Source organism: Sorex fumeus, unplaced genomic scaffold, assembly GCF_029834395.1.
Source record: "Sorex fumeus unplaced genomic scaffold, SorFum_2.1 ptg000226l, whole genome shotgun sequence".
Taxonomy (NCBI): Eukaryota; Metazoa; Chordata; class Mammalia; order Eulipotyphla; family Soricidae; genus Sorex; species Sorex fumeus.
This window is the reverse complement of record NW_026606283.1, coordinates 1,444,169-1,582,348: the sequence shown is the minus strand read 5'-3', so window position 1 is coordinate 1,582,348 and position 138,180 is coordinate 1,444,169. Positions and strand designations below refer to the sequence as shown.

Here is a 138,180-nt window from a genome sequence, read left to right as displayed (position 1 = left end):
GAGTAACACTCAGTCACCCATGGTCACACAATCACACACCGTCACACCCGATAACACAGTCACACACGGTCACACAGTCACCCGCAATCGCGGCCTGCTGGTCAGGGCCTGCCGACAGGCCGGATCCTCCTGGAAGGACCCCCCCGGCCCTTCCCTGCTTTCGTCTCCCTCCCAGCCTCCCCCCTTCTCAGGGCGCGTGCGTCCCCGTCCCAGACCAGCACCCAAAGAGGTCTGAGCCGGCGGGCGCTCACGGGCTCCGTCCGCAGGTGTTCAACGAGATCTACCCGGTGTGGACCTACTCGTACCTGGTGCTGCTCTTCCCCGTGTTCCTGGCCACCGACTACCTCCGCTACAAGCCCGTGGTCCTGCTGCAGGGCCTCAGCCTTATCGTCACCTGGTTCATGCTGCTCTACGCGCGGGGCCTGCTGGCCATCCAGTTCCTGGAGTTCTTCTACGGCGTGGCCACGGCCACGGAGGTGGCCTACTACTCGTACATCTACAGCGTGGTGGACCCGAGCATGTACCAGAAGGTCACCAGCTACTGCCGCAGCGCCACGCTGGTGGGCTTCACCGTGGGCTCCGTGCTCGGGCAGATCCTGTTCTCCGTGGCCGGCTGGTCCCTGTTCAGCCTCAACGTCATCTCCCTCACCTGCGTCTCCGTGGCCTTCGCCGTGGCCTGGTTCCTGCCCATGCCCCAGAAGAGCCTCTTCTTCCACCACAGTCCCTCTGCCCGCCAGGGCCCGAATGGCATCAAGGTCCAGAACGGGGGCCTCGTCCCGGACCCGTCCACTGGCCACCACCTGCCCGGCTGGGAGGACATCGAATCCAAAATGCCCCTGAACCTGGAGGAGGCCCCGCTGCGAGAGCCGGTGAGTTCTGCCGCCGGAAGTGGCCCTCGCGGCAGCTGCTCTGGGGAGAACCAGGGGGACGTGGCACTTGGGGCGTGGCGCCTGCGTGGCATGTGGGACGTGGCATGTGACATGTGGCGCGAGCGTGGGATGTGGCACATGTGGCATGTGGTGTGGTATATGGGACGTGGCACATGTGTGGCATGTGGCATGCAGGTAGTGCAAACATGGGATGTGGCACATGGGGCGTGGCACATGTGTGACACGTGACATGGCATATGGGACGTGTCACGTGTGTGGTATGTGGAATGTGGCGCAAGCGTGGGATGTGGCACATGGGGCATGGTGCATGTGTGACACATGACATGGCATGTGGAATGTGGCATGTGGGACGTGGCACCTGCATGACATGTGGAATGTGGCATGTGAAATGTGGCACGCATATGGCGCAAGTGTGGGATGTGGCATGTGGGGGCATGGCACATGTGTGGCACATGACATGGCATATGGAACGTGGCACATGCGTGGCATGTGGGCACGCATCTGGCGCAAGTGTGGGATGTGGCACATGGGGCATGGCACGTGTGGCATGTAGTGTGGCATATGGAATGCGGCACATGTGTGGCATTTGGGACGTGGCATGTGAAACGCGGCACGCATGTGGCACAAAGCGTGGGATGTGGCACATGGGGCATGTGATATGGCACATGTGTGGCATGTGGGACGTGGCATGCATGTGGTACAAACACGGGATGTGGCACCTGGGGCGTGGCACATGTGTGGCATGGGATGTGGCATGTGGATCCTGGGACACGTGTGGGATGCGGCACACGCATGGCATTCATAGGAAGACGCGGCCTCTGGTGACACGGACCTCAGCCTCTCACCCACGTTGGTTCCCTGGACCTGACAGAAGGTTCATGTTGGGGACGGCGAGTCTGTTTCACCCCGGCGGGGACGGCTCCCGCTTCAGACTGGCTCCGTGCTGAGGTCACCCCTGGCCCCGCCCAGATGCCCCCGCCAGGGATTGAACCCAGGTCAGCCGCCCTGCACGGCAGGCACCTTCTTCGCTGTCCTGTCTCTCCAGCCCCTGCTCACTTCATTTGATTAAAGGCCCTCCCGTTGATCGTCGATTTGCTCGAGCGGGCCCAGTAACGTCTCCATTGGAGACTTTGTTGTTACTGTGTCTGGCATATCGAATACTCTCGGTAGCTTGCCGGGCTCTCCGAGAGGGGCGGAGGAATCGAACTCGGGTCGGCCATGTTGGCTGCGTGCAAGGCAGACGCCCTACCCACTTCATTTGATTATTTTATTTATTTTTTTTTTTTCACTTTTTTCTTTGGGGGCCACACCCGGCGATGCTCAGGGGCTGACTCCTGGCCCAGCACTCAGGAATCACTCCTGGCGGGGCTTGGGGGACCCAAGGTGATGCCGGGGATTGAACCCGGGTGGGCCGCTTGCAAGGCCAACACCCTCCCCGCTGTGCTGTCACTCCTGTCCCCTGACAGATCCTTTAGGGAGTGAGTCAGCACCCACTTTTGGGGCCCACACAGGCTCGTCTCTGTCGTGGATGCATGAATGAGTCTCGGGGTTCCCTGTGGCTCTCTCTGATGGTCTCCCTGGCGGCCCCCTGTCCTGTCGGCCCAGTGTGTCAACGCGGAAATGAGACTCGCAAGGACCTGCTGTCCCTCCGGCAGGCCATACTGGCTGTGCCCGGGGCCTCTCTGGGTCTGGGTTACAGTGGCTTTTTCAGTTTTTTTTATTTCTAAATTTTATTTATTTGCTTTTTTTTTTTTTGATAATGTACACAACACCGTGCCGTCTCTTGCCCCCTTACCTGACCTGTCCCTCCTCCAGTTCGGAGCCCAGGGTGCCAGCCGTGGCCAGGAACGCTGGCTGGTGCTCGGAGGTGACGCTTCTTCCCGAACCCTCAGAAGCACTGGGTGGGGCTGGAGCGATGGCCCAGCGGGGAGGGCATTTGCCTTGCACATGGCAGACTCGTACCTGGGTTCGACCCCCAGTATTCCATAGGGTCCCCCAACACCGCCTGGGGTAATTCCTGAGTGCAGAGCTCAGGAGTCAGCCCTGAGCATCGCCGGGTGGGACCCAAAAAGCAAAAAAACAAAAACAAAACAAAAACAAACAAACAACAACAACAAGGAAACCCTCCGAAGCGCTGGTTCGGGGCCCCTTCCCGCCGCCTGACGTCTCTTCCCGTCGCTGTCCATCCATCCAGGAGGCCGGCCCCGCTCAGCTGCTGGCGCTGAAGGTCCTGTGGGACGACTTCCTCGCCTGCTACTCCTCGCGCCCGCTGCTGTGCTGGTCGGTGTGGTGGGCGCTGTCCACCTGCGGCTACTTCCAGGTGGTCAACTACACGCAGGGCCTGTGGGAGCAGGTGGTGCCGTCCCGCCAAGCGGCCATCTACAACGGCGGGGTGGAGGCCGTGTCCACGTTGCTGGGTAAGCAAGCGTCCGCCACGCCCCATCGGGTCCCCGAGCCCCGCCAGGAGTGAGTGCTCTCTGAGCACAGAGCCCTGAGCACCTCCGGGTGGGGCCCAGAGGTCAAACTAAAAACGAGGGGCTGGAGCGATAGCCCAGCGGGGAGGGCGTTGGCCTGGCACGCGGCCGACCCGGGTTCGATTCCCAGCATCCCCTAGGGTCCCCCGAGCACCGCCAGGAGTGATTCCTGAGTGCAGAGCCAGGAGTAACCCCTGAGCATTGCTGGGTGTGACCTAAAAACAAAACAAAACAAAAAATAAATGAGATAGATCAGGGTCTGAGAGACAGTACATCAGGTAGGGCATCTGCTTTGCACACAGTGGACCCAGGTTCGATCCCCAGCATCCCATAGGGTCCCCCGAGCACCACCAGGAGTGATTCCTGAGTGCAGAGCCAGGAGTTGGCCCTGAGCATCGCCGGGTGGGACCCAAAAAGACAAAAAACAAACAAACCAAAAACCCAGTGATGCTGTCCCTGTGTCCTCTAAGGATGCAGCTGAGAGGTCAGCAGGCCGAGACTGCTGGTCACTCCTCCCCACTTTCCCCTCCAGGGGCCGTCGCTGTGTTTGCCGTGGGCTACGTCAAGATCTCCTGGTCCACCTGGGGGGAGGTGGCGCTGTCCCTGTTCTCGCTGCTGATCGCCGCCGCCGTGTACGTCATGGACACGGCGAACAACATCTGGGTGTGCTACGCCTGCTACGTGGTCTTCCGCATTATCTACATGCTGCTCATCACCATAGCGACGTAGGTACCTGCGTCCAGAGCCGGACACGGGCCAGGTCCGACTTGCTCCTTTCTTGTTTTTTTCTGGTTTGGTTTTCTTGCTATTTTTTTTCTTGGGGGGTGGAGGTTGTTTCTTTGTTTGGGGCACACACCCAACGATGCTCAGGACTGACTCCTGGCTCTGTGCTCAGGGCTGACTCCTGGCTCTGTGCTCAGGGGTCACTCCCGGCTCTGCGCTCAAGGCTGATTCCTGGCTCTGTGCTTAGGGATGACTCCCGGCTCTGTGCTCAGGGCTGACTCCTGGCTCTGTGCTCAGGGCTGACTCCTGGCTCTGCGCTCAGGGATCACTCCCGGCTCCGTGCTTAGGGCTGACTCCCGGCTCTGCTCAGGCTGACTCCTGACTCCGTGCTCAGGGCTGACTCCCGGCTCTGTGCTCAGGGCTGACTCCTGGCTCTGTGCTCAGGGGTCACTCCCGGCTCCGCGCTCAAGGCTGACTCCTGGCTCTGTGCTTAGGGATGACTCCCGGCTCTGTGCTCGGGGATGACTCCTGCCTCTGTGCTCAGGGCTGACTCCTGGCTCTGTGCTCAGGGCTGACTCCTGGCTCTGTGCTCAGGGTTCACTCCTGGCTCTGTGCTCAGGGATCACTCCCAGCTCCGTGCTTAGGGCTGACTCCCGGCTCTGTGCTCAGGCTGACTCCTGACTCCGTGCTCAAGGCTGACTCCCGGCTCTGTGCTCAGGGCTGACTCCTGGCTCTGTTCCTCAGGGAATCACTCCTGGTGGTGCTCAAGGGACCATCGTGATCGAACCCATGTCGGGCAAGGCAAATTCCCACCTCTGTACCATCTCTCTGACCCCGTGATTTCTTTTCAAACTAAAAATTATTTTGTTTGTTTTGGGGCCACACCTGGCAGTGCTCAGGGGGTGGCTTCCTGGCTCTGCTCAGAGACCCTATGGGATGCCGGGGATCGAACCCAGGTTGGCCAAGTGCAAGACTAGCTCCCTCCCTGCTGGACGATCTCTCCAGCCTCACAAACTGAATTTTTTTTCCTTTATTTTATTTTCTGTTTTTTTTTTTCTTTGTGTGTGTGTGTGGGGGGGGTACTTTTTATGTCACACCTGTCGATGCTCAGGGCTGACTCCTGGCTCTGCACTCAGGGATCACTCCTGGCGGTGCTCGGGGGACCCTGTGGGATGCCGGGGATCGAACCCAGGTGGGCCACGTCCAAATGCCCGTTGTATTCTAAGTATTGGCCTGGCCCATGAAATTTCCTTTTTCTTTCTTTGTGAAAAGCAGCCCCTAGGAGGAAGCACGGTAACATTCCTGCTTTCCTGCTTTTCTTCCCTTCGTCCTTGTTGCCCTTCCAAATGTGTGCCTGCAACCAACACGATTCAGCAGGAACTGCTTCTCACTTGGCGGTTGGAAAGCAGCAGAAGGGGAACGGGAGGGGTTATTCTGCATGTTTGACTGATGGGGCAGACCTGGAACTGACCCCCGCCCACGCCCTCCCCTTCCTCCCCACAGTTTCCAGATTGCGGCCAGCCTTAGCATGGAGCGCTACGCCCTGGTGTTTGGCGTCAACACCTTCATCGCGCTGGCACTGCAGACGCTGCTGACGGTCATCGTGGTCGACGCCAGTGGCCTGGGCTTGGATATATCCACGCAGGTGAGAGGCTGCAGGGTGGGCTCCATCCACAGGGCTTGAGGAAACCGCATTGGACCGTGGAAACCCTTAAGTCGCCCGAGTTCCCTCCTGCCTGCAGTTCCTCTCCCATCCTGAGTGTTTTCTTTTTCTTGTTTATTTTATTTTATTTTATTTTATTTAGGGGGGGGTGGGGGACACGCTTGGGGATGCTCAGGGCTGACTCCTGGCTCTGCGCTCAGGGATATTCCTGGCGGTGCTCAGGGGACCCTCTGGGATGCCGGGGATTGCACCTGGGCCGGTCACATGCAAGGCAAATACCCTCCCATTGGTGCTGTCGCTCCGGCCCCCCAAGGTACATGAATCCCGAGTTGTATCTGTCATAGAATTAGAGAAGTCCTAACTTGCCCTGTTTACCTTTTCCGTCAGTAGTTATTAATACGAGCTTATGACCATAAGGACATAAGCTACAAGATGGACAGACTTCTTCGTCAAGACCCTGAATGATCGGTTTGAGGCTCTGCATGTTCCTAGAACGAACAGATGCCATTGGGCTACGCTAGCACGCAACCGGGATGGATGGAGACGTTACTGGCGCCCGCTCGAGTAAATCGATGAATAACGGGGGATAAAGTGATCAAGTGATGACCATAAGTGTTCAATTCAGGAATTGAACACTGAAAATTGAACCTAGGTCGGCCGCGAGCCAGGCCGACACCCTCCCCGCTGTGCTATTGCTCCGGCCCCAAGTTCTGAGATTTTTCAGTAATGGGACTGTCACCTGCTGAAAGACGCCCAGAAGCGTGTGCAAGAGCCGTTTGTACTGTTGGTTCCTTCCAGGCCAGACCCTCACTCTCCTCCTTCATCTGCTCACCAGTTCCGGGCCCGGAAGCCCGTCTCCCGGCTCAGAGATGCTGTTCCCCTCCCCAGGTCCCCTCCCTCCTCCCTCCTTTATTGAAATGGTCCTTTGCCCACCCACTGAGGGAGTTTTTTTTTTTAAATATGTTACTTCATTACTTATTTTTTTAAATTGTTTTAAGATTTTTTATTTTATTGATTCACCATGAGATGGAGCATTATAAAACTGCTCATGGTTGGGTTCCAGTCCTACAGTGCTCCAACACCCGTCCGTCCACCAGGGCACATTTCCCAGCACCAGGGTCCCCGGGTTCCCTCCCATCACCCCCGAACCACCCCCAAACCCAGCCTGTGCCTCTATGACAGGCACCTCTCTCTCTCTCTCTCTCTTTCTCTCTCTCTCTCTCCCCCCCTCTCTCCCTCTCCCTCTCTCTCCCTCCCTCTTCTTCCATCTCTCTCCCTCTGTCTCTCCCTCTCTCTCTGTCTCTGTCTCCCTTCCCCCCTCTCTCCCTCTCCTTCTCTCTTCCTCTCTTCCTCTCTCCCTCTCTCTTCCCTCCCTCTCTCTCCCTCTCCCTCCATCTCTCTCCCTCTGTCTCTGTCTTCTCTCTCTCTCTCTCTCTCCCACACACACACTCTCTCTCTCCCCCTCTCTCTTCCTCTCCCTCTCTTCCCTCTCTCTCCTTGCCTCTCTCTCCCTCTCTTCTCTGTCTCTCTCCAGACCCCAAGCCCTGCCCATCCCCGGCAAGAGAGCTCGGCAAGCTACCGAAAGTATCTCACCCTCACGGCAAAGCCTGGCAAGCTCCCTGTGACGTAGTCGAGATGCCAAACCACAGTAACAATTGTCACCATGGAGACGTTACTGGTGCCCGCTCAAGCAGATTGATGAACAAAGGGAGGACAGTGACAGTGACAGTGATCGTTTGCAATATAGATTCTGAAAGGTTATCCTGAACATCCTCTTACTCCTTTCAACACTCAGTTCTTGTCCAAGGGTGACCATTTCCAACTCATGCTGTCATAATGGACCTTCCTCTGTCTCAACTACCCCCTCCCCCCGCCCGTCATCACTACTCTTCAGGGAGACGCAAATCAAACCCACCAGTGACATCCCCTCTCACACCAGAGACTGGCACACATCCAAATGAACAGAATCAACCAGTGAGGGGTCACCCCCGGAGAAAATCCCATCACAAACACCCGAAGACCATGTGAAGGCTGTTCCCCGCCCCCCAGGCCCCCCATAGTGGCACCTGCCGCATCCCAGGCAGCTCGCCGAGGGCCCGCGCTGGCCTGTCCCTGGCCAGGAAGGACACTTGAGTCAGAAAGAGCCTCCCCCAACCCCCCATAGCCACAGTCACTCCTTCTCTGTCCACTCTCCCACATCTCCTGAGTGAGCGACACGCACAGGGGCAGGGCAGGGCGATACTGCATCCCCCGGAGAGATCTCAGAGAGAGAGGGAAGGAAAAAGCAGTGCTCCCGGCTCTCTCTCTCCCACCCCTTTTTTATTATTTTTTTTTATTATTTATTCATGTATTTATTTTGGGGGGGTCCCACCTGGCGATGCTCAGGGCTGACTCCTGGCTCTGCACTCAGGAATCACGCCTGGCGGTGCTCAGGGGACCCTATGGGATGCTGGGGATCGAACCCAGGTCGGCCGCGTGCCAGGCCAACACCGTCCCCGCTGTGCTTTTGCTCCAGCCCCCCCTCACCAAATTTGTGTGTGTGTGTGTGTGTGTGTGTGTGTGTGTGTGTGTGTGGAAAGGGTTTATCCAATACTTTGAGGAACTGCTGGAGATAGCATCTGTCCAAACAGCATGTAGGTTTTTAGCAAGTTGTTTTTCACTGGTGATGTTGACAAACCAAGTTACTGCAGGAAAAACCGGTTTCTTGGGCAAAGAAATCCCTGAATAGGCCACGCCTGACCGCCCGGCCCTGTACTGCCCCCTGCTGGGCGCAGAGAGAATCGCTCAGCTCAGCCGGGACAGTGCAGAGCCAGAATCTTCTGGGGATACTCCCCAACACAAATGCGAATCCTGTCGCAAATACTGTCGTGGCGGTGACTGGCTGTGCCGGTGAACATCTACCCCCGAGGTCTGTCACTTGTCAGCATCCCCCGGAAGTGCTGTGAATCCCTTAGGATAGCTCATGGCCACCTTGGTCCTTTGTGACTCCTGCCGCTGATAGGCTGATAGCAGGGGTCGGGATGCCCAGTGGTTTGAGCTGTGCCTTGCTTCACCCCCTTTTTGTCTCTTCTGGAGCCTCGTAGGTCTGGGAGGCCTCGTGGCCTCCGAAATTGAGGAGACATTTCCCCCCAAAGTTGTCCCCCATCCCACACGCATGTCCTCAAACAACTTGTATATCTGCAAGAATGTTTTTTTTTTTTTTGTTCTTTTTTTGGTCACACCCAGTGATGCACAAGGGTTACTCCTGGCTCTGCACTCAGGTATCCCTCCTGGCAGTGCTCAGGGGACCCTATGGGATGCTGGGGATCGAACCCAGGTCGGCCGCGTGCAAGGAAAACACCCTACCCGCTTTACTATTGCTCCAGCCCCAAGAATTTTTTTAATTAATGACAGGAGAGGTTATATGGAATGAGACCTGAGTAACAAAATAATGTGGAGTGATAGCACAGCAGGTAGGGCATTTGCCTTGCACGCAGCTGACCCGGGTTCGATTCCCAGCATCCCATATTGTCCCCTGAGCACCATCAGGAGTAATTCCTGAGTGCAGAGCCAGGAGGAACCCCTGTGCATCGCCAGGTGTGACCCAAAAAGCAAAAAATTATTTTAAAAAAATTTTAAAAGTTAATGCAATAATTTAATTAATAATAAATAATAATAAAATAAATAATTTAAAAAGTTAATGCAATAATAATAATTTTAAAAGTTAATGCAATATATTTTAGGTCCCAGAGTTGAAAACATATTTATGCAAATGCAAGTAGGCACATCTGTCGTGACTGCAGATAAGCCTAGATACCGTAGACCCTCTGATCGATAATCTCCCAATCACGACTTCCCCTTCAGTTCCTGATCTACGCCGGCTATTTCGCCCTCATCGCCGTGGTCTTCCTGGCCAGCGGTGCCGTCAGCGTCATGAAGAAGTACCGGCAGCGGGAGGGGCCCGGGCCAAGTTCTCCAGCGGCAACTCCCTAAGGGAGAATGACAACATCCTCGGCCCAGCACCGCTGCTGTTTCTCTGTCGGTGGAAGGTGTCGATGGACCTTTGAGGGACACGTTTCGTGGCTTCCAAGCAGCGACTTTCCGAGTCAACCTCTCAGTTCCTGAGCTTCGTACTCTTCGGAGGATCCTGCCACGTTGATCTCCTGGACTCATTTTGCAGTGCTCACTTAAGGATGATGTTCCATCCCATCCCCCCATGACTCAGAAGTCAACTTGAGTTTCCAAACTGAGCGGTCAGGCAGCCACTACTGGGGGCGGCCCAGCTGTGTGGAGCTGGGGTCTTGGCTGGACTCTGGGCGGGGCTGCGGGCAGAGGGGCCGCACGACACTGGGGGGTCTGACCCGGAGGGGGTCCCCAGGGCTCAGTCTTCCCTTCCCCTTTGCTCTTCTTCCCAGTGCTCTGCTGGGTCCACGGTGGGGGGGACAGACACTACGTGCCCCGGCTGTCTTTGTTCTGGTTTGTCATCCCGACCTCAGAGCATTGTGTGTGTGTGTGTGTGTGTGTGTGTGTGTGTGTCTCATCTTAAGTTATTATTATTATTTTTTGATCATTGTATGAACAGTCTCATTCCTACGATGCAGTTTCCTTAGGACGTGTTTGCATTATTCATATGCTTCCCAGAGGAGCCCATTCAGTTCAAAAATCAGGCAAGTTTTGAAGCCTGCCAGTAATCTAAGCGACCACACCAAAAAACTTGAAGTCGGTTTTTTTTTTGTTTTATTTTTTTAGTCCTTTAGGGTCCCACCCGGCGATGCTCAGGGGTTACTCCTGGCTCTGCACTCAGGGATCCCTCCTCCTGGTGGTACTTGGGGGACCCTATGGGATGCCGGGGATTGTACCCGGGTCAGCCTCGTGCCAGGCAGACGCCCTCCCGGCTGGACTGTGGCTCCAGGCCTGAGGTCGGTTTGTCTTTTATTCTTCGTTACGAAGGACTGTTAATGCCACGGTGAACAGTGAGCCCCTTTTGCGACATGAAATGGGGAAATCTATTTTTGGGTTTGTTTTTCTCTTCAAACGCATTCATCCCCATTATGAATTGAATGTTGCTATTATGTGATCTTGGAAGCCAAGATAACAATATCACCGGGAATTGAATTGCTCCCAGGTATCATAAAATTGAGCCTCTTTTGGATGATTTCAACGGGATGGGGGAGATTCGATTCCTGAATTTTGTAACAGGAAACCCACCTTTGTTTCCAAAGGTGGGTCCTCTTGAATATTCTCGTAAAATAAGAATTGCTCGTGATTCCATTTCTAAGTTACTTGGGGGCGGGGGGTAGGGAGGGGGGAATGTTCCTTTATATATATTTAATTCTAAATGCAATCTACCCAGTGGCTGCTGATATGTGTGAAGAGCACTTTAAAGCGAGTTCTATTACCTTATTCTGAAAGCAGAAGTCGGCAGCTCTCAGGGAGGGTGCAGACTTTTCTGGAAGGCCAGACTTTATGAAGCCTGTCAAGCCGCAAAATCAACGTATTCCATCGAAGAGAATGCAGAACATTCGAATCGCTGATTCCCCATTCAGCTTCCTTTCTGGTTAGCTAGAAAATGATCTCGAGCTGAAGACGGGAACGGGTTGGGGGTGGGGTGAGATGCGATCGCAGCCTCCACTTTGGGTCATTTTGTGGTGTTGTGTTTGTTTTTGCTACCTGGAGAATCGTTGACTCAGCAACGAGGGGAGCAGTGTGCCAGGGGGCGTCAGATTTCAAAAAGAAAATGAATTGCAGAACCAACTATTGACATGACCAAAGCACTATCCCCCTGGAACTGAATTCCGTGCTCATGGTACCCAAGGGGACCCGGTGTGACTTCTGTATGTCTCACTTCAGTTTTGTGTCTCTGTGATGTGACCGTTTTCTAGAACACTCGCCCCAGGTTGCAAGTTGTACTGGATGCAATATTGCAGAGACGCAAAAATAATGTGTTGTACTTTTTATTCAGTTCTGTATAGATGACGAAATTATTTTTACCAAATAAATATTTTGCAGTATATTTTCCCTTTTTCTTTTTTAATCAGAATTCTTTCAGATGTAGCATTTTGCTTCGGGCAGAGCTTTGGATTGTATCACTTTCTTTTTGTCTCCTGGGGCAGACCCCCGGATCCTACTTCCCCGCCTTCCCAGCCTGTTCTTCTGCTTTCTGATTTTCACCTTTGACCTCCCCGTTATTTCTTAATCTCCCCCCATCTTTTCCCCGCTCTCCTTCTCACTGATGCTTTACCAACACTCTCATCTCTCTCCGTAACACCATCTCCCTCGGAGGAGTTGAGAAGACCCACATTCCTTCTGGTGGTAACTGACTCTCCAAAATGAAGTCAAACCAACATCAGATGCAGATGCAGTTCCCTATCTTGCTTTGAAAATTTGAGGCCTTTCGCTCCCACCGCCACTCCCCCAAATCAATTCTGATGGCCAAGGGCCAGATGAGCCAGCTGAGCCTTTGAGGATCGAGTGTTCCCCTCCGCCAAGGCACCAAAACAGTTATTTCTCACGTGAAAACGAGCCCCTTCCCAATGCCGTCCCATTGGCCTATTCCAAAGCGTACTTCACTTGGCATTTTTCCTGCCCACCCCCTGAAGTTTTAATCCCGTGGTTCCTTTTATTCCGGTCAGCTCCACCCCTAAATCTCCATGCCATCCTGACTTTGAAACTTTTTTGTTGTTGTTGTTACTTTTGTTTTTTAATTTTTTTTTATTGAATCACTGCGAGATCAACCCTCACAAAGCTTAGGTTTCAGTCATACAGTGTTGCCACACCCGCCCCTCCACCAGGGCACATTTCCCAGCACCAGGGTCCCCAGGTTCCCTCCCATCACCCCCAACCCCCACTCCAGTCTGCCTCTACGGCAGGCGCTTTTCTGATTGTCCAGGATGTTTGGGATTTTGTTGTAAGATACACCCTAACGCCAAATGAAAATGATGTCAATGAGATGTCATGGATTCTGTAGCCACCTACCGGTACAAATAACTTAAATGCCCATGAAAATGAACCACTCCCTCTCTTCCCCCCAAAAATTCAACGTCCAATGAACATTGAACCTAAAATCTCTTTCAATGATCTGCATTCCCCTGACCGTTTTACTCCAAGCTTTGTTTGCACATGAGAAATTATCACGATCACGACCATCCTGTTGTTCATGGATTGCCTCGAGCAGGCCCCAGTAACGTCTCCTTCTTCCTAGCCCTGAGATTTTTAAAAAGTGCCATGTTCAAGGCTCTTTCAGGGTTAGGAGAATGAGACCCATCATTGTTACTGGTATTTGGTATATTGGGTATGCCACGGGGAGTTTGCCAGACTCTGCCATGTGGGCAGGTTACATTCGGTAGCCTGCCAGGTTGTCCAAAGTAAGAATGAGATAATAAGGTGTCGCGTGGCCTCGAATTCGGCCACGCGCTTCCGGGAGCTGGGTTTTATAGTCTCTGGGTCTTGGCCATTGATGGGATTACACGGCACCAGGAGGCCAGTTGGTGGGTGTGACCCCCGCCTACTGGAATTTGGAGGATCTGGGTGGAGGATGCTCAGCCCCGATCCGAGCAGGCTGGGAGATCTCAGCCCTGGGACCCACATGCCTTTGTTCCTCTGCCGGTACCTTCATGCATGTGGAGAGTGGTCTCAGCATGGTGGTGGCTGATTCTGGAGGTCTTCGGCTGCCGGAGCCCTGGTAGGGGTGGGGAGGGAAACTCGACCCGCCCCCCTCCAAGGGGCCCCCGGTGAGGACAGCCAGGCGCGGGGGCAGGAGACTGCCCACGAGTTCACACATGAGAAACATCAGCTGTTTATTGACTTCTGTGGGTGTCCCTCCCTTAAATCGCTTACATCTGACAACGTTGGGTCCAGGGACAGCTTCTTTGATTGGGGGGTGCTGATGGTAAGAATTCCTCTTTGCAGGAAGCCAGACTGGTGAAAGGGAGCACCCCAGGCTTTAGTTAGTAGGGATAGTACTGAAGACGCAAAACAAGGGGCTGAGAATGAGTGTCCCCTTCTCTGTCTCCTGTTTATAATCTGGAACTGACCAGCTCACAAGAAAACTTGTCTTTGGCTGTTACAATCAAAAGTGCAAAGCACCACCAGAGAGGTTTAATCTCTCTCTCTCTCTCTCTCTCTCTCTCTCTCTCTCTCTCTCTCTCTCTCTCTCACACACACACACACACACACACACACACAATCGAAGCACGCATGTGAGTGAAAATTGATTTTTTTTATTATTCTTTTGGTTTGGGGGCTACAACAGGCAATGTCCAGGGGTCCCTCCTGGCTCTGCACTCAGGAATCACTCCTGGTGGTGCTCGGGGGACCCTATAGGATGCCGGGGATTGAACCCGGGTCAGCCGCATACCAGGCAAGCGCCCTCCCCACTGTCCTATCTCCAGCCCCTGTGCATGACTTATTTTTGATCAATGATTTGGAGGCAGCTGTGGGAAAAGTCCCACGTCTATTAGGGAGCTTACACAAGTAATAAGATTAATAGAAATTATACCAAATACCCGACATCTTACTATCTCATTCTTACTTTGGACAACCTGGCAGGCTACCGAGTGTAACCTGCCCACACGGCAGAGTCTGGCAAACTCCCCGTGGCGTACCCAATATGCCAAATACCAGTAACAATGATGGGTCTCATTCTCCTGACCCTGAAAGAGCCTTGAATGTGGCACTTTTTAGAATCTCAGGGCTAGGACGAAGGAGACGTTACTGGGGCCTGCTCGAGGCAATCGACGAACAACAGGATGATCATGATCGTGATCTGACTATAATTTGGGGTGGTGCTGGGGAACACCACCATGAAAACACAGCCGTCTTGAAGAAACCAAGGACTTTGGGAACATCAGGAGGGGCTTCCTGAAGGAGGGGGTATTTGAGTTGGTGCTGCAGAATGGGTGAAAGGGTGAAAAGGGGAAACCGGTGGAGCGAGGGCCATGGAAAATGTTATGAAAGCCAAAACCAGGGTCCTCAAAGAAAGGGGCGTGGGTCTGGAGCGATAGCACAGCGGGGAGGGCGTTTGCCTTGCACAGTAGCCGACCCGGATTCGATCTCCAGCATCCCACAGGGTCCCCTGAGCACCGCCAGGAGTGATTCCTGAGTGCAGAGCCAGGAGGAACCCCTGAGCATCGCCAGGTGTGACCCCAAAAGCCAAAAAAATATATAAATAAAAATAAAAGCAAATGAAAGGGATGTAAGGTGAAGCTGGGGCAAGACTGGAGGTTTTTTGGGTTTTTTTTTTTTTTGGGTCACACCCGGTGACACACAGGGATTACTCCTGGCTCTTCACTCAGGAATTACTCCTGGCGGTGCTCGGGGGACCCTATGGGATGCTGGGAATCGAACCCGGTTCGGCCAAGTGCAAGGCAAGCGCCCTACCCGCTGTGCTATCGCTCCAACCCCTGGACTCATTTTTAATGTGAGGATTAATTGTGAGTTGGGGGCGTAATTAATAGTTCAGGACATTGCTGTGGAATCGGATGTAGAAGCAGCCGCTATGCCCTCGGAATGGCCCTTTGGGGGGGGGCAGCAAGGAAGACCTTGAGGTTGCAGGGAGACAGGGCTGACTTGAGGTGACTCCCCCAAGGTTCTAGAATCCTCTATTCCTCTGCCCACTCTGGGAAGTGGAGGTGCCCGGGATGGGGGGGGGGAGGTCTGCTCCCTACCTTGCACTGCAAACGAGCACACGCCAGCCCCTGTCCCCAGACCCCGCTTTAGCAAGTCTGCAGCACTGAGGCAACCCCCACCCCAAGTGTGTGTGTGTGTGTGTGTGTGTGTGTGTGTGTGTGTATTGGGGTGGAGGGAAGGCGCCAACCCAACTAAGAAAACCCATCGCAGGGTCCACAGCAGTGCAGACGAGCTGGGTGAGAAGCTAGGCCGCAGCGGTGTGGCCTGGGAAGGTTGCGGGGGGTCGCAGGAAACCCCCCAACCCCATCGCAGCGGCACAGCTAAGTCACAAAAGCGCCGCCCAGGCGGGTGGGCGTGGCCCCGGGCTGGGCGTGGTCAGGGTGGGCGTGGCTTCCTCGTGCCCCGCCCCGCGCCTGCGCAGTCCCGCCCGCGCCTCCCAGCTCCTTTCCCACGCTCTCCCCCTGGGAAGCGCTGCCGGCCGGAGTCCTGGGGCGCCGGGGATCGGGGGGAGGCGACCCTCGTTGACCCGCAGCTCAGCCGTTGCTGACACTCTCCTCCCCAGCCACGCCGGCCGGAGGGAATTGCTCGGGAAAGGCCATGCCATTGGGAGGGCCGCGGCTGCCCGCTGTGACGGTTAGTTGGGCTGGGGCTGCAACCCGGGGCGTGCACGTGCCAAGCAGGGATTCCGCCAGGATCACTTTTTTGGGGGGAGAGATTGTGTTTTGGGGTGGTGATCAGGGCTTATTGCCAGCCCTGGGCTCAGGCATCATTCCTGGGGGACCGCATGGGCATCCAACCTGGGCCCGCTTGCATGCTAGTAACCTGTTGCCCTTTTTCTCCAGAAATCGCATTTTTAAAGACAGAAATCAGATTTTTTTTTTAAGAGTATGGATGGTTGACATGATTTGTTGTCACTGGGGTGTATGATCTTGAGAAGTAGCTCCCTCTGCAAATAGATGCCCAAGCATGTATGTGGGTTCCTGTACACGGGGTCCCACTCGTCCATGCCAAGCGGGGCCTGGCACGTTTCGGGATGGGGTTCAAGGACACGGCCAATGCCCTTCACGGCCTAAAAAAAATAAATAAATAAAAAACCTGCTTTTAAGTTTATCATGCTAAGGCACAGGTTAGGAGCAAGAACCTGCAAGAATTCAGATGAGATGGTTTGGGAGCCTAAATCATTTAAATCATTTAATATCAAATAATTTAAATATTGCCATTCTCCATAAAATGGGAACAGCCACAAGCAATCTGTCTTTGCTGTTTAAAAAAAGAAAAAAGCGGCTGAGAGAGGCCCCCCCGGAGATAATACAGTGGGAATAGCCACTGAGTCCTGCTGAGTGGGGCCCCCAAAGAAAGCCAAGCAGGAAATTCTACTGCGGATCCGTGTTGATGTCATTCACCCCTAAGACCCCCCACACACACCTGGACCCTTTTTTGGTTCTGCTTCAGGGGGCACATCCCTGCTTGAGCTGTTACCTATTTTTAAAAATCTAGAAAAAAATAAAAAATATCTAGAAATGCAACCACGGGGCGTTGCAGGCAGCAGGAGAGCTTGCCCAGTGTTGGGGGACAGGCGCTGGCGGGGGGCGGCGCGTGCGATTGTTTGGCGGTCTCCATGGAAACCACCCGCCGCCCCGGTGACCCCCGGGCTCGGGTCGGGGCTGCGTCTGCCGCACTGCGCCTGCGCGGAGGTCCCGCGCCTGCGCAGAAGCGCCGCGCCGCGCCGGCCGGGAGACGCCGTTGCCATGGCAGCGCGATCGGGGATGCTGCTGCCGCCGCCGCCGCCGCGGGCACCTGGCGCTCGCGGCTCCGAGCCTGGGGGAGCCGGGAGGACCCCAGAAGCCCCGCGGCTGCAGCTCGGACAGGCAGGAGGGGCTGGAAAGACCTGGAAAGGCCTGGAAAGGGGCCTAGGGAGACGCTGAGGCCCTGTCACGGCGCCAGATGCGATCACCTGGGTGGGGGGGATGTCTTGGGGGGCAGCAGGGTGGGCTGGGGAGGGAAGGAAGTGCCGGCCGAGTTCCCCCCGAGACGGGCACCCAGGTTCGAGCCCCTCCTCTTTGGGGGGGTCCCAGACTTGTACCCACCCAAGCTAACAGCCTCCCTGCAGAGCCCCCCCCCCCCACCGGTCCCCCCCATGCAGGGGGCTCGGGCTCAGGGGTCACCTCCCGGCTGCTGTCGTTAAGGGTCCCCTGGGCTCAGTCTTTGGGTCTTTCCTTCACCCCGGGGCCAGCGCTGGGGTGCAGGGCGGTGGGGAATCGTCCGGGCTGCACCTCCTTCTGGAAGGTTCCTGCAGCTTGCAGCCGCCTGGCCCTGGGGGTGTTGCAGAGGCCTTGGGGAGGAAGAGATTCATTTCCGCCCAGAGCTCCAGTGCCTGGCAAGGAAATGCAGTGAAATGCACAGAAAATGCACTGGAGGAAGGGGGTCCTGCACCGGGGTGGTCCAGGCAATTTTGTTGCAAATGGTACTGATACTTTGTAACTCGTTGGTCCTCTGGGGAGGAGGATTGACAGCCCCCCAAAGGAGTTGGCTCTCCCAGGTTCTGTTGGGAAGCTGCTTTAAGGGACGGGGCAAGGAGACTTTTAGGATTGGTGGATTTGGTTTACTCGGGGACCAGCTGTGCATGTAGATGTTGGAACTTTCAATTCCATTATATCTGGTTATCACTGTACCGCTGTCATCCTGTTGTTCATCGATTTCCTCGAGCACGCACCAGTAACGTCTCCTTCGTCCTAGCCCTGAGATTTTAGAAAGTGCCACATTCGAGGCTCTTTCAGGGTCAGGAGAATGAGACCCATCATTGTTACTGGTTTTTGGCATTTTAAAAAGCCACGGGGAGTTTGCCAGACTCTGCCGTGTGGGCAGGATACTCTCGGTTGTGTGCCAGTTTCTCCCATTGTATTTACTTTTTTTTTTCTTTGCTTTTTGGGTCATACTCGGCAATGCACAGAGGTTATTCCTGGCTCGTGAACTCAGGAATTACTCCTGGCGGTGCTCGGAGGACTATATGGGATGCTGGCTTATATGACTTCTATTCAGGAATCTATTGAAACGATTGCTTCACACACCCTGCAGGTTACTTATTTAATAACACCTATGGTGGGGGGAGTTTCATGTGTGATCAGGTTTTAGTTGTGTTGATTCGGTTTGTGGACTTCAGTGAGTTTTCCTGCAAGCCAGCTGCTAAGTAAGAAAGCATGTAAGCTCAAAACTGTTTCTTCTAAGGTCCATGGCAAGCGCCGGTAGGGTCATAGAAATCGGCTAGCAGTTAATGCTACTTATCCGTCTTAAAATAACCCATCTCGGTCTAAAGAAAATGGATTATCCTCGGGCATTTGTGATGGGGGCAGGGACAGTTACTCCTGCAAGCATTTCAGATCTGGGAGATTTAGATTTTCCATCTCACTCATACTAGGTAAAGTAGACTTAGTAGCTGGGAGTGGCAAGTTTTCACCACCAGTTCTGCAGAAGATTCCTGAAGGTCAGCAAACAAACAACAAACAAAAACACCAAAAACCGTTATTTCTGCTTAGGACATGATTTTTCTTTCACAATACCGATTTTAAAACTAATATACAAAATACTATGATAGTTTGGGCTGGAGCGATAGCACAGCGGTAGGGCGTTTGCCTTGCACGCAGCTGGCCCGGCTGAGCCGGGTTCGATTCCTCCGCCCCTCTTGGAGAACCCGGCAAGCTACCGAGAGTATCTCGCCCGCATGGCAAAGCCTGGCAAGCTCCCTGTGACGTATTCAATATGCCAAACACAGTAACAGTTGTCACAATGGAGACGTTACTGGGTCCGTTTGAGCAAATCGATGAACAACGGGAAGACAGTGACAGTGACTGTGATAGTTTGCTTCTGCCGTCGTTGTTGATGACATCTCTCCTGTTTTCACTGGGTCAATATGAAAACCAGTGGTTTATAGGCTTTAGCCCAAGAGTGACCCCAATATGTGTATATATATATATATATATATATATATACACATACATACATACATGTAGCACTGTCCTCCCATTGCTCATCGATTTGCTCGAGCGGGCACCAGTAATGTCTCTATTGTGAGACTTGTTGTTACTGTCTTTGGCATATTGAATACATCACGGGGCGTTTTCCAGGCTCTGCCGTGCAGGCGGGATACTCTCGGTAGCTTGCTGGGCTCCAAGAGAGACGGAGGAATCGAACCCGGGTCGGCCGCATACAAGGCAAACACCCTACCCACTGTGCTGTCACTCCAGCCCCCCCCCCCCACACACACACATATTGGTGTGGGGGCCACACCTGACAGTGCTCAGGGATCACTCTTGGGCTAAATCATCAAAGGAAAAGATGAATTTTACCTGAAACACATTTTAGTTTCCTGACGTCTGCTTTTTGTCTTAAGGGCCATACCCAGCGGTGCTCAGGGCTTATTCCTGGCTCTGCACTCTGGGATCACTCCTGGCGGGGCTCAGGGGTACCAGGATGTGCTCTGAGCACCTAGAAAAGCAAATCAGGCGACATGAATAAGCTTCCGTAGAAAGGCTGGCCCTCCTTTTTAATCTTGCGAATCCAGGTGCCAGGAGGTGCTTGTGTGAAGGGGAGATGAGGGGGTGGGTACGGGGTGGACCGGAGTGTCCTCTGAGCAAATGCATTCAGCACATGCAGAACCTTACTGTCATTTTGGGGGGGGTTTGTTTTTGGGGTTTTGTTTTGTTTTTTGCTTTTTGGGTCCCACCCGGCGATGCTTAAGGCTTCCTCCTGGCTCTGCACTCAGGAACTACTCCTGGCGGTGCTTGGAGGACCCTATGGGATGTCAGGGATCGAACCCAGGTTGGCCGCGTACAAGGAAAATGCCCTCTCCGTTGTGCTATTGCTCCAGCCCCTCCAATGAGTGCTTTTAAGGGGGTCTTCCAGGGCACTGGGGGCTCTAGCTGGGCCCCATCACTTGGGGTGCAGTTCACAGCCTTCTGAGGTTGGTTTTGGTTGGTTGGTTGGTTTTGCTTTTGGGTCACACCCGGTGATGCTCAGGGGTTCCTCCTGGCTCTGCACTCAGGAATCACTCCTGGCGGTGCTCAGGGGACCCTAGGGGATGCCGGGGATCGAACCTGGGTCGGGTGCATGCAAAGTAAACGCCCTCCCCGCTGTGCTATCGCTCAGCGCCCAACTCTGCCCTGTGTGAACCTGCGATGCTTCCTGGGCCCTCTCGGGCTTTGCCTGGGCATCTCTGAGCTCCAGGGGCTGACTTCTGGTCTTCCTCTCTTCCCACCTTCCAGCCTTCCTCTTGAGCAACCGACAATGAATGACAATACGGAAACGGACTCCAAAGAGAGTGGCGAGTATGAAGACGACTTTGAGAAAGATCTGGAATGGCTGATTAACGAGAAAGATCCCAGTGAAAACGGCGGGGCAGAGGCAGAGGAGGACTGTGTGAGCTACGGAGCGGGCGAGGGGCTGGCAAGCGCTTAGCGTTTCGGAAGCGATCCCTGAACCGCACATCCCTAGGCGAGGCAGTGACCAGTGTTCCCAGCACCGTCCCAGAGATGAGAAAACTAACGTGTAAATGGGGGTATCCCAAAGCACAGGGCTGATTGGTGTGAGAGCTGGGGATAAGATAGCGCTTTCAATAAAGCCAGGAGCAGGGGCTGGAGCAATAGCACAGCGGGGAGGGCGTTGGCCTTGCATGAGGCCAACCCGGGCTTGATCCCCAGCATCCCATAGCGTCCCTGAGCACCGCCAGGAGTAACCCCTGTGCACTGCCGGGTGTGACCCATAAATCAAATAACAACAACAACAAAAAAAGCAGACACTGGGATTGTAAGAGATTATAGCATCAAGGGCTGGAGTGATAGCACAGCGGTAAGGCGTTTGCCTTGTGCACAGCCAGACCGGCCGAGCTGGGTTCGATTCCTCCGCCCCTCTCGGAGGGCCTGGCAAGCTATCGAGAGTATCTTGCCCATACGGCAAAACCTGGCAAGCTCCCCGTGATGTATTGAATATGCCAAACACAGTAACAACAAGTCTCATGATGGAGACGTTACTGGGCCCGCTCGAGCAAATCGATGAACAACGGGAGGACCGTGTTTTTTATGGCATCAAAAGCAAAACCCAGATGATTTCTGCTCTCTCTAGACTCAGGTGAAAATCATAGGTTATGCTTTCAATGGAAATGAAACATAAGGCAAAGGCTTCCGAAATATAGTGTTTCCACCCACTGGGGACCAACAGACACTGATTAGCATGTGAGGGGAACAGGTGGAAAAGGAACGTATCGAAGACTGGGCTGTAGGCATGCGCTTAGGAAAAAGTAGGTCTATTAAATATGATTAAGTAGGATCACTTATTGTCACGTGGAAGGTCACATTGGCATGGTGGTATTTGTTACTTTTATTTTGTTACCTTTTTCATGCATTAACATAAAAATTGCCGGTCTGTTGGGGCCAGAGTGATAGCACAGCGGGGAGGGTGTTGGCCTTGTACGCGGCCGACCCGGGTTCGATCCCCAGCATCCCTTATGGTCCCCTGAGCACCACTAGGAATGATTCCTGAGTGCAGAGCCAGGAGTGACCCCTGAGCATCACTGGGTGTGATTCAAAAAGTCAAAAAAAAAGATTGTCAGTATAATAATTGTCTTAGCAATAGTCAGTTCAAAAATAGTCATAGCCCACTCCCAACGCCCAAGTTGTGTGGCTCTGGGTAATTCCCTTGGGGGGCATGAAGTCAGAGTTATTATGGGGGCCATGAGAATCCGAGTTGTTATGGGAGGTTGGGAATCTGATTATTATGGGGGGTTGGGAATCGATTATGGGGAGTTAGGAATCTGATTACTATGGGGGGTTGGGAATCTGAGTTATTATGGGGGTTTGGAAATCTGATTATTATGGGGGGTTGGGAATCTGATTATTATGTGTGTTGGGAATCTGATTATTATGTGGGTTGGAAATCTGATTACTATGGGGGGCTGGGACTCTATTATGGGGGGTTGGGAATCTGTGTTATTATGGGGGGTTGGGAATCTGATTACTATGGGGGGTTGGGAATCTGAATTGTTATGGGAAGCTGGGACTCTATTATGGGGGGTTGGGAATCTGAGTTATTATGGGGGGTTGGAAATCTGATTACTATGGGGGGTTGGGAATCTGAATTGTTATGGGAAGCTGGGACTCTATTATGGGGGGTTGGGAATCTGAGTTATTATGGGGGGTTGGAAATCTGATTACTATGGGGGGTTGGGAATCTGAATTGTTATGGGAAGCTGGGAATCTATTATGGGGGGTTGGGAATCTGATTATTATGGGGGGTTGGGAATCTGAGTTATTATGGGGGTTTGGAAATCTGATTATTATGGGGGGTTGGGAATCTGAGTTATTATGGGGGGTTGGGAATCTGATTACTGTGGGGGGTTGGGAATCTGAATTGTTATGGGAAGCTGAGAATCTATTATGGGGGGTTGGGAATCTGAGTTATTATGGGGGGTTGGGAATCTGATTATTATGGGGGGTTGGGAATCTGAGTTATTATGGGGGGTTGGAAATCTGATTACTGTGGGGGGTTGGGAATCTGAGTTATTATGGGAAGTTGGGAATCTATTATGGGGGTTGGGAATCTGAGTTATTATGGGGGGTTGGGAATCTGATTACTGTGGGGGGTTGGGAATCTGAGTTATGGGGGTTTGGAAATCTGATTATTATGGGGGGTTGGGAATCTGAGTTATTATGGGGGGTTGGGAATCTGATTACTGTGGGGGGTTGGGAATCTGAATTGTTATGGGAAGCTGAGAATCTATTATGGGGGGTTGGGAATCTGAGTTATTATGGGGGGTTGGGAATCTGATTATTATGGGGGGTTGGGAATCTGAGTTATTATGGGGGGTTGGAAATCTGATTACTATGGGGGGGTGGGAATCTGAATTGTTATGGGAAGCTGGGAATCTATTATGGGGGGTTGGGAATCTGAGTTATTATGGGGGTTGGGAATCTGATTACTATGGGGGGTTGGGAATCTGATTATTATAGGGGGTTGGGAATCTGAGTTTTGCACGTGCTGCCTGGGGTGTCCACTCATGAAGCCAGTGGCCGGGCAGGCCTGTTTTGGGCTGCCCGCGTCTTCCGGCACGGGAAACCTGGGCTCTCCCCGCAGAGGCGAAGACCATCTCTCCTTCCCGCCCCCAGGTCACCCGTGGGGCTGAGCCCCCTGGGGCCCCCCAGGATGCGGAGCCCCTGGCCGCCCCGCCCAGGGACGATGGCCCCGCCCGGAGGAATGACTTCATCTCGGTGCCCAGCATCCAGCCCCTGGAGGCCGCGTCCGACTCGGACAGCGAGACCTCGTCGCAGGAGTCGCGGCTGGACGAGGCCGAGGACGAGGAGGTCCGGCGCTACATCATGGAGAAGATCGTCCAGGCCAACCAGCTGCTGCTGCGCCAGCAGCCCGTGCATGAGAAGCGGGACCGGCGGCTCAAGTTCAAGGACAAGCTGGTGGACCTGGAGGTGCCCCCGCCCGAGGACGCGGAGGCCGCCCAGACGGCCAGCGAGGACTCGGTGTCCGGCCAGATGTCGCGGCTGTGCCTCTCGGGCGAGCCGGACCAGGCCCAGGTGCCACTGGTCTTGCCCGAGGAGGCCGGGCCTGAGGAGGCCAAGGAGGGGAAGGTCCTGGTGGAACGTGACGGCAAGTTCGAGCTGCTCAACTTCCAGGACCTGGAGAGCCAAGGGCTGCCCGTCCCAGCCTGCCCGGCACCCGGCGCCGACGGCGACTTCCCCCAGGCCGGCTCCCGCCTAGCCAGCCCCGCCGGCAGCAGCGGTGGCGGTGGCGACCCGGGGAAGAAAGAGGCCTCAGGGGGGACTCCAGGCCCAGTGCTCTCTCCCCCCGAGAAACCACAGCCTGACACCCCACCGCCGCAGGCGGCCCCCGGCCTCCGGCTGAGGCCGGCCTCCACCGCGTCCTCCGACCCCTGGAAGGGTGCTGGGAGACTCCACCCGCGGGCCCAGTCGGCGCACTTGTCGCCGGCCTCCTCCACCTACTGCCTCTCCCCTCAGCAGAAGGAGCTGCAGAAGAGGCTGGAGCAGAAGCGGGCGAAGCTCAGGTTGGAGGTGAGGGTGCCCCCCCACCCCCCACCCGGGAACGGGGCCTGGCGGGCTCTGGGGGAGGGACGGAGGCTCTTCCCGGCAGCGGGTCAGGCCAGATGCATTTTCTTCCTTCGCTGGATTGAGTGTTTCAAAGACTCGATGCCAGAGCAGGGAGGGTGTTGTTGGCCTGGCATGCAGTCGACCTGGGTTCGATCCCCGGCATCCCATAGGGTCCTTCCGAGCCCCCCCAGGAGTGATTCCTGAGTGCAGAGCCAGGAGGAACTCCTGTGCATTGCTGGATGTGACCCAAAAAGCAAAAAAAAAAAAAAAGATTCTGTGTTACGGAAGAGAATCCTCCGTCTGCTGGTCTGCCAACCCGATGCCAGGAGAGGCAGATTATCCCTTGCCTGGCTCTCTTGCCTTCTGGGCTGTGCTCACAGCAACATCTCTGCTTTTGTTTGGGGCCTCCGTGGTGGTGCTCAGGGCACCACCAGAGCCAGGAGTTATTGGGGAACCGTTTTCTCCCAGCATGCCCGGACACGGGTCTGGGCAGACGCGGAACAAAGGTTGATGGTTGCGCAGAGAAGTCACTCCAGGAGACAGCTTGATGGCCGCTCACTTTATTGCCAGATGTATACATATTTTATAGAGGGTCTCGGCTTAAGGGGATGGTCCAGTCACATAAAGTTTAGCACCACTGACTGTCACCTTTCCAACTCTGCTTTGTCCCGGCCCAGTCCCATTAGGGCGGGATGCTGCAGTTAGGCAGGACTCGCCAAGCATAGGGGACAATTCTTGAGGGGATTGGGTGAGACTCAAGGCCGGATACCTGGCGCTTGTCAGATGCACCCAGACACGCCCTGCTGGGTTGCTGTGCAGGGACAGGTCTCATCTGCTCTGGTACCTGTTGAAATGCTCCACAAGGAGTAATCCCTGAATATCGCTGGGTGTGACCCAAAAAAGCTAAGAAAAAAAAGAAGGACTCAGAGCTCAGGGAAGATTCTGTGTTACAGAGGGCTGGAGTGCTAGCACAGCGGGGAGGGCGTCTGCCTTGCACGCGGCTGACCCAGGTTCGATTCCCAGCATCCCATAGGGTCCCCCGAGCACTGCCAGGAGTGAGTCCTGAGTGCAGAGCCAGGAGGAAACCCTGAGCATCGCCAGGTGTGACCCGAAAAGCAAAGAAAAAAAAAAAAGATTCTGTGTTACGGAAGAGAATCCTCCGTCTGCTGGTCTGCCAACCCGATGCCAGGAGGGGCAGATTATCCCTTGCCTGGCTCTCTTGCCTCTGGGCTGTGCTCACAGCAACGTCTCTGCTTTCGTTTGGGGCCTCCGTGGCGGTCCTCAGGGCCATCCAGTGCTGGGGGGGGCATCGCGAGGGGGCGGGGTGGGAGGGGGCGCCTAGTCTGACGCCGGCAAACCCCCCCCCCCGGGATCCCTTGCGCTGTGCCCTCAAGTTTCTTATCTGTGCCTGTTCCCCCCACCCCCAACCCCTCCCGCCAGGAGGAACAGAAGAAACTAGAGGAAGAGAAAGAGAAGAAGAAGGAGAACGACCTGGTGTTTAAGGCCTGGCTGCAGAAGAAGAGGGAGCAGGTGCTAGAGATGCGGCGGGTCCAACGGGCCAAGCAGATCGAAGACCTGCACAGCAGGGTGAGGCGGGCTCGGGGCTTCCCCATCCAGCCAGCCAGCCAGACAGGCGGATGCTCAGACGGGGGACACTGAGACTTAACCCTGCACCTGCTGATGCCCTCCCTGCTGTATCCCGGAATGACACCCAGACATGCGCTCCTGCCTGGCCCCCCCCATTTCCTTCTCCCCTGCATCTCCCTGTTTCCCTCGGACCCCGTGCTCTGCCATGTCCCCATTCATCTTTACTTGGGGGCTCAGGGGTCCCTCCTGGTGGTGCTCGCAGGAGGCTGAACCAGGGTCCGCTGCAGACTCAGTGCTTGGCCCCCCCGCCCCCCCCCGTGACCCTGTGCATGGCCTTGGCGCCATCTCGGGGTCGGTCGTGGCCGGGAGGTGACGGCCGGGAGCCCCCACGAGGCAGGGCTGAGGGTCAACTCGGCCCCCCTCCGTTTGGCGTGCACAGCAGGAAAACCGGGACCCGCAGCAGGCCTTCCGACTGTGGCTGAAGAAGAAGCACGAGGAGCAGCTGAGGGAGAGGAGGACGGAGGAGATCCGAAAGCAGGAGGAGTGCCTGTACTTCCTGAAGGGGACCGAGGGCAGAGAGCGCGCCTTCCGGCAGTGAGTGTCCCCAGGCCCCTCCGGTCGCCTTGACCTTTTTTCTTTTCCGCTCTTTGGCGATGCACAGGGGTTCCTCCTGGCTCTGCACTCAGGAATCGCTCCTGGTTGTGCTCGGGGGACCCTATGGGATGCCGGGAATCGAACCTGGGTCAGGCGCATGCAAGGCAAACGCCCCCCCTCCCCCGCTGAGCGATAGCTCCAGCCCCAATCTTTTTTTTTAATTGAATCACCATGAGATGCAGTTACAAAACTTTCATGTTTGAGTGTCAGTCATGCAATGATGGGACACCCAAGCCTCCACCAGTGCACGTTCCCCACCACCAATGTCCCCAGTATCACCACCCATCCCACCCCACCCCCCTGCCTCCATGGCAGACAATTTTCCCCATACTCTCTCTTTTTTTTTTTTTCTTTTTTTGCTCTTTGGGTCACACCCGGCGATGCTCAGAGCTGACTCCTGGCTCTGCACTCAGGAATCACCCCTGGCAGTGCTCAGGGGACTCTATGGGATGCTGGGAATCGAACCTGGGTTGGCCGTGTGCAAGGCAAACGCCCCCCCCCCCCCCCCCCCCGCTGAGCGATAGCTCCAGCCCCAATCTTTTTTTTTTTTAATTGAATCACCATGAGATGCAGTTACAAAACTTTCATGTTTGAGTGTCAGTCATGCAATGATGGGACACCCAAGCCTCCACCAGTGCACGTTCCCCACCACCAATGTCCCCAGTATCACCGCCCATCGCACCCCTCCCCCTGCCCATCGCACCCCTCCCCCTGCCTCCATGGCAGACAATTTTCCCCATACACTCTCTCTCCTTTTTTTTTTTTTTTTTTTTTTTTTTTGCTCTTTGGGTCACACCCGGCGATGCTCAGAGCTGACTCCTGGCTCTGCACTCAGGAATCACCCCTGGCAGTGCTCAGGGGACTCTATGGGATGCTGGGAATCGAACCCGGGTTGGCCGTGTGCAAGGCAAACGCCCTCCCTGCTGTGCTATCACTCCAGCCCCAATCTTTTCTTTTTTTTTTTTTTTTAATTGAATCACCGTGAGATACATTTACAAAACGTTCATGCTTGAGCTTCAGTCATGCGATGATGGAACCCCCATCCCTCCACCAGGACACATTCTCCACCACCATTCAAGCCTGCCTGCCAGGAGCAGACGCTCGATAATTTATTTTCTGTTGCTTATTATGAATATCACCGGCAAGCTACCGAGAGTATTCGATATGCCAGACACAGTAACAACAAAGTCTCCAATGGAGATGTTACTGGGCCCGCTCGAGCAAATCGACGATCAACGGGAGGGCCTTTACCTTTACCTTATGAATATCATGAGAGGTCACTTTGGGATTCTAAAATTGCAAATGGTTGGGGCCCAGAGACAGCTCTGTGGGGAGCTAATTCATTTTGAGATTCATTTGGGAGTCTCCTGTTCAAGGCCGTTGAATGGGCTGAGATGGCGCCTGGACGCAGATCGTGGGCATGACAGCCAGGACCCTGAGTGGGCAGGGAGACGGGGAGTGACGGCCAGTTTCCGCCACTGCTATGTGGCCTGAAGTCTCAGTCCTGGAACTCACAGACCTGGGTTTTGCTTCTGGAAGCTCATGGCCATCGGGGGTTCATCTGGGCACACCCGCTCCATTGCCCTGGTGAATTGGTTTGGTACAGGGTCCAGAAAGATCTCCGATGAGCTGCTGTCTTCCTGGATTCACTGCTGTGTCTCTGGACCAAGGCCCTTGATCCATCCGCCTTGATCTTTTGAAGTGGGGTGGGGGGCGGTGGGCATTGAGTTGGTTTTGTTGTTGTTGTGTCTTGTTTTGTTGTTTTTCCTTTTTGGGCCACATCTGGAGATGCTCAGGGATTCCTCCTGGCTCTGCACTCAGGGAACACTCCTGGCAGTGCTCAAGGGACCCTATGGGATGCCGGGGGTTGAACCCAGGTCCTCCACGTGCAAGGCAAACAAACGTTCTGTACTATCAGCTGTATATCCGCTGTACTATCCCTCTGCCCTTTTAGTCTGTTGTTGTTGTTTGTTTGTTTTTTTTTTTTGAGTCACACCTGGTGATGCTCAGGATCACACCTGGCGATTCTTTTCAGGTCACACCTGGCGATGCTCAGGGGTCACTCCCGGCTCTCGGGACTGGGTGAACGATGTGAAGGGCCAGCTCTTTCCAGCCCCTCCCCTCTGTATTTTTTTTTTTAATGTAACCCTTTGTTGGTGTTCGTTGTAGAAGTCCCATTTTCTTTTTTTTTTTTTTTTTTACTTTTTGGGTCACACCCTGTGATGCACAGGGGTCCCTCCTGGCTCTGCACTCAGGTATTACTCCTGGCGGTGCTCAGGGGACCCTATGGGATGCTGGGGATCGAACCCGGGTCAACATCGTGCAAGGCAAACGTCCTACCCGCTGTGCTATCGCTCCAGCCCCAGAAGTCTCATTTTCATCATGAAAAAAATCACTACTTCAGCGATGTTCTTAGTTCTCTGCACTTATTTGTGATTTTTAAGTATAAACCAGAATCATATCGTGTGTGTGTGTGTGTGTGTGTGTGTGTGTGTGTGTGTGTGTTTCCCCCTGCAGTGTGCTTTATTTTGAGGGACAGATCTGGATTGAACCAAGGCCGCAGCATGCAAGACAAGGGCTGTCAGCCAGTCGGCCTTCTCTTCACCACAGCCCCAGTGATCTGCAGTTTCTAGGTGTCTCTCCGCACACCCGACCCACCAACTGACTAGGATTCATCTGCTCATAGCCAACTTAATACCCCATGACACCAAGTTGTGTTGTGAAATACTCAAGTCTCTGTTTCCTAGCAGTTATGTAGTGTAGGGTCATTTCAGGAGGCGGTGTGTGTATGTGTGTGTGTGTGTGGGGGCGGGGGGTGGGCAGTGGAAATCATGTAAACAACACACGTGTGTACTTAGCAGTTGTGTACACATATTCATTTGTTTGGATTGGACCCTATTGTTACTTTTTGGTGTATTTTGCCTAGACCAACTTTATAGTCTTAAGAAAGAATTCTTTTTTTTTTTTAATGCTTTGGTTGGGGCTGGAGCAATAGCACAGCGGGGAGGGCGTTTTGCCTTGCACGCGGCCGACCCGGGTTCGATTCCCAGCATCCCATAGGGTCCCCCGAGCACTGCCAAGGGTATAAATAAATAAAATGCTTTGGTTTACTTTTCCATTGTAAGGGAAGAACTGTTTTGTGTAGAAAGCAAAGCAAGCACACTATCAATTTCTTTACCAAAATAAACCACACAAAATTTCTGCATGCTGGCATCCTTAAACCGGTTCAACAATGTTTTACAATACAGGAAAACTAACCAGAAAAATCTAGTTTTTTCGGAATTTCTCAAATACTCATTTTCTCAGAAAACTTACTATTTTTAAATTTTTTGTTGTTTGAATTTGGGAATCACACCTGGCGATGCTCAGGGGTTCCTCCTGACTTTGCATTCAGGAATTACATCTGGCGGTGCTCGGGGGACCCCATGGAATGCTGGAATCAAACTTGGGTTGGCCTCATGCAAGGAAAACGCCCTTCCCACTGGACTATCACTCCGGCCCAGAAAACTATTTTTAAAACTTTCCCTGCATCCCAGGCAATCGGTCTTGTCTGAGACAAATCCTAACTCTGTTGGCAGTTTAATCAGACAAACTTCATTCCCAACATCAGGTTCCGAATGTAACCCCTGTTTTTGTGTGAGCCTAAAATATAAGCCTGAGCTTTTCCAGTTGATTTTTGCCCTTTTTTTTTGCATCACACCCGGTGATGCTCAGGGCTGACTCCTGGCTCTGCACTCAGGAATTACTCCTGGCCGTGCTCGGGGGACCCTAGGAGATGCCAGGGATCAAATCTGGATCGGCTGTGTGCAAGGCCAACGCCCTCCCCGCCGTGCTCCAGCCCCTCCAGTTGAATTTCAGTTTCTATTTGGACCCTCTCCGTTGCCGGAGACACTCAAGGCCAAGAGCTTCTTGCCGGCCCCTAACGGCAGCTGGAGGGAGGGTCTGTCCTGGCTTCTCCTGACCTGGGGGGTGTCTCTCCTCCCCAGATGGCTCAGAAGAAAACAGGTAGAAAAACTCGCGGAGCAACAGATGGCCAAAGAGAGAACGAGGCAGCTCCGGCAAGAGGCGAAACGGCTGAAGCAACGCCAGAACGCCTACATGGCGGAAGCCAAGGCGTTTCGCTTTACGGACCCTTACAAGTGAAGGTAACCATTAAACACCTCATTTGGACGCCGCTGTCCTCGGAACGGGGGTCTCATTTCTTCTGGCCAGGGGTGTCGGTCACGATCGAAATGATGGAAAGTGTCGCGATATTTTGGTGATGTTGACAGTATATTTAGCTTTTTTTTTCCTCTCCCCCCAAACACTAGAGCTGAATAAATTTCTTCTCACACTTCGGGAATGTGTAATTCGTTCCATCTCTTAGCCCGTGCGATGAATCGAAAGACATCGGGACACTACTGTCCTCTTGCCTTTTAAAATTTTTCTAACGGGCTGGAGCGATAGCACAGCGGGGAGGGCTTTGGTTTTGCACGCAGCTGACCCGGGTTCGATTCCCAGCATCCCATAGGGTTGGGATGTGATTCCTGAGTGCATGAGCCAGGAGTAACCCCTGTGCAACGCCAGGTGTGACCCAAAAAGCAAAAAAAATTAAAAAATTTTCTAACAAAGGGGAGCAGATATTCTTAGTTTTTTTTTTTTCGGGGTGGGGGGTGGGGAACACACCTGGCTGTGCTCAGGACTTACTCCTGGTTCTGTGCTCATGGTTCACCCCAGTGGGGCTCAAATCGGGCCAGCTGTGTGCAAGGCAAATAGCCTTCTTGTCCTCTTATTCTGGCCCCTTCACCCACCCTACATTTTTCATCAAAGTAATTTAAGGGAAAGGTAGAGGAATCAATGTGCAGGGGAATAATAGGAACCCGAACGGGAAGTACCTCTTTCTGAGCTAAACAAACGCCATCCAAAAGATGTGCTGAAAATAAAGTAGTGAAATTTATTGCCGAGAAATTTATTGCCACTTGAAACTATAAATATAACTTAGATGGAATCAAACACAAATGTTCTTGACGTTAAAATACATCATTTTTGACGACATCTGACTTTCAAAGACTTTGCGGTGGCTAGACATTTCCACAAATATAATTCATATACTTTGGTACATTTTGTGGATATCTTTAAAGACCTACAAAAGGGTATTTAATAGCCCATAATAATATATATTCTACAATATAAATTACTGGATTACGCCTGTCATTGAGTTCATACAGTATTTTTCGAAAGATCCTGCTTTCCCCGTGTTTTATAAATATGAAACGGAATATTCCTGTAATGCTCGATTTGCCAAAATGAGCTTAGTCGTTAGAACCTTGTTCGAAGTTGAATCCATTCAAAACGTGGATCCCTGCACCAGACCCGACATGCGGGTGAATGTCTGCTGTTTAGGTGCTGCAGTACAGTTTTCGTTTTTGGGGGGGCCACAGCCAGGGGTGCTCAGGCCGAGTTCCTGACTGCGCGCCCAGGGGTCACTCCTGGCCGGGGTCAAGCTGAGATTGTCTCCTGCTAGGCAAGAGCCTGACCCACCGCACTGTCCCTCCGGCCCCTGCAAATCAGTTTTAAGTCTGTCGTACAGCATTTAGGATGTGTCATCAACACTGCCCCACTGCCCGGAGGATTTCTGCAAACTTCCCCGGGAGCCCCCAAATCACCAAAAAGCTTGAAACTTCCCCCCAAAGGTCCTACCCTGAAGGGAGAAGGAACTAAAAATACTTTGTGTGGCAAGGGGTGTGTGTGTGTGTGTGTGTGTGTGTGTGTGTGTGTGTGTGTGTGAGATACCCAGATAATATCTGAAACTCTGGTGTGCGTATGACTAAATGCTTAGTGTAACAAGCCAGATAATATGTGTGTGTGTGTGTGTGTGTGTGTGTGTGGAGCGGAACTAAATGCTTTGTGTAGCGAGCCAGATCATATCTGAAACTGTGTGTGTGTGTGTGTGTGTGTAACTAAACGCTTTGTGTAGCAAATGAGATATCTGAAACTGTGTGTGTGTGTGTGTGTGTGTGTGTGTGCATGCTGGGGGTGAACTCCTGGCAGTCAGATAATATCTGAAACCGTATGTGTGTACTTGGTTCATACCCAGATAATATCTGAAACTCAGGGGTGTGTGTGTGTGTGTCTGTGTGCGCGCGCCGGGTGTTTGTGTGTTTGTGTGTGTGTGTGCACTGGGGGTCACCTCCTGGCAGCCTGGGGGACCAGATGCGGTGCCAAGGATGGAACCAGGGTCAGCTGCATGCAAGGCACATGCCTACACCTGGTCCTTCCTCCGCGGCCCCAAAGCCCTGCTGCGCCGACCTCACTGTACACGCACACGTGCACATGCACACCCATGAACGGGCGCGGGGGCGGGCGTGGCCCGGGTCAGAGCACCAGCAGGTCCCCGCGGCAGTGGGCGCAGCAGTTGAAGGTGATGTTCTCGTAGCGCGTGTAGGGGTGGAAGCGGCCGATGTTCTTGGTGGCCAGCAGGGCGGCAGGGGTCGGCTCCGGGAGCGGGCTGTGCGGGGGGCTTCCGGCGCGGCCGACGGGGTCCAGGTGGCGCAGAACCTGCGGGACGGGCAGGGGACACGCGTCACTCCCGCCGTCCCAGCACCGGGCGGGACCCCCGTTCCCACACTCCGCGCCGCTCGCCGGGAGGGGACCGTCACCGTCTCGGCCATCTTCTCGGCGGGGCTGCTGCAGAACTCCGCGGTGGCCGGACCCTTCTTGGGCTGCCCGGGGCCCACGTTGCCCAGCAGGTGGGCGCTGATGGCCCTGGCCAGGCCGTGGTTGGCGGCGGCCAGCTCGGCAGTGCTGTGCGGCGCGGGGCCCGGCTGGTACGTGGGCTCGCGCCCCCACTGCAGGGACACCAGGAGCTCCTCCAGCAGCCTGCGGGGACACGGCAGGGACGTCACGGGCGCCCCAGGGCCCCCCCCCCCCCCCGCCCTGCCACAGCCCCGGGGGCTTCCCACGGCCACGAGTCCCAGTTCCCGAGTGTCCGACCACAGGGGGCTCGGGAGACCCTCTGGGGTGCTGGGGCTCTGGGTGCTGTGGGCCCGGGCCTGTACCTGTGCGTGGCCGCCATCTCCTGCCGGAAGTGCTCCCGCTCGCTCAGGAGGTCCTGCAGTGCTCCCTGCGCATCCCGGGTCTGCCGCTGCAGCGTGGCCCTGGCGCCCGCCAGCTCGTCGGCCATGACCCTGCGGAGGCCCGGGAGATGCTGACCACACCGTCGCCCGCCCAGGTCAAGGGCCCGAGGACCCAGCCCTGCCACGGACCTGACTCTGCCTCCCCACTGACGAGCTTCTGTGTAAGTCTACAACTGGACCTCACGGTGTTTCACTAATAAAAACTGAAAAAGGAAAGAAGAAGAGAGGAACAGAGACGTGCTCTCGCACCACTCATCCGAGGGGAAAAAGAAAGTTGAAAATAAATGGAGCAGGAATTCACCAGCTGTCGCAAGGATTTGGGACGGGAGGCCCGGGGCGGGGGTACCTGCCAGAACATTCGGGATGAAGGCCCGGGGCGGGGGTACCTTCGGGATGGAAGGCCGGGGCGGGGGTATACCAGCTGGAACGTTCGGACGGGAGCCCGGGGTGAGGTGCCTGCTGGAGCACTGCGGGCGGGGAACCTGCCGGAGGTTTGGGGGCGGGGCCGGGCGGTACCTGCTGGCCAGGAACTTGCTGCGCCAAACGTCGCCCTGGATGGACAGCCGCTCCAGCTGCTCCGACAGCTGGCCCACGTGCCGGCCCACCGCCTCGTTCTCCAGCAGCAGCTGGTTCTTCTCCCGCGCCAGCCGCTCGAAGTGGTACTGCAGGTCGTCCCCGACCGACGCCACCAGCAGCTTCTTTAGCTCCCGGTTGACCTGGGGAAGCGGGAGGATGCGGCGGCGCCCGGGCGGGACACGGACAATGGCCCTGCGTGACCGCCGGGCAGACCGCCCGCCTCGCTCTGGCCGGCACCGCTTCCACGGGGCCTGAGGGCTACTCCTGGCTCAGTGCTCGGGGGTCACACCAGGCGTTCCCGGGGTCCTCTGGTCCCGTCGCCATCGCAGGCCCCCAACCAACACCGCAGAGACACAGCGTCAGAGATGACACCCGCGGCTGGCTCAAGCACGGGGGACTGACCACGGGCTCGCTCTGCTGTTTCGGGTGGACCAGAGGCCACCCCCAACAGTGCTCAGGGGCTACTCCTGGCTCTGTGCCAACTCCTGGCTCTGTGCTCAGGACCGACTCTTGGCTCTGTGCTCAGGAATGACTCCCAGCTCTGGGCTCAGGGCTCACTCCTGGTGGGGCACTTTCCCCGCCTGAGCTTTCACTCGGGTCTTTATGTTTTATAATTTTATTCAACATTTGAGATTTTGTTTCTGTGTGCCTTAGAATGTCTACTTTTCATCCCAAAAGGAGTTTGTGGTGCCTATACACACATCCTTCACACGGTTCCTGGAAGGCCGCTTTTTTTTTTTTTTTTTGGTCTTTTGCCCTCTGGGCCATACCCGGGATGCTCAGGGGTTCCTCCTGGCTCTGCACTCGGGAATCTCTCCTGGCGGTGCTTGGGGGACCCTATGGGATGCTGGGGATCGAACCCGGATCGGCCACATGCCAGGCCAGTGCTCTCCCCGCTGTGCGATCCCTCCGACCCCTGGAAGGCCGCTTTTGAGGAACCGTTACTAGCCACGGCCCAGGCCACTCGGTGTCTCGGGAAAACGCTGGCCAACAGCACCGTCCCCGCGAGGGAAGCGTTTTCTCGCCTGCAGGTGGTTCTTACCTCCGTCTGCACCCGGAGCTGGTTGGCGAGCCCTTCCCTGTCCTCTCTCAGCCTCCGCTCCGAGGCCTCGAGCTTTTCCAGATTATTCCTGACATCGGAGAGCTCCTTCCCCGGGGCCGCCGCCGTGCTCTCGGCCGGCGCCTCTCCCTTGTGGCGTCCGAGCGCGGGGACCTTGGCGCTGGCGGCGGACAGGTGGTGCGTGATGGCGGCTTTGGGGACCCGGATGCGGACGGCCTCCACCTCCAGGGCGCCCTCGGCCGGCACCTGACCCAGCTGCACGACCCCGGGGCTGTCAGCTGGACCCGGCCTCTTCCGGGGACTCGGGAGCCGGTGGCGCCTGGGGGCCGGGTCCCCCGGGGTCACTTCCAGCTTGGGGGCCTCCTCCGTTTCCATTCCATCTCCGGCTCCTCGGACGGGGGGCGAGGCCAGGGCGGCTGGTGGAGGAGAGAGAGACACACACCCAGCCCTGTGAGTGATGCCAGCCCTGCCCCCCCCCACACACAGTCCTTTGATGCCAGACCCAGCCAGCCACACACACACACACACACACACACACACACACACACAGAGTTCTGTGATGCCAGCCTCAGCTGGCCACACACACACACACACAGCCCCGTGAGTGATGCTAGCCCCAGTCCAGCCAGAAGAGGCCATTCTCACAGCCCCACGGCAAGACCCACGCGACAGTCACCCTCTGGGGTCCCTAGGGAAGGCACCCCGGCCTACCGGCGTCTGGAGCCCGAATTGCTACTGCTTGAACCGACTTCTGGCCAGAGGATGGACGTGGTAGGGGGCCAGGCGGCGGGTGGAGCTGCCTCACATGCCCTCGGGCCCCGCCCGCTGCCGGCCTGGCAACTTTGGGGGTGGGGGGGGGCCTCGACATTTGGCCCCGGTGACTTTCATGCTTCTACCTGGCCTTGTGACGCACTTAGAAACCTTTGTTACATCAGCACCAGCTGCCTTCCCGGGCACACGGACAGTTCTCTTCTCTGGGGGGCGGGAGAGGTTCCGGGGGGCGGGGGGGAGGGTCCGGGACCCAGGAATATGCACTTGGCACTACTCGTTAACTTTTTGCTTTTTGGGCCACACCCGGCGATGCTCAGGGCTGACTCCCGGCTCATGCACTCAGGAATCACTCCTGGCGGTGCTCGGGGGACCCTATGGGATGCTGGGGATCGAACCTGGGTCGGCCGCATGCAAGGCCAACGCCCTCCCCGCTGTGCTATTGCTCCAGCCCCAGCACTACTCACTCTTCACCCTTCCTGCACGGCTGCCAGCTACCCCTGATTCTCGAGGACATTTGACTCAGCCTTTGTGCCCCCAGCGTGGACTGCTGATACAGAAGGAGCGAGCCAGGGACATCGCCCTCTTTTGCCCTATTTTTTTCTGGCGAGGGTCAGATCACAGATATTCGCTGACTGAGGTTTTCTGGACGAGGCCAACATCGGTCACGGTCACGGTCCTCCTGTTGTTCATCGATTTGCTCGAGCGGGCCCACAGTAACGTCTCCATCATGAGATTCGTTGTTACTGTGTTTGGCATCTTGAATACGTCACGGGGAGCTTGCCAGGCTCTGCCGTGCGGGCGAGATACTCTCGGTTGCTTGCCGGGCTCTCCGAGAGGGGCGGAGGAATCGAACCCGGCTCGGCCGGGCTGGCTGCGCACAAGGCAAACGCCCTACCGCTGTGCTATCGCTCCAGCCCTAGGCCAACATTGAAGCTATTCTAAAAGAAGGTGCAAGTTTCCAGTGAAAAGCAGAGCAGAGTAGTAACCAAGCAACTTATACTACTTGTAGTACAAGGGCAATAGAGACCAAATTCCCTTGATTCAGGATGACCCGTGACTTGGACGCGCTTCAGATATGGAACAGCCTGGAATGAAGCCCGGGTTCTGGATCAAACCGATTCCAGTTTTTTTGTTGTTGTTTGTTTTTTTTTTGCTTTTTGGGTCACACCCAGTGATGCACTGGGGCTCCTCCTGACTCTGCACTCAGGAATCACTCCTGGCAGAGCTCGGGGGACCTTATGGGATGCTGGGAATCGAACCCAAATCGGTCGTGTGCAAGAAAAACACCCTCCCAGATGTGCTAAAGCTCCAGCCCCCCAATGAGTATTTTAAAGGGGGGTCTCCCAGGGCACTGGGGGCTCTAGCTGGGCCCCATCACTTGGGATGCAGTTCACAGTTTTTTGAGGTTGGTTTTGCTCTTGGGTCACACTCGGCGATGTTCAGAGGTTCTTCCTGGCTCTGCACTCAGAAGTTACTCCTGGAGGTGCTCGGGGGACACTATGGGATGCTGGGAATCGAACCCCGGTCAGCCATGTGCCAGGCAAATGCCCTCCCCGCTGTGCTATCACTCTAGCCTCACAGGCGCCAAGGGCCGTCTTGGCCGGTCCCTGATTGGAACACTGAGACAAATGCAGCTGGTTCAGGGGGCCTGGGAGAGTGTCCAAGCAGCAGACCATCAAGCGGCGGGTTCCAGGCCCCGAGACCCCAGCCCTGCCTGGCGGACCCTGAACCTCACGCCATCAGATGCTGTGATTTAACTCACCCTCCTCCTAACTCCTAGTGCTTCCCGAATAGGAAAATACTCGAGTCATCTGTGCTCCAGGATCACTCTGGGCAGGCCTGGGGGGCTGTGAGTGGTGCCAGGATCCAAACCCGCCCGATCAGCTGCACGCCAGGCAGCGCCTTCCCTGCCGTAATGTCCCTCCAGCCCTGTGACTTTCCATTTTAATCTTCTGTTTCCCGAGAAGGGCTTTGGGTTCAGATTCAGAGGCGTGAACAGTTCCTATTTATTTATCGACCCAGGTGCGATTCCCTTTTCTTAAAAGCAGCCATGGCAGCCCACCGTGCCCAGCCCGTGATGTGGGGGGAGGGCTCGGAACAGCGAAGGCTGGGGCCGTCTGGCACCTCCTCAGGGGCCAACACAGGCGCGGGGGCGGGGACAATCGGTGAGCAAGAGGCCCGACAGTGCCATGCAAGTGTGATATGACAAGGGCCGGACCATGGGTCAGAACGTGAGCTGGACCACGGGCCGGGACACCATCCCGACTGCCACGGGCCGGGACACCATCCTGACTGCCCAGTCCTGCAAAGTCCTGCCACGTGCTCTGGAGCTCAGCCCCCCTTCACTTCCCAGGCCCCTGCTGTGACCCTTGGCCCCCAGTGCCCGCGTTGGGTCTCGGCTCGGGGCTTCCCGTCAAGCGCCAGCCGGGTGGTCTGCTGGGCCCGTTGTGTCGGGCCCGCTACCGTCCTCCCCCTCTGCCTCTCGCCCCGACCTGAGCGGCCTCCCAGGTGCCACCCGCCTGCCCCGGCCTCTGGTGCTCGCTCTACTGGAATAACCGGAAGCGGGGAGGTGCCCGCGTGGGGTAGGCCCGGATCTGCGTGGGCGAGGATGACGACAGGGCAGGTGGGGACCGTCTCAAGGAGCAGCTGTGCGTCCCCTGCACCCCCGCAGAGACTCCGGGCCTTTGGGGGTGACCTCACTTGGGAACGGGGTGATGGCGATGAGGCATCAGTGCCAGCACACTGCGGCCGCCCCGGCCCCCGACTCAGAGCCTGGGGTGTGTGGATGGGAGAAACCCGTCACGGGCACAGAAAACAGGGCAGGGCCAGCGGGCAGTGTGAAGCCAGGGAAAGCCCCAGAGCCAGGCGGTTGGGGGGTCCAGGGGGGATGAAACTACACAGCTCAGAGCTTTCAGCTGTGGGCTGGAGCGATAGCACAGCAGAGAGGGCGTTTGCCTGGCACGCACCCGACCCGGGTTCGATTCCCAGCATCCCATAGGGTCCACTGAGCACTGCTAGGAGTGATTCCTGAGTGCAGAGCCAGGAGTCAGCCCTGAGCATCGCCGGGTGTGGCCCAAAAAGCCAAAATAAAAAGAAAAGAAAAGAAAAAGAACTTTCGGCGGCCCCGTGTCCCACCGGCAGCGCCTGGGAGACACAAGGGATGGGACCCAGATGTCCCACGCACCCGAGCTGGCCAGACTGAGCTGCTCTGGGGAGTGGCTCCTGCTATTCCGAGACTGGGGTCGAGAGGGGCCTCTTCTCCCTGCCACCCGTCTGTCCGCCTAAGCCCCGAGGAAGGTCCATTCGCCGGGACCCGCGTCATCTCCAGACGCCAGAAAGCACAGCCGGTGACTCTGCCTGACTCAGTAGCTCCCAGCAGTATTGGGTAAATACAGCCTCATGCCGTGAAATACTTCACTGCATCCCCGAAGGGTCGAAGCAGGAGGGGACCCGAGTCCCTTGGGTTTCCGTGGGCTCCCACCCAACTCAAACGCTCCTTCAAACGGCTCCAGATTTTATGTTTAAGAGGATTGGGGGGCGGGGGGGGGGGGGGAGACCAGAGCGATAGCACAGTGGGGAGGGCGTTGGCCTTGCACCGGGCCGACCCGGGTTCGATCCCCAGCATCCCATAGGGTCCCCTGAGCACCGCCAGGGGTAATTCCTGAGCGCAGAGCCAGGAGTCAGCCCTGAGCATCGCCGGGGGTGACCCAAAAATAGAAAGAAAATAAAAATAAAAAACCCTCAATCGCCCACCGGCCAGAGGGGTAGGGCAGTGGGTGGGGCGCTTGGCTTGCACCCAGACAACCTGAGCCCACCACCCCGCATGCCACATGGTCATATGCCACATGGTCCCCCCAACGCCCCCAAGTCAAGCCGGGTGAAACCCACTCCCCGCCCCCCCCCAAAAAAAAACCCCACCCAAAGCAAACACTCACCTCTGGGCTCTGAACTTTCCAGAGTGGCCATTCTGTCCGCTGACTGAAGACCCCCGTCCACCGACGACCCTGCAAAGGCAGGAACGGGAATGAATGAGCCCAACTCCGGGGGCAGCGCGCAGGGCGCCCCCCACCCCACCCTGCACCTGGCAGACGTGCCCGGGCTCGGGCGCCCCTTCCGTCCCCCCGGGGGGCGGCGGGCAGGGTCGGGTGCTGGACACGGCCCAGGGTCCGTCCACTCGGGAGCTGGACCCCGCTTCGCTCACGCCCCCTGCGACCCCCCGACCCGCCCGGGTGGGAACGGGCAGCGGGACGGGCGTCCCGGCCAGGAGTGACCGGGCCAGCCCCAGCCCCAGCCCGGGTCCGACCCTCCCCGGGCCCCGCGGTACCTCCGGGCCCCGCCGCGCCCCGCCGCTGCCCCGGCGCGCCGCACGCCCACCGCCCCGCACGCCCACTTCCGGCCCAGGCCCGGCTGACGTCACGCGCCCCCGCCGCCCCGGAAGCACTTTGGGTCCCGTTCCGGGTCGCGCTCCCGGAGCCCCCGGGTCGCCGGAAGCGGGGGTGAAAGCGCAGGCAGCCCACGCGGGGCGGCGCGTGGACGCGAGCAGCCCCCACCCGCGGCGCCCGGGGGGCGGACACGCCTCGAACGGGCACAACGCGGGGAAAGAAGCGGGGGAGCCTCGGGCGCGGCGGCCGGGTACCACTTCCGGGTCACGCCGCCGCCCGCAGGGAAGGGGCGGAGGGAAACCCGGAGGGCGGTGTCCTGTCGCCCTGGCAACAGCGTCGAGGGGCGGGGCCTTTTCGGCCGAAGGGGCGGGGCCCGGGAGCGTTTCAGCCACTATGGGAAGAGGGGGCGGGGCTTTTCCGGCCGAGGGGGCGGGGCCCGAGAGCGTTCCAGCCACAATGGGGAGAGGGGGCGGGGCTTTTCCGGCTGGGGGCGGGGCCCGAGAGCGTTCCAGCCACTGAGGGGAGAGGGGGCGGGGCCCTCGCCGCGCGCTCCGGAAGTGGGCGTGGCCCGTTGCCGGAGTAACCTGGAATCTGCGGTTCTGTTGGTGGCAGCGCCTCTTCCCCGGACGTCGCCGCTTCCCGGGACCGGGAGGCCGAAGATGGTGAGTGCCGGGCCCGGGGACCCGGTTCCGCGGCGTCTGATGTCTCGGGGCGTCGCCTGCGCCCCGTTGTCCCTTGGCGGGCGCTGCGGCCCAAACCCCGATCGGGGACCGCACCGAGCAGCCGAGATGCAACAGTTTCAGGGCAACAGTCTCGGGGCCACGGATGCAACAGTGTCAGAGCATCGTTTTGGGACCAGCACTTTTTCTGACTCATTTCCCCCCCCTCCCCCGTCCAATTGAGGCAACGCTGGCTCACAGCAATTATTTTAAGCGCTGATGTTTTGGGGGTCCCGCAGGCGGAGGGCGCCAGCATCCCTGGGTCCCCTTTCACCCCTTCTCCCACTTCCGTGCTGTGGCGGGGGGCGGGGGCGTTTCAAGGGCTTGTTTCCCTCCGGCGTTTTCCGAACCAGCATTGTTTCAGTGTTGGATTTTGTTTGTTGGTCTGCTGTGGGGGCCACAGGCGGCGCTCAGAGCTTGCTCCTGGCCCTGCACGCGGGGATCACTCCTGGCCGGCTTTGGGGGGCGCCCTATGGGATGCCACGTGCGAGACAGGCGCCCTCCCCGCTGTTGCCCACGTGTTACTTTTTGTTTGTTTGTTTCTTTTTGGGTCACTCCTGTCTCTGCACTCGGGAATTACTCCTGGCAGTGCTCAGGGGACCACATGGGATGCTGGGACTCGAACCTGTGTGGGCCCCGTGCAAGGCAAACGTCCTACCCGCTGTGCTATCGCTCCAGCCCTGCCTCCCGGCTCCTGAAGCACCTTCAAGATGTGAAGCAGAGATAGGCAACTGGAGTTTGGTATCAGCACCATAAATACGCTTTAAACTTGCAGCTAGTGGCCAGACCTCACCGGGGTGAACCAGAGAAGGACTACTGGGTCCAGCCTAAAAGCAGTGGGAGGTGTGCCCCTCGGACATAGCTCCTGGACACCCCACTAATTTACCCCATACCACCTCATTATTTACTTTCTTACTCTGTGATCTGGCCACCCCCTCTGCACCCTAAAATCAGAGGAATCGGTTCCGCCCACAAAGCCGAAAAGCCTTTTTGTAGGCGTGAAATACATCTGCTACCTGGGAAAGGAATTCCAAAACCGGGACTGGAGTGATAGCACAGCGGGGAGGGCATTTGCCTTGCACGCGGCCGACCCAGGTTCGATCCCCGGCATCCCATATAGTCCCCTGAGCACCTCCAGGAGTGATTCCTGAGTGCAGAGGCAGGAGTGGCCCCTGAGCATCGCCGGGTGTGACCCAAAAAGCAAAAAAAAAAAAAAAAAAAAGTTATTGCGCATGAATTGGGGAAACTGGGAATAACTGAATTGCCGAAACAGGTTTCAGAAATAAGGGAACCTTAGAAACAAGTTTGGGGAGCCAGGGGGCTAGCTCCAGGGGCTAGAGTCCAGACGGGGCGTGCAGGAGGTCTGAGTTTGCCCCCCTGTGCTGCATGGTCCCCAAACTGCAAGGAGCAACCCCTGAGCTAGGTGTGTCCCCAAACCCAAATCAGCAAAGACGTGTCAGGGCCGGGAGTGTGGCTTGGCGTGCCTTGCATGAGTGAGGATCAATGGGTGCCGGATTCCCCGCCCCTCAAAAACGGCACAAGAAAGATCCACTTTGCCCTCTGTGGTGGTGCGTCCCATTTTGTAATAAGAATTTGCTTTTGATTCATGAAGTTCCTTCTTCCTTCACTTCCAGGATAGATTCATTTCACTGAAGGAGCCGACCAGAGGTCAGGGAATGGGGGCAGCCAGTCGGAAGGATGTCGGAATAGCCTCCAAGTCGAGTTTCCATGCCCCCGACGCTTGTTCAGAAGGCATGTCCTCAAACACACCTCATTTCTGTCTCTCGTGTATTAACGTGCCACGATTCTCCGCTCCGCTAAGGGGATTATCTGGGAACGTTTTCCCACATGACTGGCGTTCCTGAAACTTTGTTTGACTGTGAACGCACATGGTACCCCTCCTTTCTGCTTTTGCTCCTTAAGAACCAGAGATCACGCGGCAGAGATAAAGGAGCGATTTCACAGCCGGGAGAGCGTTTGCCTTGCTCGCGGCCGACCTGGGTTCGGTTCCCAGCATCCCAGAGGGTCCCCCAAGCACTCAAGTAGTTCCTGAGCCAGGAGGAACCCCTGAGCATTGCCGTGTGACTCAGAAAAGCCTAAATAATAATAATAATAACAATAATAATAATTTTTTAAAAACCAGATAAGGCTCCTGGGGGAAATAGGACAATTTCTCCACCTAGCGGCTGGGCTGGGGCGCTTGTTTCTCCGAGCGAGCAGCAGGGGGCGCTGTGCCACCACCAGTCCCAGCCCCAGCCCCACGTGTGTTTGGTGGCGTGTTCAGGGGTTCCTGCCCTCGGTGGCACGTGTCGCCGCCCAGCCAGAAAGCACCGTGTCCCATCCCATGGCCAAGAAGGCAAAGGCGCCGGCCCCACTTGTAACTCGGAGGCAGGCGTCTGTCACCCCCCCACCCCCACCCCAGTGGCCTTTGTCGGACCTAAAAGGCCCAGTGACCTTGCCCGGCCTGGCCTTGGCAGGGGAGCTGGAGGCTGCTCCAGATTAGCTCGGGGTCCAGTCCACCAGCGGATGACCCTTGGATTATGGCCTGGACGGAGGAAGGGAGGAGGCGAGGTTGGCAGAGATAACGGAGGTTATAACAGGGCTGGAACTGCACTGTGATTGGAGTCGTGTGGGGAAGAGGCCCAGGAGAGGCCGGTCTGCAGAGCTTACCAAGCCTCAGACCAGATAAGCGTGTCCGAGAGCGTGGCTAGAGAAATGGGCCAAGGATGGAGTTCTGGGGGCTGGTCACACCCGCAGTGCTCAGGGCTGACCCCGGGCTCTGCACTCAGGATCACTCCTGGCCGGGCTGGCCTGGCCCCTGCATTTAAGGAATTGAGGAAACCCACCCAACTGGGAAAGGAGAGGGGGAAAATGAAAAAAAAAAAAAAAACCAAGCAAACCCATAGTGTAAGTTGCTACCTTAAGAAACCAGAAAAAGCGGGGGGGGGAGACCCTCAAACAAGCAGAAGGACAGAAATCGGGATGAGAGAGGAAACCAATTATTGAAGGAAATTTGAGGGCAAAGACCGTCATTACCCAACCCCCCCCCCCATTGGCTCATTGAAATGAACTGTGTCGGTAGTCGATGTTGATATATGTGGACATCAAATGAACTGGCCTGATAGTTGATGCTGATATGTGTTGACATCAAAGGAACTGTTTTGATAGTTTTATTGAAATGAACTGTGTTGAAATGAACTGTGTTGATAATCAAGCACAAAAACCTTCAACTGGCGCAAACCATCACCGATGGTGGGGGAGCCATCCCTGACCCTACAGCACGAAGGGGGACAGTAGAGGCGCCCCAGAAGCATGCCGTGGGATTTGGCAACTCGGGGGAAATGGGCAGAGAGCTCGGAGATGCAGGGGACCCACAGGGACAAGAAGACAGATCTGGGCCTGGAGCGGTGGGGGGGGGGGAGGGGCGGATCCTGCACGTGGCCGACCTGAGATTAATCCCTGTTGCCCTGAGCCTGCCAGGAGGGACCCCTGAACACAGCCAGGAGTAAGCCCTAAACTAACTGAGTGTGACCCCAAAACTGAAGATTTTAAAAAGGAAATAGAAACTGCATAGAGAGAAAAAACAAGGGGCCTGGAGCAATTGCACAGCAGGGAGGGCGTTTGCCTTGCACGCGGCCAACCCGGGTTCGATTCCCAGCATCCCATAGGGTCCCAGGAGTAATTCCTGAGTGCATGAGCCAGGAGTAAGCCCTGTGCGTCGCCAGGTATGACCCAAAAAGCAGCAAAAACAACAACAACAAAAAACCCACATGAAGAACAAGCGTTGAATCTATAAAGTGGAAATCTTCATACACAGGAAAGTTTGAGCCCACCTAACTGCGCTATCGAATCCCCTGCTTGTTTAAAGGATAAATAACACTGGCCCTGGGCTGGAGAGATGGTCCAGCGAGTAGTGGCCTCATCGGGAGTGATTTCTGAGTGCAGAGTTAGGAGTAAGCCCTGAGCTTCACCAGGTGTGGCCCTCAACCCCGCCCCCCCAAAAAAAACAAAAAGAAACTCAAACAAACAAGAAAATTGAACTGCGCCACCTGAAAAATGAAATTCTCCCCCAAACTAAGGATATTTTTATGTTTTGTTAGAAATTAGGAAATATTCCTAAGGATAGGTCAGCCGTTAAGAGGGCAGAATTATCCAGGGTAGCAAACTGGTATCGGCAGATGGGTCGGCTGCAGATAACCCGCGGGAACTGCACGCCAGGATGCGCCCATGTGGACCGCGAGCGAGAACGTTCTCTTCCCTTTCTTGCAGAGCCACGGCGAGCGATTCGTCTTCATTACGGAGTGGTACGATCCAAACGCCTCGCTCTTCCGACGTTACGAGCTTTTATATTACCCCGGGGATGGATCCCTTGAAATGGTACTGGAGCCTTTGGTTGCTGGAAAGTGGGCAATGGGAGTGAGGGGATGGGGGGTGGCTGGGAGGCGCACAGGAGACTGGCCGGCTGCTGAGGGGCTTTAAAAAAGAGGTACGGGGGGGGGGCTGGAGTGATGGAGTGATAGCACAGCGGGGAGGGCATTTGCCTTGCATGCGGCCGACGTGGGTTCGATTCCCAGCATCCCCTAGGGTCCCCCGAGCACCGCCAGGAGTGATTCCTGAGTGCAGAGCCAGGAGTCGGCCCTGAGCATTGCTGGGTGGGACCCAAAAAGAAAAAAAAAATAAGAGTTACAGGGCAGGACAGGCTGGAGCGATAGCACAGTGGGTAGGGCGTTTGCTTGCATTCGGCCGACCTGGTTGACCTGAGTTCGATTCCTCCGCCCCTCTTGGAGACCCCGGCAAGCTACTGAGAGCATCCCGCCCGCACGGCAAAGCCTGGCAAGCTCCCCGTGACATCTTCGAGATGCCAAACACAGTCACAAGTCTCACAGTGTTACTGGGCCCGCTCAAGCAAATCGATGAACAACGGGAGGACCGTGACCGTGACAGGGCAGGAAAGATGACACAGGCAAAGTGCTGGCCTCTAAGCCTGCTTCAGCCCCCGGGACCCCAAAGGGTCCCCTGAGCACAGAGCGAGGAATAGTCCTGGAGTACCACTGGGTGTGACTGTTAAAAAAAAAAAACAAAACAGCATAAAACTCCCAAAGTCTGAACTCCCAAAGTTGTTTTTCAAGAGGATTCCTGGGATGATTTTTAATTCAATAGAAGGCTCAGTGCCTTTATTTTGAAAGTCAATATTAGGAATTCTTTTTTTCCCTCTTTTTCGGTCACACCCAGCGATGCTCAGGGGTTACTCCTGGTTCTGCACTCAGCAATCATTCCTGGCGGTGCTCGGGGGACCATATGGGATGCCGGGGATCGAACCCAGATCGCAGAGCAAACACCTTACTCGCTGTGCTATCGCTCCGACCCAGGAATTTTTTTTTTTCTGGTAATAAAATCAAAGTGCTGAGCTGGAGCGACAACACAGCGGGGCGGGCGTTTGCCTGGCACGTGGCACCCCAGGTTCGATCCCCAGCATCCCATAGGGTCCCCCGAGCACCACCAGGAGTGATTCCTGAGTGCAGAGCCGGGAGTCAGCCCTGAGCATCACCAGGTGTGGCCCCCAAACCCTCCCCCCAAACAAAAACACGAACGAACAAGAAAATCGAAAGGCTTGACCTGCAAAATAAGATTCACGTTTGGATGGTGCTCTCGTCCGTAGTTTGTCACAAAGATGATCACGGCCTGACATCCGTCACCATTACTGAAAGCTCTTCTCTTTACCAAACATCGAGGGAGCACCCCTGCCCCTGGGCTCCTTCTCTGGGGACCCCTTTCCATCGGCACACGTCCTTCCTGTAGAAGGAAGAAGAGATTTATTTGTTCGTTTTGCTTTGTGGGTCCCACCTGGCGGTGCTCAGGGGTTGCTCCTGGCTCTGCACTCAGGACTCACTCCTGGCGGTGCTCAGGGAACCTTATGGGATGCCGGGGATCGAACCCGGGTCGGCCGCGTGCAAGGCAAATGCCCTCCCCGCTGTGCTATCGCTCCAGTGCTCACTGCAGAAGCAGAGATTGAGGGTTTCTGGGATTCGGGTATGCGACCGTTTGTCAGGATGGGCAAGAAATCTTTCTGTTCAGGCTGGTTTGGGCTTTTGATCTTCACCTCAAAGGACTGAGTCAGTAGTGAGCCGTTTCACAGCTTCCTGGCGTGGGTGGGGAAACAGAGGCCAGCGTCGGAAGGGGTCGGGCTGGGACTCTAGCGCTGGCGGGTGACGCTCTTTCCGCCGTGAATTCGGTTCCAGCACGACGTCAAGAACCACCGCACCTTCCTCAAGCGCACCAAGTACGACGGCCTCCGCCTGGAGGACTTGTTCCTCGGCAACAAAGTGAACGTCTTCTCCCGCCAGCTCACGCTGCTTGACTACGGGGACCAGTACACGGCCCGGCAGCTGGGCAGCAGGAAGGAGAAGTGAGGACCTTGGCCGGCCGCGGGCACGCTCGCTCTCGCCCTCCCTCCCTCCCGCCCGCCTCCCCCTTTCTTTCTTCTTCTTCTTCCTCCTCCTCCTTTTCTTCTTCCTCCTCTTCCTCCTCCTCCTCCTCCTCCTCCTCTTCTTCTTCTTCTTCTTCTTCTTCTTCTTCTTCCTCCTCCTCCTCCTCCTCCTCCTCTTCTTCTTCTTCTTCTTCTTCTTCTTCTTCTTCTTCTTCCTCCTCCTCCTCCTCCTCCTCCTCTTCCTCCTCCTCCTCTTCTTCTAATTCTCCTCCTCCTCCTCCTCCTCCTGCTCTTCCTCCTCCTCCTCCTCCTCTTTCTCTTCTTCCTCCTCCTCGTCCTCCTCCTCTTTCTCTTCTTCCTCCTCTCTTTCTCTTCTTCCTCCTCCTCTTCCTCCTCCTCCTCCTCCTCCTCTTTCTCTTCCTCCTCCTCTTTCTCTTCTTCCTCCTCCTCCTCCTCCTCCTCTTTCTCTTCTTCCTCCTCCTCCTCCTCCTCCTCTTCTTCTTCTTCTTCTTCTTCTTCTTCTTCTTCTTCTTCTTCTTTTCCTCCTCCTCCTCCTCCTCCTCCTCCTCCTCTTTCTCTTCTTCCTCCTCCTCCTCCTCCTCCTCCTTCCCCCTCCTGCCCCCCACTCAGGGCTGTGCTGTTTGGGTGCTGCCCCGGCTCCCTCGGGAGCGCCTTCCACCCTCGCCCTGCCTGCCTGAGTCACCCCGCTGTCCCCTTCTCTCTCTCCTGCTGACTTTCCGTTCCTGATGGACTCACACTTTTGTTTTGCTGTTTGGCTTGGGGGGGTCACCCGTGGCGACGGTCACTCAGGGCTGACTCCTGGCGGTGCTCGGGGGACCCTCTGGGATGGCGGGTTCAGACCCGGGTGGGCCGTGGTGTGGACTCGGTTTCATACCCCGTTTCAGGGGGGACTCCTGTCCTCGGGGGGGAAACTTGCTGGTTTATAGTGAGGCACGGCTGACGCCTGGACAAGGAGATGTGACATCACTGCACCTCAAAGATGTCCCTGGGGCTGGAGCGATAGCACAGCGGGGAGGGCGTTTGCCTGGCACGTGCCCAACCCGGGTTCAATCCCCGGCATCCCCTAGGGTCCCCCGAGCACCGCCAGGAGTGATTCCTGAGTGCAGAGCCGGGAGGAACCTCAGAGCATCACCAGATGTGACCCAAAAAGCAAAAAAAAAAAAGATGTCCCTAACGTCTGGCCCCCAAATCTGTATTTCCTCGCCCTGGCGGGGTGCCCAGTTTGATTTTCTTGGGAAGAAAGCAGTGAACTCTCGGGTGGGGTTTGGCAGGGCCTGGCGGCCTTATCACTGTCACCCGCGTTGCGGCCAATGGCCCATGCAGGAACCTCGTGACCAGCGTTCTCCCCCCACCCCCCTCAGTTTTCCGTTTTCCCTCTCTCAACAGGACCCTGGCCCTGATCAAGCCCGACGCCGTCGCCAAGGCTGGGGAGATCATCGAAGCCATCCACAATGCCGGGTTCACCATCACGAAACTCAAAATGATGACGCTGTCCAGGTAACGACGGGCCTGGACGTCCCCTCCCCTACCTAAACGCACCTGTCAGAGCCCCCTCCCAGGCCCCAGGTGACAGGGGGCGGGCAGGGGGAACTGGCCCAGCTCTGCCCTCTGGGGTTCCGGGCGCAGCGACTGCAGTGGTCACCCCTTTGGCGCCCGCATGGAGCAGAGGGAATGAATGACGCTTCTCTGAGCGAGGCAGGGGGACACCAGAGAGATGCGGGTGCATCTGCCTGGCCCCTCCCACTGATGTCACTGGTCACTTAGCCCTTCCCTCTGGCATCGCTGGTCACCTCGGGCCCACCACACCTGGCAGCGTTGGTAGTTGGTTCCTCCCAGCTGGCATGATTGGTCACTTAGTGTCCCACTGACGTCATGGGTCACTTAGGCCCCCAGTGACGTCATTGATGGTGTGGCACCATGCTGTCACGTGACATGGTTGGCCCCTTGGCCCTTCCCTCCCACTCCTCCCTTGGTCACGTAGCTCCTCCCTCTGGCGCCACTAGTAATGGTAACTTAGGCCCGCCTCCTCCGCTGACGTCATTGATCGTGTAGTTCCAACTGACGAGGTCACTTAGCCCCCCCACTGACATCATCGGTCACTTAGGGCCCCCCCCCCACTGATGTCACTGGCAAGGGCCTCGAGCCTGGTGACGGAGCAGGAGCGGGCTGTGCTTGGTGAGGGGGCCCGCGTATGGGGCCGGCCCCTGGGCTCAGCCCCCAGCCCGAGCACAGAGAACAGAACAGAAGCAGAAACTCCAGCTCAGAAAGCACCATTGCCCGTGGCCAACCCGGGTTCGATCCCCGACGTCCCATGGGGTCCGGCCAAGAGTGATTCCTGAGTGCAGAGCCAGGAGTCAGCCCTGAGCATCGCTGAATGAGATCCACAAACAAGCAAAAAACCTTAATGTTTAATAATCTAAGAGATTGAACTGGGCTGGAGCGACAGCACAGCAGGGAGGGCGTTTGCCTCGCACGCGGCTGACCCGGGTTCGATTCCCGGCATCCCATAGGGTCCCCCGAGCACTGCCAGGAGGAATTCCTGAGTGCAGAGCCAGAAGAAACCCCTGAGCATCGCCAGGTGTGACCCAGAAAGCCAAAATAATAATGATGATAATAACAATAATAATACATAATAAATAAAATAGTCCCAGCTCTGGAAAGGGGAGGGGGTTGGCTGCTGGTCGGATGTATTGAGAGAATGTAGCCTGGGACTGGAGCCAGTGCCGCCCCAGTACCCCCAGCCCCCCACCACAGAGCATGGAGGGGCAGCTCGGGGCTGGGCTAGGGCCCAGGAGTGAAATGGTTCCGGAGACGAGGGGTGAGGGAGACAGTTGTGGGCGTCAGTGGGGGGGTGGCCCTTTCTCATCCTGGGTTTCTATCACCATGACGACCGTGGTGCTGGGCGGGAACACGACTTACTGGGATGTTTTGCGACAGACACAAAAATCACAATTTCCACCCTACGCTTAGGTGTATGTTCACTGCATCTCGGTCAGAGGGGCGGAAGGCTGCGGTCAGTGCTAATGGTTTCTAGAATGTTTCCAAGATGGTGGCGGGTCCATGGAGACCAAAGCAAATACTCTCTCTGTGTTTTTAATTTTGCATCTTGACATATTCTGGCCAGAAGGGGGTAAAAAAAAACACCTTGAAATGGGGACTTCGGGGGAGAACACAGGTGACACTCACTGGAGATGCAGAGCGGTCCACGGCTTCACATCTCAGCCACGGTCATCCATTCCTCCCGTGATTTTGACCTCTGCCGTTCTCCTTCTGACAGGAAGGAAGCAACAGATTTTCATGCCGACCACCAGTCGAAGCCCCTGTACAAGTAGGTGCTGAGTTCGGGGCTGAGGGAGACCGGGGGAGGGGGGTGGGGGGTGTTTTTGAGAGCTGGAGTCAGAGCTTGTCCCGCCCGCAGGAAGGGGCCACCACGCCGGCCACCATAGGGCCTTTTTCTCTTTTATTCAATAAAAATTCTTTTCTTCTTTTTTTTTTGGCTTTTGCTTTTTGGGTCACACCCAGCGATGCCCAGGAGTTCCTCCTGCCCCTGCACTCAGGACTCGCTCCTGGCGGTGCTCGGGGGACCCTGTGGGATGCCGGGGATCGAACCCGGGTCGGCTGCTTGCACAGCCAATGCCCTCCAGGCTGTGCTATCGCTCCAGCCTTCATAAGAATCCTTATCCGTTTAGACCCCCCTTGTGGCCTGGCCGGTTCCAGTTGCAGGCTTGCAGCTGCCTTTATTTCAGGAGATAAAAGCGAAGGCCATGACATTTGATGCGGATTAATTTGTGTGTGTGCTTTTATTTTTATTTATTTTTATTTTTTTTTTTATTGAATCACCGTGAAATGGACCCTCCCAAAGCTGTTCATGATCAGGTTTCAGTCCTACAGTGCTCCAACCCCCGTCCGTCCACCAGGGCACATTTCCCAGCACCAGGGTCCCCAGGTTCCCTCCCATCACCCCCACCCCAGCCTGCCTCTATGGCCGAGGCTTTTCTTCTCTCTCTGTCTCTATCTCTCTCCTCCCTCTCTGTCTCTCTTCTCTCTTTTTTCTCCCTTTCTGAGTCTCCCTCTCTGTCTCTCTGTCTCCCTCTCTCCCTCTCTCTCTCTCTGTCTCTCCCTCTCTGTCTCTCCCTGTCTCTCTCTCTCTCCCTCTCTGTCTCTCTCCCTCTCTGTCTCTCCCTCTCTGTCTCTCTCTCTGTCTCTCTCTCCCCCTCTCTCTCTCCCCCTCTCTCTCTCCCTCTCTGTCTCTCTCTCCTCCTCCCTCTCTGTCTCTCTCTCTCTCTCTCTCTCTCTCTCCCTCTCTGTCTCTCTCTGTCTCTCCCTCTCTGTCTCTCCCTGTCTCTCTCTCTCTCCCTCTCTGTCTCTCTCCCTCTCTGTCTCTCTCCCTCTCTGTCTCTCTCCCTCTCTGTCTCTCCCTCTCTGTCTCTCTCCCTCCCTCTCTGTCTCTGTCTCTCCCTCTCTGTCTCTCTCTCTCTCTCTGTCTCTGTCTCTCTGTCTCTCCCCCCACCCCACTCCTTTTGGGCATTGTGGTTTGCAATATCGATACTGCAGGTTTATCATGTCTGTCCCTTTGCCTCCTTTGAACACTCAGTTCTCGTCCCGCGTGGTCCCTCCCACTCTTACTGTCACCCTGGTCCCTTCTGTGTCCACCCGCCCTCCGCCGTGAGTGCTTGTCACTCGGACTCCTGGCGTGGCCCGAGACCCACTTTGCTCGCCCTGACGGCGGCCTCGGCGCGCGCCCCGGCCTCCTGTGACCGCCCGTGAGAGAAACGGGTCCGGGCGGGTCTCGCCGAGGAGGGTCGTGACGGGCCCTTTGCTGGTCTGTTCTCCCCGGCCTTGCTCCTTCCCTTTTTTTGCCAAGCGAGACAATTATTGCTCGAGTGGTTTAAAGCGAGCGCGATGAAATATTCATTCCCCAGCCATGTGAGGGCAGATCGTTGGAGCCTGGGGCAGGAGGGGGGTGGGGGGGCCACGGGCTGGCGCCTGGTGAGGCCCCAGCAAAGCCTCGTCCAGTCCCAAGCCAGCGCCCCCGAAGGGCCGCGTCTCACCCGCCCGCCCGCCGGGCCCCTCCTGCCGTCTCTGGACGCTGCTGGACACTGGACACGGGGGACCAGAGGCATCCCAAAGGCAGGGGCTTGTCTTGCTGCCTCCATCACGTGCCTGGTAGGGAGCAATTAGCGCCTGGCAGAGGGCGGGAACGACAACACGGCGGGGAGAGCTCTGGCCTGGCACACAGCCGACCGGGTTCGAGTCCCAGCATCCCATAGGGTCCCCCCAGCACCACCAGGAGTGATTCCTGAGTGCAGAGCCAGGAGTCAGCCCAGAGCATCGCCGGGTAGGACCCAAAAGTGACCCAAAAAAATTACAAATCAAGCCGGAGCACAGCCCAACAGGGAGGGCACTGGCCTTGCACGCAGCCAACCCGGGTTTGAACCCCCGGCTTTCCATAGTGTCCCCCAAGCACTGCCAGGAGTCAGCCCTGGGCATCACCAGGTGTGACCCCCCCCAAAAAAACAAAGAAGAGTCAGTGTGCCCTGGGGGTGTCTGGAGGCCTGTTCCGTCAGACCACCCACTCCGCACTGTGGGGTCCCTCCCCAGTGAGTTCCAGCTGCACGTCTGCTCTGAGGCTGACTCTCGGCACTGCATCTTACGGGTGGTCTGACCTTGGGTGTGAAAGCTGGAAACTGGGAGCAGCAGTGGGGGGTACACTGGGCGGGCGCTGGGGTCGCTCCTGATCCCAGCAAGCGGGGTTCTTCCCCGCAGGACCCGGTTAGCAGTCAGCAGTAGGGTTTGCAGGGGCTCTGGCCACAGTGAGCTCCCCAGCTTGTGCAGTCCCTATCATGTTCCCAGCTTGTGCAGTTCCTGTCGTGTCCCCAGCTTGTGCAGTTCTTGTCCTGCCCACGTGAAATCCCCTCCCTTCTGCCAGCAGCCCCCAGGGCCCATGAGCAAACTCGTCCCCAAGGTGCTCCTGCTGGGTTCTGCCCCAGGTGCCCTGGGCTGGCCGCGCCCTGACGCCTCCCCGTCTGTCCCCTGTCCCCAGCGAGCTGGTTCAGTTCATCTCCAGCGGGCCCGTGGTCGCCATGGAGCTCCTCAGGGATGATGCCATCTGTGAGTGGAAGCGGCTTCTGGGCCCCGCGTACCCCGAGGCGGCCCGGACTGAGGCCCCGGGCTGCATCCGGGCCTTGTACGGGACGGACGCCATCCGGAACGCTGCACACGGCCCCGACTCCTTCGCCTCTGCCGCCAGAGTAAGGCATGCTTACTGGGGGGTGGGGGCACACCCGGCGACGCCCGGATCCTCTTGGCTCCGCTCTGAATCACTATGGGAGGCTGGGGATCGAACCCGAGTCGGCCGCTTGCAAGGCCACATGCCCTCCCCGCTAGGCTACGCTCTGGCCTGTTTAGTATTCTTTCTCTCTCTCTCTCTCTCTCTCTCTCTCTCTTTCTCTCTTTCTTTCTTTCTTTCTTTCTTTCTTTCTTTCTTTTTGCTTTTTGGGTCCCACCCGGCGATGCTCAGGGCTGACTCCTGGCTCTGCACTCAGGAATCACTCCTGGCGGTGCTCAGGGGACCCTAGGGGATGCCGGGGATCGAACCCGGGTCAGCCACATGCAAGGCAAATGCCCTCCCCGCTGTGCTATCACTCTGACCCCTGGAACCCCAAATAGGGTTGTTTGTTTCAGTTTCTTTTTGCTTTTTTGGGTCCCACCCAGTGATGATCAGGGGTCCCTCCCGGCCCTGCACTCAGGAACCACTCCTGGCGGTGCTGGGGGGACCCTATGGGATGCTGGGAATCGAACCCGGGTCGGCCGCGTGCCAGACAAACGCCCTCCCCGCTGTGCTCTCGCTCGACCTGGCCTCCGCTGTCTGTGCTCTCGGGAGAGGATTGTCCTGGGGGGAGTGTGGGGGTTGGGGGGTGTCGGTTTCTGCCGTGTTGGATTCTCAGAACTTCCCTGGGACGCGCTGAATGCGGGCGAGTATTTCCGCCAGACGAGCGGATCCCCCTAGGCGGGTCGCTAGGCTCCGGCTCCCCTTAGCCGACGACCGTCTGTGTCCACAGCGTCGTCGTTACCAGCCGCGGCCGGGGAGGCGGCAGGAAGGGGGGAACACCAGCCGCCTCCTTTTTTTTTTTCTCTTTTCTCAAACTGCTTCCTCGCCCGAGCGTGCTCGGCCCCCGAGCAGTTCCGGGCACCTGGGTCCCTGGTCCAGCTGTGGCCGGGCTCCCCGGGAGCGGGGCGTCGCCTGGGCCGATGGCAGGGGGCCCGAGGCGGCCGGGAGGGTCTGTCCTGAGCACCGGAACACGAGCCTGGGCTTCAGTGGCAGAGCCCTTGCGCCAAGGGACCAGCCGGCTGCGTGTGCGATCGCGCCTTCAGGCGGTTTCGGGATCCCCCCTCCCGCCCTCCCTCCCCCCACCCCCTTTGTCCGTAGCAGCGTCCCTGGGTCGGTTCCCTGACGGCCACTGAGTGTTGTTGGTGGTTGGGGGCGTGGCGCGGTGGTTGAGCGGGGAGGGCGCCGGCCGCACACGCCGCTAACCCCGGTTGCGTCCCCAGCATCCCACATGGAGTCTGGAGTCAGCCCCGAGCACAGAGCCGGGAGTCAGCCCTGGGCAGAGCCGGGAGTTAGCCCCGGGCACAGAGTCAGGAGGGGCCCCGGGCACAGAGTCGGGAGTCAGCCCCGAGCACAGAGTCAGGAGGGGCCCCGGGCACAGAGCCGGGAGTCAGCCCCGGGCACAGAGTCAGGAGGGGCCCCGGGCACAGAGCCGGGAGTCAGCCCCGGGCACAGAGTCAGGAGGGGCCCCGGGCACAGAGCCGGGAGTCAGCCCCGAGCAGAGCCGGGAGTCAGCCCCGGGCACAGGGCCGGGAGTCAGCCCCGGGCACAGGGCCGGGAGTCAGCCCCGGGCACAGAGTCAGGAGGGGCCCCGGGCACAGAGCCGGGAGTCAGCCCCGGGCACAGAGTCAGGAGGGGCCCCGGGCACAGAGCCGGGAGTCAGCCCCGGGCACAGAGTCAGGAGGGGCCCCGGGCACAGAGCCGGGAGTCAGCCCCGGGCACAGAGTCAGGAGGGGCCCCGGGCACAGAGCCGGGAGTCAGCCCCGAGCAGAGCCGGGAGTCAGCCCCGGGCACAGGGCCGGGAGTCAGCCCCGGGCACAGGGCCGGGAGTCAGCCCCGGGCACAGAGTCAGGAGGGGCCCCGGGCACAGAGCCGGGAGTCAGCCCCGGGCACAGAGTCAGGAGGGGCCCCGGGCACAGAGCCGGGAGTCAGCCCCGGGCACAGAGTCAGGAGGGGCCCTGGGCACAGAGCCGGGAGTCAGCCCCGAGCACAGAGTCGGGAGTCAGCCCCGAGCGCAGAACCTGGTTGATCTTTGAGCACAGAACCTGGAGTCAGTCCTGAGCACAGAACCTTTTTGATCTTTGAGCACCGAATCGTGAGTCAGACCTGAGCACAAAACCTGTTTGATCTTTGAGCACCGAATCGTGAGTGAGACCTGAGCACAGAACCTGGTTGATCTTTGAGCACAGAGCCGGGAGTCAGCCCAGAGCACAGAGCCGGGAGTCAGGCCCGGGCACAGAGCCGGGAGTCATCCCTGGGCACAGAGCCGGGAGTCAGCCCTGGGCACAGAGTCGGGAGGGGCCCCGAGCACAGAGCCGGGAGTCAGCCCCGGGCACAGAGTTGGGAGGGGCCCTGGGCACAGTGTTGGGAGTCAGCCCTGAGCACAGAGTCGGGAGTCAGCCCCGAGCACAGAACCTGGTTGATCTTTGAGCACAGAACCTGGAGTCAGTCCTGAGCACAGAACCGTTTTGATCTTTGAGCACCGAATCGTGAGTCAGACCTGAGCAAAAAAACCTGTTTGATCTTTGAGCACCGAATCGTGAGTGAGACCTGAGCACAGAACCTGGTTGATCTTTGAGCACAGAGTCGGGAGTCAGCCCAGAGCACAGAGCCGGGAGTCAGCCCCGGGCACAGGGCCAGGAGTCAGGCCCGGGCACAGAGCCGGGAGTCAGCCCTGGGCACAGAGTCGGGAGGGGCCCCGAGCACAGAGCCGGGAGTCAGCCCCGGGCACAGAGTTGGGAGTTGGCCCCGGGCACAGAGCCGGGAGGGTCCCGAGCACAGAGTTGGGAGTCAGCCCTGGGCACAGAGTCGGGAGTCAGCCCTGAGCACATAACCTGGTTGATCTTTGAGCACAGAACCTGGAGTCAGTCCTGAGCACAGAACCTTTTTGATCTTTGAGCACCGAATCGTGAGTCAGACCTGAGCAAAAAAACCTGTTTGATCTTTGAGCACCGAATCGTGAGCGAGACCTGAGCACAGAACCTGGTTGATCTTTGAGCACAGAGTCGGGAGTCAGCCCAGAGCACAGAGCCGGGAGTCAGCCCCGGGCACAGGGCCAGGAGTCAGGCCCGGGCACAGAGCCGGGAGTCAGCCCTGGGCACAGAGTCGGGAGGGGCCCCGAGCACAGAGCCGGGAGTCAGCCCCGGGCACAGAGTTGGGAGTTGGCCCCGGGCACAGAGCCGGGAGGGTCCCGAGCACAGAGTTGGGAGTCAGCCCTGGGCACAGAGTTGGGAGTCAGCCCTGAGCACATAACCTGGTTGATCTTTGAGCACAGAACCTGGAGTCAGTCCTGAGCACAGAACCATTTTGATCTTTGAGCACCGAATCGTGAGTCAGACCTGAGCAAAAAAACCTGTTTGATCTTTGAGCACCGAATCGTGAGTGAGACCTGAGCACAGAACCTGGTTGATCTTTGAGCACAGAGTCGGGAGTCAGCCCAGAGCACAGAGCCGGGAGTCAGCCCTGGGCACAGGGACAGGAGTCAGCCCCGGGCACAGAGCCGGGAGGGGCCCCGAGCACAGAGCCGGGAGTCAGGCCCAGGCACAGAGCCGGGAGGGTCCCGAGCACAGAGCTGGGAGTCAGCCCTGGGCACAGAGTCGGGAGTCAGCCCTGAGCACAGAACCTGGTTGATCTTTGAGCACAGAACCTGGAGTCAGTCCTGAGCACAGAACCTTTTTGATCTTTGAGCACCGAATCGTGAGTCAGACCTGAGCAAAAAAACCTGTTTGATCTTTGAGCACCGAATCGTGAGTGAGACCTGAGCACAGAACCTGGTTGATCTTTGAGCACAGAGTCGGGAGTCAGCCCAGAGCACAGAGCCGGGAGTCAGCCCCGGGCACAGGGCCAGGAGTCAGGCCCGGGCACAGAGCCGGGAGTCAGCCCTGGGCACAGAGTCGGGAGGGGCCCCGAGCACAGAGCCGGGAGTCAGCCCCGGGCACAGAGTTGGGAGTTGGCCCCGGGCACAGAGCCGGGAGGGTCCCGAGCACAGAGTTGGGAGTCAGCCCTGGGCACAGAGTCGGGAGTCAGCCCCGAGCACAGAACCTGGTTGATCTTTGAGCACAGAACCTGGAGTCAGTCCTGAGCACAGAACCTTTTTGATCTTTGAGCACCGAATCGTGAGTCATACCTGAGCAAAAAAACCTGTTTGATCTTTGAGCACCGAATCGTGAGTGAGATCTGAGCACAGAACCTGGTTGATCTTTGAGCACAGAGCCGGGAGTCAGCCCAGAGCACAGAGCCGGGAGTCAGGCCCGGGCACAGGGCCGGGAGTCAGCCCTGGGCACAGAGTCGGGAGGGGCCCCGAGCACAGAGCTGGGAGTCAGCCCTGGGCACAGAGCTGGGAGTCAGCCCCGGGCACAGAGCCGGGAGTCAGCCCCGGGCACAGAGCCGGGAGGGTCCCGAGCACAGAGCTGGGAGTCAGCCCTGGGCACAGAGCTGGGAGTCAGCCCTGAGCACAGAGTCGGGAGTCAGCCCTGAGCACATAACCTGGTTGTTCTTTGAGCACAGAACCTGGAGTCAGTCCTGAGCACAGAACCGTTTTGATCTTTGAGCACCGAATCGTGAGTCAGACCTGAGCACAAAACCTGTTTGATCTTTGAGCACCGAATCGTGAGTGAGACCTGAGCACAGAACCTGGTTGATCTTTGAGCACAGAGCCGGGAGTCAGCCCTGGGCACAGGGCCGGGAGTCAGGCCCAGGCACAGAGCCGGGAGTCAGCCCTGGGCACAGAGTCGGGAGGGGCCCCGAGCACAGAGCCGGGAGTCAGCCCCGGGCACAGAGTCGGGAGGGGCCCCGAGCACAGAGCCAGGAGTCAGCCCCGGGCACAGAGTTGGGAGTCAGCCCTGGGCACAGAGTTGGGAAGGGCCCTGGGCACAGTTTTGGGAGTCAGCCCTGAGCACAGAGTCGGGAGTCAGCCCCGAGCACAGAACCTGGTTGATCTTTGAGCACAGAACCTGGAGTCAGTCCTGAGCACAGAACCTTTTTGATCTTTGAGCACCGAATCGTGAGTCAGACCTGAGCACAAAACCTGTTTGATCTTTGAGCACCGAACCGTGAGTGAGACCTGAGCACAGAACCTGGTTGATCTTTGAGCACAGAGCCGGGAGTCAGCCCAGAGCACAGAGCCGGGAGTCAGGCCCGGGCACAGAGCCGGGAGTCAGCCCTGGGCACAGAGCCGGGAGTCAGCCCTGGGCACAGAGTCGGGAGGGGCCCCGAGCACAGAGCTGGGAGTCAGCCCCGGGCACAGAGTTGGGAGTCAGCCCTGGGCACAGGGTTGGGAGTCAGCCCCGAGCACAGAACCTGGTTGATCTTTGAGCACAGAACCTGGAGTCAGTCCTGAGCACAGAACCTTTTTGATCTTTGAGCACCGAATCGTGAGTCATACCTGAGCAAAAAAACCTGTTTGATCTTTGAGCACCGAATCGTGAGTGAGACCTGAGCACAGAACCTGGTTGATCGTTGAGCACAGAGCCGGGAGTCAGCCCAGAGCACAGAGCCGGGAGTCAGCCCCGGGCACAGGGCCGGGAGTCAGGCCCGGGCACAGAGCCGGGAGTCAGCCCTGGGCACAGAGTTGGGAGTCAGCCCTGAGCACAGAGTCGGGAGTCAGCCCTGGGCACAGAACCTGGTTGATCTTTGAGCACAGAATCGTGAGAGAGATCTGAGCAGAGAACTTGGTTGATCTTTGAGCACAGAGCCGGGAGTCAGCCCCGGGCACAGAGTCGGGAGTCAGCCCTGAGCACAGAACCTGGTTGATCTTTGAGCACAGAACCTGGAGTCATTCCTGAGCACAGAGTCAGGAGTCGGCCCGGGCACTGCCACGTGTGCCCTCCCGAAAACACACACACACACACACACACACGCGCACACACACGCTGTAGAAGGGGCTTCGGTTTCCTGAGTGACCAAGTCATGGCGTTGAGGACGCGGGCGGCTGTGATCACTGTGTCAGTGTTCCAGGGCGGAGCCCAGGGGGCATTTCAGGGAGGAACATCTCGAGGGCGGAAAAACGGAGGGGGGGGGTGGGTTTGGCCTTTTTGCTTGTTTGGGGAGACACACACCTCGCGGTGCTCGGGGCTGACTCCCGGCTCTGTGCTCGGGGCTGACTCCCGGCTCTGTGCCCGGGGCTGACTCCCGGCTCTGTGCTCGGGGCTGACTCCCGACTCTGTGCTCGGGGCTGACTCCCGGCGGAGCCCAGGGGGCATTTCAGGGAGGAACATCTCGAGGGCGAAAAAATGGCGGTGGCGGGGGGAGGGGGGGGGTTGGGCGTTGGGGGGGGGGTTTGGCCTTTTTGCTTGTTTGGGGAGACACACACCTCGCGGTGCTCAGGGCTGACTCCCGGCTCTGTGCTCGGGGCTGACTCCCGGCTCTGTGCCCGGGACTGACTCCCGGCTCTGTGCCCGGGGCTGACTCCCGGCTCTGTGCCCGGGGCTGACTCCCGGCTCTGTGCCCGGGGCTGACTCCCGGCTCTGTGCCCGGGGCTGACTCCCGGCTCTGTGCTCGGGGCTGACTCCCGGCTCTGTGCCTGGGGCTGACTCCCGGCTCTGCTCGGGGCTGACTCCCGGCCCTGTGCTCGGGGCTGACTCCCGGCTCTGTGTCAGGGCTGACTCCCGGCTCTGTGCTCGGGGCTGACTCCCGGCTCTGTGCTCGGGGCCCCTCCTGACTCTGTGCCCGGCGGTGCTCGGGACCCTCTGGGATGGCGGGGATCTGCGGGGAAGCAGGGGGAGAAGGTCCCAGGGCATCTGCGACAACGCGGCCCCCGGGGATTGTGGGTGGCGGGTCGGGGAGGGGCTTCCCCGGCGGCACCGAGACCCGCCGCGTCCCGGCGATTTGGCAGGAAGCTCCGGCCAGAGAACCGCAGGGATTGTCGGGGTGAGACGCTTCCAAGGTGCCGCTGCCGGTTTCATGATTTGGGAAAATTATTTGTTTTTGGAAACGTTTTGTCCACTTGAGTCTTACATGATCGAGTCGGGGCCTTAATCTGGGGGAAAGTGACTGAAATGTGAAAACGGAAAATGGGGCCCGATCAAACCGACCTGTCTCGGGGCTGACTCCCGGCCCTGTGCTCGGGGCTGACTCCCGGCTCTGTGTCAGGGCTGACTCCCGGCCCTGTGCTCGGGGCTGACTCCCGGCCCTGTGCCCGGGGCTGACTCCCGGCTCTGCTCGGGGCTGACTCCCGGCTCTGTGCTCGGGGCTGACTCCCGGCTCTGCTCGGGGCTGACTCCCGGCTCTGTGCTCGGGGCTGACTCCCGGCCCTGTGCCCGGGGCTGACTCCTGGCTCTGCTCGGGGCTGACTCCCGGCCCTGTGCTCGGGGCTGACTCCCGGCTCTGTGTCAGGGCTGACTCCCGGCCCTGTGCTCGGGGCTGACTCCCGGCCCTGTGCTCGGGGCTGACTCCCGGCTCTGTGCTCGGGGCTGACTCCCGGCTCTGCTCGGGGCTGACTCCCGGCCCTGTGCTCGGGGCTGACTCCCGGCCCTGTGCCCGGGGCTGACTCCCGGCTCTGCTCGGGGCTGACTCCCGGCCCTGTGCCCGGGGCTGACTCCCGGCTCTGCTCGGGGCTGACTCCCGGCTCTGTGCTCGGGGCTGACTCCCGGCCCTGTGCCCGGGGCTGACTCCCGGCTCTGCTCAGGGCTGACTCCCGGCTCTGTGCTCGGGGCTGACTCCTGGCTCTGTGCTCGGGGCTGACTCCCGGCCCTGTGCCCGGGGCTGACTCCCGGCCCTGTGCCCGGGGCTGACTCCCGGCTCTGTGCTCGGGGCTGACTCCCGGCCCTGTGCCCGGGGCTGACTCCCGGCTCTGTGCTCGGGGCTGACTCCCGGCTCTGTGCCCGGGGCTGACTCCCGGCTCTGTGCTCAGGCCTGACTCCTGGCTCTGTGCTCGGGGCTGACTCCCGGCTCTGTGCTCGGGCCTGACTCCCGGCTCTGTGCTCAGGGCTGACTCCCGGCTCTGTGCTTGGGTCTGACTCCCGGCTCTGTGTCAGGGCTGACTCCCGGCTCTGTGCTCGGGGCTGACTCCGGGGCGGAGCCCAGGGGGCATTTCAGGGAGGAACATCTCGAGGGCGAAAAAATGGCGGTGGCGGGGGGAGGGGGGGGTTGGGCGTTGGGGGGGTTTGGCCTTTTTGCTTGTTTGGGGAGACACACACCTCATGGTGCTCAGGGCTGACACCCGGCTCTGTGCTCGGGGCTGACTCCCGGCTCTGTGCTCGGGGCTGACTCCCGGCTCTGCTCAGGGCTGACACCCGGCTCTGTGCTCGGGGCTGACTCCTGGCTCTGTGCTCGGGGCTGACTCCCGGCCCTGTGCTCGGGGCTGACTCCCGGCCCTGTGCCTGGGGCTGACTCCCGGCTCTGCTCGGGGCTGACTCCCGGCTCTGTGCTCGGGGCTGACTCCTGGCCCTGTGCCCGGGGCTGACTCCCGGCTCTGTGCTCGGGGCTGACTCCCGGCTCTGTGCTCGGGGCTGACTCCTGGCTCTGTGCTTTGGGCTGACTCCCGGCTCTGTGCTCGGGGCTGACTCCCGGCCCTGTGCCCGGGGCTGACTCCCGGCTCTGCTCGGGGCTGACTCCCGGCTCTGTGCTCGGGGCTGACTCCCGGCTCTGTGCCCGGGGCCCCTCCTGACTCTGTGCTCGGGGCTGACTCCCGACTCTGTGCCTGGGGCCCCTCCTGACTCTGTGCCCGGGGCTGACTCCCGGCTCTGTGCTCGGGGCTGACTCCTGGCTCTGTGCCTGGGGCTGACTCCCGGCCCTGTGCTCGGGGCTGACTCCCGGCCCTGTGCCTGGGGCTGACTCCCGGCTCTGCTCGGGGCTGACTCCCGGCTCTGCTCAGGGCTGACTCCCGGCTCTGCTCAGGGCTGACTCCCGGCTCTGTGCTCGGGGCTGACTCCCGGCTCTGCTCAGGGCTGACTCCCGGCTCTGTGCCCGGGGCTGACTCCCGGCTCTGTGCCCGGGGCTGACTCCCGGCTCTGCTCGGGGCTGACTCCCGGCTCTGTGCTCGGGGCTGACTCCCGGCTCTGCTCAGGGCTGACTCCCGGCTCTGCTCGGGGCTGACTCCCGGCTCTGTGCTCGGGGCTGACTCCCGGCTCTGTGCCCGGGGCTGACTCCCGGCTCTGCTCGGGGCTGACTCCCGGCTCTGTGCCCGGGGCTGACTCCCGGCTCTGTGCCCGGGGCTGACTCCCGGCTCTGCTCGGGGCTGACTCCCGGCTCTGTGCTCGGGGCTGACTCCCGGCTCTGTGCTCGGGGCTGACTCCCGGCTCTGTGCTCGGGGCTGACTCCCGGGTCTGTGCCTGGGGCTGACTCCCGGCTCTGTGCCCGGGGCTGACTCCCGGCCCTGTGCTCGGGGCTGACTCCCGGCTCTGCTCGGGGCTGACTCCCGGCTCTGTGCTCGGGGCTGACTCCCGGCTCTGTGCCCGGGGCTGACTCCCGGCTCTGTGCCCGGGGCTGACTCCCGGCTCTGTGCCCGGGGCTGACTCCCGGGTCTGTGCCCGGGGCTGACTCCCGGCTCTGTGCTCGGGGCTGACTCCCGGGTCTGTGCCCGGGGCTGACTCCCGGCTCTGTGCCCGGGGCTGACTCCCGGCCCTGTGTCAGGGCTGGCTCCCGGCTCTGTGCCCGGGGCTGACTCCTGGCTCTGTGCTCGGACTATATAGGATGCCGAGATCAAACCCGGGTCGCCACATGCAGGCCAGTGCCCTGCCCTCGGTCCTGTGTCTCTGGCCTGCGAGTCTCTTCGCTTCCCTGACGGCGATTCAGAGATTCTTGGAGAGGCTTCCGCGTTGCTTTGGGAGCTGGGGTGGGGGGGTGGGGGGGGTGGACCCTGAGCTGTTCCCTCATTGCACCCTGGCTGCCTCTGCGTCCCGGGTGCGCCCCAGAGCTGGCCCCGCGGGGTGCTTCTGGGAGCTCACCTGGCTTCAGGCCGCGGCAGGGCCTGAAGTCGAATTAATTGGTTCGCTAGGGAGATCAATTTCGAGGGAAAGAGGGAAAAAAAGCATCAATCTTCCTACTCTTTGCCTTAAATCATTATTCGGCGTGTGAGTGGAGTGGCCGAGGACGTGACACCCTCATTTTCAAACCCTGAGCACGAGAGAAGAGGGTCCTCGCGCGTGCGTGCATGTGTGTGTGTGTGTGTGGGGGGGGGGGGGGTTATAAATGGCCAGAGAATAGGTTGAAGCGGACGTGGAACCTTCCAGCGCTTAGCGTCGCCCTGTGCTATCGCTCCGGCCCCCCTCTTCTTCCTCCTCCTCCTCTTCCTCCCCCCCCTCCTTTTTATCTGTCTCCGGGCCACACCCAGCAGTGCTCAGGGCTGACTCCTGGCGCTGTGCTCAGGGACCGTATCCGGGTCCCGCCCATTTGTCGTGCGCTCCAGCCCCAGAAAATGCGCTTGGTCCCCTCGCTGCGCTGAGGCTGCCACTGACCCCCGTCCAGGGCCGCCCCAGGACGGTGCCCGCCCCCCGCCCCCACCCCTGGGTGATTCTGAACGTCCGTCTTTCTGGAATGTCCTTGAATGTCCCGTGAGGGGTTTTGTCAACGGGAACCGGATTCTGACTCCTCGGGGCGAAGGCCTGGTGCCAGCCGCCCCCCCCGGCCTGCCCACAACCCCCTCCCGCCTCCAGAGGGGTCCTCAGTCCCACCCACCCACCCCCGTCTCGTCCCAGGAGATGGAGCTGTTCTTCCCCTCCACGGGCGTCTGCGGCCCCGCCAACACGGCCCGCTTCACGGACTGCACCTGCGGCATCGTCAAGCCCCACGCCGTCAGCGGAGGTGAGTGTGGGACTGGGACGGCGGCCGCTCCCCTCCCCTCCCTCCCCTCCCCTCCCCTCTGCCTCCACAGCCAGGTGTAGCCCAACACCCCCGCCAGAAAGTGTAAGATACGCAAACACACGCGTTTCACCGCGAAAGTCAGATTCTTTCCGATAAACCGATTTCACAGGCAGTTTCTCTGCAGCCTGTTAAATAGTTTCGGTTGGATCTTCAGTGAATTGTCTCTTTTCCACAAGGACAAAATCGTGCATGCTTCCTGTCAAGAGGAAATAAAATTAGAGAACAAAACTATAGTTTCTGCAAAAAGGTAGCTGAAATCTAAGAAAATCGACTAGTATATAAATGAGGGCGGATCTCAAAATAAGACCAGTTTCATTAGGGATGATCTTATATGCTTAAAGAGGATCAGTTTGAAATTTCAGGGGCCTCACCTGTCGGTGCTCAGGGCTGACTCCTGGCAGTGCTCAGGGCTGACTCCCAGCTCCGTGCTCAGGGCTGACTCCTGGCTCAGTGTATAGGAATCGCTCCTAGGGGTCCTCGGGAATCACTGCTAGCGGTGTTCAGGATTGACTCCCGGCTCTGTGCTCAGGAATGACTCCTGGCTCTGTGCTCGGGGACCATATGGGATGCTGGTGCCGAGCCCCGATTACTCAGGTGCAAGGCAAGCGCCTCCCTGCTGGGCCGTTTCTGCAGCCCCCGCACCGGCTCAGATGATTCTGGTCAGCACCGTTAAGGACGGCGGTTGCGTAGTCCTGCGTGATGCGCAGCCCCCGGGGCGTATGGCTGTGTCCAACGCTCGGTGCGAGATGGGATCAGGTGGCAGAGTCAGCTCCGGTTCTGGCACTCGGAGGACTCGCCTCTCCCCCGACAAGCCTCTACGCTTTGCCGCCAATAAATCACCCGCTGAGTCAGTGCGGCTGCGGGGACAATCTGTTCGTCTCGATCCTGATCTCCCCTGTGTGCTCAGGGCCATACAGAGCCGGGAAGGGGGGAGGCGGGAAGGGGGGAGGAGGGAGGGGGGGAGGAGGGAAGGGGGGACTCCTGAGAGGGGCTGGGATGTCCCACTGTCCTGGGCGGTCCCACTGAGCACAGAGCCGGGAGTGAGTCCTGAGCACAGTCTAGAGTGAGCCCTGAGCACAGAGCCAGGAGTCAGCCCTGAGCTGGAGTCAGGAGTCAGTGGGAATCCCAGAAGATGGGCGGGTAGGATGGCCCCGGGGTCAACCCCTGTGAGGGGCTCCCTGGGGGTCCGACGGTGAAGCACACGCTGACTTCCAGCCTCTTCATGGCACAAATGTCTCTCGGCAGAAATCATAAAGCCGAAGGGTGCAGGCAGCGAGGGCTTCACTGCCAGACCCCCAGAAGCCCCGTGTCGCCCCAGTGCCATCACCCTCACAGGGGCTGACCCTCGAGCCGGCCCCCCACCGTCTGGGCGGGCTGGTCCCCGCAGCTCCTTGGCCAGGGGGTGGGGTTGACGCTGGCCACCACCGTCTCTGCCTGGCGCTGTCCTGGGGCCCTCGCCCACGCCCCAGTTTTGTGTCCTGTCGGGGTCCGCGCTGCACCCCCCCACCTGCCCCGGCTTCTACCCACTTCCTGTCCCCCCCGCCCAGCAACTCCTGACAAAGCACGTTTTCTAGAGTGTGGGACTGTCTGCGTGTGCACGGTCTCTTACACCGAGAGGACGAGGGCTTCGGGGCCACGGTCTTTTTTGTTTCTGTTTTTGTTTTTTTTGCCTTTGGGGTCACACCCGGCGATGCTCAGGGGTTTCTCCTGGCTCATGCACTCAGGAATTAATTACTCCTGGCTGTGCTTAGGGGACCCTATGGAATGCCGGGGATTGAACCCGGGTCGGCTGCATGCAAGGCAAACGCCCTCCAGTCCCCTTTTTTTTTTAAAAAAAATTTATTTCCATAAGTTTGTTCCCATTCATTGATGGCATTTGGAATTTCAACACCAACCCCACCACCATGACACTGTGACACCTTCCCACAACCATTCAAGCCTGTCTGCCTGGGGCAGATGCGATAATTTATTTTCTGTTGCTTCTGAATAGCACGAGAGGTCGCGCGGCCACAAAAGCGGCCGTGTGCTTCTGGAATCCCAAAATCGTGAATGGTCGGGGCCCAGAGACATTCCTGTGGGAGCTGATCCATCCTGAGATTCCTTTGGGAGTCTCCGGCTCAAGGCCGTTGATGGGCCGAGATGGCACCCAGAGGCAGATCGTGGGCGTCACAGCCAGGACCCCCAGTGGGCGGGGGAGACCGGGAGGGATGGCTAGTCTCCGCCACAACCGTGTGAGCCTGGAGTGTCAGTCCTGGAACCCGCATGCCTGGGTTTTGCTTCTGGGAGCTCATGGCCACCAGGGTTACATCTGGAGCGAGCAGATCTGGGAGCTCATGGCCACCAGGGTTACATCTGGAGCGAGCAGAGCTGAGGCCACAGTCTTGCCCAGTCCCTTTTTTTTTCTTTTTGGGTCCCACCCGGCGATGCTCAGGGCTGACTCCTCGCTCTGCACTCAGGAATCACTCCTGGCGGTGCTCAGGGGACCCTAGGGGATGCTGGGAATCGAACCCGGGTTGGCCGTGTGCCAGGCAAACGCCCTACCCGCTGTGCTATGGCTCCAGCCCTTTGAATGGTCTCTTTTACGCCATCTCCAGAATGTTCTTTGCTGCCCCCCCCGTACCACTTCCTGAGCGCCTTAGCTGGCCGGGTCGAATGGGGGCTCCGGTCACCAGCTGGCGAGGGGGACACAGCGCTTCCCCAGATGCTTTGGGAGCGGCGGAAATCATGTGCGTTTTTCTAAGAAGCAGGGGCCGGAGCAATAGCACAGCAGGGAGGGCGTTTGCCTTGCATGCAGCCAACCCGGGTTCGATTCCCAGCATCCCCTAGGGTCCCCCGAGCATGGCCAGAAGTGATTCCTGAGTGCAGAGCCAGGAGGAACCCCTGAGCATCGCCAAGTGTGACTCAAAAAGAAAAAAAGAAAAAGCAAAGCATCAGATTGAAGCGTCCTCCCTGTGTTCTGACTTTGCCAGGGCTCCTGGGGAAGATTCTCGTGGCCATCCGGGACGCCGGCTTCGAGGTCTCAGCCATGCAGATGGTGGGTACTCGGGGCGGTGAGTCACCGTGTTCTCGGGCGCTGGTTTGGGGCCCCGCGAGCTCTAAAACGTTTTGCATCGGCGTTTCTCTGGGCTCTCATGCCCTCATTACAGATGGAAGTGGCCCGGACCTGCCAATTTTCCAATCAGATGACATTTGGGAAATGATCTGTGCCCGGGTGCTCTTTCCCCGAGCAAACTCATGCTCACAGGGTACAACCAATTTCAGCCCCTGAAGTAGGTCTCCAGAGTTCCTGGAACTTTCCTTGTGAAAAATGAATGTGAGCCGAAATGTTATTTCATGCTTAGAAATACAATTTTTTTTTAAATTTTTGGCCTTTTGGGTCCCACCCGGCGATGCTCAGGGCTGACTCCTGGCTCTGCGCTCAGGAATCACCCCTGACGGTGCTCGGGGGACCCTAGGGGATGCTGGGGATTGAACCCGGGTCGGCCGCGTGCAAGGCAAACGCCCTCCCCACTGTGCTACGGCTCCGACCCTGAAGTTATGTGCTTTTTTTACCCAACAGCGCTTGATTTCATAGACGTGTTAGGGCCCCCACCCCCAAATCTGGGTTTCAGGGCACGGCCGAGGGCTTCTGGCTTAGTTAATGCCCTGGAGGGTGGCACAGAGTTCAGAAGGGGAAGAATCGAACCCCGGGCCCTGAAGGACGGGCCAGCCAGGGAGCTGGGAGTTGGCGCGTGCCATTCCTGCTCCCTGTTTTTGTTGCTCAGCCCCTTCCTGGGTGCTCTCTTAACAGTGCTCCCCCGGGAGTGTTGCGTCTTTACCTGGTTGCCACCATAAAGGACCGTGTCCGGGAGATCATAATGGCGGAGGGGGGGGGAGGTCTCTTGGTGCTTTACGTTGGTTGACTCTGTGTGTGTGTGTGTGTGTGTGTGTGTGTGTGTGTTTCAAACCAGTTCAACATGGATCGGGCGAACGTCGAAGAGTTCTACGAAGTTTACAAAGGAGTCGTGTCTGAGTATAAGGTAAGTACGGAAGCCCTTGGGGAGGGAGGGGACAGGTTGCGTCTCAGACCTCGGGGTGCCTCCGCTTGACCTGTGAGCTTGAAAGGATCCCGGCTGGGCCAGCTCCCGCTGAGGCTGTGGGCTGAGCCGTTGTTATCTCTGGGCCCGTTTCTTTTCCAAGGACAGTGTTGGGCCTGAGCGATAGCACAGCGGGGAGGGCGTTTGCCTTGCACGCGGCCGACCCGGGTTCGATTCCCAGCATCCCCCAAGCACCACCAGGAGTGATTCCTGAGTGCAGAGCCAGGAGTCAGCCCTGAGCATCTCCGGGTGTGGCACAAAAAAGCCAATAATAATAATTATTATTAAATTAAGTAAACGTTCTGGAATCACTGGCCATCATTTCACGCGGTCATCATGTGCCCTGCCCACTCTGAGGCCCCTGGAAGCCCCACTTGGCCCGTCCAGGTGCCTGTGTGACCTGGTCCCGTCTTGCCCTCACTCACCACACTGGACACACAGGTGGCCTTGGGCACTGCTGGCCCTAGGGAGGAAGTACAGCTGAACTTCGTGTGATCTTCAGCCATGGAAAGGGGGCACGCAGGGCTTAAGGCGCTCTCATGGGGTCCCCGGAGCCCAGCCAGGAGTGACCCCAGAGCATAGAGCCAGGAGTCAGCCCCGAGCACTCCTGAGTGTGATTCCTCCCAGGTCAGACAAGGGAACACAGTGATTCTCTTCTGTTGATTGTCACCTCCAATGCTCTGCCCTCAGGACATGGTGACAGAGCTGTGTGCTGGCCCCTGTGTGGCCCTGGAGGTCCAGCAGAAGGACCCCGCCAAGACCTTCCGGGAGCTCTGCGGACCTGCCGACCCCGTAAGTGTGCGTTGGGTTCGACCTGGCAGTTCCCTGTCCAGCCCCACTGGGTGTTTGCGGTTCTTTGCATTATAATTGCGGGACTGTAAACTAGGCAGGAATTTGTTTTGAAGAGCAGGACATGGGGGCCAGAGCGATAGCACAGCGGGCAGGGCGTTGGCCTTACACGCGGCCGACCCGGGTTCGATTCCCGGCATCCCATAGGGTCCCCTGAGCACCGCCAGGAGTGATTCCTGAGTGCAGAGCCAGGAGTCAGCCCTGAGCATCGCCGGGTGGGACCCACCCCCCCTGCAAAAAATAATCAGTTCATGGAATTTGGGTTCCCCCTTGAGCCCTTTCCAGGGCTGGATCTGGGGGTCTGACCACTACACTGGGAGTGCGTGTGTGTCGGGGGGGTGGGGGGGCTCTGTATTTGCCTGATCGGCCCCTCCCAGGTCAGCCTCTATCTCCTTCCAACATGACCCTGCCCACGCTGGCGCCGTTTTCCACATTTGTAATAGGCCCGGATGCCTTTCCACAGCAGAGTAAATGCTTGATGAAGCACCCCGGCCAAAGATAAGATTTATTTTTCTGAAGACTGGCGGCCTGTAAGTGTTATTGCCTGTAAGCGCAATTAGTGTCATTGTTCAGAGGTAGGCAAGAAAACCCCTCCGTTTCAGAGTCATTATGTGTCTTGGGTTTCTTCTGCTCAGAAACATATCGCCGAAGAGAAGGCCTTGGCTAGGAGAACATGAAATGCCAGCAGGTCACGGAGGGGTTGACGTCTAACTGCCCCGTGAAGAATATTTTCTGCTTTTTTTCGTGACAAGCCAAACAACGTCCGATTCAAATATAACATTACTGACTTCGTAGCAATATTTTCCAGAAAATCAAGGAGCTGTAATTCAATTTGACAAGCCAGATGCTGAGAATTTTACTTATTTTCTTCGGGGATGGATTTTTTTTTTCTTTTTTCAAATTGAATCATCTAGCTTTTGTCTGTTTGTGTTCACGGTGCCAGGAATTGAACCCGGACTTGCACACATACAGGGTCCGAATTTTGCTGAGTTCTTGGGGAAACGGGCTTTTCGAAAAAGGGAGGGATTCTGATTCTTCTTCCCTTAAAAAGCGGTTGTAGGGGCTGGAGCGATAGCACGGCAAGGAAGGCGTTTGCCTGGCATGTGGCCAACCCGGGTTCGATCCCCAGCATCTTATAGCATCCCCCAAGCACCACCAAGAGTGATTCCTGAGTGCAGAGCCAGGAAGAATCCCTGACATCACGGCACTGTAGCACTGTCCTCCCGTTGGTCATTGATTTGTTCGAGTGGGCACCAGTAACGTCTCCATGGTGAGACTTGTCGTGACTGTTTTCGGCATCTCGAATACGCTACAGGGAACTTGCCAGGCTCTGTCGTGCGTGCCGATTACTCTCGGTAACTTGCTGGCTCTCTGAGAGGGACGTAAGAATCGAACCTGGGTCGGCCGCGTGCAAGGCAAACGCCCTACCCCCAATGCTACTGCTCCAGCCCTGACCCAAAAAGTAAAAAAAAAAAAGTGGTTGTAGCTATGAAGGATGAGATTCAGGTTAGAGTTCAGTCACTCCCGGGCCTAACCGCCTCCCTCCACCTTTACGCTCATCAGACTCTTGGGGGGCTGTGGGGAGGCCTTGGGCCATGCCCAAGTGGGCTCAGGGCTACTCTGGGCTCTGCACTCAGGGGTCACTCCTGGTGGGGGCTCGGGGACCCTGTGGGGTGCGGGGGATGGAGCTGGCATCGGCTGAGGCGAGGGAACTGCCTCGATTTCCCGTGGGGGGGGGAGGTGCTGGGAAGACGCTTGTATTTATTTATTTATTTATTTGTCTGTTTGTTTGTTTGCTTTTTGGGTCACACCCGGCAAAGCACAGGGGTTCCTCCTGGCTCTGCACTCAGGACTCACTCCTGGCGGTGCTCGGGGGACCCTGTGGGATGCTGGGGATCGAACCCGGGTTGGCCACGCGTGCAAGGCAAACGCCCTCCCCGCTGTGCTGTCACTCCAGCCCCTATTTATTTATTTATTTTTATTATTTTTTTTAATTGATTCACCAGTAGGGCGTCTGCCTTGCACGCAGCCAACATGGCCGACCCGAGTTCGATTCCTCCGCCCCTCTCTGAGAGCCCGGCAAGCTACCGAGAGTATTCGATATGCCAGACACAGTAACAACAAAGTCTCCAATGGAGACGTTACTGGGCCCGCTCGAGCAAATCGATGATCAACGGGAGGACAGTGACAGTGAGTGATTCACCATGAGGTGCAGTAAGGAAGCTCTCGTGTTTGAGCTTCGATCGAACAGTCATCCAACACCCATCCCTTCACCAGTGCCCGCTTTCCACCTCCATGGTCCCCAGTATCCCCTCCCACCCCCCACCCCTTCCACACCTCCCCCTGCCTGTGTGGCGGACATTTTGCACAATACTCGCCCTCTCCCTACTTTCGTTGCCTTCGACGTCCCGTGGCCAGACCCACCACCCCTCACACCTGCCGAAAAGGGCCCTGCTAGACAGTGCGTCCTGTATTGCTCGTTACGGATGCAGTATAAATCTAGGAATCCTAAGATTTTAATGACTGGGCTCTGGAGAGGTCGCTGCAGCAAGTCGCTCGGGCCCGAGGTTCGTGTGTGTGTGTCTCTGGGTCCCGGCCATGTGGGGGCTTCCGTAGGCAGTTGGCCAGCCGCTTGTCCGCCTGGCCTCGGGGGTGAGGCAGTTCCAGCACCGGCGCCCCCACAGCCCAGCTCAGGTTCTGACCCGGTGCCCGTGAGGGCAGGCGCCAGGAGGGGTCTCCCCAAAGACCCTCCCCCTTTAATTCTGAAACGGGAAGGCAGGAGAACGGCTCTGCGTGGAATAGCGCCAGCTTGTGGGTGCCCCCCACGACCTCATTGGTCTTGCACGCTGCGAGGGGTGAGGGGGGGGCCCAGGGGTAGGGGGTTCCCTGGGGTAAGGGGGTCCCCAAGGGGTAAGGGGGTCCCCGAGGGCTAAGGGAGGCCCTGAGGGGTGGAGGGGCCCCAAGGGGTAAGGAGGGTCCCTGAGGGGCAGGGCGGCCCCAAGGAGTAGGGGGTCCCCAAGGGGCAAGGGGTCCCCCAGGGGTAGGGCCCCCTTTGGCTGCAGAGAGCGTTTGTTTGCCCCGTCTGGCGGTGAGTGGGGGCCCTGCCTGTGACTCCAAGGCGCACGTGGCCCGCGGGCGCGCACAATGCAAGTCATCAGCTCCCAGCCAGAGGCTCCCGCCGCCCCTGGGTGCCGCCTGCAGGTGGGCCGGGCCGTGCTGGGGGCCGGCAGGGCCTGGTCTGGGCGGGGAGCTGGGTTGATCAGCGGGCGGGTGATGACAAAAGCCAGCCGCACATCCTCCCGTCCATCCGTCCCTTGGCCAGGCCCTCGATTTACATTTCGGGCCTATAAATAGCCGTTTGCTCTCCAGAGGAGAAGCTGGGACTGGGGGTGGGTGGGGGCCGCCCCTTTGATTTAGTCGCGTCTAAATTCCGCCCCTCCGGCGTCCATCGGCTCTGACTGAATTTGGGTCTCCCGGGTCTTTGCGTCTCGCTTTGATCCCGTCCCCGCCTTGCCGCCTGGCTGCTCACTCAGGTCCCCCAGGCTCGCTCTGGGCCCGGGCTCGGCGGGAGCGGCTGTTCTGGAGGGTTCCGAGGCGTGGGGAGGGATCCATCAGTGGGGACCCGGGATGGCGACAGGGAAACGACCACCAAAGTGTTAGGAGCCGGGTGGGGCGGAAATCCAGCTGGTTCGGGGACCAGCTAACGCTGTAGCCAGGAGACCCTGGCACCACTGCCGGGGAGCCTGCCACGATTGGCCCCTAGCCCCTGCCCCCGTGTGACCCTGATGGGTTGCTCGGAGTGGGGACACTTGGGCGGGGCACGTAGGAAATGGGCAGGTGTGGTGGCTGCAGACATCACTGAAGAAGCTCTCGGGGGCCAGCACTGCCCAGGGCGCCCCCACCCCATGCTCAGCCCTGTGTAAACTCACACAAGGTTGGGGGGGCACGGCACACAGCGGCGGTGGCTCTATGTCTCCCGCCGCCCGCGTTCGGTAGTCTTACCCTTCTCCTGCCCCGGGGAGGTCGATGGCAGTGGTCAGGCGGAGGAAGGAAACGAGGGCCAGGCTGGTAGGTATTAGTCGCAGTTGATTCCATTTCTCTCTCCATCTACACCAGTCTCTCTTGTCTGTCTCTGCTTCTGTCTCTGCTCCACAGTCTCCTTATATCTCTCCAAGAGGAACTGGGGAAACAATCACACATAGGTGCGGTCACAATCAATAGGGGTAGAAATCAATAGGGGTAGAAATCTTAGCCTCAGGGAAGGCCGCTCCTAAGACAGATCCTCTCTCAGCAGGAGGACCCACCCTAGAGCATAATCCCATGGGTATGCCTCTCCTCTCCTTGTCCGACAAGCATATAAGCATATATAATATAAATCATTTTGTATGGATACAGTAAGAAATATCTTAAACTTATAGAATTGCTCTCTAGGGCCATCTTGATCTCAGACTACAGTGCTCAGGCCAGATAGTCTTTCCCACCCCTAGCAGGATCCTAGTCTCGTCGTTACCTTTGGATCATGACAGCATTTGTCTATGATCAAACTCTTAATTTATAGTTAAGAATCGTGGCACTTTGGCCTGGCCCATTTCGCTGCCAGGGTAGCTCACCGCTTGCCCTGGGTCCAGTCAGTCCCTCGTCGGGACCCTGCTTTTGGGGTGTTAGGAACTAAGGGCAACTGAGGCTTAAGTCGAGAAAGCAGATGCCCGGGAGTGAATAATATTCAAGGCCAATCAAATCCTAAATTACAAAGCATGATGTTAACGGTCTTCCTGTATCTATACAAAAAGGATATTACTTTAAGGTAAACTGTTCATAAGGCATAAGGAGAGGAGAAAGGCAACATTTCACTCATTCATATAAAATCAAAGATTTCTGGGAAACTGACCTTACAAATTAACAGAGTCTGATTAAGGGGAAAGCTAATTAACTGGGTGGGAAGGAGAGCATAGGGAAGACTGTTTACAGATAAACACAATGGAAGTGGAAGTGCCTCTGGAGCACTGTGATGGGTGTAACCAGATTAATGGGTGTAACCAGATAAACCTAAGCTTCTTGTGGAAAGACAAAGCAATGTTACCCTACACAACCCCACCCCCCTGAGAACTGGGAGGGTCCCAGCACCCCCAACTCCCTCGGCTGCACCCTCCCAGCGGCCAGCGACCCCCAACATCCACCCCTCCGCCTGTGCCGTGGAATCGGTGACCACAGTGAGATCAGAGGGGCTGAAATGGAGCAAGGCCATGGGGGGCAGGTTCCCCACCGCCGTATTCTAGAACATTCCGAGTGCCTCCAAGAGGGCATCTGGCACAAGGATTTTCCGACTTTGTTGCCAGAAGCTGGAGATGACAGTCGGGATAAGGAGCCACACAGACCCCGACGCTGGGCCCAGTGGGTGCAGGGGCCGTGGGAACAAAGCATCCCTCGCCGGATGTTTCAGGAAGAGAGGGGGGGAGGAGGCAGGCGGGGTTGGTGCCAGACCCCCGGCCCTCGGCACTCGTGTGCCCTGTGCTGGCTCTGGCCGACCCTCAGGAGAACTGAGATTCTGCAAGGCCAAAGGGTGGTTCCCCTCCCCCACGTTTCTTTCTTCCTTCTTTCTTCTTTGCTTTTTTGGGTCCCACCCGGCGATGCTCAGGGCTGACTCCCGGCTCTGCACTCAGGAATCACTCCTGGCGGTGCTCGGGGGACCCTGTGGGATGCCGGGGATCGAACCCGGGTCGGCCGCGTGCCAGGCCAACGCCCTCCCCGTTGTGCTGTCGCTCCAGCCCAATAAATCTTTTCTCAAAGTCTCCACCGTTCCCCCAACGATGGATTCCCTATTAAAAATTGAAGCTGGGGTTTGCAGTCCGCCCTGCCTGGTCCCCAGGCATCCGTGTCTGCCGTCAGAGTGCCAGGAACCGTCTCCCGCCCCCGCAGAATGCCGAGAAACAGAAGCATTGGCAGCCGGGGGGACCTTGGCCCACCGGGGGGGTGGGGGGGACCCAGGGGGCTCCAGCGTTTTCTAGGGGGAGCTGGTTGTGGCAGCTGTTTGGACTGGGGGGGCCGGGATGAGCCCAGAGACGCCTCCCTGAGGCCAGGACACTTCACATCTGGGCCTTTGACTCCTGGGGTTGGAGGGTGGGGGTTGGGGATTGAATCCCCTCCCCTGCCCCCGTGAGGATTTGAGGGCGTGAGGATTTGAGGGTGGCCATGCCTCACCCCTTCCCTGGGCTGAGCCCTCCAGGGAGGGGAGGTCAGGGTTGGGTGTCCATTCGCTCTGGCTCTCAAGGGTACCAAGCCCATTGCAGAGATGAGGTCGGGCGGGGAGCACAGGGCTGAGTTCCCAGAACCGCCCTGGCTGACCGGGATGCCCAGTGCTCAGGGTTTCATTCCTTTGTGCCATTTCCAGGGACTGCCCCCCCCCCTTACTGGTGGGATTGTTTTATTTGTTTGTTTGGGGGCCACTCCCGGCCCCAAAGCTTGGGGCTTCCTCCCGGCATTGATGCAGGTAGACAGGCAGGCAGGGAAGGCCCCTCCCCAGGCGATGGCAGTAAATTTCCCAGGAAGTCATAGCTCTGCAGTTTCAAAAGCCAACCTTGCAGCAAACAAGAACTCAGGCCTGATAAGACCCTCACCTGGCGCCAGCAACGGACCCCGTGGAGATGGGCCCCCTCCCCATAAAGGAAGTTCCCTGGATAACCTCGGACCCCTCCCTTCATCCAATTAACTTCAGTAGCGACTCAGCCCAGGGAAGACTTCAGAACATTTTAGACCAAAACATCCCCAGAAGGTACCCTAGAGAAGCCACCTTGGACGGGGGCTCGAGCGATAGCACCGCGGGGAGGGCATTGGCCTGGCATGCTGCCGACCCGGGTTCGATTCCCAGCATCCCATATGGTCCCCCCAGCACCGCCAGGAGTGCATTGCCAGTGTGACCAAAAGCAAAAAAACAGAAGGACACATATGCCGGCCCATGTGCTGCTCGTGCCCACGTGACCGAGCACATGTGGTGTCCATGGGGACGTTCATGCTTTCCTGTCTAATGCTGGGGTGGATGTCGGGGTCCCTGGAGAAGCCCAGGTTCTCTCCTGAGCGTCTGTCTCTGTCTCTCTCTCTCTCTCTCCCTCCTTCCCTTTCAAAACCTCCAAATAAAACGGTTTCACTTCTCTGCTTTTCTACTCCTGAAATTCCAGTAACCCTGGGTCCCCGGTGGCAGAGGCGGTGGATGGGGAGAGAGTGACCGTCTCTCTCCTCCCCCACCTCACGGGAGCCCCCCGTGCCCCGCCCCTGACATCAACAGGGCTCAGGGGATGCCGGGGATCGAACCCAGGTCAGCCGCGTGCGAGGCAGATGCCCTCCGCGCCGTCTCCTGCCTTACGACCGTCTTCCAGTCTAGCGGGTGGTTGGGGCCGTTTCCCCCTCCCGAGTGACGCTGACCTGGAGGGGACTTGCTGTGCTTTGCAGGAAATCGCCCGGCACCTGCGCCCGGGTACCCTGCGTGCCGTCTTCGGGAAGACCAAGATCCAGAATGCAGTGCACTGCACGGACCTTCCGGAGGACGGGCTGCTAGAGGTGAGAGCCGGGGACGCGGCCGCGCCTGGGGCGTCGGGGTCCAGCGTCCAGGGGCTGTGGTGGCGTCCAGGGCCCGTCCAGGGCCAGAGACTGCAGCCCAAGGGAAGGCGCGGCTTGTGGATTCTGTCGCCGACCGGTGACGTGGAACCCAGCCGGGGACGAGGTCGGCGTCTCTGGCCCCTGTGCACGCGCCAGGGCTCCCAGGGGACGGCTTTGTGCAAGCTGGTTTTGTTGCTGGAGTTGTTGCAGTCCCTTCGCCGTAGAAGCTGGGGCAGGTCGGCGTTGTGGTGTCTGTGTGCTCAGGGTCCGGGAATGACCTCCAGGAGGTGAGGTGACGCCCCAGAGAGGGAGCAGAGGCAGATAGCACGGGGACTGGCTCCCAGAAAAAATACCCATGAAAATCCGTCCGTTGAGGGGTTAAGAAAGTCACGTTTAGGGGCTGGAGCAATAGCACAGCAGAAGGGTGTTTGCCTTGCATGTGGCCGACCCGGGTTCGATTCCCGGCATCCCATAGGGTCCCCCGAGCACCGCCAGGAGTAATCCCTGAGTGCAGAGCCAGGAGGAACCCCTGAGCATCGCCGGGTGGGACCCAAAAACCAAAAAAAAAAAACATGTTTAGGGGAAACTCAGAGAAACATTAAAAGATTGGTATCATTACCAACTTGGGGCTGGAGCGATAGCACAGCGGTAGGGCGTTTGCCTTGCATGCAGCCAACTTGGCCGACCCGGGTTCGATTCCTCCTCCCCTCTCGGAGAGCCCGGCAAGCTAGCGAGAGTATCTCGCCCGCTCGGCAGAGCCTGGCAAGCTCCCCGTGACGTATTCGAGATGCCAAACACAGTCACAACAAGACTCACAATGTTACTGGGCCCGCTCGAGCAAATCGATGAACAACAGGAAGACCGTGACTGAACAACTTACAGTTTTCTTGTTTTTTTGACCATTTTTTGTGGGCTGGAGCGATGGGACAGCAGGGAGGGCATTTGCCTTGCATATTGGCAACCCTGGGGCACAGTTTCCAGCCTGGGCAGTCCCCGGGGTTGCTTTCATCTGCCTGCGAGTGCGTCTCGCTGGGTTTGTTTCATTTCCTTCCCCATAAAATGACATCTCTCGCTCTTCCTCTTCCTGTCTCTCCCTCTCTCCATCTCTCTCCCTTCCTCCCTCTCTCTCTTCCCTCTCCAACACAGTGGGCGGGCACTGGCCTTGCACCTGGCTGACCTGGGTTCAAGCCCCAGAACCCCATAGGGTTCCCTGAGCCTCGCCAGGTGCCAGGCCCAGGAGCACTGTCGGGGTCCGGGGAATCCCAGCACAGCAGGCCAGGAGCACTGTCGGAACCCAGGGAGTCCTCAGCACACAAGCCCTGCGTCCCATGTCCACACAGACACCCTCGGCTGTGGCTGGCTGAGAGCAAAGAGGGGTCTCAGCCCCTGAGCACTGTTGGGGCCCGGGAGGAAGGTTCTGGGGCTGCCCCACACCATGCTGGACCCACTGCTGCAAGCCACATGTGCAAAGTTCCCTTCCTGCTCGTCACACATTAACCTGCGCCCGGCAGCCGTGACACATTGACCCGGCCCCGGCTAGCGTCACCCGATCCCGCTGTCTGCTGGGCGTTGAGGGCCCTGGCCAGCCCCGGGAACGCCGCTGCACCCCGGTCACTTGGGCCTGCACAGTGTCACTCTGGGTGCTGGAGGGTGTCCTGGGCGTTGGGGGCCACACCTGCCCCTGCGTCTCCTCCCCCCAGGGCTCCAGGGCCTGGGGGGATGCAGACAAAGCCCCCATGTGTCTGCACAAGCGTTTTAGGGTTCTTGGCTCGGCGGGACCTGGGTCCTGGTCACCCGCCTGTCCCTCCCCTACTTGTTCTTTTTTTTTTTTTTTTTTTTTGCTTTTTGGATCACACCCGGCAATGCTCAGGGGTTCCTCCTGGCTCTGCACTCAGGAATCTCTCCTGGCGATGCTTGGGGGACCCTATGGGATGCTGGGAATCGGACCTGGGTCGGCCGTATGCAAGGCAGATGCCCTACCTGCTGTGTTATCGCCCTAGCCCCTCTTTTTCATTACTTGGCTTTTGGGATCACAACCAGCGGTGCTCAGGGGTTCCTCCTGGCTCTGTGCTCAGGAATCGCTCCTGGCGGTGCTTGGAGGACCCTATGGGATGCCGGGGATCGAACCTAGGTCGGCCCTGTGCAAGGCCAACGCCCTCCCCGCTGTGCTATCGCTCCAGCCCTTCCCCCCGCTCATTCCTGGCATGGCTGAAAGGAGGAAGTAGCTGGGCCTGCGTGAGGCTCGGGGCGCAGTACAATACCCCCCAACCCCGCCCCAAGCAGCCCCCCGGTTTTCTTCCGTTTTTTTGCCGTTCATTTGGGGGTCACACCCAGCGGTGCTCCAGCCTCCTCCTGGCAGTGCTCACTCGGGGTGCTGGGCCCCCTCCCCCTGTTTCTCTCGGGGTCCAGGCTTCAGGGACACAGGCGTCTGCTCTGTGCCTGTGGGGGAAAAGTCCTCCTTCCGCTGGTTCCTTCTTTTTTTTTTTATTTTTAAATCTTTATTAGTGAGACACCGTGAGGTACAGTTGTAAACTTACAAATTTTTGTGCTTGGGTTTCAGTTATACAGTGATCCAGTACCCACCCCTCCACCAGTGCCCATCCTCCACCACCACGGGTCCCAGCATCCCTCCCACCCCCCATCCCCCCCACCCCGCCCTGCCTCTGTGGCAGGGCGTTCCCTTTTGTTCTCTCTCTCCTTTGGGGTGCTGTGGTCTGCAAAAGAGGCATTGGATGGCCATCATGTTCGGTCCACAGTCCACTCTCCCGCTGGTTCCTTCTTGATGACAGGCGGAAACCGTGTCCTCGGACCTGTCAAGACCTGGACCTTGAGAAGCTTTCTGGGAAGAACAGCCGTTCCCGTTAGGGGTTTCCCTTTTCTTTTTATTTTGCAAGCCCAGCACGGTCCAAAGTCTGTGGGGCGTGCGGGAGAGCAGGCGGGGGGGGGGGGGGGGGCAGCCACCCCACCAGCCGAGGGCAAAGGTCGCTCAGGGACCAGCCCGAAAACCCCAAAGTGCAAGCCCGGGATGCAAAGGGGCCTGGTGCCTCTGAGCACTGCGCGAGGGGTCCCCGCCAGGACCCTGTCCCCCACTGGGGCCTGTCTCTGGGTAGAAAGCAGAAGTGGGGAGGGCGGGGGCGACCACCAGGCCCCGGGTTCACCCACTCTCCACCCCGGCCCTGACCTTCAGTCTCCGGGTCATGAACCCGCTGACTCAGCCCTGGAAGGCTGAGCCGGCCTCCCCCTCCCCCTCCGGCAGAGGAAGGCCCTGAGCTGGCACCGCGGCAGGAGGGCGGCCCGATGCCCGGTGCAAAGGCACCAGCACCCACAAGATGGCCGCTCGGGCGGGGAGACGGTTCTCCTTTTTTTTTTTTTAATTAGTGAATCACTGTGAGATGCAGTTACAGACTTACAAACTTCCGTGCTCGTGTGCCCATCCCTCCACCCTCCACCACCGATGTTCCCAGCATCCCTCCTGCCCCCTCCCGTCCCCGCCCCCCCCCCGTTTCTCCCTTTTCTCTCGAGGGACTGTCCTGACCCATGATGTGTCCCTGGGGTTCCCCCCAGCTCCCCCTCAGCCATGTCCCAGCCCGTCAGCCGTAACGGGGGTTCATGCCTCAGTGCCCACCCACCCGCAGCCCGGCCCTGTACTGTGTCTGTCTTGGGGAAAGAGTGAGTTTCCATGGGCCCGTTGGCATCCCCAGACCCTGCTGGTGTCATCTGCGTCACACATGCAGTTCCCCAAGCCAGCAACTCTCACCTTTATGCTCCCGAAGCAGCCCGTAACCTGGCGTGAGCGGCCACCAGCGCCCGAGGGGTCAGAAACGGCCAGGTGACCGACCTGTGGAGGGTGAGGGTCTCACCAAGGCCACGGCCATCCATCCGTCTGTCTGCCTGTCTGTCTGTCCACCTGTCTGTCCATCCGTCATCCGTCCATCTTTCTGTCTCTCTGTGTCTGTTTGTCTGTCTCTCTGTCCATTCATCTGTTGTTTCGTCTGTCTGTTCGTCTCTCTGTCTGTCCGTCCATTCGTCCATCTCTGTCCATCCGCCCGTCTGTCTCTGCCTGCCTGTCCGTCTGTCCGCCTGTCATCTTTGCCTGTCTCTCTGCTTCTGTCTGTCAGTCCGTCTCTCATCCATCTCTGTCTTTCTGTCTGTCCACCTGTCTGTGCCTGTGTCTGTGTCTGTCTGTCTGACTGTTTGTCTGTCTGTCCATCCATCTCTATCTCTGTCCACCCAACTGTCTGTCCATCTGTCTGTCCATCCGTCCATCCATCCATCTGTCCGTCTGTCCGCCTGTCACCTGTGCCTCTCTCTCTCTCTCTCTGTCCATCTGTCTGTTCATCTGTCTCTGCCCTTCCATCTGTCTGTCTGTCCGTCTGTCTCTCGGTCCCTTCCCCAGTGTCTCGGGAAGGGCGAGTGCCCCGAGAGGGCCTGTGAGACGGGACCAGCACTCTGGCGGCTCCCGGGGACCCCGCAGCCCCCCTCCCCGCCCACCGGCAGGTGCCTTTGCGGCGTTTACCCCGTGGCCTGAGGGTCCCAAGAGCCGCGTGCGTGGACCCCCACCCCCACTTCTGCAGGCAGGCAGCGGGGAGTCAGGCAGACCCTGGGGCCCCAAGGCCCCATTTCCCTGACGCGCGCAGGCACGGAGGGCAGCAGAGGGTACAGGCCAGGCGCTGCCGTCCAGGGAAACGCGGGCCTGCCTCTCCCTGATGCCGAGAGACGGTGCCAGCGGGCCCCCAGCAGGCTCCCTCCCAGGCAGAGGGCCTTAACGCCTCAGACAGACAGACAGACGGACGATGAGAACGCAGGAGACATGGGCCTTAGGGTGCAGGCCCATGTCTTCGCCTGGGCCTTGGAGGTTCAGCAGCCGGGATGGTTGCCCATGGCGAGTGTCACCGTGTCCGTCCATCTGTGGGGTGGGGACAGTTGTCAGCCACCGGTGGTCCCATCGTCCCAAGGTGTTGGTGGCTGTGGTGGGGTCCGGCCCCTCGGCCCCTCTCCTGCACGGGGAGGCCCTTAGTGTGGAGGCAGGGCTGCGTGGTGGGGGGCGCATGGCCCGGGGCTCCCCCCTGCAAGGCCCGTGCACACCAAGCGCCTTCATCCCAGGGCCCGTTTTCCGCCGAGATGTTTATCTCTGGGTCCCTGCGAGGGGGGATTGCTGAGCTTGGGGACCAGGAAGGCGACAGGGAGGGACTAGGGACTCAGGGAAACAAAAGATTTCCTCTGGATGTCAGGACGCGCGTGCGCTCCGCATCTGAGCGCGAGACACACACCCTGGTGGTCTCTGGGCCCAGGCGATACCACTCGGGGCCGGGTGTGGGGATCAGGTGATGCCCTGCAGAATCGCCCTCGTCACTCCTTGGCCCGAGCAAGGAACCAGGAGTCCTGCCCACCCCACTCGTACTGGGTGCTTTTTACGTCTTTTGTTTTGGGGCTACACCCAGCGATGCTCAGGGCTGACTCCTGGCTCTGCACTCAGGGACCACTCCTGGCAGGGTCCAGGGGACCCTCTGGGTTGCCGGGGATCGAACCTGGGTCGGCTGCATGCCAGGCCAACGCCCTCCCCACTGTGCTATCGCTCCAGCCCCGAAGTCTAGTTTTTAAACTTGGCGAGATAAGAACCTAGGCCAAACCAGGAACCCAAAAAAAAAGCAAGGGCCAATCTGTTTTTTGGTGCACTTCCAGGCACCAACCAAACCTGGTAGAAAGAACCCAGGTGGGGCTTCTAGAAGCTGTCGCTGGTGTTATTTTCAAATCTGCCTCTGGCCGGGGTTCGAAATCCCGTTTCCCAGGCTAAGGGCAGGTGCTCCTGGCCTGACCCCAAACCCCAGCCCTTAATCCGACACCCCCCCTTCTGTCTTTCAGGTTCAGTATTTCTTCAAGATCTTGGATAATTAGCCGCCCAGTCGGTGGTCCCGGCAGGGGTGTTTGGAGAGACCACACAAGCACACACGGGGTGTGGGTTCATTCTTTTATTGTCCATTGTTTAACCTGACTGAATACAAGACGGACGAGGGTACTCACTGCTGGGATCGTTACAGATGTGAGAACATGGATTTTTTTTTTTGTTTTTGCACTGGAGACAACATCGATAGCGGTCTAAGGGGGGAAGGAGGGGGTTACTGCATTGCTTTTTTTTTTTTATAAAGTCCAAAATAAAGATTTATTTTTCAAACAAGTGACTTTGGTTTTTTTTTTTATTTCATACATTACACTTTTTTTTCTTGCAGAAAAAAAAATAAAATTGTACAACTGCATAAATATAAAATTCTTTTTACCATGGAAATGGTTAAAACATTCATAAAGACACAGCACCAGCGACTGATGCGTTCAGGGAAGAAAAAAAAAAAACAAGGTAAAGAGGGTTTAAAAAGAAAAAAGAAGAAGAAGGAGGAAAGGCAATGAAGCGAGTCCCCAGCTGGTGCCAGGGCGCGGGTCAGGGATGGGAACAGCGCGCCAGGGATAAGCACAAGACCAAGACAAGCCATCACCTTAGTTTTCGGAATTTTTCACTTAAAATCGAAAGGGCAGTTTCCCCATGACAGCCCGCCCACCCGCCCACCCCAGTCCCAGGAGAGAGGAGACACAGCACAAGGCCAGACAATGGAGTGTGGATGTCCACGGGGGTCACTCGCGGGGGGGCCGAGCGCCACCCACGGGGGACGGCGCGGCCCGGGGCCCGTTCGATCTCCCGCTGAATATTTACACCTAGGACAGTAACTCGGGCTCACACCAAGTAGAAAACAGAGAGGAGTCAACATGGCTTGGAGGAGGACGGGGTGGAGGGGCAGTCGGGGTCCCCCTCCAGAAAGCAGCAAGGGGTCTACGTGGGGGGGACGTTCGCTCACTACAGGTCAGTTAATGGAATCAATTTACAGTAAAAATGGGCACGCCCCAAGGCTCAATTTTTTTTTTAATTTCTCTTTTGTCATTTACAGTAGAATAAATATTTCCTGCTATTGCTACACTTGGAATTTACATTCTAACCTAGTAGATGCAGAAGAGCTAGTGGAAAGCTGAATAAAGTGTAGGTCCCATACGTAATGACAGTTTTTGTTCAAGACTAAGGAGGTGTCTGGTTTTTTTAGTGGTGGTTTTTTTTTTTTTTTTTGGTTTTTTTGGGTTTTTTTTTTGTAATCTTTCTCTTTTATTTTTTAAACTTTTCTGTCGGTTTTTGAATGGCTAGTGGGAACGGGTTTTTGTGCTTGCGAACGATCAGCTCCTCACTTCGATTTTCACGTCAAAGCGTCCCTGGAAACGGTCCTTCTCGCTGTAGCCGATGTTCTCCCCGAAGGCCTTGCACTCGATGCGGACCTCGCTGTCGATGGTCAGGTTGGTGAACTGCACCGCCAGGAGAGGTTGCAGGTACTTGGGCTGCAGGAGCTTGCCATAGTAGGGGTAGTACTGCAGCGGGAAGCCCGCGTAGCCGCCCAGCCCGTAGTACTCGATGGTCCCCACCTTGTCCTTGTCCTCGTCTCGCTGGAAGCCCGAGGGAAACGAGAGCGTGAGGGGGGTCCCGCCGCGCCCACCAGCCCCCCCAGAGAAGTTTCCGGAAGGGCGGTCTCTAACCCAGTGGGTCTGTGTTGGAGGGTGGCCTGGGGGTCCCCCCTCCATGAGTCCAAGGAGACCCCCGCAACGTGTGAGAGCCGCTGCAGATTCACGGGGCTCGGGCTTAGCTTTCTAGATTGTTCCGGCCTCTCTTACCCCGACCACATCCCCCTTTCCCCATGCCCGGAGCCGGGCCCCCCTTACCTTCCCGGCGCACTGGACGGGCAGCACGTAGGGGCTGTACTTCAGCAGAGGGGTCTCCAGCGACTCATTCTTGGGGGGCTGGAAAAGAATCAAACCCGTCTCGGGTTACCCCGTCTGAGGACAGAACCGTTTCCCGGGTGGGAACGGGGGCCCTAATGTCAGAGGCGCCTTCTCTGTGCCACCCGGGGGGGGGGGGGGGACTCAGGAGGTCCTTTGGGGGTCTCTGACACAGACACCCCGTGGGGGGGGCAGCGGGTGAGCGTAATCCCAGCACCAGGAACGGGCCTGGCGTGGGGGCAGGGAGCACCTGCTTGTGGGTGGGGGCGTGGAGGCGGGCGCCCTGCTCCCCCCGTGACCTGGCTTGGGGGGGGTCTCCGTTCCCTTGCTCGCCTGGTTCCACTCCAGGGAAGCCCTCGTCTGCTCTTGGACACACATCTCGCCCCACGTCTTTTTCTCAGCAAGCTTTGGTTCAATGAAAACTATCTTGTGGGGGTCAAAGCAATGATAGCCCAGCGGGGAGGGCGTTGGCCTGGCATGGGCCGACCCGGGTTCGATCCCCGGCATCCCATAGGGTTCCTCAGGCACTGCAAGGAGTGTTCCTGAGTGCAGAGCCAGGAGTCAGCCCTGAGCATCACTGGGTGTGATCCAAAAAGAAAAAAAAATTAGTGGGTTTGGGGCTGGAGCAATAGGGCACCAGGAGAGCATTCGCCTTGCGTGTGGCTGACCCAGGTTCGATCCCCGGCATCCCACAGGGTCCCCTGAGCACTGCGAGGAGCCATTCCTGACTGCAGAGCCAGGAGGAACCCCTAAGCACTGCCAAGTGTGACCCAAAAAAGCAAAAAAAAAAAATAATCAGTGGGTTTGGGGCTGGAGTGACAGCACAGCGGGAAGGGCGTTTGCCTTGTACGTGGCTGACCCGGGTTCGAGCCCCGGCATCCCATAGGGTCCCCCGGGCACCACCAGGAGTGATTCCTGAGTGCAGAGCCAGGAGTCAGCCCTGAGCATCGCCGGGTGGGACCCAAAAGGCAAAACCAATCAATCAATCAATACCTGAAAACTACCTAGTTTCAGAAAAATCTAAGTTCCCCCTGGGGGCCCCATGGCCGCCCAGCAACAGCAGATAAGCCCAAGGGGCATCTGTCCCTAGCATGCAGCCCACCGACGACGCCGCGTGTGCTCACAGAGCGGGAATGTTGGGGACACGGGGCCCACCCCCAGCCAGGCCCCTCCCCTACGGGCCCCTGCAGGGAGAGGGGCGGCCGCTGCTCTCAGCCCCTCAGTCTTCCTCGCCTGACTCCAGGGAGGTCCAGGTGGGTCCAGGCCGAGTCGGGGAAACTGAGGCTGGGTTCCGGGCCGAGCTGCCCTCCCCGCCCCCCCGCCCCCCACACACAGCCCCGCCCGCGCCCCGCTTGCCTTGGGCTTGAACCCCAGCACTCTGTTGAGCTTGATGATGACGCAGGGCTTGCCGTCCTTGTACCCGAAGCTCTCGTCGTTGATGCCCGAGCAGTTGCCCAGCCAGTCGAGGCGGAAGCGGCAGACCTTGCGCTCCCCGCGCTCGTTGTTGTACTCACCCCTTTCTTTCAGCTCGCTGGGCACGCCTGGGGGGGGGCAACGTCAGCGCACAGCACCCCCCCCCCCCAAGATCCAGGGCCTCCCCCTGCCCTCCTCCAAATAACACATAACTCGGAGACCAGCAGGGAAACCGGAGCACCCGCCACACCCCGACTGACCGACCCCGACTGACCGGGAGGCCAGGGAAAAGCAGGGGTTGGAGCTTGCAGGGGGACCCCGGGGAGAGCCCCACAACACGGCGGGTTATTTGCGGGGGGTGAAGCTACGTCTTTTGGGGCCGGGGCGACAGCACAGCGGGGAGGGTGTTGGCCTTGCACACGGCCGACCCGGGTTCGATTCCTCCGCCCCTCTCGGAGAGCCCGGCAAGCTCCCGAGAGTATCCCGGCCGCACGGCAGAGCCTGGCAAGCTCCCCGTGGCGTCTTCGAGATGCCAAACACAGTCACAAGTCTCACCATGGAGACGTTACTGGAACCCGCTCGAGCAAATCGATGAGAAACGGGAGGACAGTGCTACAGTGCTGTGCCTTCTGGGGATGGACTGATAGCACAGCAGGGAGGGCGTTTGCCTTGCACGCGGCCGACCCGGGTTCGATCCTCGGCATCCCCTAGGGTCCCCCGAGCACCGCCAGGAGTGATCCCTGAGTGCAGAGCCGGGAGTCAGCCCTGAGCATCGCCGGGTGAGACCCAAAAAGCAAAAAAATAAAAATAAAAATAAAAATAAAATACAGCTACACCTTCTTCTGGGAGCCAAAGAAGAGCTAAAATCAAGCCCCCCAGGATTGAACGGAAGCATCCCACAGGGCGGGTCGCAGACGGCACCGTTTCTTAACGGTCGTGTGAATTATTTTCACTGGGCCCCCCTGGCCCCCAAAGGTGATTCGCCCTCGGTGGCTGGCGAAGTGAAGACGCCCTTTCAGTCCTCAGAAGGAACCAAGCCCGCGCAACCAGCCCTGTTTGTTTCGGGGACCCCCCTCCCCCCGCCCCGTCCCCCACCAGCCGCCGAGACTCACTGCCGCAGTCCTCGAAGATCATGTCATCCTTCTGGGCCGCGTCCTTGTACTTGTCCAGGAAGCGGACAATACTCCTCACGTACTGCTCGTAGCTCTTGGGGTCCAGCGGGCGGAAGGAGATCTCCGTCTTCTGGATCTGAGGGATCTGGGTCAGGCCTGGGCCGGGCAGGAAGCGAGAGGAGGAGAAATTCAGAATCAACCTTGGGGGGAGGGGGGAGGGGTGGAGAGCCGGGCTGGCCACCAGAGAAGGTTCCATGTCACTCCAGCAAGCTGCATGTTATGGTCACACGCCACGTGTTATGTTATGCACACACACACACACACACACACAGAAAAAATAACATAAATCTATCCCGATTCTACAGGAAGATACTGCATCAGAAGGGCTGGACAGCAGAGAGTAACCTCAGGTGGGCCCGGCCCAGTGGGGAAACCACTTCCCAGGACCCAGGGCAGCCCAGGGGCACCTTGAGATGAGGGGTGACACCCCCGCCCCGTGCCCGTGCCAGGTGGTCCGGAGGGAGAAAGGGACACCGTGGGGCTCTCTGGCAAAGAGGAACTGACTTTCCGTGAACTCGAAACAACGGCGGTTGCAATTGTGACACTCGTTAAGTGTCTGTAAGCCACAGACAGTGAGTATGTCCTGGACAGCTGTTTCTCAACTCCCAGGCCCGAGACCCTCCCACCCCTCTTCCTTCCTGTGCCCCATCCCACCGCCCCCCCACTGAGGCAGCTTCTCCCTGTCCGCCGTGTGGGGTGTCCTGAGGGCCGGACAGAACCACCTTCTGGTGCAGACGGCCGGAAGCTTCCAGAAGGGGTGAGGGTTGGGCGGTCCTAGGGCCCCGGGGGCAGGGGGGGGTCCTTCCCCCACTCCTTGGAGTCCATCTGCTTGGACCCAGGATGGAATCTGCCGGAGATGGAGCCGTGGGGGGCGGTGAGCCCCTCCCCCCAACTTTTGCAGGCCCAGGGTCCCTGTGGGGTCTCAGAAAGACTGAGAAGGTGCCACGAGGCTCAGTGACAACCACTGGGAGGGTCTAGACTTGGCGGGACATCTCGCTGGCCAGGTCGGGGTAGGAAGCGCCCCAAACTCGTGCCAGGACACAGCAGGGACATCTCCTCTCTGCACTCCCCGCCCCTTCGTCCAGGCTGGCAGGGCCAGCATGAGTGGGACACACACTGCCAGCCTGTCGCGTCCAAGGGGATGCCCAGAAACAAGAGGCAGAAGTCCACCTCCCCCACCCGCGCCGCCTGGTTCACGGGGACCAGCCTAAGTGGTCACTGTGTTTGGGGGGATGTGTCCATTCTGCATCTGTCTCGGAGCTCAGACAAAGCAAAGCCTGTGGATTTCGACTGTACCGGCCCTTCCTTAGGGACCCCAGCCCCGTTTCTGCGAAGACCCAAGGGCTTTTGGGCTGAGTGGTGGCCGGGGTTAGGACAGGGTGGATCTGTAAGGGCACAGACGCTCCGCAGAGAGAGAAGCTTATCAGCAGAGGGAGGATGTGGCAAGCTGGGAATTTCCCAGCCTACTTGGGCACGTCACCTGGAGAAGGCAGAAGAAGACAGCGACAGGAAGTAAAGAAGCATCCAGAAAGGAACTAGAAAAGCGCTTGCTGATTTCACACACACACACACACACACACACACACACACACACACACACAAGAGTCTCTGGATGCCGGGACTCACGTCCAGAGGCGTAAGCTTACACGGTCATCCCCCGCCACCAAGCCGAGGGTTTGCTGTTTTGTTTTTACACGTGCCCTGCTGCTAATAATTTATTAGAAAACTTGAAATGGACTCAGACACACAGGCAGGGCGTGCGGGAGGCTCCCACGGGCATTCTTTGTGGTTTCTGCACCACACCCGGCGATGCTCAGGGCTGAGTTCTGGCTCTGCCTGCGCCCAGGGATCATTCCTAGCGGTCCTCAGGGGACCCAGTGGGATGCCGGGGACCGAACCCGGGTCGGCCGCGTGCAAGGCCAACACCCACCCCGCTGTGCTTTCTCGAGGCTGGTGGTCTCAGCCTCACTCCGCGTGAGGCTCATCACTGCATCTGTGCTCCCCTAACCCTGGAGCACGTGACGCTGCGAGCCCAGACCCCTGCACCAGGCCCGGCTTCCCTGGGTGTGTGGGGCCCCTCCGGAGCCGGGTGGGAAGCTCTGCCACCCCCAGGGTCACTGCTGTCCCCAATACAGGTACTCTGGGGAATGAATCACTCAGGGCCTGGCATCACTCAGAGCTAGAGTGAAGCAGACCTGGACTCCTGAAGGACACGTGCCCACCTGCGCACCGGGACCTGCGGGGTGGCAGGGGGGTGGGGCTGCGTGTGGGCAGGGCATCCACGGGTGGGACATGTGAGGGGCACATGTGGACGGGGCGTGTCTGTGAGTGGGGGATGCATACGAGGGGCCTTATGTGAGTGGGGAACATGAATGGGTGTGTGGGCGGGGCGTACAAGCGGGCGGGGCAAAATATGAATAGGGCTATATGTGGGCGGAGCCTATATGTGGGCGGGCCAAATGAGAGTGCGGGCATATGATTGGGCGTGTATGTGGGTGGAGCCTATATGTGGGCGGGGCATATGCAAGTACCCGCATTTGAATGGGTGTGCATGTAGGCGGGGCCTATGTGTGGGCGGGTCAAATGAGTGCGGCATATGATTGGGTGTGTAAGCGGGTGGAGCGTACACGTGGGCAGGGCATATAAGTGGGCGGGGAATATGCAAATCTCGCATGTGAAGAGGTGTGCATGTGGGCGGGGCAAATGTGAGTGCGGCATATGATTGGGTGGGTGTGTGGGCGGGGCATTGTGTGGGCGGGGCATGCAATAGGCAGGCGTACGTGTAGGCAGGACCACAAGTGCCAGGGCCTGGCAGACGCCCTCCCTCCCTGCTGCACCCAGCCTTAGTGGGGGGCTAGCTGGCCCAGAGGGGCTTCTTAAAGGGCCAGACGGCCGAGCAGTCGAAACTACCAACAACCCCAAACGGCTTTAAATGTGCCTCCAGGTCCCGGGTCTGCAGCATGCTAGTTGGGGTGCCTGCCTCCTGCAACACCTGGTCCCCAGCCCCAGCATCTCTCTCCCCGGCATCCACACACTCACTCTCCAAACCCAACTTCTCCCACCCCCTCTCCAGGACGGCAAAGCCCCGCGACCTTGGGGCACGTGTGAGTGCCCGGGACGGCCCGGAGGCGGGGTGGCAGCTGGCTCAGGGCATGGGACAGAGGGCACGAGCAGGGGGTGGGGGAGGCGCTTGCCTGGCGTGCAGCCAACCTGAGCAGCACCAGGACAACCCTGAGCTGCGCTGCAGGCAGTTCCCCAAGCCGGTATCACCTGGCAGAACTGTTTGAAGTATGAGCTTTCGTGCAGCCTGCAGGAGGGACGGACAGACCCCTCTCTGGGGACCCCGCTTCCTCACTCATGGTCCCTGCAGTGACCACCACATGGTAGAGAGGATGTGTGTGCCCCGTGTCCCCCGCGGAGCCAGCCTGCCCAGGAGCTGGCCTCGCCCACCCTTTCCGGCCCCTCACCAAGGCGCTGGGACCTCTGTTTGGTGCACCCACATCTCCGAGCCTGGGGGTGACTGATCCCGTGAGCCCCACAACCCCCAGTGTGGGAGGGGGGGGGAGTCTGTGCTCACACCCCCAGAGACCGGCAGCTCTCAGTGAGGTTTTCAGAGGTTTAAGTGGCGCTGGCTGGCTTGGGACAAAACCCTCCCAACCCCCGAGCGGAAATCAGAGCCTTGGGGATATTCAGGGAAAAAGGACAGTCAGGGGCTGGAGCGATAGCACAGCGGTGAGGGCGTTGGCCTTGCCCATGGCTGACCAGGGTTCCCCGGCATCCCATAGGGTCCCCGAGTACCGCCAGGAGTAATTCCTGAGCGCAGAACCAGCTGTATAACCCCTGAGCATCACTGGGTGTGACCCAAAAAGCAAAAAAAAAAAAAAAAAAGAGTCAGGGATTGTCAGGCATCGTCACTGCTATTCAGACCCACATATACTTTGTTTTTGGGGGTCCTGGCATTTCTCAGAGCTGACTCCTGGCTCTGTGCTTTGGGGTTACTCCTGGCAGAGACGGGGGGACCGTATGGGGTGCCAGGGATCAACTGGGCATCAGCAGCAAAGCAAGGCGAGCGCCTGAAGCCCTGGTACACCACCACACGTTCTTAGGATTTGCCAAGGAAGATGCCAAGAGGATGGTGGGGAGGGTTCCCCGGTGCTTCCGGCAGACCCACCCCGCACCCCCCATTTCTACAGGGACGGTGCCCAGTGTTCTGGGAGGGGCATAGACGGAGGCCCTGTACTCGCCATGTCCAGGGTGGACACGCAACAGGAGGACACGGGGCAGCACCTTCCCGTGACTCAGCCCCAAGGACGGGCGCGTGTCCCAAGGGGAGCCGGGAGCTTTGCGCCGGGCAGCGGCGTCCCTTTGGGTCTGTCCAGCTGTTGTGAGCACTAAATATAGGCCTGAGGAATGTGTCTTTGAGGAAGGGGGCAGGGGCAGAGGCGCGCCTGGCCGCTGGAGTCCACGCAAGGTCATCACGACTTTTCCCAGGGGAAGGGATGCCCCCCTTGGGTCTCGGCAACAGCCGGGCTGGTTTTTCGAGGGCCGAGGGGTGCTTTGCTGGGACATAAAATGCTGGCTGGGGGGGAGAGGGGGCTGGTGCTGGGGAAGGGGCTTGCCAGTAGCTCAGAGCATCTGAATTACTCTCAAGCAGCATCAAGATGGAAAAACAGCTTTTCAAGGGGAAAAAAAAAAGTCAGGTCGACACACTTTTGAAGGTGGATGACTGAGGTTACCGTAAACATCCTAATGGAAGAGACAGTCCGAAGTCAGGTCTCCGCCCGCCCCACCCCCACCCCAGGTTTGCGGGACCCTGCACATTTCTCTCCATCCCAAGTGGGTCTCCCGGCTCCAGTCTCTGCAGGGACCTTCCTCTTTCAAGAAATCTTCCCCGGGGGCTGGAGCGATAGCACAGCAGGTAGGGCGTTGGCCTTGCACACGGCCGACCCGGGTTCGATCCCCGGCATCCCATAGGGTCCGCCAAGCACTGCCGGGAGAAATTCCTGACTGAATGCAGAGCCAGGAAGAACCCTTGAGCATCACTGGGAGTGACCCAAAAAGCGGGGGAAAAAAAAAAAAGAAATCTTCTCTGGGAACAGGCGTTCTAAGCTGGTCTAAGTCATTTTTGTATATATTTGATGGTTTGAGGGGGGGAAAAAAATCTTTTTTTTTCCTCCAACTTCCCAAATCTCCGCATCTCCAACGAGCCTGGCTGTCCTTGGGGGGTGGTTTCTGGTTTATTTACGAGCGGTGCCGGGGACTGAGCCTCTCACACATGCGCAGCACCGGTCACCGTGACCGTGCATGGTCACCATCCTCCTGAGCTTGGCCACCGCAGGCCACCCAGGGCCACAGCCACCGAGACTTTGGACTCTGGCATCCGCTCCAGCTGTTACCAAACCGCTGCCCGGAGAAGCAGAGACACTAACTAGCTCTCACGGACGCCCAGACACAGGCTCAAGGTCACCAGGGCCAGCGGGCCCGAGGCCACTCAGCATCTCCCCCAGGTCCAGGCCCTCAGACGGCGGTTCCGAGCAGGGCTGAGGGGACCAGAGACCCAGGGGCACATCGGGGGGCTCCGTGTGGGGTGCGGGCACCCCATCACCTTTCCAGTCCCCCAGTCTCAGCATGGGGCTCAGATACCGTTGCCAAACTTGCTCCCCCGGGGATGGGGGCCTGCCAAGGCGGGGGGGGGAGTAGATGGAGAGAGAGGGGGGGCGGGGGGCAGGGGGTGAAGCGTGGGGGCATCCAAGAAGTGGAGAGGCCAGGAGATGGACCCCTGGGGCTGGGGTCATTTCAGAATGAGACCCTCTTAAAACAGGAGACAATATCCTTTTTTTGGGGGGGGGGTGTCCCACCTGGCGAAGCTCAGGGCTGACTCCTGGCTCATGCACTCAGGAATCACTCCTGTCGGTGCTCGGGGGGACCCTATGGGATGCTGAGAATCGAACCCGGGTCAGCCGCATGCAAGGCAAACGCCCTCCCTGCTGTGCTATCGCTCCAGTCCAGGAGACAATATCTTATTTCTCACACACACACACACACACACACACACACATATACACACAAGCGCACGCATGCTCAGCCCGAATTCCATCAAGTGCACTTGGGAAAACGGAAAATGTGAGATTCGTGGGAAAGGCCCCGGGCTGGCCCCCGTAAGCGCCAGAGGAAGTGGGGGACCAGGGCCTTGCTGCGCCCCAGAACTTGAGCAGAAGGCCGGGCTCGGCACCCTGCCCCCGCCCAACCCCGCTGCTGGGCCCGGCCGCCTTACCTGGGGGGGCCACGCGGTCCTGGTAGGTGGGTTTGAACTCGCTGATGGTCAGGAGCATGACCTGGATGGTGCCGATGAAGATGCCGGCCAGGCAGCCATAGAAGATGACGTAGAACAGAAGGATCTTAACTGTAGGGGGACACAAGACGGGGGGGGGGGGGGGGGGGGGGCGGCCGTCACTCCCGGGCACCCCTCCACACACGCGCGGATCCCCGTGCCCCCCAACAGAGCAAAGCTGGTGACCGGACAGCAGAGCGTGCATGTGTGTGCATGTGTGCGCGTGTGCACGTATGTCTGTGTGTGTGCGTGTGTGTGTGTCTATATGTGCGCGTGTGTGTGTTGTGTGCTGGGGTGGGCGGGGACACAAAGCTCCTCCATCATCACCAGCAAAGGGGGAGGGGACACGTTCAAAGGCAATTAAAGATTAATCCGTGTCCCCAGGTTCAAGATCCAAGTTGCGGCTGCTGTACTTAGGAGACTCCCTGGCAGGCCGGCGCAGCCCGCGGACAGCCCATGATCCTGACGTTTCCACGTTCTGACATGCCACCCCCCCGCCCTCCCCCACCACCTCCCACCATCCCCGGTGCCAGCCCCTGGAACTGTGTTTCTGCCGGAGCACATCTGTCCCGAAAGAGGAAATGCAACAGGGAGGAGGTCGTGGGTCCCGTTTCATCACTTTCAAAGACTGAGCGGCAGCGGGGGGGGGGGGGGGGGGGACCCCACCTCTCTCAAGAGTTAAGAAGATTCTAGAACCAAAAGAAAAAAAAAGAGCAAACAGCAGGTAGGGCGGGCGGGACTGGAGGAGGGTATCGGTTACCGGCTTAGAGGATTAGCCCCGCGATTAGCCGCCTAGTAACAGGCCGTGCTGGGCAGTGCCCGGCAGCCCGGAGCCAGGCAAGCGGCCGGCGTGAAGGCGGCGAACGGGCAAAGTGGGGGCGAGGGCGCCCGCAGGGGACGCGGTGGGGGGCTCTGGGCATCAGCCCCCGCTCAGAGCCACCGTCCTTGGCAACGAGCCACAGCGCAAATCGGGGTGACGGAGTGTGGGGTGTGTGTGTGTGTGTGTGTGTGTGTGTGTGTGTGTGCGCCCATACGTGTGCGTGGCCATGCGCGTATGTGCACATGTGTGTGTGCCCATACGTGTGTGCATGCGTGTGGATGTGCCTATACGTGCGTGCTCATACGTGTGCGTGCCCATACGTGTGTCCCTACATGTGTGTGTTCATACGTGTGTGTGCACGTGTGTATGTGCGCACACATGTGTACGCCTATGTGCCCAAACGTGTGTGCGCACACGCGCGTCCCATCGCGGGGAATGTGTGTGTTGCGGGGGTGGGCGCCCCACTGCGGAAAAAGCCCACACCGCCCTCCCCATCCACTTGCAAATCCCGCGTTCCCGGCAGCCACGCAGCGAGCGGGCAAACGAGGGTTTCAGCACAGCTGGCGGCACACGAACGCCCCCCACGAACGCCCCCCACGCCTCTCCGCACCCAGCCCTCTCTCCTCCCTCCAGAGGGGGCCGAGGCCGGCACGGAGGGGCTGGCGGGGCCGCTCCCGGCGTGCCAGGGGTTAAGCGCTGCCCACACCATCGCTAGGCAGCAACGGGAAGGCTGTTACGTCAGGGATCTGGAAAATTCCCCCAGCGGGCTGCCGAGAGCTGCGGGACTGCGGGGCCGGCAGAGGGGAGCCCCCTGCGCGCCCCCCACCCCGAGGCCGCGAGCCCTGGTCACCTGGGCCGCCCCCACCCAAACGGCCCGTCCCCTGAGCCCAGCCCTGCGAGGGCAGCAGGGAGAGAGTTTTGAGGACAAATCCGGTCCCCGGGCACCAGGGGGCTGGCGAGGGGGGGGACCAGGGGCTGGTTCGAGGGGACCAGGGGGCTGGGGCCCCGGCCCAAGGAAACCAGGGGGCTGGGGGCCTGGTCAGCGGGCATCAGCTGGCAGGCTGGTTTCGGGTATAAGAAAGAAAAACGGTGCCACCTGCCAGGCGAGGGCGGCCCTGGGGAGGTTTCATACGCTAAGCAGTTTTCCTCCTTGGGAAAAAGAAAAAAAAAGGATCCTGCATCTATGGAGCGTTAATCCGTCAGTTTCTCCCAGGGCAGCGCGTGGGCCCGGCGGCCGCCCAGGGAACAGGTGACGCGTGTCCCAGCTGCCTCCATCTTGGGGACCGGCTACCTCGAGCACCAGGGTCCAAGGGCACCCGCGTTGCGCCCAAGGGCATCCAGGTTGGGCCCGGGGCTGGGGTGGGGGGCAGCGATCCCGGCCCGGGGCCGCCTCCCTGGGCCGAAGGACGCCCCGTCCGTCCTTCCAGCCCGCGGAGCCGGGGACATGTTGGCGCAAAGGCCGAGCTGGACTCCCTGTCCAGCCCGTGTGGGCACCTGGATATGTGAGGAGAGGCGGCCATGCAGTCCCCGGGCCTATGTGAACACACACACACACACACACACACACACACACACCTCAGACGCACACATACGAGACAGACATAGAGGCATTCACACACACACACACTGCAGACACACACACACACCACACAGAGACACAGACACCCACAGAGGTACGTAAACTCATACCACAGACATGCACACACACACACACACACCGCAGACGCACACGCACCACAGAGATACACAGACACCCATAGAGGTATGCAAACTCACACCACAGACATGCGCGCGCACGCACACACACACACACACCGCAGACGCACACGCACACCACACAGAGACACACAGACACCCACAGACTTGCGTGCACACACACACTGTAGTATATGATACAGACGCACGCACACACACAAGCACACACCACACGAACACACACACACAAACACCATCCGGACATGCAAACACAACACCCCAACAGATATACACCAGCACACGCCAGCCACGCACACACACACACACACACACACACACACAGAGGAATGCAAACGCACCACCACCGATACACATACCAGAGACCCTTCCACAAAGCACACAGCACACCTCAGACACATACCAGACACACACACCGATAGATACACACACACACATACACAGATAGACACACACACACGGACGAACCCTTCTTTCCTGGTACCCACCCTGGGACCCAGCATACTCCGGACCAGAACAGGAAGATTTTTTGGGGGTCAACCCCCGGAGGCGGATGGCCGTGTCCAGGGCCACTGAGGCAGCGCCCAGTGCGCTGCAGGGGCCCCCCGCGTTCCCGGCACCCCAAGCCTGGCGCTGGGCGGGGCTGGGCCGGGCGCCCCGCAAGCTTCCGGGGACCAAGGGGCTGAGGGGCACAAGTCCCCCCGCCCGCAAAGAAATAAAACCCACCCAGGGCGCAGTGGGAGCCCCTCGGAGACCCCAACTGCACCCCAGCTTCCGGGGCCCTGCCCGGGGAGCCGGGTGTCACCTTGACTGACCTTGAGGTGTGATGCATTATTAACCCCTTCCTCCCCGGCCCCCCTGCAGCCCGCAGCCTGCCCGGGTGGGGGCGGGCGCCTTCCCACTCACTCCCCCCACCCACCCCCCTTTTTCTTCCTTTTTTTTTTTTTTTTTTTTATAAATAGCCGGGGCAGCCTCGCCGGCTTCTTGCGTTTCAAAATGTCAGCCAAGCCCCGTTTCCCTGACTCATGCCCTGCCCAGGGAGGAACCCCGCAGAGCGCACCCACCCCCGCCCCCACCCCACCCCCACCTCCGGGGGGCCGAGAGCCGCAGGGCCCCCCGCGGAGGCTGCGGGCGGGGTCCGCCCCGTGGTGGCTGGTGCTGGTGATGCAGGCGAGAGGCGGCGGGGGGTGGGGGGAGGCGGAGGGGTGCAGGGGTGCAGGGGTGCAGGCGGGAGGGTCCCCCCCCGCCCCTCCGCTCCCTGCCGCAGTCACGACTCAGGTGCCTCCAGCCCTTTGCCCTTCAGAACGACCTTCCCGCACCCCAAACGCGGGGGCCCCCGGGCACGCAATCGCCATCCCTGGGCCCCGCGAGAGGGGTCGCCCCGGAACTGGGCAGGAGGGGCGCTGCGGCCGGGGATGGGGGCCCCGGGGTGGGCATCGGGGGGGGGGGTCCCGCAGCGCAGATGCGCGCGCCGCACCCGCAGGGCGGGAGGGCGGGAGATGCTCTAGGTGACCCGGCCGGGGCGTTTTTCTGGGCGTTTTTCGCTTTTCCCCTCTTCCCGCGGGCCGAGGAGCCCGGTCGGGCCGGGCCAGGCCGCACCCCAGCCCCCGGCCCCCCGGCCGCGCGCCCACCCTCGCGGGTACTCACACCAGCTGCCCCCGGTGCGGCCCAGGAACTCCTTCTTCTCCGAGTTCCAGATGAATTTCTTCCAGCTGCCCTCCTCCTTGGCCTTGCCGCGGGCCATGCTGGCGGCGCAGGGTGTGGAGCCCCGGGAAGGCGTGCGGGGGGCGCCCCGCGGGTCCGGCCACTGCGCGGAGGGACGAGCTCGGGACCCGCCGCTCGCGCCGCGCCAAGGGCTGAGGGCGCGCGCCCCACCTGCGCTTTATATAGCGCGCGGCGGCGGCGCGGGCCCCGCCCACTGCGGCGCGCGGGGCCAATCGGCGGCTCCGGGGGCGGGGCCTCGGCGGCGCCGGGGGCGGGGTTTCGGCGGGGTGGGCGGGGCCGAGGCGGAGGGGCGGGGCCTCGCGCGGCCCCGGGGCCGGCACAAAGGAGCCGCGTCCGCGGGCGGGGCGCGGGGGGCGCGGGGGGCGCGGGGGCGCGGGGGCTCGGCCCGGCCTCCCCGTCCCCGCGGGCCCGGCCTGTCCCCGGCGGGGCGGGGGGAAGGTCAGCCCGGGACGCCCGAGCAGCCGGGGACTCTGCCCGGCCCCGCCCGCCGCCCGCCTGCACCTGCCGGCCGCGGGCGCGCCCTGGGTGCCCCCCGCGCGGCCACTCGGGCTCGCGTCCCCGGCCCGTCTGTCGCACCCCGTCCGCACCCCGCCCCCGGGTCCCGCTGGCAAAAGGGCCCTGGGGGCGGGGGCGGGCCGCTCTGCCCGCAGGACCGCTGCAGAGGGACCCCCGCCCCCCCACCCCGCACCCTAGGGCGCATCCCCGCGCGCCCAAGACGCCGCCGCCGAGGCTGGCCCGGGCCAGCCGTCTTCAAGGTCACCCCTGGGAGCCTTCTAGTCCGCCCGGGGCCCGCCAAAACCTGGGCAACACCTGAGATGTGGGGTGGGGGTGGGGTGACGCCCAAAGCACCCTCCACTCCCCAGCCACCCACCCACGCGCGCACCCACGCGCGCGCGCGCCCAGCCCCCCTCGCGGGCCCCGCCAGGGTGGCAGGACAACAGGCCCAGGTGGCAGAGAGGCCACTTCCAGGATGTGCCCAGGGGCGGGCCAGGGCGCGGGCCAGGTGCAGGAGGCGAGTCCTCCCCGCCTTGGGTCATCCCGGAGTTCCCCGGTGCCCTGGAGGACAGATGTGGGTGCAGTGGGAAGGGGCGAGGCCACCCCTGCGCTCGCGGGCTGATGGGCACCGGGCTGCCCCATCACACAGGTGTCCAGGGGCGCCCGCTGTGGGGGGCAGGGGCGGGTGTCCCCCTTGACCTTGTGGGTGCACTCCCTGCCCTGTGCAAACTCTCCCCCCTCCTCCCTCCCTCTCTCTCTCTCTCTCTCTCTCTCTCTCTCTCTCTCTCTCCCCCCCCCCCAAGCTTTTGTGTTCTAGGAGCTCCTACAGCTTCTAGAAACTTCTGTGTGCCTCCACCACTCCCAGCTGGCTCTATGTGTGATCTCAGCCTCTGGGCACCACGTACTTCCTGGTCATTAAGCCCCCCCAAGGGCCCCCCCTAGCCCCCCAACCGTTAGATGGGCTCAAACTGTGCAGTGGGCTCCCAGCTGGGCTGTCCTTGGGCCAGCGACACAGTGACAGGGTGTCCCCGGTGGCGGTGGCCCCTGCTATAAAATTAGAGTGTTACATTGTTGCCGAGAGCCTCCTTGGGAACTCGGGAACTGCTAAGCCCCGACCGCGGGAAAGCACAGCCGGTGCCACCCTGCCAGGCGGATGCCCACCCGCTGCCAGGCCCCGGGTCCCCTCCCAAGGTCACCCTGACGCAGTCCCCACCCTCGCGGCCACCTCTCCTCCTCTCCAAGGTGGCTTCCTGCTCGGTGACCTGCTGGGACTCCAGTAATGAGTAACCCGGACGGGCACACCGCGTCCCCGGTGCTGGGCTGGGCTTCTCTGGGAGGCCCCTAGGGCGCGGTGCCGTGGGGGGGGGGGGGGTGGTGAAGGCAGAGAGGACACTGCTGGGGTGGTCACAGCTGGGTCGGGATGGCGGGGTCCTGGGAACTGGGGCGGGCTCCTGCATTTTTCTGCCCGGAAAAGGCATGAGGGAGGGATTCCACGCAGAGACCTGGGCAAAGCGAACAGTCCGTTTTCTTTTCTGCATCTCTGTATTTTGCACATCATTAATTCTCCCCTCCCCTCCCCCTCACCTGGAGCTCCCGCCAGCTTCTGCCCTTCTGGGACTGGCTCTGTCCAGAGTGACCACTGGCAGGGAGGGAAGGGACCCCATGCCTGGCAGGGTCACCCCATGACCTCAGGAAGGCAGAACGCGGGTGCGGAAGCAGGACCCGGCCCAGCCAGGCTAAGGAGGGGGCGGATGGATGGTCACGCAGAAGTGCCCAGCCTGGGTGCTCCCTGCAGCCCACGGTCGGGACCCCCCCCCCCAGGTATTTTCGGTGCAGGGTGGAGGGGTGACTCAATCCTGGCCAGGGCCACAGGGCCCTGGGGGGGCCACCGCAGGAGAGGTGCACCGGTTGGGTGCTGGGACCACACCTCCAGGGCACCACCCACCAGGTGTAGGGTGCGCCTGGCAGGACACACACCTGCATGTTTTCGGGAGAAACACCCCAGGAAACAGCCGTTTCCCGGGAAGCCAGAGCCCCCGAAGGCGGCCAGGATGCAGGGGGGGGGGGGGGACAGGGCTACTCGGGAAGATGACAGAACTGGACCCCAGCAAGGCCCAGCTGGGAAGGTGACCTCTTCTGGGTCATCGGTAGGGGCGACCGGCCTGAACCCTGCACAGAGCTGCCTCCCGAAGGCTGCTTTCTTGGGGGTGGGGGAGGGCGCTGCCTTCTCGCTTGTCAATCAAATCTGATCTGGTGGGAGGTGTGGGGGGCTCGATCAGCGCTGCTCCCCCAAGTTGAAACTCTGTGTGTGGTGGGAGTCCCCCAGAGGATGCGTTTGGGCCTTGGTGGTACGTGTGTGTGTATAGGGGGTGGGGGGTGGGGAGTGGTGCAGATGGAAAATGGGGGTGCTCCCTTCTGAAACTTCTAGAACATTCTAGAACATCCTAGAACATCCTAGAACATTCTGACCAGCCCCATTCTACTTCTCCAGGAGTGGGGTGTGGTGGGACGAGGTCGCACAGGTGTTTTCCTTGGCAGGGGAGATGGGGGGGTGTGCCAACACACACACACACACACACACACACACACACACACACACACACTCTAGGCCTTGAAGATACTAAAACGCCTTTTCTAGAGTTTTCCATCTGCTCAGAGGGGACGCATGGGGTCCCTAAGGTGGAGGCCCAGTGTCCCCCTCAGTTGGGACATTCATTCTGGGCCTTTCCTGCTGGGGGGGGGTGGGGAGGCTCTAGGGGGTCCAGGCGTCCCCACTGCCAGTCAGGGGTCAGGGGCCGCAGGAGCTGTAACTGCCGTGTCCAGGGGCCTGGCCCTGGCCCGTGACCCTCCCTGATGACCTGGCGCGTCCTTGGGGCCCCCAGCTTCTGCCCTCCCGAGCCCGCCAGCCCTGGTCTCGGAGCGCCCTGCCATCTCCGCCCTTCCTGGACCAAAGGACACTTCGCGGGGCGACCCTCGTCCCCGCGGGCCGGGGCTCAGAGTCCACCTCGGCTCCGTCTTGCTTTTTTATAACGGCCACACCCAGAGGTGCTGGCGGGGGGGTGGGCCCAGCTGTGGGTACGAGAGGGGACGCACCCAGTGTGGGTGTGCTGGGGTGGCGTGGGGCGGGGGAGGGGAGCTGGCAGCATCGGGTGGGGGTGTGTGGAATCTAACCCGGGACCCCCTCCATCCCCACCCCCAGCAGGCACGTGCCCTGTCGCCTGGGCCATCTCAGCTGCCCACAAACTGCGCTCCCGGCACTCAGGCCTGTGGCCTCCTCCCGGCGGTGGCCAGATAAATGTTTCGGGAAAGGGGCTTGACATTTCCAAGAACCAGACCAGCTCGCTCCCCGCTGAACGGAGCTGCAGAAAGCCTGCAGGGGTGGGGTGGGGGGTGTCGGGGCTGGCTGGGTTCTGCAGCCCCCCTGGGCAGGCTGGAGCTGATTCACGCTCTGCAGGTCACTCAGCCGCCTTCCCCCGCCCGCCCCGCCTGGCGCCTTTCTGATGATCTTGCAGCTGCAGAACCAGCGCGAGCCGGCGGGAGCTCATTCGGCAAGCCAGCCGGCCGCCAGGGTCTAGGTGCAGGCAGAGGCGTCAGGTTGGCCCGGGAGACCGTTTCCAGGTCAGAGGTCGCTGGAAACCTCAGCACTGAACGTCTTGGTCAAGGTTCCCTCCCGGGCTCGGAGGCAGCTTGATGCAGAGAAGGAGGCCAGAAAAGGGGAAAAAAATGGCTGTTTAGCTGTTAGCTGGCCCCAGACAGACAGGCAGGCAGGAGCAGACACACACACACACACACACACACACAAACACACACACGTGCGCTCAGGCAGAGGTGTGCAGGGGCACGCATGCGTGAACACGCATACACCCATATGCACACACGCGCACACACACACAACATACACACACACCCAGGCATGTACCTGCCTGCAAGCTCAGATAGGCACACGGCCAAACAGCAAACAGACCCATAGATCAAAGCATCGCATCCACCCTATGCAATCTGCCGGCCAATCCTTCCAAGGAACTGCCGGCCGCGCCTTGTTCCGCGTCATTCTCGAAAAGATTGCATTTTTAAAGGGGTTCTCGGTTCCCGGCATCATCCGACTGCAGGGAAGAAGTGGGAAAAAAAAAAAAAGAACTGTTTTGCATTTATTTTACTTTGGGGAAGAGCCCGGAGGCAAGACAATGCAAAAAAAAAAAAGCCAATGAAAAATTAAAAATTTGCATCAACTGGATTAGGACGGACTGTGTACTCCTGTCTGCTGATTCCGGAGGAGGAGGATGGGGGGGATTTGGGGTTGGTTGGTTTTGTTTTGCTTGGGGGCCACACCCGGCAGTGCTCAGGGCTGCCTCCTGGCTCTGTGCTCAGAGGTCCCAGGGGCCATGTGGGGTGCCAGGGATCAGAGCCGGCTCCTCTGCGTGCCAGGCCAGCGCCCGGGTGCTGGGCTGTCTCTGTGTTCCTGGGAGCAGCGTTTTTATACTGCAAAGGGGCGGATCTTTCAGGCTCACACAAACTAGCCCCGAGCACCGTTTTTCTGCCTCACAAGTGTCCCTCTCTGGTCCTTTGCCACATGCTTGCCCCTGTCCTCTGTTCCGGGTGGCCGCCCGGGGCCCAGTGTGGGGCCAGTGCATCCTGGCCTTCCCTCCCCCACCCGCCCCCCCAAGGCTCTGCCAAGGTCACAGCCCAAATAAAGGCGTGGGGTGATGGGGGTTCTGCTCCCCCGAGGGCGAGGGCACCTACGTCCTTCCGCTTCCCTGACACCCCCCCCCCCCGACGCTGTACCTGGTCCCAGGCTATATCTGACCGTGCCCGATGTGAGCCAGCCCAATGGCACCGGCATACCAACTCAGCTTCTCCGCCGGGCCTCTGGGAATGGACCGGTACACTAGCGCAGAAGAGAGGATGTTGGCACGCCGCCCGACCGACCCAGACGCACAGTTCCAGAATTCACCCCTGGGCACCGGCAGGCGTGGGCTTCCTGCTCAAAAAATTAAAACAAAAAGCAAAGACCTCCAAGCCATGGAGTAATCCTCCTGGTACTTATCTCGGCTACTCTTGGGTGTTAGTCTCCTATTTTGTTACTTTATGTCCCCCAGATGAATGCAATCTTTCTATGTCTGTCCCTCTCTTTCTGACTCATTTCGCTTAGCATGATATTTTCCATGGAGTACCACTTGTTTATAAGGGAGCACCAAATAAAGGGTATTGGGAGGTTCCTCCCAGGATGGGACATGCATGATGAGAGTAGACTATAGACCGAACAGGATTGCCACTCAATGTCTCTTTTGCAAACCACAGCACTCAAAAGGAGAGAGAGAGAACGAAAGGGAATGCAGGCAGGGTGGGATGAGGGGGGTGGGGGGTGGGAGGGATACTGGGATCATTGGTGGTGGAGAATGGGCACTGGTGGAGGGATGGGTACTCGGTCATTGTATAACTGAAACCCAAGCACAAAAATTTGTTTTTTTTTTCCCCTTTATTATATTTTATTTTTTTTTAAAGTTGTAGATTTACAATTTTTTGTGTTTTGGTTTCAATTATACAATGATCAGATACCCGTCCCTCCACCAGTGCCCATTTTCCACCACCATGGATAATATCCCTCCCACCCCCATCCCCCCATCCCCCCTGTCTCTGTGGCAGGGCAATCCCCTGTGTTCTCTCTCTCCTTTTGGGTGTTGTGGTCTGCAAAAGAGGCATTGAGTGGCAAACATGTTCAGTCCATAGTCTACTTTCGACATGCATCTCCCCTCCTGGGAGGATCCTCCAAACATCCTTTATTTGGTGCTCCCTTCTCTATCTGAACTGCCCTTTCCTCTAGGATACCCGGCTGGCCTCTAAGTTATGGAGTAATCCTCCTGGCAAGCACAAAAATTTGTAAGTCTACAACTGTACCTCATGCTGTTTCACTAATAAAAATTAAAAAAAAAAAGCAAAGTAAAAATTCAACTGGGGTCGGGGGAGGGGGTCAGAGCGATAGCACAGTGTCCAGGAGGGCATTGGCCTTGCATGCAGCCGACCCGCGTTCGATTCCCAGCATCTCATAGGGTCCCCTGAGCACCGTCAGGAGTAATTCCTGAGTGCAGAGCCAGGAGCAACCCCTGTGCATGGCCAGGTGTGGCCCAACAAGAAACGAAAATATCCAACAGGGCCCAAGGTGCCCGCTGGGAGCCCCCATGCGTCTCCGTCCCCCAGTGTCCAGCACGCTCCAGGCTGAGGCCAGTTCTGGGTGTGTATGGAGGGGTGCAGGGGACCAGGTCCCCATCAATCATTCACCTGCGGTGGATGGAGCATCACCGTGGCAACCAAGCCGGGAATCACAAAAGACCCAGAAAACACCTTCCAGCTGGGGACAATCGGCCCAGAGCAGGGCAGGGCCGGGCTGGTTAATGATTGTGGCCACACAATGCAGGCCTGGAGCTAGACAATGGCAGGTGCGGGTGCAAGATAAGCCTGGTGGGAGGGGGGCGGGCAGGGAGGGGGTGGGGGCCCCTCTGGAGGGGCTGGACCCGCAGGGGAGCCACGACGGGGCAGAGTGCGGCTGAGGCCGGTGTGGATGGAGAGTCGCCCGCCCTGCGCCGTGGAAGTGGGGGGGGGCTCCCTCGCGACCCAGGGGTCTGCGGGAGGAAGTGGAACCCGGGAAAGGGGGACTTGAATCCGACCCCACCATGCCCGCTGCGTGGACGAGGGTGCCATTGGGAGAGACTGCCTCTCTCTCCCTCCCTCCCTCTTTTTTCTTCTCTCTCCCTCCCTCTTTCCCTCCCTCTCTCCCTCCCTTCCCTCTCTCCCTCCTTCTCTCTTCTTCCTCTCTCTCCCTCCCTCTCTCCCTCCTTCTCTCCCTCCCTTCCTCCCTCCCTCCCTCCCTCCCTCCCTCCCTCTCTTCCTCTCTCTCCCTCTCCCTCTCTTCTCTCTCTCCTCCCTCCCTCCCTCCCTCTCTTCCCCCCCTCTCCCAGGACTTTTCCCTCCTGTAACCCTGGGCCATGTCAGGGGCTTGGCCCATGTCAATGCCACCCCGACCCGCTGTGCCAAGGCGCAGTGAGAACACCTGTGTTGGCCCCTGGCCTTCAGACACCCCTCACGGGCGGAGGGGCGTTTTGTGTGCACGTCTGAAAGAAGAGCCAGCAGCTACTTAGCCCAAATGGCCATTGTTCAAATTAGAGATGGGGCCTGAGCCATAGCACAGCGGGGAGGGCGTTTGCCTTGCACGCGACTGACACGGGTTCGATCCCCGGCATCCCATAAGGTCCCTTGAGCACCGCCAGGAGTGACTCCTGAGTGCAGAGCCAAGAGGAACCCCTGAGCACCACTGGGTGTGGCCCCCAAATAAACCAATCCAAAAATGCAGGAACAAAAAAATCTGGGGCTGGAGCGATAGCACAGCGGGGAGGGCGTTGGCCTTGCACGCGACTGACCCGGGTTCGATTCCCGGCATCCCATAGGGTCCCCCGAGCACCGCCAGGAGTGATTCCTGAGTGCAGAGCCAGGAGGAACCCCTGTGTATCACCAGGTGTGACCCAAAAAGCAAAAAGATAAATAAATAAAACCAAACACATGCACTGCTTTGGGTACATCAGTGGGCTAGACTATAAGAGGTCACGTGGTCGCACACTTCCGGGAGCTTTGTTTTATAGTCTCTGACATACAGACATACAAAAAATAAATCGCATACACGAGCTTCCAGCCTGCGGCCTCGTTGAAAGCCTTGGTCTCGTTCTCAAGTGCTTACTGTGTGGAGGAAGATATGGTCCTTTCCCCCAAAAAAGTGACCGGTGGAGCTTGAGCGATAGCACAGCAGGGAGGGCGTTGGCCTTGCACTCGGCCGACCCGGGTTTGAGCCCCGGCATCCCATAAGGTCCCCTGAGCACCAGCCAGGAGTGATTCCTGAGTGCAGAGCCAGGAGTCAGCCTTGAGCATCGCCAGGTGGGACCCCCAAAATAAAACCAACCCCCCTAAAGACTAGTCTGCTGAAGAGACACATGGGGCGGTGGGTACGGCCCATCTTGAGCCCGGCACGTGCCTTCCCAGGGATCCTGTCGCTCTAGACAACAGTGCTCCGAGACCTCCCAGGGCCTCATCGGCTCTTCTGCAGGACAGAAAGCTGGGGCGAGATGGCTGGGCCGAGGGCCGGACCAAGATGCCTTTCCTCTTCGGAAGCAAAATACAACCCTGAGAGCACAAATATGGTTTTATTTTGGGTCCCACCTGGTGATGCTCAGGGCTGACTCCTGGCTCTGCACTCAGGAATCACTCCTGGCGGTGCTCGGGGGACCCTATGGGATGCCGGGAATCGAACCCGGGTCAGCCGCATACAAGGGAAATGCCCTCCCCGCTGTGCTATGGCTCCGACTTCATCTTTAATTTGAACAATGGCCATTTTGGGCTTACTCGGAGAAAACAGACGCCCCAGGGGAGCTGGAGAGGGGGAACGCAGGGGGCCCCGAGACACTGGCCTGGTGGGCCGGGTCTCCGCTGAGCAGCTCTTGATCTTGACCTTGATCTTGACCTTGACCAGCCCTCCACTTTCCCGCTAGCTATCGCGTCTCGGGCCATCTCTGGGGCATCCTCCGGAGGGGATGGAGCTATGGCCACTTTGCAGAAGGGCTTAATCATTGATCTGGACGGGGCTGCCGGCCACAACCTCGCCTGTCCCCAGGAGGACGCCGGGTCCGTCCCTGGGAATCCCTTCAACGATGCGGATGAGAACAAAAACGCACTTGGCAGGGCCCTTGGCCCGGCCCCAGCTGGAAGGCTCCAGAACTCAGCGGGCCCCACTCCAGGCTTTGAGTTGGACCCCCCCGGCCCACCCTACATGCCTGGGACCCTTCCAGCGGCGCCGCCCCTTGGGGTCCCCAACCTGGAATCACAGATGTGACGGTGCAGCCCAAGGAGAACAGGAACAATGATGACACCATCAGCAGGAAGGGACGGAGGGACAGGCGGAAAGTCCCCCGGGGGGGGGGGGGGGGATGGGCCGAAGTCCAACCTCAAGCGTGAGTGCATGGCCGTCTGTCCTGGAACTGACGTGACTCAAATTTCCCGGCTCTTTCATTTCTCCAGTCTCCTATGCGCTGGGTTCCAAGCAAATGGGGAGGTCTCCTGCCCACGGCCTTTTTTCTTCTTTTTTGGGGGGGGGTCACACCCGGTGATGCTCAGAGGTTCCTCCTGGCTCATGCACTCAGGAATCACTCCTGGCGGTGCTTGGGGGACCCTATGGGATGCCGGGATTCGAACTCGGGTCGGCTGCGTGCAAGGCCAACGCCCTCCCCGCTGTGCTATCGCTCCAGCCCCAGCTTTTATATTTTTTTGAGGGTGCAGGGAGACCCCCCCCCAGGCTGGTCATTCCATCCGCTGCAGTAGAATAAAGAGACGTCGGGGGTCTCGCAAAGGGGGGCAGATGGGAGACCCCCGGAGCTCCGGGACCTCAGGGCAGTGAGGGGCACCGCCTTCCCACCCTCCCCCCTGCAGGGAAGTGGCCAGGACGTGGCATCAGTGGCTCCGCGGGGCCCAGGCCACCCCTCGGCCTCCCGGGAGGAGGGGACCTGCCCCAGGGCCGCTGCCCACCCCCTCCTGCACCGCCCCCCAGCCAAGCGAGGCCAACGCAGGCGCGGAGCGGCGTGCCCACGGTTACCAGGGCAACCGCGATACCAGCCGTATTTTTAGCGCATCTCCAAGGGGCTCGGAGCACTCTGCAAACACATTATCTGCTTCTTCCGCGGGGGCGTGGGGTTGGGGGGGAGCCAGGGGTGGGGGAGGGGGGCCAGTCACAAACGGGGCGGGAGGGATGACCGTGCCCCAGGTGGCCCCAGGGGGACACATGGAGGGGGGCGCTTATCTGAGTCCCGGGACTTGGGTACCTCAGGCCAGTGTCAGGGGTCGGGGCTGGATAGCGACTCTCATCTCTCCAATTTACACCAGTACCAGGGTCCAGAGGTAGCTCAGGGACTGGGGGACACAGCCCACACCAAGCAGAGGTCCAGGGTCCAACCCCAGCACTGCCAGGAGTGCCCCCTGAGCACTGAGCCAGGAGTAAGCCCCTCCGGGTGTGGTCCCAGACCCCAAACTGGCATTACAAGGCCATGATACTGATGGTCCACTTCTCTTAAAAATGACCATCATAGAGGCTGGAGAAACAGCACAGCTGGGAGGGCATTTGCCTGGCATGCGGTCAGCTGGGGTCAGTCTGATGCCCGGCATCCCCTAGGGGCCTCTGAGCACTGCCAGGAGTCATTATTTTTGTTTATTTGCTTGTGTTTTGCTTTTGGGTCACACCCGCCGATACTCAGGGGTTCCTCCTGGCTCTGCACTCAGAAATCACTCCTGCCGGTGCTCAGGGGACCCTATGGGATGCCGGGGATCGAACCCAGGTCGGCCGCATGCAAGGCAGACGCCCTCCCCGCTGTGCTGTCCCTCAGGCCCCACCAAAGGCATTTTCACACTTGATGTCCCAGTCTGTTTTTCTTTTTTTAGCTTTTGTGGGTCACACTCAGTGATGCTCAGGGCTGACTCCTGGCTCTGCCACTCAGGAATCACTCCTGGAGGTGCTCGGGGGACTTTATGGGACGCTGGGAATCGAACCTGGGTCGGCCGTGTGCAAGGCAAACGCCCTCCCCGCTGTGCTATCGCTCCAGCCCTAGCGCCAGGATTTTAACCAACCTTGCGGCCCAAAGCGCACTCACACCCCTTCCGACGACGTCTCTTGGCACCAAGCTGCCAATCACTAAGCAGAAGCAACAAAGGCAGCTCGAAGCCCGCGCGAGTCACTTGCAGACGGGACGTTTTCAACTTGGCCATGAGCGACGGGAGAGGACAAAGGGTGGACTTAGGGGCTGCAAGAAGGTCCTGAGTTCTGCGGGTCGCAACGAACCTGGATTCTCAAAGTTGGAACCCACAAGGGTCGCCCGTTCTTGGAGCCAAGAGGTGTCCCCATCCTTCCTTTTGACAAGGTTCCTGCAGCCAAACGAGCCCAGGATTCTGGGGTCTAGCTGCAGTGACACAGAGCCCCGAAGGAAGAAGGAAAGAGAAGCACCCCTTCAGAGGCCGGAGCGATAGCACCGCGGGGAGGGCGTTTGCCTTGCAGGCGGCCGACCCGGGTTCGATTCCCGGCATTCCATATGGTCCCCCGAGCACCGCCAGGGGTAATTCCTGAGCGCAGAGCCAGGAGTCAGACCTGAGCATCGCCGTGTGTGACCCAAAAAGCAAATTAAAAAAAAAGCGCCCCTTCAGCGAGTTCCCCCTCCCACCCCATCCCCCACCCTGTGAAGGGAAAGCTCGGGCCCTGGGTGAGGCGTTCCCCTGGGCCGGCTCGAACCCCCGGTTTGTGGTAGCTGAGGCCCATTGTCCAGCCTTCTCCGTCCTGCAAACAAATATTTGCTTGAACATTCAGTGTCTCGACACTCAGATCCTTGCCAGTGGGGGGAAGGGCAGCTAATGATGAAAACTGTCCCTACCTGCCTCTCAGCCTGGCCCCTGAAGGGTGTGTGTGTGTGTGTGTCTGTCTGTATCTGTGTGTGTCTGTGTGGTTTGTGTCTCTGTGTGTGTGTGTTTGTGTCTGTGTGTATGTTTGTGTATGTTTGTGTCTGTATGTGTCTGTGTGTCTGTGTCTGTGCGTGTCTGTGTCTGTGTGTATGTCTGTGTTTGTGTGTGTCTGTGTGTATGTCTGTGTTTGTGTGTGTCTGTGTCTGTGTGTCTGTGTGTGTCTGTGTGGTTTGTGTCTGTGTGTATATCTGTGTCTGTGTGTGTGTCTGTGTGTGTCTGTGTGGTTTGTGTCTGTGTGTATGTTTGTATCTGTATGTGTCTGTGTGTGTCTGTGTGTGTGTCTGTGCGTGTCTGTGTGTATGTCTGTGTTTGTGTGTGTCTGTATCTGTGCGTCTGTATGTGTCTGTGTGTGTGTCTGTGTTTGTGTGTCTGTACGTGTCTGTGTGTATGTCTGTGTCTGTGTGTGTGTCTGTGTCTGTGTGTGTGTCTATGTGTGTGTCTATGTGTGTCTGTGTGTCTGTGTGTGTCTGTGTCTGTGTGTGTCTGTGTCTTTGTGTGTCAATGTGTGTGTGTCTGTGTGTGTCTGTGTCCGTGTGTGGGGGCAGCAGACAATGGGCCCTCAGTGGTAGGGGAGCCCATCAGTGATGAAACAAAACCAGTCCAACAGGAAGCGTTTTTCCCCTCCTTCGTGCTCCTGGCCGGCACGGGAGGTTGTCTGAAGGGCCCAGACAGAAACTGGGCCTCGCTGGGTGTTTCCGAGCATGTAAACATTATCATCAGATCAGTCTTTTTTTTTTTCCTCCGGATCAGGAAATTTGAGGTAGTTTGGGCTTGTGGGCAGCGAACCTCTGAACCCCAGCGTACCTGAAACCGTTTATGGGCGTGGGAGCAAGAATACAGACCCCCCGGGGTGTTTCCATCCCCTCCAGAAATAAAAACAGACAATAAAAACGGGGACGGGGCGGGGCTGGAATGATAGCACAGCGGGTCAGGCAGCTGCCTTGCACATAGCAGACCTGGGTTCGATCCCCAGCACCCCGGAGGGCCCCCCCTGGGTAAGGCAGTTGCCTTGCACACAGCCGACCTGGGTTCGATCCCCGGCACCCCGTAGGGTCTGTCAGGAGCGTGAGCATCGCCGGGTATGGCCCCAAATGCAGTAAATAAGCAAAGAAATGGGGATTCTGGAGCCGGAATCTTCCCTCCACCCCTTCAGTCTGGCTGGGGCTCCCCGGGTGGAATCCTCGGCCCTGCAGGAGGGAGAGGATGGCCAGGGCTGGCCGCAGCTGAGGACGCGGTGGACGCCGAGGTGGGACAGGGTCCTGGCTCTGTGTCCCCTTGACAAGCGCAGAAAAGGACGTGAAGGGCCCGGGCCGAACGCTGTAGTCTCACCGTCTTCCCCACCCCCAGAGTCCCCTTTCCGGGCAGGGTCACCCCTACTCTTGGCGCCAGCGGGTGTCCCTCGGCTGGAGGGGATGGACACTCAGGCGCTGGGCCCGGGCAGCCCTGTCTGGGCGGCCCCTCCCAAGCGAGAGTGGGATGCTCTCCCTTCCAGTGCTCAGCGCTGAGACCAAGCGTGCCCAGGGCCCTGGGGCTGCCCTCGGGCACTAAGCGACTCCCTGCCTGGTGACCTGGACGTGGTGCTGGGCAGTTGGACGCAGACAAGTGCAAGACTCAGCTATGTTTTGCTTGTTGGCACTTTTTTGGGGGGGTCTGGGGCCACACCTGGTACTGCTCAGGGGTTTACTCCTGGCTCTGTGCTCAGGGCTGACTCCCAGCTCTGCACTCAGGGATGACTCCCGGCTCTGTGCTCAGGGCTGACTCCCAGCTCTGCACTCAGGGCTGACTCCCGGCTCTGTGCTCAGGGTTGACTCCTGACTCTTTTCAGAGATCACTCCTGGCTCTGTGCCCAGAGATCACTCCTACCAGTGCTCAGGGGATTACTCCCAGCTCTGTGCTCAGGGCTGACTCCTATATCAGTGCTCAGGGCTCACTCCTGGTTGGTGTTCAGGGATCACTCCTGGTGATGACAGGGGGACTAGGGGATGCCGGGGATCGAACCCGGGTTGGCCACGCGCACGGCAACAGTGCAGTAAGATTCGCTTTTACTCTTGTTGATCGAGGTGCCGTTTGTGGTTTAGATTCCCCACGGGGCCACACCCACAGTTCCCAGCCCATGGCGGGCACGGGACGGGGGACCCGGGGACACTGGGAAGAAGGCAGGGAAGAAAGGTGAGCGGCGCAGCCCAGGGCTGCTTGAAACGCAGCCCCCGCAATGGAGTGAAAGTGAATCCAGGGGCTGGAGCAATATCACAGCGGGGAGGGCGTTTGCCTTGCACGCGGCCGACCCGGGTTCGATCCCCAGCATCCCATAGGGTCCCCCGAGCACCACCAGGAGTGATTCCTGAGCACAGAGCCAGGAGGAACCCCTGTGCATGGCCGGGTGCATTCCAAAAAGAAAAAAAAAAAAGAAAGTGAATCCAAAGGCTTTTCTGGAAGTGGATACAAGCGAGGAGGAAGGCGGACCGACGTATGTTGCACATTAGCTGTCCCCGACGAATCCCGCTTTTTTATTTGGGGGGGGGGGTGAGAGCCTATTCTAGAATGTTCTCTGAGGTCTGCCCCCCTCCCTTCTGGCTCCTGGGGCGGACGCTGGTGGAAAACACTTTCACCCTCCACATCTCGGAATCTCGGAACCGGCAGGTCTAGTCACTGATCCCCACCCGGATTTACTCCCAGCACACCCCCCCCCCCACCTGGTCAGCATAGGAGTCGCTAATGGACCAGCTGGTTCCCCCGCGTCTCTGCCCAGACCCCAGGGAGCGACGGGTTGGAGCTCCCACTGTGCCCACACCAGGCAAGCAAGCACCGAAGTTTGTGCCCGCTGGAGCGCTGACTGCTCTTGGCCATCCCAAGAGGGTCCTCGTGGCCAACAGTGGTCCCCTGGGGGAGCACCCAACGGGCGCCCATGGGCCAGCCAGCACCCTCCGGGGACAGATGGGTTCTGCTCTTGGCCCGCCTGGCTGCTGTCTGTCCCTGTCTCGGTGCCAAGTTCAGCCTGTGCCAGCGCAAGATGCCAGGGCGGGGCCCTGGGGCAGGGGCACGGCAGGCAGGAGGCGGGAGGCGGCTGGCACCCGGGTCCTGCTGGGGCCATTCGCAAACACAGCGATGCCCCTCGGGGCCAGGACATGGCCCTGTGCCCCGGGGCAGGATGCCCCCCAGTGCCCTTGCCCACCAGACTCACCTGGTGACAAGAGCCGTGCCAAGGGCCACTTCCACCGTCTGCCCCAGGCTGGAACCCGGAACCCGGAGGCCAGACCTGGGCTCAGAGTCACCCCCAGTCGCCGTCAGATTTGTCCTTGGGGAGATGGGCTTTGGGGTGTCCCGCCCGGCAGGACCCTGGGGGGAGGGGGAAGGAAAGGAAGTGTTGGGGTGACGGAGATGCACCCAGGGGACCAGCACCCAGAGCTGAGGGCAGGAGCGCCATCCTCAGAGCCCCGAGGGTGTGCCCAAGTGCCAGGCGCAAAGGTCTCGGGAGGCCCCAGCAAGTGTCGGGCACTAAAGAGGAAACTCCCTCGTCCTCATCCTGCGCAGAGGCTGGGGGTGTCTGGTCACGACCCCAGAGGGCATCCCCCCCACCCCCATTTCTTCCTGAGAAGCCCCTTCCCTTCCGATGGCCCCAGGCCAGGCCCACTGGGACGAGACCCCAGATTTCCACCTGGCCCCAACCCCCCCACCTCACACCACCCCACACATTACTGTCTCCACAGTTCTCCATGCCTCAAGACTTCTCCAGAATCTTCTGGAAGAAAGCTGCCTCCGAGGTCCAGACCACTGTAGCACTGTCGTGCCGTCGTTCATTGATTTGCTCCAGCGGGCTCCAGTAACGTCTCCATTCGGCCCCATTGTGTGCTAGTGTAGCCAATGACATCTGCTCGCTCCGGAACACAAAGTGAGACTTGTTGTGAGTGTGTTTGGTGTCTCGGATACGCCACGGGGAGCTTGCCAGGATCTGCTGTGCGGGCGGGATACTCTTAGTAGCTTGCAGGGCTCTCCGAGAGAGCCGGAGGGACGAAGGAATCGAACCCGGGTCAGCCACGTGCAAGGCAAACGCCCCTCCCCGCTGTGCTATCGCTCTGGCCCAGCCCAGACCACACTTGGAGGACATTTCCATCACAGGGGAGATGATGAAGTCGACGAAACAAAGGCCAGGAAGGTCCCGTCTAGACCTACGGGCAGTTCTGCACTCGGGAATGACTCACGGCAATGCCGGGATTCGAACCCGCGTTGGCCGCAAAGGAAAATCCCGCCGTCCATCCATCCTTCCGTGTCTGTCAGTCTGGGCAGCTCCACTCCGCGCTGAGGCTTGTCACGGGAAACGCAGGGAGCCCAGCCTCTGGTCTCTCTCTGCCTGGGACTGCCCGAGGCTGGAACCCTCGTTCATCTGGTGATAAGCTCTGGAGGAGAGAAATGAGCCCCACCCACCGTCCCACACCTGAGCTGCTCAAAAGGGTTTGGGGGTGTAAGTAGGGCGGGACGGGGGTGACTGGGGTCTTGGGGGTCTTGCCTGTTGCTCAGGGGCCCGGCCTGGCAGTGCCCGGGGGGACCCTATGCCATGCCCGGGATTCAAACCAGGGACGCCAGGACCACAGTCACACGCAAGGCCAGTGCCCACGCCTCTGGGCGGGTCCTGAGTCCATCCAGATTTGAATGATTTTCCAATCTGCTTTTGGACATTATTTTTCCATCTTCCCCAATTTCTGGGAACTTTCTAATCTTCTTCAGCAGGTACAGAATCGGTGAACTGCCTACCCAGCTAAATCGCCGCTTCTGCATCCCCGAGATGTTTCTAGAAGTGAGTCAGAGGGAATGCGGGATGCATCTGCCAGGGGCCAGTGCGACTGAACCCGGGTTCGATCCCCAGCATCCCATGAGGTCCCCTGAGCACCGCCAGGAGTGATTCCTGAGTGCAGAGCCAGGAGGAACCCCTGAGCAATGTCGGGGTGTGACCCAAAAAGCAAAAAATAACAAAGTGAGGCGGAGGACAAGCCCAGAGGAGGGCAGAGGGGAGAGGTGGTGTGGGGTGGGGGGTGGTTCGGGGGGCAAGAGCTGGGGAAGATGGCAGAGGGGCGGGCGGGGGGCTGATCTGAGCCCCCAAAGGGGCTGCGTCCCCTCTAAGGGAAGGGAGCACGGGGCGATCGGGTGGGGGGGGCTCCCATGAACCTGGACATGGCCGAGCTGCCATGGGTCAGGAGTGGAGGGAGACGGAAGGGGAGGGACCGGGCCGGCGCCAGAGGTCAGGACGGGGGCAGGTGACCAGCCCGCAAGGCCCGGGTTATTCTTAGCACCCTGCGATGCCCAGCAGGAGGGTGACTCGGGCAAAGGTGGGTCTGTCCCCCAGGGAGACCCCTGACTGCCCGGGGAGGTGGGGGGTTGTGAGTTTCATGTCAGCCTGGCCAGTGGGGTCAGAAATGGTGAGAGCCACAAGTTCCTGGGGGTGTGCAGGACAGCCCACGTGTCTGAGAACAGTGGACAGAGAGGGCTGCCCCCACTGAGGGCAGGAGGGGGGGGAGGGAGGGAGGAAAGAAGGAAGGAAGGGAGTGAGGAATAGGGAGGGAGGGAAGAAGGGAGGGAGGGAGGGAGGGAGGGAAGGAAGGAAGGGAGGGAGGAAGGAAGGAAGGAAGGAAGGAAGGAAGGAAGGAAGGAAGGAAAGAAGGAAAGAAGGAGGGATGGAGGCAGGGGAGGACGGGAGGGGGAAGGAATCATTCTTTTTTTGGGGGGGGAGTCACAGCCAGCAATGCTCAGGGCTGACTCCTGATTCATGCACTCAGGAATCACTCCTGGCGGTGCTTGGGGGACCCTATGGGATGCTGGGGATCGAACCCCGGTCGGCCGCGTGCCAGGCCAACGCCCTCCCCTCTGTGCTATCACTCCAGCCCCTTGATATGCTTTCTATTTTTGAGTTTTATTTTTGGGGGCTGGTAAGCGAGCCACATCCGGGGATGCTCAGGGCTGACTCCTGATTCATGCACTCAGGAATCCCTCCTGGCGGTGCTCGGGGGACCCTATGGGATGCCGGGGATCGAACCCGGGTCGACCGCGTGCCAGGCCAACGCCCTCCCCGCTGTGCTATCGCTCCAGCCCCTGAAGGAATCATTCTTGTGGTGCTCAGGAGCCGGACACAGTGCCCGGACCGAACAGAGGCCGACCACACACACGGGCAGCCAGGCGCCTTAAGCCCCGAGAACCACTGGAAATGGTGCTCTCCCGCCCCCCAAGAAAATAAAGACAAACCCCGAACACCTACCCACCCACCCAAACAAATAAACAAGCTAGTTCCCTAGGCCTCAAAGTGTGGCCTGCAAATGACCAGCACAGCAGCCCCCAAACTCACTGGGAGCCCAGCTCTAGGTGCCCAACCATCCTGACAGCAGCTGGTCAGCGATCTGGCATTGGAAGGAAGAAGTGGGTGCAGATGGAGAGAGAAATGGACACATCCCCCGCCGAGCTGTGTGCCAAGGGGGCTGACAGGGGCACACCTTTGGAGACTGGGGTGACTGTCAGGTGAGTCTCACAGTGGGCCAGGCCCTGATCTTCAGAGTGATTCCGGGTGCTCAGAAGGGCAGGCTGCAGGTGCTCCCGGGCCCAGAGCACAGCGCCTTATGCAGCCTGCCCTGGGTTGCCCCCACCACCTGCACTGGACACGGCGGACAGCTGCCCCGCTGTGGTCCCAGCCGGCACCTGCTCCCCTCCGAGCCAGCGGATGCCTCCCCCCGCATCAGACACAGGAGCCAAAGGCGCCCGCGGCGATGCTGCCAGTCCCGCCAGCTCTCTGCGGGAACCGTGACTCAGCCGCAGGCCGGCAGCAAGCAAAAATAAACAGAATAACTTTGCATGCGACGCCTCAGCCACTGTCTCCTGCGAGAGCGCAGCCGAGCTCTGCCGCTTCCCCTATTTCTGGCCCCCGGGCTCCGCGCGCTGCGTCACCCGGGTACCACGTCGGGGGAGACGGGAGGAAACCGGCTGCCTGGGACGCGATAGGCGGTGACGGCAGCATCAATTAGCCCCCGCGCTCCTGATTGGCCAACTCGCCAGAAGCCAATCGGTGTCCTTGCTCCTGATTTGCTGCACTAGCAGCTTCAGTTTAGCCCGGCGCTCCTGATTGGCCAGTCCCTCGAATCCACTGCATGTCCTTACTCCTGATTTGCTGTCAGAGCATCTTCAGTTCAGCCCGGAGCCCCTGATTGGCCACTTCCCGGAGCCAATGAGTGTCCTTGCTCCTGATTTGCTGCAATACCAGCTTCAGTTTAGCCCGGCGCTCCTGATTGGCCAGTCCCTCGAATCCACTGCATGTCCTTATTCCTGATTTGCTGTCACAGCATCTTCAGTTCAGCCCGGAGCCCCTGATTGGCCACTCCCCGGAGCCAATGAGTGTCCTTGCTCCTGATTTGCTGCAATACCAGCTTCAGTTTAGCCCGGCGCTCCTGATTGGCCAGTCCCTCGAATCCACTGCATGTCCTTATTCCTGATTTGCTGTCACAGCATCTTCAGTTCAGCCTGGAGCCCCTGATTGGCCACTCCCCGGAGCCAATGAGTGTCCTTGCTCCTGATTTGCTGCACTAGCAGCTTCAGTTTAGCCCGGCGCTCCTGATTGGCCAGTCCCTCGAATCCACTGCATGTCCTTACTCCTGATTTGCTGTCAGAGCATCTTCAGTTCAGCCCGGAGCCCCTGATTGGCCACTTCCCGGAGCCAATGAGTGTCCTTGCTCCTGATTTGCTGCAATACCAGCTTCAGTTTAGCCCGGCGCTCCTGATTGGCCAGTCCCTCGAATCCACTGCATGTCCTTATTCCTGATTTGCTGTCACAGCATCTTCAGTTCAGCCTGGAGCCCCTGATTGGCCACTCCCCGGAGCCAATGAGTGTCCTTGCTCCTGATTTGCTGCACTAGAAGCTTCAGTTTAGCCCGGCGTTCCTGATTGGCCAGTCCCTCGAATCCACTGCATGTCCTTACTCCTGATTTGCTGTCAGAGCATCTTCAGTTCAGCCCGGAGCCCCTGATTGGCCACTCCCCGGAGCCAATGAGTGTCCTTGCTCCTGATTTGCTGCACTAGAAGCTTCAGTTTAGCCCGGCGCTCCTGATTGGCCAGTCCCTCGAATCCACTGCATGTCCTTACTCCTGATTTGCTGTCACAGCATCTTCAGTTCAGCCCGGAGCCCCTGATTGGCCACTTCCCGGAGCCAATGAGTGTCCTTGCTCCTGATTTGCTGCAATACCAGCTTCAATTTAGCCTCGGCACTCCTGATTGGCCAGTCCCTCGAATCCACTGCATGTCCTTATTCCTGATTTGCTGTCACAGCATCTTCAGTTCAGCCTGGAGCCCCTGATTGGCCACTTCCCGGAGCCAATGAGTGTCCTTGCTCCTGATTTGCTGCAATGCCAGCTTCAATTTAGCCCCGGCGCTCCTGATTGGCCAGTCCCCGGGAGCCAATGAGTATCCTTGCTCCTGATTTGCTGCAATACCAGCTTCAATTTAGCCCCGGCGCTCCTGATTGGCCAGTCCCCGGGAGCCAATGAGTGTCCTTGCTCCTGATTTGCTGCAATACCAGCTTCAATTTAGCCCCAGCGCTCCTGATTGGCCAGTCCCTCGAATCCACTGCATGTCCTTATTCCTGATTTGCTGTCAGAGCATCTTCAGTTCAGCCCGGAGCCCCTGATTGGCCACTTCCCGGAGCCAATGAGTGTCCTTGCTCCTGATTTGATGCATTAGCAGCTTCAATTTAGCCCCGGCGCTCCTGATTGGCCAATTCTCCAGAAGCCAATAAATGTCCTTGTTCCTGATTTGCTGTAATACCAGCTTCAGTTTAGCCCGGCGCTCCTGATTGGCCAAATCGCCAGAAGCCAATAAATGTCCTTCCTCCTGATTTGCTGCACTAGCAGCTTCAGTTTAGCCCGGCGCTCCTGATTGGCCAATCCCTTGAATCCACTGCATGTCCTTATTCCTGACTTGCTGTCACAGCATCTTCAGTTCAGCCCGGAGCCCCTGATTGGCCAGCCTCCCCAAATCCGTTTATCCATCAGCGCCCGAGGGGAGGGTGTGAGATTTGACTCTCTCCTCGCGGTGGGCTTCTTCATCCTGCTGCCCGCCCAGCATCTTTTGCTCTGGGTCCTCCTGGGTCAAAATTATAGGGGTGGGGCTGGAGCAATAGCACAGCGGGTAGGGCGTTTGCCTTGCACACAGCTGACCTGGGTTCGATTCCCAGCATCCCATATGGTCCCCTGAGCACCGCCAAGGGGTAATTCCTGAGCGCAAAGCCAGGAGTAAGCCCTGTGCATTGCCGGGTGTGACCCAAAAAGAAAAACAAATTGTAGGGGTCCTGCCTCACTCAGGTCGACCATCTGAGGTCTCCCCACTCTCAACAACGTTCTCTGGTTCCCACCAGAACCCACGTGCCTCCTTCCCCCCAAAAGGGGCAAAACAAAAATCCTGACTCTGGTTTTTTTTTTTTTTTTGGCTTTTTGGGTCACACCCGGCGATGCTCAGGGGTTACTCCTGGCTCATGCACCCAGGAATCACTCCTGGCGGTGCTCGGGGGACCCTAGGGGATGCTGGGAATCGAACCTGGGTCGGCCGCATGCAAGGCAAATGCCCTCCCCACTGTGCTTTTGCTCCAGCCCCAAATCCTGGGTCTTGTGGCACTCAGGGCTGACATCACCCTCCAGGAGGTGCCTCTCCCACCTGCTTTTTCTTTCCCTCTGGTGATCCGAACAGCACCTCAGGTGCCAGGGTCTCTGTGAGTGGGCTACTGGCATGGGCAAAGGCCCGGGGGCCACGCCTGCTTCAGCCCTCCCCCCCCCATACCTGAGGTCTGTGGACTGCAGCTCCTTGTCGAGTGTATGACTCACCAGTTCCTGGAAACGGGCCACAGCGAGTGAGGCTGCTCTTTGGGCGCTCATCTCTGACCCGGTGCTGCCTGGTGTGGCCACCCAGCGTGGGGCCAGCGGGGACCGTTCATTCCTCTCCAGGGCGGGCCGTTTTTGAGCACCAGCTGGGGGGGGAGGGATTGGCCACGAACACCACAGTCAGGTGAGGGAGGTCACGACCCGGGGCAGGTCACGACCCTGCTGGCTGTTCCCAAGGAGAAACAACTGTGTGTGTGTGTGTGTGTGTGTGTGTGTGTGTGTGTGTGTGTGTGGTACATCCCAGGTCCTGCAGAAATCCCGGCAGCCAGAGCGGAAGAAATACGTGAGTCCCACCAGGCCTTCCCAGGGCCTGCCAGGAGCTCCTAGGTTTGCAGAGAGCACTCAACAGGGAGTCCAGACAAGTACAAAGAGTCACTCTCCAGCTTCATTTTATTCATAGGGTGTGACCCTGAGGAGACTGAGGCTCAGTTCTGGGGGTATTTCTCAGTGTGCAAGCAGGTCGATGTTGGGTTTCGGAGGGGGCTGCAGGGGTACCACCGGGACCTTACCTGGCAGTGCCTCAGGGGACCACGTGGTGCTGAGGGCCAGCCCTGAGCCATCTCTCTAGTCCCTGGCTTCATTACATATATTAATAATTATATTATATGGTCACGGTCCTTCCGTTATTCATTGATTTGCTCGAGCGGGCCCAGTAACGTCTCCACTGTGAGACTTGTTGGTACTGTGTTTGGCATATTGAATACATCACGGGGAGCTTGCCAGGCTTTGCCAGGTGGGTGAGATACCCTCGGTAGCTTGCCGCGCTCTCTGAGAAGGGCAGAGGAATCGAACCCGGGTCGGCCGGGCCAGCTGTGCGCAAGGCAAACGCACTACCACTGTGCTATTGCTCTAGCCCATTATATAATATTACTCTCGGTAGCTTGCCAGGCTCTCCGAGAGAGGCAGAGGAATCGAACCTGGCTCGGCCGTGCTGGCTGCGCGCAAGGCAAACGCCCTCCCGCTGTGCTATCACTCCAGCCCATAATAATATATATATATAGCGCACAGCGGTAGGGCGTTTGCCTTGCAAGCGGCCAACATGGCCTCTCCGGGTTCGATTCCTCCGCCCCTCTCGGAGAGCAGCAAGCTACCGAGAATATCTCACCCGCACGGCAGAGCCTGGCAAGCTCCCGGTGACGTATTCGATATGCCAAACACAGTAACAATTGTCACAATGGAGACGTTATTGGGCCCGCTCGAGCAAATTGATGAACAACGGGAGGACAGTGACAGTGACAGTGATATTATATATCGCACTGTAGCACTGTCCTCCCGTTGTTCATTGATTAGCTCGAGCGGGCACCATTAAGGTCTCCAATTGTGAGACTGTCATTACTGTGTTTTGGCATATCGAATATTCCACGGGGAGCTTGCCAGGCTCTGCCATGCGGGCGGGATACTCTCGGTGGCTTGCCAACTCTCCGAGAGGGCTGGAGGAATCGAACCCGGGTTGGCCGTGTGCAAGGCAAATTCCCTACCCGATGTCCTATCGCTCCAGTCCTATCGTTTTTTATATATATATATATTTGGGGAAGTGTTCAGGGATCTCTCCTAGTGAGGCTCAGGGGACCCCAAGTGATGCTGGGGATCGAACCCAGGTCAGCAGCACCAACCCAGTGCCCAACCCACTGTCCTATCCCCCCGCCCCCCGGCCCCTCAAACTCTTATTTTTCCTCTCTGCAGCCCGTTAGTACAGAGGCAATAGTGTGGAAACCGAAGCCTCCAATTTTGTCCAAGGGCAGGAGAGAAAGAAGGTGCCAGAAAGACCTGCCTTTCTGCTTCCCGTTCCTTGTACCCCTGTGAACCCCGTTTTCCTCCTGAGGGGCGCCAGGGAAATCCACCCGCGCTCATGAGGAAGAACGGGGATGGGGGGGGGAGGCGGGGAGGGTGTGCCGGTGGTCAAGGAACGTACGAGAACCGTCCTCGTGGGTCCGCAGAGTGACTGAGACGCAGAGGAAGGTGGGTGTTTTGTAGGAGGGTGACAAGGAGACCCAAAGGCACACTACTCAGTCTTGGCTGGCTCTGGGTGGTGGAGGCAGTGGGTGGGGGGACCAGGGAAGAAAAGGGGGAAGGATCGCGAAAATCTTGCCACCCAGATACAGTCTGACCTCAGCACAAGCATTGGCAGACCCCACCCCCTGCTCCCCCACTGGAGACGGAACATTCTGGAAGGTCTGGTCACCGTTACCAGAACATTCTGGAAGGACTGGCCACCGTTACCTCTGTCCACACACAGACACGATCCTGTGGATGGTTTCGGAGGTGCCGTCTGAGCGATTCTTCCCCGGAGATTATTCCAAATAATCCCCCGTCATTATTTTTCCTGATATCTTAACACGCGTCTGCAAAGAACGGAACATTCTCTCGCAGACAAACAGCACACACGTCGCCTCCAGGAAGCCTGACACCGAGAACACGATATTATCTAATATATGGACCCAGCTCAAGTCTTCCCAACTGTCTCCACAATTAAAATATTTTTTAAGCGATCCGATCCAACCCTGGGTAGAACTGAGGATGACTCACTCCCTTCATTAGGGTTATTATTTCAAATCCTGAACCACCAAAACACCGTCACTTATCTTCTTAGCATTCTGGGTTTTGTTTATTTTTTTCTTTGCTTGTTTTTTTTGATCACACCCGCCGATGCTCTGGGTTTATTCCTGACTCTGCACTCAGGGATCACTCCTGGCAGTGCTCGGCGGTACATATGGGATGCCCGGGATCGAACCCGGGTCTGCTGTGTGCAAGACAAACGCCCTCCCCACTGTGCTGTTTCTCTGGCCCCCATCTCAACATTTTTTTTTTTTTGCTTTTTGGGTCACACCTGGCGATGCACAGAGGTTTCTCCTGGCTCTGTACTCAGGAGTTACTCCTGGCGGTGCTCGGGGGACCCTATGGGATGCTGGGAATCGAACCCTGGTCGGCTGTGTGCAAGGCAAACACCCTACCCACTGTGCTATAGCTCCGGCCTGAAACTTTTTTTTTTGGTCCTTCTAGCCCGCACCCCCCACCCCCAGGTGAGTGTACCCGGGGCAGCCACCACACACAACACTCCCTCATCCCTGCCAACTCAGTTCCCAGAGCGGCTCCATGGCCTGCCTGCAGTGTCCCTGCCTTGAGGTCTCTGGGCTGCCGGTCGCCTGGGAGGCCCTGAAGACCCCCTGAGTCTGCAGGCAGAGGGGGGCACGCGAGGTCTAGAGCAAAATCCCCCCGACAGTGTTGACTCAAAGCCCAGCAGTGACCCACCCGTCCTGGCATCACGGGCACCCCCGTAGCCAGGACAGCCGGGCACCAACGAGCATCGGGCCCTTCCCGTGTCTTGGGAAAGCCAGTTCGGACCTGGCCAGGCAGACTTGGGGGTGGGGGGGGGGGCGTCTGTGCTAAATGGTTCACCTGGAGGCACTTCTGCCGTATCCCAGAGGCCAGGACCCCTCTGACTGCTCCCCGAGGGCATGGAAGTCCCCACCCGGATTAACAGCTGCCGTTGGGGACAGCTGGGTGCCCGGAGTCCCCAGCACAAGTGGAGACACAGAACAGGTGTCTGTCACCAGCCCAGACCCACCCGGTGGCCAGAGCCAGAAGGGACACACACACACACACACACACACACACTCAGAGCTAGCCCCTGTCTCCAATCGGGGACCCGTCCTGCACAGCTGCTGAGACCCCCCCCCAGCGCCCCTGACCCCTCTGCCCAGCTGCACCCCTAATGGGAGCCTTGCACGCCCCCCACCCTCCACTCTCTCCTTCCTCGGGGGCTTAGTTCCCGGTCTGGAGCCAGAGGGGACGATCTCCCCGCAGGGCAGGTCTGGGGGGGTCCACAGACCGGGTGGGGTGGGCACTGTTTTGCACAAAGAACATTCCAGCAGGAAGTGGTGGCCCAGGGGGTCCCCGTGAGCCAAGACATGGGTGGGGGGAGACACTACCACCCACACACACAGGTAGGAGCTGGGATCAGCTGTGGCTGTGTCCAGGGACTCAGGAAATCCGGGCAGGACCCTCGTGTGTGCGTCGTCTCTGTGCACACAAGCGCAAGGCATGCACACGGAGGCACACACACGCATGAAGCAGCACACGCGGGCATGCACACGTATGTGTGCGGCGGGCACACACTCTGGCGTGGAGGAAGCCCCCCACAGGTCGCTTCTCTTTATCGGCCACCCGGACTTTGGGGTGCTCTCCCGAGAGAATCTGGGTGGGATTCCCATGGGGAGACTTGAGTTGCTGCCTCCGAGGCGATGGGGCGCGTGTCCTTCCGGGGCGGGGGGCGGTCAACCCCTCCTGGCATGCGCGGGTGCCTCTGAGCTGGGGGTGTCATCACCCACTACAGGATGCACGAGGGTCCCCTGCCAGGGTGTGGAGGGGGGAGGGAGGGAGAGAGAGAGGAAGAGAGAGACCCCCAGACCCAGGGAGGTGGGTGAAAGGGGTTATTTTTTATGACACTGTCTTTATTATTATTATTAAAGGTAAAGGTAAAGGCCCTCCCGTTGATCGTCGATTTGCTCGAGCGGGCCCAGTAACGTCTCCATTGGAGACTTTGTTGTTACTGTGTCTGGCATATCGAATTGAATCACCGTGGGAAAAGCTACAAAGCTTCCACGTTTAAGAAGGGTGTTATTTTTAACATGGGCGTCACAAGTCTAGTTTCGCACCGTTTCTGAACCGGACCAAGCGGCCCCCTCAGAACCAAAGTCAAGAGTCGGAACGTGACAGAACCGCCGGGGGCCACCCAGACGGCACGTCCTGTCCCACCTGCTCTGACGGCAGCGGGTGACCCCAGAAGGGCCCCTGGGTGTAGAGACACTTGTAGTTCTGCATTCCTGGAGACTTTCCACGGACGCCGGAAATTTCCATGAGGCAGAGTGTGGGAGGGTCCAGGGAAGCCGGGAGGGGTAGGGTCGGGGTGGCCGAGAGCAGGGCCCTCAGGGGCCACACACGGCCCAAGGCCCTCTTCACACCACTCACCCCGGAGACGCACCTGCTCTCTGCAAATGGGGGGAATCTGATCCCCCAAGAACCAGCATCTCCCACCCGACAGGTCCCAGGCCAAGGGCTGCTACTCTGGGGCAGCCCCGTCCCCTAAGAGCCGGTTACCAGACCCAAGGACCCCCCACTATTTTTTTTCTTTTTGAGTCCCACCTGGCGATGCTTAGGGGTTCCTCCTGGCTCTGCACTCAGGAATCACTCCTGGCGGTGCTCGGGGGACCCTATGGGATGCTGGGAATCGAACCCAGGTCGGCCGCATGCAAGGCAAATGCCCTCCCAGCTGTGCTATCGCTCCAGCCCGGGCCCCCCACTATTAAAGCCATAAACGTCTCCCGCAAACCAACAGGAAATATAAGAATAACACACCCGAGAGATGGGCAGACAGGCTTGGCCTGGGGTTAAACGGCAGATCGACAAAGTTCTCTGGTAGAAGCAGAACTTTCAAAACCAGCCTGGCCCGGAGTGACGAATCTTCCTACAAGCACAAACCGCTGAAGGAAGTGGCTGGAGCAATAGCACAGCGGGGAGGGCATTTGCCTTGCACGGGGACAACCAGGGTTTGATTCCCAGCATCCCATAGGGTCCCCGGAGCACCGCCAGGAGTGATTCCTGAGTGCATGAGCCAGGAGTCACCCCTGAGCATCACTGGGTGGGACCCAAAAAGAAAAAAAAATGGGGCTGGAACTATAGCACAGTGGGGAGGGCATTTGCCTTGCACGCGACCGACCCGGGTTTGATTCCCAGCATCCCATCAGGTCCCCCGAGCACTGCCAGGGGTGATTCCTGAGTGCAGAACCAGGAGGAACCCCTGAGCATCCCCGGGTGGGACCCAAAAAACAAAAAAACAAAACAAAAAGGCCGAAGGAAAATGTAGGGACTGAGGGTCAGGGGACTCCGCACTACCTCGGGGACCCCCACCCACCTCCTCCGCTGGGTTCTTGAGTGTCCGTCCAGGAGGCACGGCCAGTGTCTTGGAGACTCAGTCCCGAGGGCCTGGCTATCACCCGGGAAGGGCCCCCCCTGCCGCTTTGTACTGACCACTGGCCCCCTCTGGCCCCGTCTGACGGGGACAGCGGTCAAGGGCACGGAAAGACAGCGACTAAAGAAAGCGAACGTTGGCGGGTAGCCCAGCTCACGCCGAGCAGGAAGGGGTCGCTTTCTACACTCGCAACCGCCCGCCCGGCCCTGGGTTCCGTCTCGGCTCTAGACACGAGTTCCACTCGCCTTGCACCCAGACCACCCCTCCTGCCTCTACCACCATCTCTCAGGAGAGTGGGGTACCCAGGAGAGAACAGGCAGATTGGGGCCGGCGGAAGCTCGTCCTCCTTCCATGGGGCCGTGGAGATGGGGGTCTGCATCTGACGCACCTCCCGGGGGTCCCTCTTCCTCGGGGGATGCACAGACCCCAAGAAGTGTCTGAAAACGGGTCGAGAAGGCGACCCAGCGCCCGACACGGAGCCTGGCAAACGCTCTGAGGCCAGGCCTGGCACCCAGGCTGGGGGGGCCGCATCTCTGCTTGGGGCCCAAAAGATCAGGTGGCATGTCCGTGGGGCAGGCGTCCACGGCAGGCAAAGCCCCTTCCATGCCCGGCTCTGTCACCTGATGAGATGTGGCAGGTGGCACCCTCCAGGTGAGTGGATCAGGGGGGACCAGATCTGGTCCTTTATTTTTTTTTAATTTTTATTAGTGAAACACCATGAGGCACAGTTGTAGACGTATACATTTTTGTGCTTCGGTTTCAGTTATACAATGATCCAGGACCCATCCCTCTTTTCTTTTCTTTTCCTTTTTTTTTTTCTTTTTGGGTCCCACCCGACGATGCTCAGGGTTTCCTCCTGGCTCTGCACTCAGGAATCACTCCTGGCGGTGCTCGGGGGACCCTATGGGATGCTGGGAATCGAACCCAGGTGGGCCGCGTGCAAGGCAAACGCCCTCCCCGCTGTGCCGTCGCTCCAGCCCCTCATTTGCCCATTTTTGAATGGGTCATCTCATCTTTTGTGGTGGGACTTTGTGTGTGCATTGTAAGTTGTGGATAGTACCCCTTTATCTGATGTATTGAATGAAGATATTTTTTTTTCCCATTCAATAGAGTGGGTTTTTTTTTTTTTTTGCTTTTTGGGTCACACCTGGCGATGCACAGGGTTACTCCTGGCGGTGCTCGGGGGACCCTATGGGATGCTGGGAATCGAACCCGGGTGCTGGGACTCCTGCCCAGGTGGGATGGGGGAGGGGCCACTGTTCTCTCCTCACCCTAACAGGAGTGTCTGTACTTGAGGGGGACACATGATGTGTGGAGGCTCATGGGGACCCTCAGCCATCCAGCCTGGAGGCTCTGAGCCGGGCTCAGCATGCTATGTGGCTTGGGTCGTGAGGCTCCCCGGGCAGTGCTCAGGAGGGCCAAGCCAGGCAGGTGTCCTTCTTGACATGCCCTGGCTCCCCTGGCCGGGGACAGGGCATGCACCCAAGTCTATCCCTCCAGCTCTCCCTCACAGGATGATGATGACACCAAGGGCCTGGGGCACAGGATCAAGCTCACGCCAAGCACCACACAGCCCTTAACTCCCACTACGCCCGCCATCACAGAGGTCACTGGGACAGCCTGGGGCAGCGCCACGGGAGTGAGGGGCTTATTTCCGCTTTGCCCAGTGGGCGCTATGCCCTCGCCCCTGTCCACGGTGGGTTGGGGGGCACATCCCAGCCCAGATGGGCAGGGCCAGTGCCTGAGGGTCTCCTGTGACCCCCCAGAATCCCCCAGAACCCCTGAACCCCCCAGCCCTGGGTCCAGCCCCTCCGTCCTCACACTCAGTCTCTCAGGATGGATCCCTGCTGGGAATAACGGACTCCATCCCCAGGAAGCTCCGTGCTCCCCTCAAACAAGGAAAGCGGGTGCTCTGCTGGACGGGATCTTTTAAAGAACATGCGACCCGGGGCCGGAGCGATAGCACAGCAGGGAGGGTGTTTGCCTTGTACAAGGCTGACCCGGGTTCAATCCCAGCATCCCTTAGGGTCCCCTGAGCACTGCCAGGAGTGATCCTGAGCCCTGAGCATTGCCGGGTGTCATCCAAAAAGAGCGGGTAGGACATTTGTCTTGCACGGGGCTGACCTGGGTTCGATTCCTCCGCCCCTCTCGGAGAGCCCAGCACGCTACCGAGAGTATCCCGCCCACATGGCAAAGCCTGGCAAGCTCCCCATGGCGTCTTCGATACACAAAAAACAGTCACAACAAGTCTCACCACGGAGACGTTACTGGAGCCCGCTCGAGCAAATCGATGAGCGACGGGAGGACTGTGCGACAGAGGTAAATAAATAAGCATTTTTTTTAAAAAGCATGTGGGGCTGGAGTGATAGTCCAGCAGGGAGGGCGTTGGCCTGGCAAGCGGCCGACCCGGGTTCGATCCCCGGCACCCCATAGGGTCCCCCGAGCACCGCCAGGAGTGATTCCTGAGTGCAGAGCCAGGAGTCAGGCCTGAGCATCACCAGATGGGACCCAAAAAGCACCCCCCAAAGAAAACAATAGCAAGGAAACAAACATGCAACCCAAGTCTGCAGAAGAGTGGACCCCAAGGGAACCGTCCTGCCACCTGGCCCGTTTCTGTCCTCCAGTTCCAGGCCCCTTCCAGGCAAACACACTCATCCAACCGGTTTGCTGTACAACCGTCCTCCCCACCTGCTTCCGGACGCAGTGACCTGTCCCAAGTGTGGGCCCAGCGGGAATTTCCTTCTGGCCCTCCTCAAGCGGCTGTTGTCTGCACCCCTGTTGGGCGTCTGTGCTGGATTTGTGGGAGCTGGTGGGATACACACGGTGCTACTCCTGGCTCTGTGCTCGGGGCTCTGAGCCCAGGTGTCCCCGTGCAAGGCCCCTGCAGCATCTCTGTGCCTCCCTGTTGGCTGCTCTGGCGTGAGGGGACCTTAAGTGCGGGCTCTGTGTCAGGAGACCAGCTGGACGCTGTCTGGATTTGCCCCAAGCCCTGGGCAGTCCCAGCCTCACCCACCGTCCAAGGCCACGGGTTGGAGCCGCGGGTCAGAAACCCGGGGCAGGGGCTGCCGTGGCACTTCTGGTCACGCTGACGCTCCCAGTCTTGCTTCTCCCATGAGACCCCTGTCTCCCCTGCACATCTCAATCGTCAGGGCTGGAGCCATAGCACAGCAGGGAGGACGTTGGCTTTGCACGTGGCCAACCCGGGTTCGATCCCTGGCATCCCATCGGGTCCCCTGAGCACTGCCAAGAGTGAGTCCTGAGTGCAGAGTTGCCCTCCCTCCCGGGGATGCTTTGGGGGACCCAAGAGGATCCGTTCCACTCCACCGCGCCTGCTAGCAAGAAACACCCCCAGAGTCGGTGCTCATGACCTGTCACTTCTTTTCCAAGTTTCTGTGGACCAGCCACTTGCTTGCCTGACCCTCTTTTTTTTTTTTTTGCTTTTTGGGTCACACCCGGCGATGCACAGGGGTTCCTTCTGGCTCTGCACTCAGGAATTACTCCTGGCAGTGCTTGGGGGACCCTATGGGATGCTGGGGATCGAACCCGGGTCGGCTGTGTGCAAGGCAAACGCCCTCCCCGCTGTGCTATTGCTTGATGCTGTTTTTCCTTTTTCTTTTTCCTTTTTGGTTCCCACCCGGCGATGCTCAGGGCTGACTCCTGGCTCTGCACTCAGGGATCACTCCTGGCGCTGCTCAGGGGACCCTATGGGATGCCGGGGATCGAACCCGGGTTGGCTGCATGCAAGGCAAACGCCCTCCCCGCTGTGCTATCGCTCAGGCCCTGACTATCTTGAGCTGGGAACAAGGTGGTCATTTTCTCTTGCATAAACCTAACTCTACGTAGTGTGTGTGTGTGTGTGTGTGATCCTGGTTCAGTGCTCAGGGATCACTCCTGGTGCTGCCCGGAGGACCCTCTGCGGTGCTGGATGTTGAACCCAGTCCTCCCTCCCTCCGTCAGGCCTGAGCCGTCTCTCTCCAGCCCCTCTACTTGAAGTTTTTTATTTTTTCCTTTTTGGGTCCCACCCGGCGATGCTCAGGGCTGACTCCTGGCTCTGCACTCAGGGATCACTCCTGGCGCTGCTCGTGGGACAACTTTGGGATGCTGGGAATCGAACCCGGGTCGGCCGCATGCCAGGCAAACGCCCTATCGCTCCAGCCCATCGTCTGAAACTTTTCATTCCCTTGTTTGGCTCCTTAGTCCACAGGTGAGGGAGATGGTCCAGCCTGTCCTCCTCCCTTTGCCTTTATTCTGCAGCCCATGCTGACCCCGGGTTCTACCCGCCGGGTGGCCCACCGCAGCCCTAACTGCTCCAGCGCTCGCTCCCCGGCTCTGTCAGCCCCAGCCCAGCCTGCCTGCCCCTTACCCAGTTTCTAGGACGGGACAGAAAAGCAAAGCGCACGACAGGCGACAGGCGTGGCTTTGGCTGCCTGCAAGGAGGGCTCCGGGAGTGCCTCCCGCGGGCTGGCCCTGGTTTCTGTGGGATTTGTTCCGCCGCCAAAGAAAACAAGGCGGACTGGTCGGTGCGGTGACAGCTGCCAACGGGCTCAAGGGGGGCAGGGCTGTGGGACCACCCCGCTCCCCGCAGGCCTTTGTTTTTGTCCTTTAAATGCATCCGGGTGTGTGTGTGTTTGGGGTGGGGGGGCTGGAGCGATAGCACAGGGGGGAGGGTGTTTGCCTTGCATGCAGACAACCTGGGTTCGATTCCTGGCATCCCATAGGGTCCCCCGAGCACCGCCAGGAGTGATTCCTGAGTGCAGAGCCGGGAGGAACCCCTGAGTATCTCTGGGTATGACCCACCCCCCGAAAAAAAAAGGAAAAAAAGGAAGAAATAATGAAAAAGTAAATTGCACCGTCGGGAGGACAGTCCTCCCGTTGTTCATCGATTCGCTCGAGCAGGTCCAGTAACGCCTCCATTGTGAGATGTGTTGTGACTGTGTTTGGCACATCAAATACGCCATGGGGAGCTTGCCAGGCTTTGCCGTGCGGGCGAGATACTTTCGGTAGCTTGCCGGGCTCTCTGAGAGGGGCGGAGGAATCGAACCTGGGTCGGCCAAGTCGGCCGCGTGCAAGGCAAGCGCCCTATCGCTGTGCTATTGCTCCAGCCCAAACACATTTATTTACTTTTACTTGGGACTCCCGGGGGCCGAATGACTCCCAACAGTGCACAGATGCTCATTCCTGGGGTCATTTTCTATTTTATCAGCCCACAGTGCTGAAAGAGGGTCCCGGGCTGGAGCAGTCGCACAGCGGGGAGGGCATTTGCCTGGCATGCGGCCTACCTGGGTTCGATTCCCAGCATCCCAGATGGTTCCCTGAGCACCGCCAGGTGTAATTCCTGAGTGCATGAGCCAGGAGTAACCCCTGTGCATCGCTGGGTTTGACCCAAAAAAAGCTCGATTTGCTCGAGCGGGCCCAGTAACGTCTCCATTAGAGACTTTGTTGTCACTGTGTCTGGCATATCGAATACGCCACGGGGAGCTTGCCAGGCTCTGCCGTGCGGGCGAGATACTCTCGGTAGCTTGCTGGGCTCTCCGAGAGGGGCGGAGGAATCGAACTCGGGTCGGCCATGTTGGCTGCGTGCAAGGCAAACGCCCTACCGCTGTGCTATCACTTAAAGCAAAAATAAAATAAAATAAACCCGATGTTTCCAATCCACTAATAAAAATTTTTTAAAAAGACTGCAAAATCACTTAATCACTTAACTTCCCGTTAGTCGTCGATTTGCTCGAGCGGGCACCAGTAACGTCTCCATTTGTCCCTGTCGCGTGCTAGTGTAGCCCAATGGCATCTGTTCGCTCTGGGAACATGAAGGGCCTCAAACCGATCGTTCATGATCTTCAGGAAGAAGTCTGACCATCTGGTAGGTGGGCGGCCACGCGGTCTCTTGACATCCCGTGGAATCCAGTCAGTAACAGCTCTAGTCCAACGGTCGTCTTTAAATCTCATTACGTGACCAGCCCATCTGATTTTCGACACCTTGGCAAATGAGACAGCGTCCCTGATCCTTGATCGTCGACGGATGTCAGAACTCCGGATTCGTTCTCTCATTTGAGTGAAACGTGATATTCCAAGCATAGCTCTTTCTATTCTTCTTTGGGAGACCTGAATGGCGTTCTCATCTTGTTTGCGTAGGGCCCAGGTCTCTGAGGCATATGTTAATGCAGGAAGAACAGTGGAATCAAAGAGATGTGCCCGGAGCTGGAGGTTCTTCGTCCTCTTAGCTATTTCTTCGACGTTCTTGAAGGCGTTTCAAGCCGCTCTCTTCCTCCTGCGCAGCTCGGGTGCCAGGTCATTCATCATGTTGACTTCTCGACCTAGGTACACATAGCTGTTGCATTTGGAGATGGTCGTTCCATTGAGAGCGAATGGGGCGTCAGGAACGAGGCTGTTTCTCATAAACATTGTCTTCGTAAGATTCAGCTGTAGTCCTACCTTTCCACACTCACGGTCAAAGTCGTTCAGCATTTGTGCCGCTTGGTTGATGTTTGGTGTTATTAAAACAATGTCATCAGCAAAGCGGAGGTGGTGTAGTTGCCGACCATCTATCTTCACTCCCATTCCTTCCCATTCCAGTCGTCGCATGATGTTCTCGACTGCAAAATAATAATAATAATAATAATAATAATAATCAGCCTGAAAACAGAGGACAAAGGCCCCAACGAACGGTTTCCACAGAAACCATCCAGCCAGGACACTGTTTAGTTTTTCCTCCAGCAAAGAGTGAAGGGGATTACTCGGGGGAATAATCACGGGGCTTAGAAGGGGCTCGGGACCCCTCGGCAGCCTCAGCGAAGCCTGCAAACCTCCCCCCCACGGTGTTTGCACACATCAACCCCCCCATGTATGTACACGTCACTCCTGATGTATGGACACATCACTCTGAAGTATGCACGCTTCCCCCCTCGATGTTTGTACGTGTCATCCCCAACTGTTTGCACATGTCGCCCCCCGATCATTTGCATACATCACCCCCCATGTATGTACATGTCAGTCCCCGATGTAAGCATACATCACCCTCAATATATGTACACGCCAGCCCCCAATGCTTGCACACGACATCCCCTAGTGTATGCACACAACAACACCCATTGTATGCACACAACTCCCGATGTGTGCACACGTCACCGCCAATGTTTGCACACGACACACCCTGATGTATGCACATGTCATCATCCAATGTTCACACACACACACACACACACACACGGGAGGGGGGCACAGATGATGCCCAGCTGCCCCCGTTGTTTCATTCCCTGGCCGTTCACTCTGGATGACACAACGGCAACTCGAGTTTCCTTTTCACTCGCCTTCGCTGACCCAGGAGCACAGCGGGAGCAAAAGCAAGCGGACGGGCGTGATGGGGGCCAAGCCCCGCCCAGAGGCAGCAGCGGGGGGGACCCGAGGGCCAGCGTGCTTGTCCCTGACCCCGCGGGGTCTGACCGCGGGAGTGACGCTCAGAAAGCCGTCCCGGCCGTCGTCTCCTCCTTCACAGCCTGCTCTGCCCCCAAAATCCAGGCCTCCCCCTTCACACTCCCAGCCCACGCACTGCCCTCACCCATGCTCACTGGGGCCAGGTGACAAACTTTGGTCCCTGTCCCCAGACACCCTCCAGGGCAGCATCATCCGAATCCAGGATTTCCTCTGCATCCCCTTCAACGTGGCCCATTTTGCTTTGTTTCTGCTTGGGATCACACTCAGCGATGCTCAGGACGGACTCCTGGCTCTGTGCTCAGGAATCACTCCTGGCGGTGCTTGGCGGGGGGTGGGGGGTGGGGGGGGGACACTATGGGATGCTGGGAATCAAAACCGGGTCGGCTGCGTGCCAGGCAGACGCCCTCCCCGCTGTGCTGTGGCTGACAGCTCGGTCACTCCAATGTCCACTTTCTTCCCTTCTCCAGCTCCAAACAGCCCCAGATCTGACTCTGGGTCAACCAGTGCAGTTCCTGGGCTCTGGGTGTCCCAGCTCTGTCTTCACAGGAGGAGATGGACCCTCTGTTCCATGACATGTCGTCAGAGCCCCGAGGACTCTCTGTGAGCTTCAGTGACACGCGGGTGACCCGTCTCCTGCCCCGTGACGAGTAGAGCAGAGAGAATGCTGGTCCCCAGGAAGCCTCCTAGAATGTCAGGACAAGGGTAGGAGTCTGGAACGGAGGCTCTGAAAATAGGCGCCAACCAATCGGCCCTAAATGGATCATCCTAACACTTGTTCACTTTTAATCCAGTGAGGAAAAAAACAAATGTGATTTACTCCCACACGGAGCACAGGGAAAATAGAATTTGCCCGACTACGGCTGACCTGCCAACAACTCCGCAGAGAAGCACCTGCTAGACTGAAGGAACGAGGTCAAATAATATGCATCGCCCTTGGAACGCGAAAATCTCACTGCAAGAGCTAGCGCGGACAAGCTTTCTCCTTGTTTCTGTGTTTCAGATTGGTGATCTCCCTAAAGCACTGCATTTTCGAAGGATGGGTACTTGATCATTGTATAACTGAAACCCAAGGACAAAAATTTATAAGTCTATAACTGTACCTCATGGTGTTTCACTAATAAAATAATAAAAAAAAATAAAGCACTGCATTTTCAGGATTGGCGATCCCGGAAGCACTGCATGTTCAGGAAGGTGTGCTCATGACACGCTAAAGCACCCCACCCCCCTCCTCATCCCAACCCCTGCATAATTACACTCTTTCCTCTAAGGAAACTTTTTTGGAGCATTTTCAGAAGTTTTTCATAACAAACAATACAAAACATATTATTTCGGTTCTGCTTTGGGACAGAGATTGGAGTTCAGGGTGAAAACATCCGAATTATGGTGGTGGGATTGGTGTTTGAATATTAAATGTCATCAACTATTGTGAACTACTTTATAAAATAAAAAAAATTAAAATTTAGTTAGACATAGGGGTTTGGGGCTGGAACAATAGCACAGTGGGTAGGGCGTTTGCCTTGCACGCGGGCGACCCGGGTTCGATTCCCAGCATCCCATATGGTCCCCCGAGTACCGCCAGGGGTAACTCCTGAGTGCAGAGCCAGGAGTAACCCCTGTGCATGGCCGGGTGCGACCCAAAAAGCAAAATTAAATTAATTAATTAATTAATAATGCACCAAATGCAATACAGCAGGTGAAAACATTCCCATGTAGGGCTGGAGCAATAGCACCGCAGGTAGGGCGTTTGCCTTGCACGTGACTGACCCGGGTTCGAGCCCCGGCATCCCATAGGGTCCCCTGAGCACTGCCAGGAGTGATTCCTGAGTACAGAGCTAGGAGTCAGCCCTGAGCATGGCCGGGTGGGACCCAAAAAGCAAAAATTTAAAAAAAAATTCCCACATGAAGCCCCTTTCACAAGCACAGCGTGTTCCAAAGAGTTCGAAGAACCTGGAATGGGGGGCTGGGACTACCCCAGTACTCAGGGACTAAACATGCTCCAGCCCCAGTGCTCAGGGACCCCTCCCGGCAATGCTGGGAAGAGGGGGTGGGATTCCTAAGCGGGGCTGGGACCGGAGGCTCAAAGGAGGACCCCGCAGGCAGGGCAAATGCCTGACGCCTGATTCCATCTCCCCGCCCTGCAGAGACAGTTTCTTGCTGGTTTTCCCCATTTTAGGGGGCACCTGGGTTCCAGGGGGCCTCCCGCCAGCGAGGTGCAGATGAAGAAAACACAAGGAGGAACAGGAAGCAAAGTCCGTCCAACTCACGGCCAGGCCCCCGCCCGCTCGCGGTGACGGATGCAACCAGAGCTTCAGGGAGAAGGTTCCAGGGAAAGAGAATTGCTAGTGGGGGCCACCAGCGGGAGTCTCGGGGGGCGCTCAGGGACCTGACAGGCTCGGGGGGGGGTGGACCAGAAGGATGAAGGGATCGAACCCAGGTCAGCGGCATGAAAGGTGGGCGCTCTCCTTGCTTGCTGGTTTTCTCTCTGGCTCCAACACATGGCTTAGTTTTTTGCTGGTTTTTTTTTTGGTTTGTTTGTTTGTTTGTTTGTTTTTTGCTGTTTGGGTCACACCCGGCCATGCACAGGGGTTACTCCTGGTTCTGTACTCAGGAGTTACTCCTGGCGGTGCTCGGGGCACCCTCTGGGATGCTGGGAATCGAACCCGGGGTCGCCCATGTGCAAGGCAAATGCCCTACCCGCTGTGCTATCGCTCCAGACCCTGGGTGTTTTGTTTTGTTTTGTTTTTTAAGAAAAAGAAAGGAGCAGTCTCCAGATGGAGTCCTCTGAGCCAAGGCCAGGTCACCCAACCAAGATTTAATGCCTAACCCAGCTGCCATTCCAGGACATGTGACCTGCGAGAACTCAACAACAAATAACTGAGTCGCAGGGCCGGGAGCCATGGCACAGTGGAGAGGGCACCTGGCTTGCACACGGCTGGCCCGGGTTTGATCCCTGGCCCTGCATATGTGGCCTGAGTCCCACCTGGAGGAAGCCCCACCTGAGCACAGAGCCAGGAGTCAGCCCTGAGCACAGAGCCGGGAGTCAGCCCTGAGCACAGAGGCAGGAGTCAGCCCTGAGCACAGAGCTGGGAGTCATCCTGAGTACAGAGCGAAGAGTCAGCCCTGAGCATAGAACTGGGAGTCAGCCCCAAGCACAGAGCCAGGAGTCAGCCCTGAGCACAGAGCCGGGAGTCAGCCCTGAGCACAGAGGCAGGAGTCAGCCCTGAGCACAGAGCTGGGAGTCATCCTGAGTACAGAGCGAAGAGTCAGCCCTGAGCATAGAACTGGGAGTCAGCCCCAAGCACAGAGCCAGGAGTCAGCCCCAAGCACAGAGCCGGGAGTCAGCCCCGAGCACAGAGCCAGGAGTCAGCCCCGAGCACAGAGCCGGGAGCCAGTCCTGAGCTCAGAGCTGGGAGTGAACCCTGAGCACAGAGCCGGGAGTCAGCCCCGAGCACAGAGGCAGGAGTTAGCCCTGAGCACAGAGCTGGGAGTCAGTCCTGAGTACAGAGCGAAGAGTCAGCCCTGAGCATAGAACTGGGAGTCAGCCCCAAGCACAGAGCCAGGAGTCAGCCCTGAGCACAGAGCTGGGAGTCAGCCCTGAGCACAGAGCTGGGAGTGAACCCTGAGCACAGAGCCAGGAGTCAGGCCCGAGCACAGAGCCGGGAGTTAGCCCTGAGCTCAGAGCTGGGAGTGAACCTTGAGCACAGAGCCAGGAGTCAGGCCCGAGCACAGAGCCGGGAGCCAGCCCTGAGCTCAGAGCTGGGAGTGAACCTTGAGCACAGAGCCAGGAGTCAGGCCCGAGCACAGAGCCGGGAGCCAGCCCTGAGCACAGAGCTGGGAGTGAACCCTGAGCACAGAGCCAGGAGTCAGGCCCGAGCACAGAGCCGGGAGCCAGCCCTGAGCACAGAGCTGGGAGTGAACCTTGAGCACAGAGCCAGGAGTCAGGCCCGAGCACAGAGCCGGGAGCCAGCCCTGAGCTCAGAGCTGGGAGTGAACCTTGAGCACAGAGCCAGGAGTCAGCCCTGAGCACAGAGCCAGGAGTCATCCTCGATCACTGCTGAGCGTGTTCCCCAAATAAATAAGTTGCCTGATAAAACTTGTCTCCACTCCCCAAAGAGGAAATGGCAGAGTCCGGAGCAATAGCACAGTGGGGAGGGCATTTACCTTCATGTGGCCGACCCGGGTTCGATTCCCAGCACCCCATAGGGTCCTCCGAGCACCGCCAGGAGTGATTCCTGAGTGCAGAGCCAGGAGTCAGCCCTGAGCAGTGCCGGGTGGGACCCAAAAAGAAAAAAGAAAAAAAAAAGGAATTGGCCCTGCCAGAAACAAGAATTTCCCTTTGCTAAATAACCTCCTTGTCTGACCTTCCAGACCTTCCAACCTCCCCACGTCCAGTCATTCCACAACCCCCGCAATACTCCATGGGTGCATCCCATCTCAATAAAACTCCGAGCGCCCCT

The 138,180-nt window shown here is 58.7% G+C and overlaps 5 protein-coding genes across 5 annotated transcripts in view; 3 read left to right on the top strand and 2 right to left on the bottom strand.

The window, feature by feature from the left end:
- Nucleotides 1-9,912, top strand: part of SLC19A2 (solute carrier family 19 member 2) — a 14,547-nt gene extending 4,635 nt beyond the window's left edge. The window contains exons 2-6 of the mRNA XM_056108571.1: nucleotides 267-869; nucleotides 3,085-3,307; nucleotides 3,897-4,089; nucleotides 5,591-5,732; nucleotides 9,594-9,912. Of these exons, the coding sequence (XP_055964546.1) occupies nucleotides 267-869; nucleotides 3,085-3,307; nucleotides 3,897-4,089; nucleotides 5,591-5,732; nucleotides 9,594-9,722 (1,290 nt within the window). The 3' untranslated portion in view covers nucleotides 9,723-9,912. The remainder of the gene's footprint in view (nucleotides 1-266; nucleotides 870-3,084; nucleotides 3,308-3,896; nucleotides 4,090-5,590; nucleotides 5,733-9,593) is intronic.
- A 10,724-nt stretch (nucleotides 9,913-20,636) lies between these two features.
- Nucleotides 20,637-30,864, top strand: CCDC181 (coiled-coil domain containing 181). The gene is made up of 5 exons (XM_056108604.1): nucleotides 20,637-20,768; nucleotides 23,510-24,424; nucleotides 25,901-26,047; nucleotides 26,487-26,641; nucleotides 30,688-30,864. The coding sequence occupies exons 1-5, from the start codon at nucleotides 20,637-20,639 to the stop codon at nucleotides 30,842-30,844; spliced, it is 1,506 nt and encodes a 501-aa protein (XP_055964579.1). The 3' UTR covers nucleotides 30,845-30,864.
- Nucleotides 30,865-31,614: 750 nt separating this feature from the next.
- On the bottom strand, nucleotides 31,615-40,223 carry BLZF1 (basic leucine zipper nuclear factor 1). The gene is made up of 6 exons (XM_056108572.1): nucleotides 40,159-40,223; nucleotides 35,435-35,868; nucleotides 34,333-34,532; nucleotides 33,739-33,867; nucleotides 33,340-33,559; nucleotides 31,615-33,238 (listed from the first exon to the last, which is right to left on the bottom strand). The coding sequence occupies exons 1-6, from the start codon at nucleotides 40,187-40,189 to the stop codon at nucleotides 33,056-33,058; spliced, it is 1,197 nt and encodes a 398-aa protein (XP_055964547.1). The 5' UTR covers nucleotides 40,190-40,223; the 3' UTR covers nucleotides 31,615-33,055.
- A 940-nt stretch (nucleotides 40,224-41,163) lies between these two features.
- NME7 (NME/NM23 family member 7) lies at nucleotides 41,164-83,609 on the top strand. The gene is made up of 12 exons (XM_056108573.1): nucleotides 41,164-41,267; nucleotides 45,594-45,701; nucleotides 47,564-47,730; nucleotides 49,159-49,269; nucleotides 51,050-51,100; nucleotides 53,816-54,023; nucleotides 64,735-64,840; nucleotides 67,870-67,934; nucleotides 68,851-68,919; nucleotides 69,667-69,768; nucleotides 77,269-77,376; nucleotides 83,278-83,609. The coding sequence occupies exons 1-12, from the start codon at nucleotides 41,265-41,267 to the stop codon at nucleotides 83,308-83,310; spliced, it is 1,131 nt and encodes a 376-aa protein (XP_055964548.1). The 5' UTR covers nucleotides 41,164-41,264; the 3' UTR covers nucleotides 83,311-83,609.
- Nucleotides 83,610-84,307: 698 nt separating this feature from the next.
- Nucleotides 84,308-98,493, bottom strand: ATP1B1 (ATPase Na+/K+ transporting subunit beta 1). The gene is made up of 6 exons (XM_056108577.1): nucleotides 98,318-98,493; nucleotides 94,081-94,209; nucleotides 87,747-87,902; nucleotides 86,578-86,762; nucleotides 85,165-85,242; nucleotides 84,308-84,891 (listed from the first exon to the last, which is right to left on the bottom strand). Exons 1-6 carry the CDS (start codon nucleotides 98,412-98,414, stop codon nucleotides 84,628-84,630), a joined length of 909 nt encoding a protein of 302 aa, XP_055964552.1. The 5' UTR covers nucleotides 98,415-98,493; the 3' UTR covers nucleotides 84,308-84,627.
- Between the last annotated feature and the right edge of the window lie 39,687 nt (nucleotides 98,494-138,180).

Coding starts and splice junctions, on each gene's coding strand:
- ATP1B1 (XM_056108577.1), bottom strand. CDS start 98,414: ATGGCCCGCGGCAAGGCCAAGGAGGAGGGCAGCTGGAAGAAATTCATC. Junction 94,210..98,317: donor CCGCACCGGGGGCAGCTGGT/GTGAGTACCCGC, acceptor GTCCCCCTACAG/TTAAGATCCTTCTGTTCTAC. Junction 84,892..85,164: donor CCGTCCAGTGCGCCGGGAAG/GTAAGGGGGGCC, acceptor TCGGGCTTCCAG/CGAGACGAGGACAAGGACAA.
- BLZF1 (XM_056108572.1), bottom strand. CDS start 40,189: ATGGCCACTCTGGAAAGTTCAGAGCCCAGAG. Junction 34,533..35,434: donor AGCTCCGGGTGCAGACGGAG/GTAAGAACCACC, acceptor CCGCTTCCCCAG/GTCAACCGGGAGCTAAAGAA. Junction 33,868..34,332: donor AGCAAGTTCCTGGCCAGCAG/GTACCGCCCGGC, acceptor GGGCCTCCGCAG/GGTCATGGCCGACGAGCTGG.
- CCDC181 (XM_056108604.1), top strand. CDS start 20,637: ATGAATGACAATACGGAAACGGACTCCAAAGAGAGTGGCGAGTATGAA. Junction 24,425..25,900: donor GGGCGAAGCTCAGGTTGGAG/GTGAGGGTGCCC, acceptor CCCTCCCGCCAG/GAGGAACAGAAGAAACTAGA. Junction 26,642..30,687: donor AGAGAGCGCGCCTTCCGGCA/GTGAGTGTCCCC, acceptor TCTCCTCCCCAG/ATGGCTCAGAAGAAAACAGG.
- NME7 (XM_056108573.1), top strand. Junction 47,731..49,158: donor CTGGGCAGCAGGAAGGAGAA/GTGAGGACCTTG, acceptor CTCTCTCAACAG/GACCCTGGCCCTGATCAAGC. Junction 68,920..69,666: donor GAGTCGTGTCTGAGTATAAG/GTAAGTACGGAA, acceptor CTCTGCCCTCAG/GACATGGTGACAGAGCTGTG.